Source organism: Gorilla gorilla, chromosome 21, assembly GCF_029281585.2.
Source record: "Gorilla gorilla gorilla isolate KB3781 chromosome 21, NHGRI_mGorGor1-v2.1_pri, whole genome shotgun sequence".
Taxonomy (NCBI): Eukaryota; Metazoa; Chordata; class Mammalia; order Primates; family Hominidae; genus Gorilla; species Gorilla gorilla.
Window position 1 is genome coordinate 78,238,056 of NC_073245.2, and position 144,179 is coordinate 78,382,234.

Below are 144,179 nucleotides of genomic sequence, written 5' to 3' on the forward strand. Positions count from 1 at the left end.
ACAGATAGCGGTGTAGATATTTCCATGTTTATACAGATAGCGGTGAAGATCTATGCATGTTTACACAGATAGCGGTGTAGATATTTCCATGTTCATCCAGATGGCTGTGTAGATATATCCATGTTCATACAGATAGCGGTGTAGATATTTCCATGTTCATACAGACAGCGGTGTAGATATTTCCATGTTCATACAGATAGCGGTGTAGATATTTCCATGTTCATCCAGATGGCTGTGAAGTTATATCCATGTTCATACAGATAGCGGTGTAGATATTTCCATGTTCATACAGATAGTGGTGTAGCTATTTCCATGTTCATACAGATAACGGTGTAGCTATTTCCATGTTCATACAGATAGCAGTGTAGATATTTCCATGTTGATACAGATAGCGGTGTAGATACTTCCATGTTCATACAGATAGCGGTGCTGATATTTCCATGTTTATACAGGCAGCGGTGTAGATATTTCCATGTTTATACAGATAGCGGTTTAGATATTTCCTTCTTAATACAGATGGCGGTGTAGATATTTATATGTTCATACAGATGGCGGTGCAGATATTTCCATGTTCATACAGATGGCGGTGTAGATATTTCCATGTTTATAGATATAGCGGTGTAGTTATTTCCATGTGTAAAGAGATAGCTGTGTAGATATTTCCATGTATATGCAGATAGCTTTGTAGATATCTCCATTTTCATGTAGATAGCGGTGTAGATATTTACATGTTCAAACATAGCGGTGTAGATATTTCCATGTTCATTCAGATAGCTTTGTAGATATTTCCATGTTCATACAGATAGCGGTGTAGATATTTCCATGTTCATACAGATAGCGGTGTAGATATTTCCATCTTAATACAGATAGAGGTGTAGATATTTCCATGTTTAAACAGATTGCGGTGTAGATATTTCCATCTTTATAGAAATTGCACTGTAGATATTTACATGTTCAAACATAGCGGTGTAGATATTTCCATGTTCATTCAGATAGCTTTGTAGATATTTCCATTTTCATACAGATAGCGGTGTAGGTATTTCCATGTTCATACAGATAGCGGTGAAGATATTTCCATGTTCATACAGATAGCGGTGCTGATATTTCCATGTTTATACAGGTAGCGGTGTAGATATTTCCATGTTCATGTAGATAGCGGTGTAGATATTTCCATGTTCATACAGATAGCAGTGTAGATATTTCCATGTTGATACAGATAGCGGTGCTGACATTTCCCTGTTTATACAGGTAGCGGTGTAGATATTTCCATGTTTATACAGATAGAGGTGTAGATATTTCCATGTTTATACAGATAGCGGTGTAGATATTTCCATGTTCATACAGATAGCGGTGCTGATATTTCCATGTTTATACAGGTAGTGGTGTAGATATTTCCATGTTTATACAGATAGCGGTGTAGATATTTCCATGTTTATACAGATAGCGGTGTAGATATTTCCATGTTTATACAGATAGCGGTGTAGATATCTCCATCTTAATACAGATGGCGGTGTAGATATTTATATGTTCATACAGATGGCGGTGCAGATATTTCCATGTTCATACAGATGGCGGTGTGGATATTTCCATGTTCATACAGATAGCGGTGTAGTTATTTCCATGTGTAAAGGGATAGCTGTGTAGATATTTCCATGTATATGTAGATAGCAGTGTAGATATTTCCATTTTCATGCAGATAGCGGTGTAGATATTTCTATGTTCAAACAGATAGCGGTGTAGGTATTTCCATGTTCATACAGATAGCGGTTTAGATATTTCAATGTTCATACAGATAGCGGTGTAGATATTTCCATGTTTATACAGATAGCGGTGAAGATGTATCAATGTTTACACAGATAGCGGTGTAGATATTTCCATGTTCATCCAGATGGCTGTGTAGATATATCCATGTTCAAACAGATAGCGGTGTAGATATTTCCATGTTCATACAGACAGCGGTGTAGCTATTTCCATGTTCATACAGATAGCGGTGTAGATATTTCCATGTTTATACTGATGGCGGTGAAGATGTATGCATGTTTACACAGATAGCGGTGTAGATATTTCCATGTTCATACAGATGGTGGTGTAGATATTTCCATGTTCATCCAGATAGCTGTGTAGATATATCCATGTTCATACAGATAGTGGTGTAGATATTTGCATGTTCATACAGATAGTGGTGTAGATATTTGCATGTTCATACAGATAGCGGTGTAGCTATTTCCATGTTCTTACAGATAGAGGTGCTGATATTTCCATGTTTATACAGGTAGCGGTGTAGATGTTTGCATGTTCATACAGATAGTGGTGTAGATATTTCCATGTTTATATAGATAGCGGTGAAGATGTATGCATGTTTACACAGATAGCGGTGCAGATATTTCCATGTTCATCAAGATGGCTGTGTAGATATATCCATGTTCATACAGATAGCGGTGTAGATATTTCCATGTTCATACAGATAGCGGTATAGATAATTCCATGTTCATACAGATAGCGGTGCTGATATTTCCATGCTTATACAGGTAGCGGTGTAGATATTTCAATGTTTATACAGTTAGCGGTGTATACATTTCCATGTTCATACAGATAGCGGTGTCGATATTTCCATGTTTATGGAGATAGCGGTGTAGATATCTCCATCTTAATACAGATGGCGTTGCAGATATTTATATGTTCATACAGATGGCGGTGCAGATATTTCCATGTTCATACAGATGGCGGTGTGGATATTTCCATGTTCATACTGATAGCGGTGTAGTTATTTCCATGTGTAAAGTGATAGCTGTGTAGATATTTCCATGTATATGCAGATGGCAGTGTAGATATTTCCATTTTCAAGCAGATGGCGGTGTAGATATTTCCATGTTCAAACAGATAGTGGTGCAGATATTTCCATGTTCATACAGATAGCGGTGTAGATATTTCCATGTTCATACAGATAGCGGTGTAGATATTTCCATGTTTATACAGATAGCGGTGAAGATCTATGCATGTTTACACAGATAGCGGTGTAGATATTTCCATGTTCATCCAGATGGCTGTGTAGATATATCCATGTTCATACAGATAGCGGTGTAGATATTTCCATGTTCATACAGATAGCGGTGTAGATATTTCCATGTTCATACAGATAGCGGTGTAGATATTTCCATGTTCATCCAGATGGCTGTGAAGTTATATCCATGTTCATACAGATAGCGGTGTAGATATTTCCATGTTCATACAGATAGTGGTGTAGCTATTTCCATGTTCATACAGATAACGGTGTAGCTATTTCCATGTTCATACAGATAGCAGTGTAGATATTTCCATGTTGATACAGATAGCGGTGTAGATACTTCCATGTTCATACAGATAGCGGTGCTTATATTTCCATGTTTATACAGGCAGCGGTGTAGATATTTCCATGTTTATACAGATAGCGGTTTAGATATTTCCTTCTTAATACAGATGGCGGTGTAGATATTTTATGTTCATACAGATGGCGGTGCAGATATTTCCATGTTCATACAGATGGCGGTGTAGATATTTCCATGTTTATAGATATAGCGGTGTAGTTATTTCCATGTGTAAAGAGATAGCTGTGTAGATATTTCCATGTATATGCAGATAGCTTTGTAGATATCTCCATTTTCATGTAGATAGCGGTGTAGATATTTACATGTTCAAACATAGCGGTGTAGATATTTCCATGTTCATTCAGATAGCTTTGTAGATATTTCCATGTTCATACAGATAGCGGTGTAGATATTTCCATGTTCATACAGATAGCGGTGTAGATATTTCCATGTTCATACAGATAGCGGTGCTGATATTTCCATGTTTATACAGGTAGCGGTGTAGATATTTCCATGTTCATGTAGATAGCGGTGTAGATATTTCCATGTTCATACAGATAGCGGTGTAGATATTTCCATGTTGATACAGATAGCGGTGCTGATATTTCCCTGTTTATACAGGTAGCGGTGTAGATATTTCCATGTTTATACAGATAGAGGTGTAGATATTTCCATGTTTATACAGATAGTGGTGTAGATATTTCCATGTTCATACAGATAGCGGTGTAGATATTTCCATGTTCATACAGATAGCGGTGCTGATATTTCCATGTTTATACAGGTAGTGGTGTAGATATTTCCATGTTTATACAGATAGCGGTGTAGATATTTCCATGTTTATACAGATAGCGGTGTAGATATTTCCATGTTTATACAGATAGCGGTGTAGATATCTCCATCTTAATACAGATGGCGGTGTAGATATTTATATGTTCATACAGATGGCGGTGCAGATATTTCCATGTTCATACAGATGGCGGTGTGGATATTTCCATGTTCATACAGATAGCGGTGTAGTTATTTCCATGTGTAAAGGGATAGCTGTGTAGATATTTCCATGTATATGCAGATAGCAGTGTAGATATTTCCATTTTCATGCAGATAGCGGTGTAGATATTTCTATGTTCAAACAGATAGCGGTGTAGGTATTTCCATGTTCATACAAATAGCGGTGTAGATATTTCAATGTTCATACAGATAGCGGTGTAGATATTTCCATGTTTATACAGACAGCGGTGAAGATGTATCAATGTTTACACAGATGGCGGTGTAGATATTTCCATGTTCATCCAGATGGCTGTGAAGATATATCCATGTTCAAACAGATAGCGGTTTAGATATTTCCATGTTCATACAGATAGCGGTGTAGATATTTCCATGTTTATAGATATAGCAGTGTAGTTATTTCCATGTGTAAAGAGATAGCTGTGTAGATAATTCCATTTATATGCAGATAGCTTTGTACATATTTCCATTTTCATGCAGATAGCGGTGTAGATATTTCCATGTTCAAACAGATAGCGGTGTAGATATTTCCATGTTCATAGAGATAGCGGTGTAGATACTTCCATGTTCATACAGATAGAGAGGCTGATATTTCCATGTTCATACAGAGAGCGGTGCTGATATTTCCATGTTTATACAGATAGCGGTGTAGATATTTCCATGTTTATTCAGATAGCGGTGTAGATATCTCCATTTTAATACAGATGGCGGTGTAGATATTTATATGTTCATTCAGATGGCGGTGCAGATATTTCCATGTTCATACAGATGGCGGTGTAGATATTTCCATGTTCAAACAGATAGCGGTGTAGATATTTCCATGTTCATACAGATAGCGGTGCTGATATTTCCATGTTTATACAGGTAGCGGTGTAGATATTTCCATGTTTATACAGATAGCGGTGTAGATATTTCCGTGTTTATACAGATAGCGGTGTAGATATTTCCATGTTTATACAGATAGCGGTGTAGATATCTCCATCTTAATACAGATGGTGGTGTAGATATGTACATGTTCATACAGATGGCAGTGCAGATATTTCCATGTTCATACAGATGGCGGTGTAGATATTTCCATGTTCATACAGATAGCGGTGTAGTTATTTCCATGTGTAAAGAGATAGCTGTGTAGATATTTCCATGTATATGCAGATGGCGGTTTAGATATCTCCATTTTCATGCAGATAGCGGTGTAGATATTTCCATGTTCAAACAGATAGCGGTGTAGATATTTCCATGTTCATACAGATAGCGGTGCAGATATTTCCATGTTCATACAGATAGCGGTGTAGATATTTCCATGTTTATACAGATAGCGGTGAAGATGTATGCATGTTTACACAGATAGCAGTGTAGATATTTCCATGTTCATCCAGATGGCTGTGTAGATTTATCCATGTTCATTCAGATAGCGGTGTAGATATTTCCATGTTCATACAGATAGAGGTGTAGCTATTTCCATGTTCATACAGATAGCGGTGTAGGTATTTCCATGTTCGTACAGATAGCGGTGTAGATATTTCCATGTTCCAACAGATAGCGGTGCTGATATTTCCATGTTTATACAGGTAGCGGTGTAGAAATTTCCATGTTAATCCAGATAGCGGTGTAGATATTTCCATGTTTAAACAGATAGCGGTGTAGATATTTCCAGGTTTATACAGATAGCGGTGTAGATATCTCCATCTTAAAACAGATGGCGGTGTAGATATTTATATGTTCATACAGATGGCGGTGTAGATATTTCCATGTTCATCCAGATGGCTCTGTAGATATATCCATGTTCATACAGATAGCGGTGAAGATATTTCCTTGTTCATACAGATAGCGGTGTAGGTATTTCCATGTTCATACAGATAGCGGTGTAGATATTCCCATGTTCATACAGATAGCGGTGTAGATATTTCCATGTTCCTCCAGATGGCTGTGTAGATATATCCATTTTCATACAGATGGCGGTGTAGATATCTCCATGTTCATACAGATAGAGGGGCTGATATTTCCATGTTCATACAGATAGCGGTGCTGATATTTCCATGTTTATACAGATAGAGGTGTAGATATTTCCATGTTTATTCAGATAGCGGTGTAGATATCTCCATCTTAATACAGATGGCAGTGTAGATATTTATATGTTCATACAGATGGCAGTGCAGATATTTCCATGTTCATATAGATGGCGGTGTAGATATTTCCATGTTCATACAGATAGCGGTGTAGTTATTTCCATGTGTAAAGAGATAGCTGTGTAGATATTTCCATGTATATGCAGATAGCTGTGTAGGTATTTCCATTTTCATGCAGATAGCTGTGTAGATATATCCATTTTCATGCAGATAGCGGTGTATATATTTCCATCTTCAAACAGATAGCGGTGTAGATATTTCCATGTTCCTACAGATATCGGTGCAGATATTTCCATGTTTATACAGATAGCGGTGAAAATGTATGCATGTTTACACAGATAGCGGTGTGGATATTTCCATGTTCATCCAGACGGCTGTGTCGATATATCCATGTTCATCCAGATGGCTGTGTAGATATATCCATGTTCATACAGATGGCGGTGAAGGTATTTCCATGTTCATACAGATAGCGGTGTAGATATCTCCATGTTCATACAGATAGCGGTGTAGATATTTCCATGTTCATACAGATAGCGGTTTAGATATTTCCATGTTCAAACAGATAGCGGTGTAGATATTTCCAAGTTCATACAGATAGCGGTGTTGATATTTCCATGTTTATACAGATTGCGGTGAAGATGTATGCATGTTTACACAGATAGCGGTGTAGATATTTCCATGTTCACGCAGATGTCTGTGTAGATATATCCATGTTCATAGAGATAGCGGTGTAGATATTTCCATGTTCCAACAGATATTGGTGTAGATATTTCCATGTTCATACAGATAGCAGTGTAGCTAATTCCATGTTCATACAGATAGCGTTGTAGATATTTCCATGTTCATAGAGATAGCGGTGTAGATATTTCCATTTTCATACAGATAGCGGTGCTGCTATTTCCATGTTTATACAGGTAGCGGTGTAGGTATTTCCATGTTTATACAGATAGCGGTGTAGGTATTTCCATGTTTATACAGATAGCGGTGTAGATATCTCCATCTTAATACAGATGGTGGTGTAGATATGTACATGTTCATTCAGATGGCAGTGCAGATATTTCCATGTTCATACAGATGGCGGTGTAGATATTTCCATGTTCATACAGATAGCGGTGTAGTTATTTCCATGTGTAAAGAGATAGCTGTCTAGATATTTCCATGTATATGCAGATGGCGGTTTAGATATTTCCATTTTCATGCAGATAGCGGTGTAGATATTTCCATGTTCAAACAGATAGCGGTGTAGATATTTCCATGTTCATACAGATAGCGGTGCAGATATTTCCATGTTCATACAGATAGCGGTGTAGATATTTCCATGTTTATACAGATAGCGGTGAAGATGTATGCATGTTTACACAGATAGCAGTGTAGATATTTCCATGTTCATCCAGATGGCTGTGTAGATATATCCATGTTCATTCAGATAGCGGTGTAGATATTTCCATGTTCATACAGATAGAGGTGTAGCTATTTCCATGTTCATACAGATAGCGGTGTAGGTATTTCCATGTTCGTACAGATAGCGGTGTAGATATTTCCATGTTCCAACAGATAGCGGTGCTGATATTTCCATGTTTATACAGGTAGCGGTGTAGAAATTTCCATGTTAATCCAGATAGCGGTGTAGATATTTCCATGTTTAAACAGATAGCGGTGTAGATATTTCCAGGTTTATACAGATAGCGGTGTAGATATCTCCATCTTAAAACAGATGGCGGTGTAGATATTTATATGTTCATACAGATGGCGGTGTAGATATTTCCATGTTCATCCAGATGGCTCTGTAGATATATCCATGTTCATACAGATAGCGGTGAAGATATTTCCTTGTTCATACAGATAGCGGTGTAGGTATTTCCATGTTCATACAGATAGCGGTGTAGATATTCCCATGTTCATACAGATAGCGGTGTAGATATTTCCATGTTCCTCCAGATGGCTGTGTAGATATATCCATTTTCATACAGATGGCGGTGTAGATATCTCCATGTTCATACAGATAGAGGGGCTGATATTTCCATGTTCATACAGATAGCGGTGCTGATATTTCCATGTTTATACAGATAGAGGTGTAGATATTTCCATGTTTATTCAGATAGCGGTGTAGATATCTCCATCTTAATACAGATGGCAGTGTAGATATTTATATGTTCATACAGATGGCAGTGCAGATATTTCCATGTTCATATAGATGGCGGTGTAGATATTTCCATGTTCATACAGATAGCGGTGTAGTTATTTCCATGTGTAAAGAGATAGCTGTGTAGATATTTCCATGTATATGCAGATAGCTGTGTAGGTATTTCCATTTTCATGCAGATAGCTGTGTAGATATATCCATTTTCATGCAGATAGCGGTGTATATATTTCCATCTTCAAACAGATAGCGGTGTAGATATTTCCATGTTCCTACAGATATCGGTGCAGATATTTCCATGTTTATACAGATAGCGGTGAAGATGTATGCATGTTTACACAGATAGCGGTGTGGATATTTCCATGTTCATCCAGACGGCTGTGTCGATATATCCATGTTCATCCAGATGGCTGTGTAGATATATCCATGTTCATACAGATGGCGGTGAAGGTATTTCCATGTTCATACAGATAGCGGTGTAGATATCTCCATGTTCATACAGATAGCGGTGTAGATATTTCCATGTTCATACAGATAGCGGTTTAGATATTTCCATGTTCAAACAGATAGCGGTGTAGATATTTCCAAGTTCATACAGATAGCGGTGTTGATATTTCCATGTTTATACAGATTGCGGTGAAGATGTATGCATGTTTACACAGATAGCGGTGTAGATATTTCCATGTTCACGCAGATGTCTGTGTAGATATATCCATGTTCATAGAGATAGCGGTGTAGATATTTCCATGTTCCAACAGATATTGGTGTAGATATTTCCATGTTCATACAGATAGCAGTGTAGCTAATTCCATGTTCATACAGATAGCGTTGTAGATATTTCCATGTTCATAGAGATAGCGGTGTAGATATTTCCATTTTCATACAGATAGCGGTGCTGCTATTTCCATGTTTATACAGGTAGCGGTGTAGGTATTTCCATGTTTATACAGATAGCGGTGTAGGTATTTCCATGTTTATACAGATAGCGGTGTAGATATCTCCATCTTAATACAGATGGTGGTGTAGATATGTACATGTTCATTCAGATGGCAGTGCAGATATTTCCATGTTCATACAGATGGCGGTGTAGATATTTCCATGTTCATACAGATAGCGGTGTAGTTATTTCCATGTGTAAAGAGATAGCTGTCTAGATATTTCCATGTATATGCAGATGGCGGTGTAGATATTTCCATTTTCATGCAGATAGCGGTGTAGATATTTCCATGTTCAAACAGATAGCGGTGTAGATATTTCCATGTTCATACAGATAGCGGTGCAGATATTTCCATGTTCATACAGATAGCGGTGTAGATATTTCCATGTTTATACAGATAGCGGTGAAGATGTATGCATGTTTACACAGATAGCAGTGTAGATATTTCCATGTTCATCCAGATGGCTGTGTAGATATATCCATGTTCATTCAGATAGCAGTGTAGATATTTCCATGTTCATACAGATAGAGGTGTAGCTATTTCCATGTTCATACAGATAGCGGTGTAGGTATTTCCATGTTCGTACAGATAGCGGTGTAGATATTTCCATGTTCCTACAGATAGCGGTGCTGATATTTCCATGTTTATACAGGTAGCGGTGTAGAAATTTCCATGTTAATCCAGATAGCGGTGTAGATATTTCCATGTTTAAACAGATAGCGGTGTAGATATTTCCAGGTTTATACAGATAGCGGTGTAGATATCTCCATCTTAAAACAGATGGCGTTGTAGATATTTATATGTTCATACAGATGGCGGTGTAGATATTTCCATGTTCATCCAGATGGCTCTGTAGATATATCCATGTTCATACAGATAGCGGTGAAGATATTTCCTTGTTCATACAGATAGCGGTGTAGGTATTTCCATGTTCATACAGATAGCGGTGTAGATATTCCCATGTTCATACAGATAGCGGTGTAGATATTTCCATGTTCCTCCAGATGGCTGTGTAGATATATCCATGTTCATACAGATGGCGGTGTAGATATCTCCATGTTCATACAGATAGAGGGGCTGATATTTCCATGTTCATACAGATAGCGGTGCTGATATTTCCATGTTTATACAGATAGAGGTGTAGATATTTCCATGTTTATTCAGATAGCGGTGTAGATATCTCCATCTTAATACAGATGGCAGTGTAGATATTTATATGTTCATACAGATGGCAGTGCAGATATTTCCATGTTCATGCAGATGGCGGTGTAGATATTTCCATGTTCATACAGATAGCGGTGTAGTTATTTCCATGTGTAAAGAGATAGCTGTGTAGATATTTCCATGTATATGCAGATAGCTGTGTAGGTATTTCCATTTTCATGCAGATAGCTGTGTAGATATTTCCATTTTCATGCAGATAGCGGTGTATATATTTCCATCTTCAAACAGATAGCGGTGTAGATATTTCCATGTTCCTACAGATATCGGTGCAGATATTTCCATGTTTATACAGATAGCGGTGAAGAGGTATGCATGTTTACACAGATAGCGGTGTGGATATTTCCATGTTCATCCAGACGGCTGTGTCGATATATCCATGTTCATCCAGATGGCTGTGTAGATATATCCATGTTCATACAGATGGCGGTGAAGGTATTTCCATGTTCATACAGATAGCGGTGTAGATATCTCCATGTTCATACAGATAGCGGTGTAGATATTTCCATGTTCATACAGATAGCGGTTTAGATATTTCCATGTTCAAACAGATAGCGGTGTAGATATTTCCAAGTTCATACAGATAGCGGTGTTGATATTTCCATGTTTATACAGATTGCGGTGAAGATGTATGCATGTTTACACAGATAGCGGTGTAGATATTTCCATGTTCACGCAGATGGCTGTGTAGATATATCCATGTTCATAGAGATAGCGGTGTAGATATTTCCATGTTCCAACAGATATTGGTGTAGATATTTCCATGTTCATACAGATAGCAGTGTAGCTATTTCCATGTTCATACAGATAGCGTTGTAGATATTTCCATGTTCATAGAGATAGCGGTGTAGATATTTCCATTTTCATACAGATAGCGGTGCTGCTATTTCCATGTTTATACAGGTAGCGGTGTAGGTATTTCCATGTTTATACAGATAGCGGTGTAGGTATTTCCATGTTTATACAGATAGCGGTGTAGATATTTCCAAGTTTATACAGATAGCGGTGTAGATATCTCCATCTTAATACAGATGGCGGTGTAGATATTTATATGTTTATACAGACGGCGGTGCAGATATTTCCATGTTCATACAGACGGCGGTGTAGATATTTCCGTGTTTATAGAGATAGCGGTGTAGTTATTTCCATGTGTAAAGAGAAAGCTTTTAGATATTTCCATGTATATGCAGATAGCTGTGTAGATATTTCTATTTTCATGCAGATAGCGGTTTAGATATTTCCATGTTCGTACAGATAGCGGTGTAGATATTTCCATGTTGATACAGATAGCGTTGTAGATATTTCCATGTTTATACAGATAGCGGTGAAGATGTATGCATGTTTACACAGATAGCGGTGTAGATATTTCCATGTTCATACAGATAGCGGAGTAGATATTTCAATGTTCATACAGATAGCGGTTTAGATATTTCCTTCAAAATACAGATGGCGGTGTAGATATTTATATGTTCATACAGATGGTGGTGCAGATATTTCCATGTTCATAAAGATGGCGGTATAGTTATTTCCATGTGTAAAGAGATAGCTGTGTAGATATTTCCATGTATATGCAGATAGCTGTGTAGATATTTCTATTTTCATGCAGATAGCAGTTTAGATATTTCCATGTTCGTACAGAAAGCGGTGTAGATATTTCCATGTTCATACAGATAGCGTTGTAGATATTTCCATGTTTATACAGATAGCGGTGAAGATGTATGCATGTTTACACAGATAGCGGTGTAGCTATTTCCATGTTCATACAGATAGCGTTGTAGATATTTCAATGTTCATACAGATAGCGGTTTAGATATTTCCTTCTTAATACAGATGGCGGTGTAGATATTTATATGTTCATACTGATGGTGGTGCAGATATTTCCATGTTCATACAGATGGCGGTGTAGATATTTCCATGTTTATAGATATAGCGGTGTAGTTATTTCCATGTGTAAAGAGATAGCTGTGTAGATATTTCCATGTATATGCAGATAGCTTTGTAGATATTTCCATTTTCATGCAGATAGCGGTGTAGATATTTCCATGTTCAAACAGATAGCGGTGTAGATATTTCCATGTTCATACAGATAGCACTGAAGATATTTCCATGTTTATACAGATAGTGGTGAAGATGTATGCATGTTTACACAGATAGCGGTGTAGATATTTCCATGTTCATCCAGATGGCTGGGTAGATATATCCATGTTCATACAGATAGCGGTGTATATATTTCCATGTTCATACAGATAGTGGTGTAGATATTTCCATCTTCATACAGATAGCGGTGTAGCTATTTCCATGTTCATAGAGATAGCAGTGTAGATATTTCCATGTTCATAGAGATAGCGGTGTAGATATTTCCATGTTCAAACAGATAGCGGTGTAGATATTTCCATGTTCATACAGATAGCGGTGTAGATATTTCCATGTTCATACAGATAGCGGTGTAGATATTTCCATGTTCAAACAGATAGCGGTGTAGATATTTCCAAGTTTATACAGATAGCGGTGTAGATATCTCCATCTAAATACGGATGGCGGTGTAGATATTTATATGTTTATAAAGATGGCCGTGCAGATATTTCCATCTTCATACAGATTGCGGTGTAGATATTTCCATGTTTATAGAGATAGCGGAGTACTTATTTCCATGTGTTAAGAGATAGCTGTGTAGATATTTCCAAGTGTATGCAGATAGCTGTGTAGATATTTCCATTTTCATGCAGACAGCGTTGTAGATATTTCCATGTTCAAACAGATAGCGATGTAGATATTTCCATGTTCATACAGATAGCGGTGTAGATATTTCCATGTTCATACAGATAGCGGTGTAGATATTTCCATGTTCATACAGATAGCGGTGTAGATAATTGCATGTTCATACATATAGCGGTGCTGATATTTCCATGTTTATACAGGTAGTGGTGTAGATATTTCCATGTTTATACAGATAGCGGTGTAGATATTTCCATGTTTATACAGATAGCGGTGTAGATATTTCCATGTTTATGGATATAGCGGTGTAGTTATTTCCATGTGTAAAGAGATAGCTGTGTAGATATTTCCATGTGTATGCAGATAGCTTTGTAGATATTTCCATTTTCATGCAGATAGCGGTGTAGATATTTACATGTTCAAACAGATAGCGGTGTAGATATTTCCATGTTCATACAGATAGCTTTGTAGATATTTCCATGTTCATACAGATAGCGGTGTAGATATTTCCATGTTCATACAGATAGCGTTGTAGATATTTCCATGTTCATACAGATAGCGGTGCTGATATTTCCATGTTTATACAGGTAGCAGTGTAGATATTTCCATGTTTATACAGATAGCGGTGTAGATATTTCCATGTTTATACAGATAGCGGTGTAGATATTTCCATGTTTATTCAGATAGCGGTGTAGATATCTCCATCTTAATACAGATGGCGGTGTAGATATTTATATGTTCATACAGATGGCGGTGCAGATATTTCCATGTTCATACAGATGGCGGTGTAGACATTTCCATGTTCATACAGATAGCGGTGTAGTTATTTCCATGTGTAAAGAGATAGCTGTGTAGATATTTCCATGTATATGCAGATAGCTGTGTAGATATTTCCATTTTCATTCAGATAGCGGTGTATATATTTCCATCTTCAAACAGATAGCGGTGTAGATATTTCCATGTTCATAGAGATAGCAATGTAGATATTTCCATGTTTATAAAGATAGCGGTGAAGATGTATGCATGTTTACACAGATAGCGGTGTGGATATTTCCATGTTCATCCAGAGGGCTGTGTAGATATATCCATGTTCAAACAGATAGCGGTGTATATATTTCCATGTTCATACTGATAGCGGTGTAGACATTTCCATGTTCATACAGATAGCGGTGTAGATATTTCCATGTTCATACAGATAGTGGTGTAGATATTTCCATGTTCATACAGATAGCGGTGCTGATATTTCCATGCTTATAGAGGTAGCGGTGTAGATATTTCCATGTTTATACAGATAGCGGTGTATACATTTCCATGTTTACACAGATAGCGGTGTAGATATTTCCATGTTTATGAAGATAGCGGTGTAGATGTCTCCATGTTAATACAGATGGCGGTGCAGATATTTATATGTTCATACAGATGGCGGTGCAGATATTTCCATGTTCATAAAGATGGCGGTGTGGATATTTCCATGTTCATACAGATAGCGGTGTAGTTATTTCCATGTGTAAAGAGATAGCTGTGTAGATATTTCCATGTATATGCAGATAGCAGTGTAGATATTTCCATTTTCATGCAGATAGCGGTGTAGATATTTCCATGTTCAAACAGATAGTGGTGTAGATATTTCCATGTTCATACAGATAGCGGTGTAGATATTTCCATGTTCCTACAGATAGCGGTGTAGATATTTCCATGTTTATACAGATAGCGGTGAAGATCTATGCATGTTTACACAGATAGCGGTGTAGATATTTCCATGTTCATCCAGATGGCTGTGTAGATATATCCATGTTCATATAGATAGCGGTGTAGATATTTCCATGTTCATACAGATAGTGGTGTAGCTATTTCCATGTTCATACAGATAACGGTGTTTCTATTTCCATGTTCATACAGATAGCAGTGTAGATATTTCCATGTTTATACAGATAGCGGTGTAGATACTTCCATGTTCATACAGATAGCGGTGCTGATATTTCCATGTTTATACAGGCAGCGGTGTAGATATTTCCATGTTTATACAGATAGCGGTTTATATATTTCTTTCTTAATACAGATGGCGGTGTAGATATTTATATGTTCAAACAGATGGCGGTGCAGATATTTCCATGTTCATACAGATGGCGGTGTAGATATTTCCATGTTTATAGATATAGCGGTGTAGTTATTTCCATGTGTAAAGAGATAGCTGTGTAGATATTTCCATGTATATGCAGATAGCTTTGTAGATATTTCCATTTTCATGCAGATAGCGGTGGAGATATTGACATGTTCAAACAGATAGCGGTGTAGATATTTCCATGTTCATTCAGATAGCTTTGTAGATATTTCCATGTTCATACAGATAGCGGTGTTGATATTTCCATGTTCATACAGATAGCGGTGTAGATATTTCCATCTTCATACCGATAGCGGTGCTGATATTTCCATGTTTATACAGGTAGTGGTGTAGATATTTCCATGTTTATACAGATAGCGGTGTAGATATTTCCATGTTTATACAGATAGCGGTGTAGATATTTCTATGTTTATAGATATAGCAGTGTAGTTATTTCCATGTGTAAAGAGATAGCTGTGTAGATAATTCCATGTATATGCAGATAGCTTTGTAGATATTTCCATTTTCATGCAGATAGCAGTGTAGATATTTACGTGTTCAAACAGATAGCGGTGTAGATATTTCCATGTTCATTCAGAGAGCTTTGTAGATATTTCCATGTTCATACAGATAGCGGTGTAGTTATTTCCATGTTCATACAGATAGCGGTGTACATATTTCCATGTTCATACAGATAGCGGTGCTGATATTTCCATGTTTATACAGGTAGCAGTGTAGATATTTCCATGTTTATACAGATAGCGGTGTAGATATTTCCATGTTTATACAGATAGCGGTGTAGATATTTCCATGTTTATTCAGATAGCGGTGTAGATATCTCCATCTTAATACAGATGGCGGTGTAGATATTTATATGTTCATACAGATGGCGGTGCAGATATTTCCATGTTCATACAGATGGCGGTGTAGATATTTCCATGATCATACAGATAGCGGTGTAGTTATTTCCATGTGTAAAGAGATAGCTGTGTAGATATTTCCTTGTATATGCAGATAGCTGTGTAGATATTTCCATTTTCATGCAGATAGCGGTGTATATATTTCCATCTTCAAACAGATAGCGGTGTAGATATTTCCATGTTCATACAGATAGCAATGCAGATATTTCCATGTTTATACAGATAGCGGTGAAGATGTATGCATGTTTACACAGATAGCGGTGTGGATATTTCCATGTTCATCCAGAGGGCTGTGTAGATATATCCATGTTCATACTGATAGCGGTGTAGATATTTCCATGTTCATACTGATAGCGGTGTAGACATTTCCATGTTCATACAGATAGCGGTGTAGATATTTCCATGTTCATACAGATAGCGGTATAGATAATTCCATGTTCATACAGATAGCGGTGCTGATATTTCCATGCTTATACAGGTAGCGGTGTAGATATTTCCATGTTTATACAGATAGCGGTGTATACATTTCCATGTTCATACAGATAGCGGTGTAGATATTTCCATGTTTATGCAGATAGCGGTGTAGATATCTCCATCTTAATACAGATGGCGGTGCAGATATTTATATGTTCGTACAGATGGCGGTGCAGATATTTCCATGTTCATACAGATGGCGGTGTGGATATTTCCATGTTCATACTGATAGCGGTGTAGTTATTTCCATGTGTAAAGTGATAGCTGTGTAGATATTTCCATGTATATGCAGATGGCAGTGTAGATATTTCCATTTTCAAGCAGATGGCGGTGTAGATATTTCCATGTTCAAACAGATAGTGGTGCAGATATTTCCATGTTCATACAGATAGCGGTGTAGATATTTCCATGTTCATACAGATAGCGGTGTAGATATTTCCATGTTTATACAGATAGCGGTGAAGATCTATGCATGTTTACACAGATAGCGGTGTAGATATTTCCATGTTCATCCAGATGGCTGTGTAGATATATCCATGTTCATACAGATAGCGGTGTAGATATTTCCATGTTCATGCAGATAGCGGTGTAGATATTTCCATGTTCATACAGATAGCGGTGTAGATATTTCCATGTTCATCCAGATGGCTGTGAAGATATATCCATGTTCATACAGATAGCGGTGTAGATATTTCCATGTTCATACAGATAGTGGTGTAGCTATTTCCATGTTCATACAGATAACGGTGTAGCTATTTCCATGTTCATACAGATAGCAGTGTAGATATTTCCATGTTGATACAGATAGCGGTGTAGATACTTCCATGTTCATACAGATAGCGGTGCTGATATTTCCATGTTTATACAGGCAGCGGTGTAGATATTTCCATGTTTATACAGATAGCCGTTTAGATATTTCCTTCTTAATACAGATGGCGGTGTAGATATTTATATGTTCATACAGATGGCAGTGCAGATATTTCCATGTTCATACAGATGGCGGTGTAGATATTTCCATGTTTAAAGATATAGCGGTGTAGTTATTTCCATGTGTAAAGAGATAGCTGTGTAGATATTTCCATGTATGTGCAGATAGCTTTGTAGATATCTCCATTTTCATGTAGATAGCGGTGTAGATATTTACATGTTCAAACATAGCGGTGTAGATATTTCCATGTTCATTCAGATAGCTTTGTAGATATTTCCATGTTCATACAGATAGCGGTGTAGATATTTCCATGTTCATACAGATAGCGGTGTAGATATTTCCATGTTCATACAGATAGCGGTGCTTATATTTCCATGTTTATACAGGTAGCGGTGTAGATATTTCCATGTTCATGTAGATAGCGGTGTAGATATTTCCATGTTCATACAGATAGCGGTGTAGATATTTCCATGTTGATACAGATAGCGGTGCTGATATTTCCCTGTTTATACAGGTAGCGGTGTAGATATTTCCATGTTTATACAGATAGAGGTGTAGATATTTCCATGTTTATACAGATAGCGGTGTAGATATTTCCATGTTCATACAGATAGCGGTGTAGATATTTCCATGTTCATACAGATAGCGGTGCTGATATTTCCATGTTTATACAGGTAGTGGTGTAGATATTTCCATGTTTATACAGATAGCGGTGTAGATATTTCCATGTTTATACAGATAGCGGTGTAGATATTTCCATGTTTATACAGATAGCGGTGTAGATATTTCCATGTTTATACAGATAGCGGTGTAGATATTTCCATGTTTATACAGATAGCGGTGTAGATATTTCCATGTTTATGGATATAGCGGTGTAGTTATTTCCATGTGTAAAGAGATAGCTGTGTAGATATTTCCATGTGTATGCAGATAGCTTTGTAGATATTTCCATTTTCATGCAGATAGCGGTGTAGATATTTACATGTTCAAACAGATAGCGGTGTAGATATTTCCATGTTCATACAGATAGCTTTGTAGATATTTCCATGTTCATACAGATAGCGGTGTAGATATTTCCATGTTCATACAGATAGCGTTGTAGATATTTCCATGTTCATACAGATAGCGGTGCTGATATTTCCATGTTTATACAGGTAGCAGTGTAGATATTTCCATGTTTATACAGATAGCGGTGTAGATATTTCCATGTTTATACAGATAGCGGTGTAGATATTTCCATGTTTATTCAGATAGCGGTGTAGATATCTCCATCTTAATACAGATGGCGGTGTAGATATTTATATGTTCATACAGATGGCGGTGCAGATATTTCCATGTTCATACAGATGGCGGTGTAGACATTTCCATGTTCATACAGATAGCGGTGTAGTTATTTCCATGTGTAAAGAGATAGCTGTGTAGATATTTCCATGTATATGCAGATAGCTGTGTAGATATTTCCATTTTCATTCAGATAGCGGTGTATATATTTCCATCTTCAAACAGATAGCGGTGTAGATATTTCCATGTTCATAGAGATAGCAATGTAGATATTTCCATGTTTATAAAGATAGCGGTGAAGATGTATGCATGTTTACACAGATAGCGGTGTGGATATTTCCATGTTCATCCAGAGGGCTGTGTAGATATATCCATGTTCAAACAGATAGCGGTGTATATATTTCCATGTTCATACTGATAGCGGTGTAGACATTTCCATGTTCATACAGATAGCGGTGTAGATATTTCCATGTTCATACAGATAGGGGTGTAGATATTTCCATGTTCATACAGATAGCGGTGCTGATATTTCCATGCTTATAGAGGTAGCGGTGTAGATATTTCCATGTTTATACAGATAGCGGTGTATACATTTCCATGTTTACACAGATAGCGGTGTAGATATTTCCATGTTTATGAAGATAGCGGTGTAGATGTCTCCATGTTAATACAGATGGCGGTGCAGATATTTATATGTTCATACAGATGGCGGTGCAGATATTTCCATGTTCATAAAGATGGCGGTGTGGATATTTCCATGTTCATACAGATAGCGGTGTAGTTATTTCCATGTGTAAAGAGATAGCTGTGTAGATATTTCCATGTATATGCAGATAGCAGTGTAGATATTTCCATTTTCATGCAGATAGCGGTGTAGATATTTCCATGTTCAAACAGATAGTGGTGTAGATATTTCCATGTTCATACAGATAGCAGTGTAGATATTTCCATGTTCCTACAGATAGCGGTGTAGATATTTCCATGTTTATACAGATAGCGGTGAAGATCTATGCATGTTTACACAGATAGCGGTGTAGATATTTCCATGTTCATCCAGATGGCTGTGTAGATATATCCATGTTCATATAGATAGCGGTGTAGATATTTCCATGTTCATACAGATAGTGGTGTAGCTATTTCCATGTTCATACAGATAACGGTGTTTCTATTTAAATGTTCATACAGATAGCAGTGTAGATATTTCCATGTTTATACAGATAGCGGTGTAGATACTTCCATGTTCATACAGATAGCGGTGCTGATATTTCCATGTTTATACAGGCAGCGGTGTAGATATTTCCATGTTTATACAGATAGCGGTTTATATATTTCCTTCTTAATACAGATGGCGGTGTAGATATTTATATGTTCAAACAGATGGCGGTGCAGATATTTCCATGTTCATACAGATGGCGGTGTAGATATTTCCATGTTTATAGATATAGCGGTGTAGTTATTTCCATGTGTAAAGAGATAGCTGTGTAGATATTTCCATGTATATGCAGATAGCTTTGTAGATATTTCCATTTTCATGCAGATAGCGGTGTAGATATTGACATGTTCAAACAGATAGCGGTGTAGATATTTCCATGTTCATTCAGATAGCTTTGTAGATATTTCCATGTTCATACAGATAGCGGTGTTGATATTTCCATGTTCATACAGATAGCGGTGTAGATATTTCCATCTTCATACCGATAGCGGTGCTGATATTTCCATGTTTATACAGGTAGTGGTGTAGATATTTCCATGTTTATACAGATAGCGGTGTAGATATTTCCATGTTTATACAGATAGCGGTGTAGATATTTCTATGTTTATAGATATAGCAGTGTAGTTATTTCCATGTGTAAAGAGATAGCTGTGTAGATAATTCCATGTATATGCAGATAGCTTTGTAGATATTTCCATTTTCATGCAGATAGCAGTGTAGATATTTACGTGTTCAAACAGATAGCGGTGTAGATATTTCCATGTTCATTCAGAGAGCTTTGTAGATATTTCCATGTTCATACAGATAGCGGTGTAGATATTTCCATGTTCATACAGATAGCGGTGTACATATTTCCATGTTCATACAGATAGCGGTGCTGATATTTCCATGTTTATACAGGTAGCAGTGTAGATATTTCCATGTTTATACAGATAGCGGTGTAGATATTTCCATGTTTATACAGATAGCGGTGTAGATATTTCCATGTTTATTCAGATAGCGGTGTAGATATCTCCATCTTAATACAGATGGCGGTGTAGATATTTATATGTTCATACAGATGGCGGTGCAGATATTTCCATGTTCATACAGATGGCGGTGTAGATATTTCCATGTTCATACAGATAGCGGTGTAGTTATTTCCATGTGTAAAGAGATAGCTGTGTAGATATTTCCTTGTATATGCAGATAGCTGTGTAGATATTTCCATTTTCATGCAGATAGCGGTGTATATATTTCCATCTTCAAACAGATAGCGGTGTAGATATTTCCATGTTCATACAGATAGCAATGCAGATATTTCCATGTTTATACAGATAGCGGTGAAGATGTATGCATGTTTACACAGATAGCGGTGTGGATATTTCCATGTTCATCCAGAGGGCTGTGTAGATATATCCATGTTCATACAGATAGCGGTGTAGATATTTCCATGTTCATACTGATAGCGGTGTAGACATTTCCATGTTCATACAGATAGCGGTGTAGATATTTCCATGTTCATACAGATAGCGGTATACATAATTCCATGTTCATACAGATAGCGGTGCTGATATTTCCATGCTTATACAGGTAGCGGTGTAGATATTTCCATGTTTATACAGATAGCGGTGTATACATTTCCATGTTCATACAGATAGCGGTGTAGATATTTCCATGTTTATGCAGATAGCGGTGTAGATATCTCCATCTTAATACAGATGGCGGTGCAGATATTTATATGTTCATACAGATGGTGGTGCAGATATTTCCATGTTCATACAGATGGCGGTGTGGATATTTCCATGTTCATACTGATAGCGGTGTAGTTATTTCCATGTGTAAAGTGATAGCTGTGTAGATATTTCCATGTATATGCAGATGGCAGTGTAGATATTTCCATTTTCAAGCAGATGGCGGTGTAGATATTTCCATGTTCAAACAGATAGTGGTGCAGATATTTCCATGTTCATACAGATAGCGGTGTAGATATTTCCATGTTCATACAGATAGCGGTGTAGATATTTCCATGTTTATACAGATAGCGGTGAAGATCTATGCATGTTTACACAGATAGCGGTGTAGATATTTCCATGTTCATCCAGATGGCTGTGTAGATATATCCATGTTCATACAGATAGCGGTGTAGATATTCCCATGTTCATACAGATAGCGGTGTAGATATTTCCATGTTCATACAGATAGCGGTGTAGATATTTCCATGTTCATCCAGATGGCTGTGAAGATATATCCATGTTCATACAGATAGCGGTGTAGATATTTCCATGTTCATACAGATAGTGGTGTAGCTATTTCCATGTTCATACAGATAACGGTGTAGCTATTTCCATGTTCATACAGATAGCAGTGTAGATATTTCCATGTTGATACAGATAGCGGTGTAGATACTTCCATGTTCATACAGATAGCGGTGCTGATATTTCCATGTTTATACAGGCAGCGGTGTAGATATTTCCATGTTTATACAGATAGCCGTTTAGATATTTCCTTCTTAATACAGATGGCGGTGTAGATATTTATATGTTCATACAGATGGCAGTGCAGATATTTCCATGTTCATACAGATGGCGGTGTAGATATTTCCATGTTTAAAGATATAGCGGTGTAGTTATTTCCATGTGTAAAGAGATAGCTGTGTAGATATTTCCATGTATATGCAGATAGCTTTGTAGATATCTCCATTTTCATGTAGATAGCGGTGTAGATATTTACATGTTCAAACATAGCGGTGTAGATATTTCCATGTTCATTCAGATAGCTTTGTAGATATTTCCATGTTCATACAGATAGCGGTGTAGATATTTCCATGTTCATACAGATAGCGGTGTAGATATTTCCATGTTCATACAGATAGCGGTGCTTATATTTCCATGTTTATACAGGTAGCGGTGTAGATATTTCCATGTTCATGTTGATAGCTGTGTAGATATTTCCATGTTCATACAGATAGCGGTGTAGATATTTCCATGTTGATACAGATAGCGGTGCTGATATTTCCCTGTTTATACAGGTAGCGGTGTAGATATTTCCATGTTTATACAGATAGAGGTGTAGATATTTCCATGTTTATACAGATAGCGGTGTAGATATTTCCATGTTCATACAGATAGCGGTGTAGATATTTCCATGTTCATACAGATAGCGGTGCTGATATTTCCATGTTTATACAGGTAGTGGTGTAGATATTTCCATGTTTATACAGATAGCGGTGTAGATATTTCCATGTTTATACAGATAGCGGTGTAGATATTTCCATGTTCATACAGATAGCGGTGTAGCTATTTCCATGTTCATACAGATAGTGGTGTAGATATTTCCATGTTTATACTGATAGCGGTGAATATGTATGCATGTTTACACAGATAGCGGTGTAGATATTTCCATGTTCATACAGATAATGGTGTAGATATTTCCATGTTCATCCAGATGGCTGTGTAGATATATCCATGTTCATACAGATAGTGGTGTAGATATTTCCATGTTCATACAGATAGCGGTGCTGATATATCCATGTTTATACAGGCAGCGGTGTAGCTATTTCTATGTTCCTACAGATAGCGGTGTAGATATTTCCATGTTCAAACAGATAGCGGTGCTGATATTTCCATGTTTATACAGGCAGCGGTGTAGATATTTCCATGTTTATACAGATAGCGGTTTAGATATTTCCTTCTTAATACAGATGGCGGTGTAGATATTTATATGTTCATACAGATGGCGGTGTTATTTCCATGTTTATACAGATAGCAGTGTAGATATCTCCATCTTAATACAGATAGCGGTGTAGATATTTATATGTTCATACAGATGGCGGTGCAGATATTTCCATGTTCATACAGATGGCAGTGTAGATATTTCCATGTTCATACAGATAGTGGTGTAGTTATTTCCATGTGTAAAGGGATAGCTGTGTAGATATTTAAATGTATATGCAGATAGCAGTGTAGATATTTCCATTTTCATGCAGATAGCGGTGTAGATATTTCCATGTTCATACAGATAGCGGTGTAGATATTTCCATGTTCATACAGATAGCGGAGTAGATATTTCCATGTTCATACAGATAGCGGTGTAGATATTTCCATGTTTATACAGATAGCGGTGAAGATGTATGCATGTTTACACAGATAGCGGTGTAGATATTTCTATGTTCATCCAGATGGCTGTGTAGATATATCCATGTTCATTCAGATAGCGGTGTAGATATTTCCATGTTCATACTGATAGCGGTGTAGCTATTTCCAATTTCATGCAGGCAGCGGTGTAGATATTTCCATGTTTATACAGATAGCGGTTTAGATATTTCCTTCTTAGTACAGATGGCGGTGTAGATATTTATATGTTCAGACAGATGGCGGTGTAGATATTACCATGTTTATACAGATAGCAGTGTAGATATCTCCATCTTAATACAGATGGCGGTGTAGATATTTATATGTTCATACAGATGGCGGTGCAGATATTTCCATGTTCATACAGATGGCGGTGTAGATATTTCCATGTTCATACACATAGTGGTGTAGTTATTTCCATGTGTAAAGAGACAGCTGTGTAGATATTTAAATGTATATGCAGATAGCAGTGTAGATATTTCCATGTCCAAACAGATAGCGGTGTAGGTATTTCCATGTTCATACAGATAGCGGTGTGGATATTTCCATGTTCATACCGATAGCGGTGCAGATATTTCCATGTTTATACAGATAGTGGTGAAGATGTATGCTTTTTTACACAGATAGAGGTGTAGATATTTCCATGTTCATCCAGATGGCTGTGTAGATATATCCATGTTCATACAGATAGCGGTGTTGATATTTCCATGTTAATACAGATAGCGGTGTAGATATTTCCATGTTCATCCAGATGGCTGTGTAGATATATCCAAGTTCATACAGATAGCGGTGTAGATGTTTCCATGTTCATACAGATAGCGGTGTAGCTATTTCCATATTCATACAGATAACGGTGTAGCTATTTCCATGTTCATACAGATAGCAGTGTAGATATTTCCATGTTCATACAGATAGCGGTGTAGATATTTCCATGTTCATACTGATAGCGGTGCTGATATTTCCATGTTTACACAGGCAGCGGTGTAGATATTTCCATGTTTATACAGATAGCGGTTTATATATTTCCTTCTTAATATAGATGGCGGTGTAGATATTTATATGTTCATACAGATGGCTGTGCAGATATTTCCATGTTCATACAGATGGTGGTGTAGATATTTCCATGTTTATAGATATAGCGGTGTAGTTATTTCCATGTGTAAAGAGATATCTGTGTAGATATTTCCATGTATATGCAGATAGCTGTGTAGATATTTCCATTTACATGCAGATAGCGGTGTAGATATTTCCATGTTCAAACAGATAGCGGTGTAGGTATTTCCATCTTCATACAGATAGCGGTGTAGATATTTCCATGTTCATACAGATAGCGGTTTAGATATTTCCATGTTTTTACAGATAGCGGTGAAGATGTATGCATGTTTACACAGATAGCGGTGTAGATATTTCCATGTTCATCCAGATGGCTGTGTAGATATATCCATGTTCACACAGATAGCGGTGTAGATATTTCCATGTTCATACAGATAGCAGTGTAGATATTTCCATGTTCATCCAGATGGCTGTGTAGATATATCCATGTTAATACAGATAGCGGTGTAGATACTTCCATGTTCATACAGATAGTGGTGTAGCTATTTCCATGTTGATACAGATAACGGTGTAGCTATTTCCATGTTCATACAGATAGCGGTGTAGATATTTCCATGTTTATTCAGATAGCGGTGTAGATATCTCCATCTTAATACAGATGGCGGTGTAGATATTTATATGTTCATACAGATGGCGGTGCAGATATTTCCATGTTCATACAGATGGCGGTGTAGATATTTCCATGTTCATACAGATTGCGGTGTAGTTATTTCCATGTGTAAAGAGATAGCTGTGTAGATATTTCCATGTATATGCTGATAGCTGTGTAGATATTTCCATTTTCATGCAGATAGCGGTGAATATATTTCCTTGTTCATACTGATAGCGTTGTAGATATTTCCATGTTCATACAGATAGCGGTGTAGATATTACCATGTTCATACAGATAGCGGTGTAGATATTTCCATGTTTATACAGATAGCGGTGAAGATCTATGCATGTTTACACAGATAGCGGTGTAGATATTTCCATGTTCATCCAGATGGCTGTGTAGATATATCCATGTTCATACAGATAGCGGTGTAGATATTTCCATGTTCATACAGATAGCGGTGTAGATATTTCCATGTTCATACAGATAGCGGTGTAGATATTTCCATGTTCATCCAGATGGCTGTGAAGATATATCCATGTTCCTGCAGATAGCGGTGTAGATATTTCCATGTTCATACAGATAGTGGTGTAGCTATTTCCATGTTCATACAGATAACGGTGTAGCTATTTCCATGTTCATACAGATAGCAGTGTAGATATTTCCATGTTGATACAGATAGCGGTGTAGATACTTCCATGTTCATACAGATAGCGGTGCTGATATTTCCATGTTTATACAGGCAGCGGTGTAGATATTTCCATGTTTATACAGATAGCCGTTTAGATATTTCCTTCTTAATACAGATGGCGGTGTAGATATTTATATGTTCATACAGATGGCAGTGCAGATATTTCCATGTTCATACAGATGGCGGTGTAGATATTTCCATGTTTAAAGATATAGCGGTGTAGTTATTTCCATGTGTAAAGAGATAGCTGTGTAGATATTTCCATGTATATGCTGATAGCTTTGTAGATATCTCCATTTTCATGTAGATAGCGGTGTAGATATTTACATGTTCAAACATAGCGGTGTAGATATTTCCATGTTCATTCAGATAGCTTTGTAGATATTTCCATGTTCATACAGATAGCGGTGTAGATATTTCCATGTTCATACAGATAGCGGTGTAGATATTTCCATGTTCATACAGATAGCGGTGCTTATATTTCCATGTTTATTCAGGTAGCGGTGTAGATATTTCCTTTTTCATGTAGATAGCGGTGTAGATATTTCCATGTTCATACAGATAGCGGTGTAGATATTTCCATGTTGATACAGATAGCGGTGCTGATATTTCCCTGTTTATACAGGTAGCGGTGTAGATATTTCCATGTTTATACAGATAGCGGTGTAGATATTTCCATGTTCATACAGATAGCGGTGTAGATATTTCCATGTTCATACAGATAGCGGTGCTGATATTTCCATGTTTATACAGGTAGTGGTGTAGATATTTCCATGTTTATACAGATAGCGGTGTAGATATTTCCATGTTTATACAGATAGCGGTGTAGATATTTCCATGTTTATACAGATAGCGGTGTAGATATCTCCATCTTAATACAGATGGCGGTGTAGATATTTATATGTTCATACAGATGGCGGTGCAGATATTTCCATGTTCATACAGATGTCGGTGTGGATATTTCCATGTTCATACAGATAGCGGTGTAGTTATTTCCATGTGTAAAGGGATAGCTGTGTAGATATTTCCATGTATATGCAGATAGCAGTGTAGATATTTCCATTTTCATGCAGATAGCGGTGTAGATATTTCTATGTTCAAACAGATAGCGGTGTAGGTATTTCCATGTTCATACAGATAGCGGTGTAGATATTTCAATGTTCATACAGATAGCGGTGTAGATATTTCCATGTTTATACAGATAGCGGTGAAGATGTATGCATGTTTACACAGATTGCGGTGTAGATATTTCCATGTTCATCCAGATGGCTGTGTAGATATATCCATGTTCAAACAGATAGCGGTGTAGATATTTCCATGTTCATACAGATAGCGGTGTAGCTATTTCCATGTTCATACAGATAGCGGTGTAGATATTTCCATGTTTATACTGATAGCGGTGAAGATGTATGCATGTTTACACAGATAGCGGTGTAGATATTTCCATGTTCATACAGATAGTGGTGTAGATATTTCCATGTTCATCCAGATGGCTGTGTAGATATATCCATGTTCATACAGATAGTGGTGTAGATATTTGCATGTTCATACAGATAGTGGTGTAGATATTTGCATGTTCATACAGATAGCGGTGTAGCTTTTTCCATGTTCATACAGATAGAGGTGCTGATATTTCCATGTTTATACAGGTAGCGGTGTAGTTGTTTGCATGTTCATACAGATAGTGGTGTAGATATTTCCATGTTTATATAGATAGCGGTGAAGATGTATGCATGTTTACACAGATAGCGGTGCAGATATTTCCATGTTCATCCAGATGGCTGTGTAGATATATCCATGTTCATACAGATAGCGGTGTAGATATTTCCATGTTCATACAGATAGCGGTATAGATAATTCCATGTTCATACAGATAGCGGTGCTGATATTTCCATGCTTATACAGGTAGAGGTGTAGATATTTCCATGTTTATACAGATAGCGGTGTATACATTTCCATGTTCATACAGATAGCGGTGTAGATATTTCCATGTTTATGCAGATAGCGGTGTAGATATCTCCATCTTAATACAGATGGCGGTGCAGATATTTATATGTTCATACAGATGGCGGTGCAGATATTTCCATGTTCATACAGATGGCGGTGTGGATATTTCCATGTTCATACTGATAGCGGTGTAGTTATTTCCATGTGTAAAGTGATAGCTGTGTAGATATTTCCATGTATATGCAGATGGCAGTGTAGATATTTCCATTTTCAAGCAGATGGCGGTGTAGATATTTCCATGTTCAAACAGATAGTGGTGCAGATATTTCCATGTTCATACAGATAGCGGTGTAGATATTTCCATGTTCATACAGATAGCGGTGTGGATATTTCCATGTTTATACAGATAGCGGTGAAGATCTATGCATGTTTACACAGATAGCGGTGTATATATTTCCATGTTCATCCAGATGGCTGTGTAGATATATCCATGTTCATACAGATAGCGGTGTAGATATTTCCATGTTCATACAGATAGCGGTGTAGATATTTCCATGTTCATCCAGATGGCTGTGAAGATATATCCATGTTCATACAGATAGCGGTGTAGATATTTGAATGTTCATACAGATAGTGGTGTAGCTATTTCCATGTTCATACAGATAACGGTGTAGCTATTTCCATGTTCATACAGATAGCAGTGTAGATATTTCCATGTTGATACAGATAGCGGTGTAGATACTTCCATGTTCATACAGATAGCGGTGCTGATATTTCCATGTTTATACAGTCAGCGGTGTAGATATTTCCATGTTTATACAGATAGCGGTTTAGATATTTCCTTCTTAATACAGATGGCGGTGTAGATATTTATATGTTCATACAGATGGCGGTGCAGATATTTCCATGTTCATACAGATGGCGGTGTAGATATTTCCATGTTTATAGATATAGCGGTGTAGTTATTTCCATGTGTAAAGAGATAGCTGTGTAGATATTTCCATGTATATGCAGATAGCTTTGTAGATATCTCCATTTTCATGTAGATAGCGGTGTAGATATTTACATGTTCAAACATAGCGGTGTAGATATTTCCATGTTCATTCAGATAGCTTTGTAGATATTTCCATGTTCATACAGATAGCGGTGTAGATATTTCCATGTTCATACAGATAGCGGTGTAGATATTTCCATGTTCATACAGATAGCGGTGCTTATATTTCCATGTTTATACAGGTAGCGGTGTAGATATTTCCATGTTCATGTAGATAGCGGTGTAGATATTTCCATGTTCATACAGATAGCGGTGTAGGTATTTCCATGTTGATACAGATAGCGGTGCTGATATTTCCCTGTTTATACAGGTAGCGGTGTAGATATTTCCATGTTTATACAGATAGAGGTGTAGATATTTCCATGTTTATACAGATAGCGGTGTAGATATTTCCATGTTCATACAGATAGCGGTGTAGATATTTCCATGTTCATACAGATAGCGGTGCTGATATTTCCATGTTTATACAGGTAGTGGTGTAGATATTTCCATGTTTATACAGATAGCGGTGTAGATATTTCCATGTTTATACAGATAGCGGTGTAGATATTTCCATGTTTATACAGATAGCGGTGTAGATATCTCCATCTTAATACAGATGACGGTGTAGATATTTATATGTTCATACAGATGGCGGTGCAGATATTTCCATGTTCATACAGATGGCGGTGTGGATATTTCCATGTTCATACAGATAGCGGTGTAGTTATTTCCGTGTGTAAAGGGATAGCTGTGTAGATATTTCCATGTATATGCAGATAGCAGTGTAGATATTTCCATTTTCATGCAGATAGCGGTGTAGATATTTCTATGTTCAAACAGATAGCGGTGTAGGTATTTCCATGTTCATACAGATAGCGGTGTAGATATTTCAATGTTCATACAGATAGCGGTGTAGATATTTCCATGTTTATACAGATAGCGGTGAAGATGTATCAATGTTTACACAGATTGCGGTGTAGATATTTCCATGTTCATCCAGATGGCTGTGTAGATATATCCATGTTCAAACAGATAGCGGTGTAGATATTTCCATGTTCATACAGATAGCGGTGTAGCTATTTCCATGTTCATACAGATAGCGGTGTAGATATTTCCATGTTTATACTGATAGCGGTGAAGATGTATGCATGTTTACACAGATAGCGGTGTAGATATTTCCATGTTCATACAGATAGTGGTGTAGATATTTCCATGTTCATCCAGATGGCTGTGTAGATATATCCATGTTCATACAGATAGTGGTGTAGATATTTGCATGTTCATACAGATAGTGGTGTAGATATTTGCATGTTCATACAGATAGCGGTGTAGCTATTTCCATGTTCATACAGATAGAGGTGCTGATATTTCCATGTTTATACAGGTAGCGGTGTAGATGTTTGCATGTTCATACAGATAGTGGTGTAGATATTTCCATGTTTATACAGATAGCGGTGAAGATGTATGCATGTTTACACAGATAGCGGTGCAGATATTTCCATGTTCATCCAGATGGCTGTGTAGATATATCCATGTTCATACAGATAGCGGTGTAGATATTTCCATGTTCATACAGATAGCGGTATAGATAATTCCATGTTCATACAGATAGCGGTGCTGATATTTCCATGCTTATACAGGTAGCGGTGTAGATATTTCCATGTTTATACAGATAGCGGTGTATACATTTCCATGTTCATACAGATAGCGGTGTAGATATTTCCATGTTTATGCAGATAGCGGTGTAGATATCTCCATCTTAATACAGATGGCGGTGCAGATATTTATATGTTCATACAGATGGCTGTGCAGATATTTCCATGTTCATACAGATGGCGGTGTGGATATTTCCATGTTCATACAGATAGCGGTGTAGTTATTTCCATGTGTAAAGTGATAGCTGTGTAGATATTTCCATGTATATGCAGGTGGCAGTGTAGATATTTCCATTTTCAAGCAGATGGCGGTGTAGATATTTCCATGTTCAAACAGATAGTGGTGCAGATATTTCCATGTTCATACAGATAGCGGTGTAGATATTTCCATGTTCATACAGATAGCGGTGTAGATATTTCCATGTTTATACAGATAGCGGTGAAGATCTATGCATGTTTACACAGATAGCGGTGTAGATATTTCCATGTTCATCCAGATGGCTGTGTAGATATATCCATGTTCATACAGATAGCGGTGTAGATATTTCCATGTTCATACAGATAGCGGTGTAGATATTTCCATGTTCATACAGATAGCGGTGTAGATATTTCCATGTTCATCCAGATGGCTGTGAAGATATATCCATGTTCATACAGATAGCGGTGTAGATATTTGAATGTTCATACAGATAGTGGTGTAGCTATTTCCATGTTCATACAGATAACGGTGTAGCTATTTCCATGTTCATACAGATAGCAGTGTAGATATTTCCATGTTGATACAGATAGCGGTGTAGATACTTCCATGTTCATACAGATAGCGGTGCTGATATTTCCATGTTTATACAGTCAGCGGTGTAGATATTTCCATGTTTATACAGATAGCGGTTTAGATATTTCCTTCTTAATACAGATGGCGGTGTAGATATTTATATGTTCATACAGATGGCGGTGCAGATATTTCCATGTTCATACAGATGGCGGTGTAGATATTTCCATGTTTATAGATATAGCGGTGTAGTTATTTCCATGTGTAAAGAGATAGCTGTGTAGATATTTCCATGTATATGCAGATAGCTTTGTAGATATCTCCATTTTCATGTAGATAGCGGTGTAGATATTTACATGTTCAAACATAGCGGTGTAGATATTTCCATGTTCATTCAGATAGCTTTGTAGATATTTCCATGTTCATACAGATAGCGGTGTAGATATTTCCATGTTCATACAGATAGCGGTGTAGATATTTCCATGTTCATACAGATAGCGGTGCTGATATTTCCATGTTTATACAGGTAGCGGTGTAGATATTTCCATGTTCATGTAGATAGCGGTGTAGATATTTCCATGTTCATACAGATAGCGGTGTAGATATTTCCATGTTGATACAGATAGCGGTGCTGATATTTCCCTGTTTATACAGGTAGCGGTGTAGATATTTCCATGTTTATACAGATAGAGGTGTAGATATTTCCACGTTTATACAGATAGCGGTGTAGATATTTCCATGTTCATACAGATAGCGGTGTAGATATTTCCATGTTCATACAGATAGCGGTGCTGATATTTCCATGTTTATACAGGCAGCGGTGCAGATATTTCCATGTTTATACAGATAGCGGTGTAGATATTTCCATGTTCATACAGATAGCGGTGTAGATATCTCCATCTTAATACAGATGGCGGTGTAGATATTTATGTGTTCATACAGATGGCGGTGCAGATATTTCCATGTTCATTCAGATGGCCGTGTAGATATTTCCATGTTCATACAGATAGCGGTGTAGTTATTTCCATGTGTAAAGAGATAGCTCTGTAGATATTTCCATGTATATGCAGATAGCTGTGTAGATATTTCCATTTACATGCAGATAGCGGTGTAGATATTTCCATGTTCAAACAGATAGCGGTGTAGGTATTTCCATCTTCATACAGATAGCGGTGTAGATACTTCCATGTTCATACAGATAGCGGTTTAGATATTTCCATGTTTTTACAGATAGCGGTGAAGATGTATGCATGTTTACACAGATAGCGGTGTAGATATTTCCATGTTCATCCAGATGGCTGTGTAGATATATCCATGTTCAAACAGATAGCGGTGTAGATATTTCCATGTTCATACAGATAGCGGTGTAGATATTTCCATGTTCATCCAGATGGCTGTGTAGATATATCCATGTTAATACAGATAGCGGTGTAGATACTTCCATGTTCATACAGATAGTGGTGTAGCTATTTCCATGTTGATACAGATAATGGTGTAGCTATTTCCATGTTCATACAGATAGCGGTGTAGATATTTCCATGTTCATACAGATAGCGGTGTAGCTATTTCCATGTTCATACAGATAACGGTGTAGCTATTTCCATGTTCATACAGAAAGTAGTGTAGATATTTCCATGTTCATACAGATAGCGGTGTAGATATTTCCATTCTCTTACAGAGAGCGGTGCTGATATATCCATGTTTATACAGGCAGCGGTGTAGATATTTCCATGTTTAAACAGCGGTTTAGATATTTCTTCTTAATACAGATGGCGGTGTAGATATTTATATGTTCATACAGATGGCGGTGCAGATATTCCCATGTTCATACAGATGGCGGTGTAGATATTTCCATGTTTATAGATATAGCGGTGTAGTTATTTTCATGTGTAAAGAGATAGCTGTGTAGATATTTCCATGTATATGCAGATAGCTTTGTAGATATTTCGATTTTCATGCAGATAGCGGTGTAGATATTTAAATGTTCAAACAGATATCGGTGTAGATTTTTCCATGTTCATTCAGATAGCTTTGTAGATATTTCCATGTTCATCCAGATAGCGGTGTAGATATTTCCATGTTTATACAGATAGCGGTGTAGATATCTCCATCTTAATACAGATGGCGGTGTAGATATTTATATGTTCATACAGATGGCGGTGCAGATATTTCCATGTTCATAGAGATGGCGGTGTGGATATTTCCATGTTCATACAGATAGCGGTGCAGTTATTTCCATGTGTAAAGAGATAGCTGTGTAGATATTTCCATGTATATGCAGATAGCAGTGTAGATATTTCCATTTTCATGCAGATAGCGGTGTAGATATTTCCATGTTCAAACAGATAGCGGTGTAGATATTTCCATGTTCATACAGATAGCGGTGTAGATATTTCCATGTTCATACAGATAGCGGTGTAGATATTTCCATGTTTATACAGATAGCGGTGAAGATCTATGCATGTTTACACAGATAGCGGTGTAGATATTTCCATGTTCATCCAGATGGCTGTGTAGATATATCCATGTTCATACAGATAGCGGTGTAGATATTTCCATGTTCATACAGATAGCGGTGTAGCTATTTCCATGTTCATACAGATAGCGGTGTAGATATATCCATGTTTATACTGATAGCGGTGAATATGTATGCATGTTTACACAGATAGCGGTGTAGATATTTCCATGTTCATACAGATAATGGTGTAGGTATTTCCATGTTCATCCAGATGGCTGTGTAGATATATCCATGTTCATACAGATAGTGGTGTAGATATTTCCATGTTCATACTGATAGCGGTGCTGATATATCCATGTTTATACAGGCAGCGGTGTAGCTATTTCTATGTTCCTACAGATAGCGGTGTAGATATTTCCATGTTCAAACAGATAGCGGTGCTGATATTTCCATGTTTATACAGGCAGCGGTGTAGATATTTCCATGTTTATACAGATAGCGGTTTAGATATTTCCTTCTTAATACAGATGGCGGTGTAGATATTTATATGTTCATACAGATGGCGGTGTTATTTCCATGTTTATACAGATAGCAGTGTAGATATCTCCATCTTAATACAGATAGCGGTGTAGATATTTATATGTTCATACAGATGGCGGTGCAGATATTTCCATGTTCATACAGATGGCAGTGTAGATATTTCCATGTTTATACAGATAGTGGTGTATTTATTTCCATGTGTAAAGAGATAGCTGTGTAGATATTTAAATGTATATGCAGATAGCAGTGTAGATATTTCCATTTTCATGCAGATAGCGGTGTAGATATTTCCATGTTCAAACAGATAGCGGTGTAGATATTTCCATGTTCATACAGATAGCGGTGTAGATATTTCCATGTTCATACAGATAGCAGTGTAGATATTTCCATGTTTATACAGATAGCGGTGAAGATGTATGCATGTTTACACAGATAGCGGTGTAGATATTTCCATGTTCATCCAGATGGCTGTGTAGATATATCCATGTTCATTCAGATAGCGGTGTAGATATTTCCATGTTCATACTGATAGCGGTGTAGCTATTTCCAATTTCATGCAGGCAGCTGTGTAGATATTTCCATGTTTATACAGATAGCGGTTTAGATATTTCCTTCTTAGTACAGATGGCGGTGTAGATATTTATATGTTCAGACAGATGGCGGTGTAGATATTACCATGTTTATACAGATAGCAGTATAGATATCTCCATCTTAATACAGATGGCGGTGTAGATATTTATATGTTCATACAGATGGCGGTGCAGATATTTCCATGTTCATACAGATGGCGGTGTAGATATTTCCATGTTCATACACATAGTGGTGTAGTTATTTCCATGTGTAAAGAGACAGCTGTGTAGATATTTAAATGTATATGCAGATAGCAGTGTAGATATTTCCATTTTCATGCAGATAGCAGTGTAGATATTTCCATGTCCAAACAGATAGCGGTGTAGGTATTTCCATGTTCATACAGATAGCGGTGTGGGTATTTCCATGTTCATACCGATAGCGGTGCAGATATTTCCATGTTTATACAGATAGTGGTGAAGATGTATGCTTTTTTACACAGATAGAGGTGTAGATATTTCCATGTTCATCCAGATGGCTGTGTAGATATATCCATGTTCATACAGATAGCGGTGTTGATATTTCCATGTTAATACAGATAGCGGTGTAGATATTTCCATGTTCATCCAGATGGCTGTGTAGATATATCCAAGTTCATACACATAGCGGTGTAGATGTTTCCATGTTCATACAGATAGCGGTGTAGCTATTTCCATATTCATACAGATAACGGTGTAGCTATTTCCATGTTCATACAGATAGCAGTGTAGATATTTCCATGTTCATACAGATAGCGGTGTAGATATTTCCATGTTCATACAGATAGCGGTGCTGATATTTCCATGTTTACACAGGCAGCGGTGTAGATATTTCCATGTTTATACAGATAGCGGTTTATATATTTCCTTCTTAATATAGATGGCGGTGTAGATATTTATATGTTCATACAGATGGCTGTGCAGATATTTCCATGTTCATACAGATGGTGGTGTAGATATTTCCATGTTTATAGATATAGCGGTGTAGTTATTTCCATGTGTAAAGAGATATCTGTGTAGATATTTCCATGTATATGCAGATAGCTGTGTAGATATTTCCATTTACATGCAGATAGCGGTGTAGATATTTCCATGTTCAAACAGATAGCGGTGTAGGTATTTCCATCTTCATACAGATAGCGGTGTAGATATTTCCATGTTCATACAGATAGCGGTTTAGATATTTCCATGTTTTTACAGATAGCGGTGAAGATGTATGCATGTTTACACAGATAGCGGTGTAGATATTTCCATGTTCATCCAGATGGCTGTGTAGATATATCCATGTTCACACAGATAGCGGTGTAGATATTTCCATGTTCATACAGATAGCAGTGTAGATATTTCCATGTTCATCCAGATGGCTGTGTAGATATATCCATGTTAATACAGATAGCGGTGTAGGTACTTCCATGTTCATACAGATAGTGGTGTAGCTATTTCCATGTTGATACAGATAACGGTGTAGCTATTTCCATGTTCATACAGATAGCGGTGTAGATATTTCCATGTTCATACAGATAGCGGTGTAGCTATTTCCATGTTCATACAGATAACGGTGTAGCTATTTCCATGTTCATACAGACAGCAGTGTAGATATTTCCATGTTCATACAGATAGCGGTGTAGATATTTCCATTCTCTTACAGAGAGCGGTGCTGATATATCCATGTTTATACAGGCAGCGATGTAGATATTTCCATGTTTAAACAGCGGTTTAGATATTTCCTTCTTAATACAGATGGCGGTGTAGATATTTATATGTTCATACAGATGGCGGTGCAGATATTCCCATGTTCATACAGATGGCGGTGTAGATATTTCCATGTTTATAGATATAGCGGTGTAGTTATTTTCATGTGTAAAGAGATAGCTGTGTAGATATTTCCATGAATATGCAGATAGCTTTGTAGATATTTCCATTTTCATGCAGATAGCGGTGTAGATATTTACATGTTCAAACAGATACCGGTGTAGATTTTTCCATGTTCATTCAGATAGCTTTGTAGATATTTCCATGTTCGTCCAGATAGCGGTGTAGATATTTCCATGTTTATTCAGATAGCGGTGTAGATATCTCCATCTTAATACAGATGGCGGTGTAGATATTTATATGTTCATACAGATGGCGGTGCAGATATTTCCATGTTCATACAGATGGCGGTGTAGATATTTCCATGTTCATACAGATAGCGGTGTAGTTATTTCCATGTGTAAAGAGATAGCTGTGTAGATATTTCCATGTATATGCTGATAGCTGTGTAGATATTTCCATTTTCATGCAGATAGCGGTGTATATATTTCCATCTTCAAACAGATAGCGGTGTAGATATTTCCATGTTCATACAGATAGCGGTGTAGATATTTCCATGTTTATACAGATAGCGGTGAAGCTGTATGCATGTTTACACAGATAGCCGTGTGGATATTTCCATGTTCATCCAGAGGGCTGTGTAGATATATCCATGTTCATACAGATAGCGGTGTAGATATTTCCTTGTTCATACTGATAGCGGTGTAGATATTTCCATGTTCATACAGATAGCGGTGTAGATATTACCATGTTCATACAGATAGCGGTGTAGATATTTCCATGTTCATACAGATAGCGGTGCTGATATTTCCATGTTTGTACTGGTAGCGGTGTAGATATTTCCATGTTTATACAGATATTGGTGTAGATATTTCCATGTTTATACAGATAGCGGTGTAGATATTTCCATGTTTATACAGATAGCGGTGTAGATATCTCCATCTTAATACAGATGGCGGTGTAGATATTTATATGTTCATACAGATGGCGGTGCAGATATTTCCATGTTCATAGAGATGGCGGTGTGGATATTTCCATGTTCATACAGATAGCGGTGTAGTTATTTCCATGTGTAAAGAGATAGCTGTGTAGATATTTCCATGTATATGCAGATAGCAGTGTAGATATTTCCATTTTTATGCAGATAGCGGTGTAGATATTTCCATGTTCAAACAGATAGCTGTGTAGATATTTCCATGTTCATACAGATAGCGGTGTAGATATTTCCATGTTCATACAGATAGCGGTGTAGATATTTCCATGTTTATACAGATAGCGGTGAAGATGTATGCATGTTTACACAGATAGCGGTGTAGATATTTCCATGTTCATCCAGATGGCTGTGTAGATATATCCATGTTCATACAGATAGCGGTGCAGATATTTCCATGTTCATACAGATAGCGGTGTAGCTATTTCCATGTTCATACAGATAGCGGTGTAGATATTTCCATGTTTATACTGATAGCGGTGAATATGTATGCATGTTTACACAGATAGCGGTGTAGATATTTCCATGTTCATACAGATAATGGTGTAGATATTTCCATGTTAATCCAGATGGCTGTGTAGATATATCCATGTTCATACAGATAGTGGTGTAGATATTTCCATGTTCATACAGATAGCGGTGCTGATATATCCATGTTTATACAGGCAGCGGTGTAGCTATTTCTATGTTCCTACAGATAGCGGTGTAGATATTTCCATGTTCAAACAGATAGCGGTGCTGATATTTCCATGTTTATACAGGCAGCGGTGTAGATATTTCCATGTTTATACAGATAGCGGTTTAGATATTTCCTTCTTAATACAGATGGCGGTGTAGATATTTATATGTTCATACAGATGGCGGTGTTGATATTTCCATGTTTATACAGATAGCAGTGTAGATATCTCCATCTTAATACAGATAGCGGTGTAGATATTTATATGTTCATGCAGATGGCGGTGCAGATATTTCCATGTTCATACAGATGGCAGTGTAGATATTTCCATGTTCATACAGATAGTGGTGTAGTTATTTCCATGTGTAAAGAGATAGCTGTGTAGATATTTAAATGTATATGCAGATAGCAGTGTAGATATTTCCATTTTCATGCAGATAGCGGTGTAGATATTTCCATGTTCAAACAGATAGCGGTGTAGATATTTCCATGTTCATACAGATAGCGGTGTAGATATTTCCATGTTCATACAGATAGCGGTGTAGATATTTCCATGTTTATACAGATAGCGGTGAAGATATATGCATGTTTACACAGATAGCGGTGTAGATATTTCCATGTTCATCCAGATGGCTGTGTAGATATATCCATGTTCATTCAGATAGCGGTGTAGATATTTCCATGTTCATACTGATAGCGGTGTAGCTATTTCCATTTTCATGCAGGCAGCGGTGTAGATATTTCCATGTTTATACAGATAGCGGTTTAGATATTTCCTTCTTAGTACAGATGGCGGTGTAGATATTTATATGTTCAGACAGATGGCGGTGTAGATATTACCATGTTTATACAGATAGCAGTGTAGATATCTCCATCTTAATACAGATGGCGGTGTAGATATTTATATGTTCATACAGATGGCGGTGCAGATATTTCCATGTTCATACAGATGGCGGTGTAGATATTTCCATGTTCATACACATAGTGGTGTAGTTATTTCCATGTGTAAAGAGACAGCTGTGTAGATATTTAAATGTATATGCAGATAGCAGTGTAGATATTTCCATTTTCATGCAGATAGCAGTGTAGATATTTCCATGTCCAAACAGATAGCGGTGTAGGTATTTCCATGTTCATACAGATAGCGGTGTGGATATTTCCATGTTCATACCGATAGCGGTGCAGATATTTCCATGTTTATACAGATAGTGGTGAAGATGTATGCTTTTTTACACAGATAGAGGTGTAGATATTTCCATGTTCATCCAGATGGCTGTGTAGATATATCCATGTTCATACAGATAGCGGTGTTGATATTTCCATGTTAATACAGATAGCGGTGTAGATATTTCCATGTTCATCCAGATGGCTGTGTAGATATATCCAAGTTCATACAGATAGCGGTGTAGATGTTTCCATGCTCATACAGATAGCGGTGTAGCTATTTCCATATTCATACAGATAACGGTGTAGCTATTTCCATGTTCATACAGATAGCGGTGTAGATATTTCCATGTTCATACAGATAGCGGTGTAGATATTTCCATGTTCATACAGATAGCGGTGCTGATATTTCCATGTTTACACAGGCAGCGGTGTAGATATTTCCATGTTTATACTGATAGCGGTTTATATATTTCCTTCTTAATATAGATGGCGGTGTAGATATTTATATGTTCATACAGATGGCTGTGCAGATATTTCCATGTTCATACAGATGGTGGTGTAGATATTTCCATGTTTATAGATATAGCGGTGTAGTTATTTCCATGTGTAAAGAGATAGCTGTGTAGATATTTCCATGTATATGCAGATAGCTGTGTAGATATTTCCATTTACATGCAGATAGCGGTGTAGATATTTCCATGTTCAAACAGATAGCGGTGTAGGTATTTCCATCTTCATACAGATAGCGGTGTAGATATTTCCATGTTCATACAGATAGCGGTTTAGATATTTCCATGTTTTTACAGATAGCGGTGAAGATGTATGCATGTTTACACAGATAGCGGTGTAGATATTTCCATGTTCATCCAGATGGCTGTGTAGATATATCCATGTTCACACAGATAGCGGTGTAGATATTTCCATGTTCATACAGATAGCGGTGTAGATATTTCCATGTTCATCCAGATGGATGTGTAGATATATCCATGTTAATACAGATAGCGGTGTAGATACTTCCATGTTCATACAGATAGTGGTGTAGCTATTTCCATGTTGATACAGATAACGGTGTAGCTATTTCCATGTTCATACAGATCGCGGTGTATATATTTCCATGTTCATACAGATAGCGGTGTAGCTATTTCCATGTTCATACAGATAACGGTGTAGCTATTTCCATGTTCATACAGACAGCAGTGTAGATATTTCCATGTTCATACAGATAGCGGTGTAGATATTTCCATTCTCTTACAGAGAGCGGTGCTGATATATCCATGTTTATACAGGCAGCGGTGTAGATATTTCCATGTTTAAACAGCGGTTTAGATATTTCCTTCTTAATACAGATGGCGGTGTAGATATTTATATGTTCATACAGATGGCGGTGCAGATATTTCCATGTTCATACAGATGGCGGTGTAGATATTTCCATGTTTATAGATATAGCGGTGTAGTTATTTCCATGTGTAAAGAGATAGCTGTGTAGATATTTCCATGAATATGCAGATAGCTTTGTAGATATTTCCATTTTCATGCAGATAGCGGTGTAGATATTTACATGTTCAAACAGATAGTGGTGTAGATATTTCCATGTTCATTCAGATAGCTTTGTAGATATTTCCATGTTCATACAGATAGCGGTGTAGATATTTACATGTTCAAACAGATAGTGGTGTAGATATTTCCATGTTCATTCAGATAGCTTTGTAGATATTTTCATGTTCATACAGATAGTGGTGTAGATATTTCCATGTTCATACGGAGAACGGTGTAGATATTTCCATGTTCATACAGATAGCAGTGTAGATATTTCCATGTTAATACAGATAGCGGTGTAGATATTTCCATGTTCATACAGATAGCGGTGCTGATATTTCAATGGTTATACAGGCAGCGGTGTAGATATTTCCATGATTATACAGATAGCGGTTTAGATATTACCTTCTTAATACAGATGGCGGTTTAGATATTTATATGTTCATACAGATGGCGGTGCAGATATTCCCATGTTCATACAGATGGCGGTGTAGATATTTCCATGTTTATAGATATAGCGGTGTAGTTATTTCCATGTGTAAAGAGATAGCTGTGTAGATATTTCCATGTATATGCAGATAGCTTTGTAGATATTTCCATTTTCATGCAGATAGCGGTGTAGATATTTACATGTTCAAACAGATATCGGTGTAGATTTTTCCATGTTCATTCAGATAGCTTTGTAGATATTTCCATGTTCATCCAGATAGCGGTGTAGATATTTCCATGTTTATTCAGATAGCGGTGTAGATATCTCCATCTTAATACAGATGGCGGTGTAGATATTTATATGTTCATACAGATGGCGGTGCAGATATTTCCATGTACATACAGATGGCGGTGTAGATATTTCCATGTTCATACAGATAGCGGTGTAGTTATTTCCATGTGTAAAGAGATAGCTGTGTAGATATTTCCATGTATATGCTGATAGCTGTGTAGATATTTCCATTTTCATGCAGTTAGCGGTGTATATATTTCCATCTTCAAACAGATAGCGGTGTAGATATTTCCATGTTCATACAGATAGCGGTGTAGATATTTCCATGTTTATACAGATAGCGGTGAAGATGTATGCATGTTTACACAGATAGCGGTGTGGATATTTCCATGTTCATCCAGAGGGCTGTGTAGATATATCCATGTTCATACAGATAGCGGTGTAGATATTTCCTTGTTCATACTGATAGCGGTGTAGATATTTCCATGTTCATACAGATAGCGGTGTAGATATTACCATGTTCATACAGATAGCGGTGTAGATATTTCCATGTTCATACAGATAGCGGTGCTGATATTTCCATGTTTGTACTGGTAGCGGTGTAGATATTTCCATGTTTATACAGACATTGGTGTAGATATTTCCATGTTTATACAGATAGCGGTGTAGATATTTCCATGTTTATACAGATAGCGGTGTAGATATCTCCATCTTAATACAGATGGCGGTGTAGATATTTATATGTTCATACAGATGGCGGTGCAGATATTTCCATGTTCATAGAGATGGCGGTGTGGATATTTCCATGTTCATACAGATAGCGGTGTAGTTATTTCCATGTGTAAAGAGATTGCTGTGTAGATATTTCCATGTATATGCAGATAGCAGTGTAGATATTTCCATTTTCATGCAGATAGCGGTGTAGATATTTCCATGTTCAAACAGATAGCGGTGTAGATATTTCCATGTTCATACGGATAGCGGTGTAGATATTTCCATGTTCATACAGATAGCGGTGTAGATATTTCCATGTTTATACAGATAGCGGTGAAGATGTATGCATGTTTACACAGATAGCGGTGTAGATATTTCCATGTTCATCCAGATGGCTGTGTAGATATATCCATGTTCATACAGATAGCGGTGTAGATATTTCCATGTTCATACAGATAGCAGTGTAGATATTTCCATGTTTATACTGATAGCGGTGAATATGTATGCATGTTTACACAGATAGCGGTGTAGATATTTCCATGTTCATACAGATAATGGTGTAGATATTTCCATGTTCATCCAGATGGCTGTGTAGATATATCCATGTTCATACAGATAGTGGTGTAGATATTTCCATGTTCATTCAGATAGCGGTGCTGATATATCCATGTTTATACAGGCAGCGGTGTAGCTATTTCTATGTTCCTACAGATAGCGGTGTAGATATTTCCATGTTCAAACAGATAGCGGTGCTGATATTTCCATGTTTATACAGGCAGCGGTGTAGATATTTCCATGTTCATACTGATAGCGGTGTAGCTATTTCCATTTTCATGCAGGCAGCGGTGTAGATATTTCCATGTTTATACAGATAGCGGTTTAGATATTTCCTTCTTAGTACAGATGGCGGTGTAGATATTTATATGTTCAGACAGATGGCGGTGCAGATATTTCCATGTTCATACAGATGGCGGTGTAGATATTTCCATGTTCATACACATAGTGGTGTAGTTATTTCCATGTGTAAAGAGACAGCTGTGTAGATATTTAAATGTATATGCAGATAGCAGTGTAGATATTTCCATTTTCATGCAGATTGCAGTGTAGATATTTCCATGTCCAAACAGATAGCGGTGTAGGTATTTCCATGTTCATACAGATAGCGGTGTGGATATTTCCATGTTCATACCGATAGCGGTGCAGATATTTCCATGTTTATACAGATAGTGGTGAAGATGTATGCTTTTTTACACAGATAGAGGTGTAGATATTTCCATGTTCATCCAGATGTCTGTGTAGATATATCCATGTTCATACAGAAAGCGGTGTTGATGTTTCCATGTTCATACAGATAGCGGTGTAGATATTTCCATGTTCATCCAGATGGCTGTGTAGATATATCCAAGTTCATACAGATAGCGGTGTAGATGTTTCCATGTTCATACAGATAGCGGTGTAGCTATTTCCATATTCATACAGATAACGGTGTAGCTATTTCCATGTTCATACAGATAGCAGTGTAGATATTTCCATGTTCATACAGATAGCGGTGTAGATATTTCCATTTTCATACAGAGAGCGGTGCTGATATTTCCATGTTTACACAGGCAGCGGTGTAGATATTTCCATGTTTATACAGATAGCGGTTTATATATTTCCTTCTTAATATAGATGGCGGTGTAGATATTTATATGTTCATACAGATGGCTGTGCAGATATTTCCATGTTCATACAGATGGTGGTGTAGATATTTCCATGTTTATAGATATAGCGGTGTAGTTATTTCCATGTGTAAAGAGATAGCTGTGTAGATATTTCCATGTATATGCAGATAGCTTTGCAGATATTTCCATTTTCATTCAGATAGCGGTGTAGATATTTCCATGTTCAAACAGATAGCGGTGTAGATATTTCCATGTTCATTCAGATAGCTTTGTGGATATTTCCATGTTCATACAGATAGCGGTGTAGATATTTCCATGTTCATACAGATAGCGGTGTAGATAGTTCCAGGTTCATTCAGATAGCGGTGCTGATATTTCCATGTTTATACTGATAGCGGTGAAGATGTATGCATGTTTACACAGATAGCGGTGTAGATATTTCCATGTTCATACAGATAGTGTGTAGATATTTCCATGTTCATCCAGATGGCTGTGTAGATATATCCATGTTCATACAGATAGTGGTGTAGATATTTCCATGTTCATACAGATAGTGGTGTAGATATTTGCATGTTCATACAGATAGCGGTGTAGCTATTTCCATGTTCATACAGATAGAGGTGCTGATATTTCCATGTTTATACAGGTAGCGGTGTAGATATTTGCATGTTCATACAGATAGTGGTGTAGATATTTCCATGTTTATATAGATAGCGGTGAAGATGTATGCAGGTTTACACAGATAGCGGTGCAGATATTTCCATGTTCATCCAGATGGCTGTGTAGATATATCCATGTTCATACAGATAGCGGTGTAGATATTTCCATGTTCATACAGATTGCAGTGTAGCTATTTCCATGTTCATACAGATAGCATTGTAGATATTTCCATGTTCATAGAGATAGCGGTGTAGATATTTCCATGTTCAAACAGAAAGCGGTGTAGATATTTCCATGTTCATACAGATAGCGGTGTAGATATTTCCATGTTCATACAGATAGCGGTGTAGATATTTCCATGTTCAAACAGATAGCGTTGTAGATATTTCCAAGTTTATACAGATAGCGGTGTAGATATCTCCATCTAAATACAGATGGCGGTGTAGATACCTATATGTTTATACAGGTGGCGGTGCAGATATTTCCATCTTCATACAGGTGGCGGTGTAGATATTTCCATGTTTATAGAGATAGCGGTGTACTTATTTCCATGTGTTAAGAGATAGCTGTGTAGATATTTCCATGTGTATGCAGATAGCTTTGTAGATATTTCCATTTTCATGCAGATAGCGGTGTAGATATTTACATGTTTATACAGGTAGTGGTGTAGATATTTCCATTTTTATACAGATAGCGGTGTAGATATTTCCATGTTTATACAGATAGCGGTGTAGATATTTCCATGTTTATAGATATAGCGGTGTAGTTATTTCCATGTGTAAAGAGATAGCGGTGTAGATATTTCCATGTGTATGCAGATAGCTTTGTAGATATTTCCATTTTCATGCAGATAGCGGTGTAGATATTTACATGTTCAAACAGATAGCGGTGTAGATATTTCCATGTTCATTCAGATAGCTTTGTAGATATTTCCATGTTCATACAGATAGCCGTGTAGATATTTCCATGTTCATAAAGATAACGGTGTAGCTATTTCCATGTTCATACAGATAGCAGTGTAGATATTTCCATGTTCATACAGATAGCGGTGTAGATATTTCCATTCTCTTACAGAGAGCGGTGCTGATATTTCCATGTTTATACAGGCAGCGGTGTAGATATTTCCATGTTTAAACAGTGGTTTAGATATTTCCTTCTTAATACAGATGGCGGTGTAGATATTTATATGTTCATACAGATGGCAGTGCAGATATTTCCATGTTCATACAGATGGCGGTGTAGATATTTCCATGTTTATAGATATAGCGGTGTAGTTATTTCCATGTGTAAAGAGATAGCTGTGTAGATATTTCCATGTATATGCAGATAGCTTTGTAGATATTTCCATTTTCATTCAGATAGCGGTGTAGATATTTCCATGTTCAAACAGATAGCGGTGCTGATATTTCAATGTTTATACAGGTAGCAGTGTAGATATTTCCATGTTCATATAGATAGCGGTGTAGATATTTCCATGTTCATACAGATAGCGGTGTAGATATTTCCATGTTCATACAGATAGCGGGGCTGATATTTCAATGTTTATACAGGTAGCGGTGTAGATATTTCCATGTTTATACAGATAGCGCTGTAGATATTTCCATGTTTATACAGATAGCGGTGTAGATATTTCCATGTTCATACAGATAGCGGTGTAGGTATTTCCATGTTCATACAGACAGCGGTTCTGATATTTCAATGTTTATACAGGTAGTGGTGTAGATATTTCCATGTTTATACAGATAGCGGTGTAGATATTTCCATGTTTATACAGATAGCGGTGTAGCTATTTCCATGTTCATACAGATGGCGGTGTAGATATTTCCATGTTCATCCAGATGGCTGTGTAGATATATCCATGTTCATACTGATAGCAGTGAAGATATTTCCATGTTCATACAGATAGCGGTGTAGATATTTCCATGTTCATTAAGATAGTGTTGTAGATATTTCCATGTTCATACAGATAGCGGTGTAGATATTTCCATGTTCATACAGATAGCGGTGTAGATATTTCCATGTTCATCCAGATGGCTGTGTAGATATATCCATGTTCATACAGATGGCGGTGAAGGTATTTCCACGTTCATACAGATAGCGGTGTAGATATTTCCATGTTCATACTGATAGCCGTGTAGATACTTCCATGTTCTTACAGATAGAGGGGCTGATATTCCCATGTTCATAAAGATAGCGGTGCTGATATTTCCATGTTTATACAGATAGTGTTGTAGATATTTCCCTGTTTATACAGATAGCGGTGTAGATATTTCCATGTTTATACAGATAGCGGTGTAGATATCTCCATCTTAATACAGATGGCGGTGTAGATATTTATATGTTCATACAGAAGGCGGTGCAGATATTTCCATGTTCATTCAGATGGCCGTGTAGATATTTCCATGTTCATACAGATAGCGGTGTAGTTATTTCCATGTGTAAAGAGATAGCTGTGTAGATATTTCCATGTATATGCAGATAGCTGTGTAGATATTTCCATTTACATGCAGATAGCGGTGTAGATATTTCCATGTTCAAACAGATAGCGGTGTAGGTATTTCCATCTTCATACAGATAGCGGTGTAGATACTTCCATGTTCATACAGATAGCGGTTTAGATATTTCCATGTTTTTACAGATAGCGGTGAAGATGTATGCATGTTTACACAGATAGCGGTGTAGATATTTCCATGTTCATCCAGATGGCTGTGTAGATATATCCATGTTCAAACAGATAGCGGTGTAGATATTTCCATGTTCATACAGATAGCGGTGTAGATATTTCCATGTTCATCCAGATGGCTGTGTAGATATATCCATGTTAATACAGATAGCGGTGTAGATACTTCCATGTTCATACAGATAGTGGTGTAGCTATTTCCATGTTGATACAGATAACGGTGTAGCTATTTCCATGTTCATACAGATAGCGGTGTAGATATTTCCATGTTCATACAGATAGCGGTGTAGGTATTTCCATGTTCATACAGATAACGGTGTAGCTATTTCCATGTTCATACAGACAGCAGTGTAGATATTTCCATGTTCATACTGATAGCGGTGTAGATATTTCCATTCTCTTACAGAGAGCGGTGCTGATATATCCATGTTTATACAGGCAGCGGTGTAGATATTTCCATGTTTAAACAGCGGTTTAGATATTTCCTTCTTAATACAGATGGCGGTGTAGATATTTATATGTTCATACAGATGGCGGTGCAGATATTTCCATGTTCATACAGATGGCGGTGTAGATATTTCCATGTTTATAGATATAGCGGTGTAGTTATTTCCATGTGTAAAGAGATAGCTGTGTAGATATTTCCATGTATATGCAGATAGCTTTGTAGATATTTCCATTTTCATGCAGATAGCGGTGTAGATATTTCCATGTTCAAACAGATATCGGTGTAGATTTTTCCATGTTCATTCAGATAGCTTTGTAGATATTTCCATGTTCATCCAGATAGCGGTGTAGATATTTCCATGTTTATTCAGATAGAGGTGTATATATCTCCATCTTAATACAGATGGCGGTGTAGATATTTATATGTTCATACAGATGGCGGTGCAGATATTTCCATGTTCATACAGATGGCGGTGTAGATATTTCCATGTTCATACAGATAGCGGTGTAGTTATTTCCATGTGTAAAGAGATAGCTGTGTAGATATTTCCATGTATATGCTGATAGCTGTGTAGATATTTCCATTTTCATGCAGATAGCGGTGTATATATTTCCATCTTCAAACAGATAACAGTGTAGATATTTCCATGTTCATACAGATAGCGGTGTAGATATTTCCATGTTTATACAGATAGCGGTGAAGATGTATGCATGTTTACACATATAGCGGTGTGGATATTTCCATGTTCATCCAGAGGGCTGTGTAGATATATCCATGTTCATACAGATAGCGGTGTAGATATTTCCTTGTTCATACTGATAGCGGTGTAGATATTTCCATGTTCATACAGATAGCGGTGTAGATATTACCATGTTCATACAGATAGCGGTGTAGATATTTCCATGTTCATACAGATAGCGGTGCTGATATTTCCATGTTTGTACTGGTAGCGGTGTAGATATTTCCATGTTTATACAGATATTGGTGTAGATATTTCCATGTTTATACAGATAGCGGTGTAGATATTTCCATGTTTAAACAGATAGCGGTGTAGATATCTCCATCTTAATACAGATGGCGGTGTAGATATTTATATGTTCATACAGATGGCGGTGCAGATATTTCCATGTTCATAGAGATGGCGGTGTGGATATTTCCATGTTCATACAGATAGCTGTGTAGTTATTTCCATGTGTAAAGAGATAGCTGTGTAGATATTTCCATGTATATGCAGATAGCAGTGTAGATATTTCCATTTTCATGCAGATAGCGGTGTAGATATTTCCATGTTCATACAGATAGCGGTGTAGATATTTCCATGTTCATACAGATAGCGGTGTAGATATTTCCATGTTTATACAGATAGCGGTGAAGATGTATGCATGTTTACACAGATAGCGGTGTAGATATTTCCATGTTCATCCAGATGGCTGTGTAGATATATCCATGTTCATACAGATAGCGGTGTAGATATTTCCATGTTCATACAGATAGCGGTGTAGCTATTTCCATGTTTATACAGATAGCGGTTTTGATATTTCGATGTTTATACAGATAGCAGTGTAGATATCTCCATCTTAATACAGATGGCGGTGTAGATATTTATATGTTCATACAGATGGCGGTGCAGACATTTCCATGTTCCTACAGATATCGGTGTAGTTATTTCCATGTGTAAAGAGATAGATGTGTAGATATTTCCATGTATATGCAGATAGCTGTGTAGATATTCACATTTTCATGCTGATAGCGGTTTAGATATTTTCATGTTCAAACAGATAGCGGTGTAGATATTTCCAAGTTCATACAGATAGCGGTGTTGATATTTCCATACTTATACAGATTGCGGTGAAGATGTATGCATGTTTACACTAATAGCGGTGTAGATATTTTCATGTTCATGCAGATAGCGGTGTAGATATTTCCATGTTCATCCAGATGGCAGTGTAGATATATCCATGTTCATACAGATAGCGGTGTAGATATTTCCATGTTCCTACAGATAGCGGTGTAAGTATTTCCATGTTTATACAGATAGCGGTGTAGATATCTCCATCTTAATACAGAAGGCGGTGTAGATATTTATATGTTTATACAGATGGCGGTGCAGATATTTCCATGTTCATACAGATGGCGGTGTAGATATTTCCGTGCTTATAGAGATAGCGATGTAGTTATTTCCATGTGTAAAGAGATAGCTTTGTAGATATTTCCAAGTATATGCAGATAGCAGTGTAGATATTTCTATTTTCATGCTGATAGCGGTTTAGATATTTCCATGTTCGTGCAGATAGCGGTGAAGATATTTCCATGTTCATAGAGATAGCGTTGTAGATATTTCCATGTTTATACAGATAGCGGTGAAGATGTATGCATGTTAACACAGATAGCGGTGTAGATATTTCCATGTTCATAAAGATAGCGGTGTAGATATTTCCATGTTCATCCAGATGAATGTGTAGATATATCCATGTTCATACAGATGGCGGTGAAGATATTTCCATGTTCATACAGAGAGCGGTGTAGTTATTTCCATGTGTAAAGAGATAGCTGTGTAGATATTTCCATGTATATGCATATAGCTGTGTATATATTTCCATTTTCATGCAGATAGCGGTTTAGATGTTTCCATGTTCAAACAGATTGCGGTGTAGATATTTCCATGTTCATAGAGATAGCGGTGTAGATACTTCCATGTTCATACAGATAGAGGGGCTGATATTTCCATGTTCATACAGAGAGCGGTGCTGATATTTCCATGTTTATACAGATAGCGGTGTAGATATTTCCATGTTTATTCAGATAGCGGTGTAGATATCTCCATCTTAATACAGATGGCGGTGTAGATATTTATATGTTCATTCAGATGGCGGTGCAGATATTTCCATGTTCATACAGATGGCGGTGTAGATATTTCCATGTTCAAACAGATAGCGGTGTAGATATTTCCATGTTCATACAGATAGCGGTGCTGATATTTCCATGTTTATACAGGTAGCGGTGTAGATATTTCCATGTTTATACAGATAGCGGTGTAGATATTTCCGTGTTTATACAGATAGCGGTGTAGATATTTCCATGTTTATACAGATAGCGGTGTAGATATCTCCATCTTAATACAGATAGTGGTGTAGATATTTACATGTTCATACAGATGGCAGTGCAGATATTTCCATGTTCATACAGATGGCGGTGTAGATATTTCCATGTTCATACAGATAGCGGTGTAGTTATTTCCATGTGTAAAGAGATAGCTGTGTAGATATTTCCATGTATATGCAGATAGCAGTGTAGATATTTCCATTTTCATGCAGATAGCGGTGTAGATATTTCCATGTTCAAACAGATAGCGGTGTAGATATTTCCATGTTCATACAGATAGCGGTGCAGATATTTCCATGTTCATACAGATAGCGGTGTAGATATTTCCATGTTTATACAGATAGCGGTTTTGATATTTCGATGTTTATACAGATAGCAGTGTAGATATCTCCATCTTAATACAGATGGCGGTGTAGATATTTATATGTTCATACAGATGGCGGTGCAGACATTTCCATGTTCCTACAGATAGCGGTGTAGTTATTTCCATGTGTAAAGAGATAGATGTGTAGATATTTCCATGTATATGCAGATAGCTGTGTAGATATTCACATTTTCATGCTGATAGCGGTTTAGATATTTTCATGTTCAAACAGATAGCGGTGTAGATATTTCCAAGTTCATACAGATAGCGGTGTTGATATTTCCATACTTATACAGATTGCGGTGAAGATGTATGCATGTTTACACTAATAGCGGTGTAGATATTTTCATGTTCATGCAGATAGCGGTGTAGATATTTCCATGTTCATCCAGATGGCAGTGTAGATATATCCATGTTCATACAGATAGCGGTGTAGATATTTCCATGTTCCTACAGATAGCGGTGTAAGTATTTCCATGTTTATACAGATAGCGGTGTAGATATCTCCATCTTAATACAGAAGGCGGTGTAGATATTTATATGTTTATACAGATGGTGGTGCAGATATTTCCATGTTCATACAGATGGCGGTGTAGATATTTCCGTGCTTATAGAGATAGCGATGTAGTTATTTCCATGTGTAAAGAGATAGCTTTGTAGATATTTCCAAGTATATGCAGATAGCAGTGTAGATATTTCTATTTTCATGCTGATAGCGGTTTAGATATTTCCATGTTCGTGCAGATAGCGGTGAAGATATTTCCATGTTCATAGAGATAGCGTTGTAGATATTTCCATGTTTATACAGATAGCGGTGAAGATGTATGCATGTTAACACAGATAGCGGTGTAGATATTTCCATGTTCATAAAGATAGCGGTGTAGATATTTCCATGTTCATCCAGATGAATGTGTAGATATATCCATGTTCATACAGATGGCGGTGAAGATATTTCCATGTTCATACAGAGAGCGGTGTAGTTATTTCCATATGTAAAGAGATAGCTGTGTAGATATTTCCAAGTATATGCATATAGCTGTGTATATATTTCCATTTTCATGCAGATAGCGGTTTAGATGTTTCCATGTTCAAACAGATTGCGGTGTAGATATTTCCATGTTCATAGAGATAGCGGTGTAGATACTTCCATGTTCATACAGATAGAGGGGCTGATATTTCCATGTTCATACAGAGAGCGGTGCTGATATTTCCATGTTTATACAGATAGCGGTGTAGATATTTCCATGTTTATTCAGATAGCGGTGTAGATATCTCCATCTTAATACAGATGGCAGTGTAGATATTTATATGTTCATTCAGATGGCGGTGCAGATATTTCCATGTTCATACAGATGGCGGTGTAGATATTTCCATGTTCAAACAGATAGCGGTGTAGATATTTCCATGTTCATACAGATAGCGGTGCTGATATTTCCATGTTTATACAGGTAGCGGTGTAGATATTTCCATGTTTATACAGATAGCGGTGTAGATATTTCCGTGTTTATACAGATAGCGGTGTAGATATTTCCATGTTTATACAGATAGCGGTGTAGATATCTCCATCTTAATACAGATAGTGGTGTATATATTTACATGTTCATACAGATGGCAGTGCAGATATTTCCATGTTCATACAGATGGCGGTGTAGATATTTCCATGTTCATACAGATAGCGGTGTAGTTATTTCCATGTGTAAAGAGATAGCTGTGTAGATATTTCCATGTATATGCAGATAGCAGTGTAGATATTTCCATTTTCATGCAGATAGCGGTGTAGATATTTCCATGTTCAAACAGATAGCGGTGTAGATATTTCCATGTTCATACAGATAGCGGTGCAGATATTTCCATGTTCATACAGATAGCGGTGTAGATATTTCCAGGTTTATACAGATAGCGGTGAAGATGTATGCATGTTTACACAGATAGCAGTGTAGATATTTCCATGTTCATCCAGATGGCTGTGTAGATATATCCATGTTCATTCAGATAGCGGTGTAGATATTTCCATGTTCATACAGATAGAGGTGTAGCTATTTCCATGTTCATACAGATAGCGGTGCAGGTATTTCCATGTTCGTACAGATAGCGGTGTAGATATTTCCATGTTCCTACAGATAGCGGTGCTGATATTTCCATGTTTATACAGGTAGCGGTGTAGAAATTTCCATGTTAGTCCAGATAGCGGTGTAGATATTTCCATGTTTAAACAGATAGCGGTGTAGATATTTCCATGTTTATACAGATAGCGGTGTAGATATCTCCATCTTAAAACAGATGGCGGTGTAGATATTTATATGTTCATACAGATGGCGGTGTAGATATTTCCATGTTCATCCAGATGGCTCTGTAGATATATCCATGTTCATACAGATAGCGGTGAAGATATTTCCTTGTTCATACAGATAGCGGTGTAGGTATTTCCATGTTAATACAGATAGCGGTGTAGATATTCCCATGTTCATACAGATAGCGGTGTAGATATTTCCATGTTCCTCCAGATGGCTGTGTAGATATATCCATGTTCATACAGATAGCGTTGTAGATATTTCCATGTTCATACAGATAGCGGGGCTGATATTTCCATGTTTATATAGGTAGCAGTGTAGATATTTCCATGTTTATACAGATAGCGGTGTAGATATTTCCATGTTCATACAGATATCGGTGTAGATATTTCCATGTTTATAAAGATAGCGGTGAAGATGTATGCATGTTTACACAGATAGCGGTGTGGATATTTCCATGTTCATCCAGAGGGCTGTGTAGATATATCCATGTTCAAACAGATAGCGGTGTATATATTTCCATGTTCATACTGATAGCGGTGTAGACATTTCCATGTTCATACAGATAGCGGTGTAGATATTTCCATGTTCATACAGATAGTGGTGTAGATATTTCCTTGTTCATACAGATAGCGGTGCTGATATTTCCATGCTTATACAGGTAGCGGTGTAGATATTTCCATGTTTATACAGATAGCGGTGTATACATTTCCATGTTTACACAGATAGCGGTGTAGATATTTCCATGTTTATGAAGATAGCGGTGTAGATGTCTCCATCTTAATACAGATGGCGGTGCAGATATATATATGTTTGTACAGATGGCGGTGCAGATATTTCCATGTTCATACAGATGGCGGTGTGGATATTTCCATGTTCATACAGATAGCGGTGTAGTTATTTCCATGTGTAAAGAGATAGCTGTGTAGATATTTCCATGTATATGCAGATAGCAGTGTAGATATTTCCATTTTCATGCAGATAGCGGTGTAGATATTTCCATGTTCAAACAGATAGTGGTGTAGATATTTCCATGTTCATACAGATAGCGGTGTAGATATTTCCATGTTCCTACAGATAGCGGTGTAGATATTTCCATTTTTATACAGATAGCGGTGAAGATCTATGCATGTTTACACAGATAGCGGTGTAGATATTTCCATGTTCATCCAGATGGCTGTGTAGATATATCCATGTTCATATAGATAGCGGTGTAGATATTTCCATGTTCATACAGATAGTGGTGTAGCTATTTCCATGTTCATACAGATAACGGTGTTTCTATTTCCATGTTCATACAGATAGCAGTGTAGGTATTTCCATGTTGATACAGATAGCGGTGTAGATACTTCCATGTTCATACAGATAGCGGTGCTGATATTTCCATGTTTATACAGGCAGCGGTGTAGATATTTCCATGTTTATACAGATAGCGGTTTAGATATTTCCTTCTTAATACAGATGGCGGTGTAGATATTTATATGTTCAAACAGATGGCGGTGCAGATATTTCCATGTTCATACAGATAGCGGTGTAGATATTTCCATGTTGATCCAGATGGCTGTGTAGATATATCCATGTTCATACAAAAGGCAGTGAACATATTTCCATGTTCATACAGATAGCGGTGTAGATATTTCCATGTTCCTACAGATAGCGGTGTAGATATTTCCATGTTTATACAGATAGCGGTGTAGATATTTCCATGTTTATAGATATAGCAGTGTAGTTATTTCCATGTGTAAAGAGATAGCTGTGTAGATAATTCCACGTATATGCAGATAGCTTTGTAGATATTTCCATTTTCATGCAGATAGCGGTGTAGATATTTCCATGTTCAAACAGATAGCGGTGTAGATATTTCCATCTTCATAGAGATAGCGGTGTAGATACTTCCATGTTCATACAGATAGAGGGGCTGATATTTCCATGTTCATACAGAGAGCGGTGCTGATATTTCCATGTTTATACAGATAGCGGTGTAGATATTTCCATGTTTATTCAGATAGCGGTGTAGATATCTCCATCTTAATACAGATGGCGGTGTAGATATTTATATGTTCATTCAGATGGCGGTGCAGATATTTCCATGTTCATACAGATGGCGGTGTAGATATTTCCATGTTCAAACAGATAGCGGTGTATATATTTTCATCTTCAAACAGATAGCGGTGTAGATATTTCCATGTTCCTACAGATATCAGTGCAGATATTTCCATGTTTATACAGATAGCGGTGAAGATGTATGCATGTTTACACAGATAGCGGTGTGGATATTTCCATGTTCATCCAGAGGGCTGTGTCGATATATCCATGTTCATCCAGATGGCTGTGTAGATATATCCATGTTCATACAGATGGCGGTGAAGGTATTTCCATGTTCATACAGATAGCGGTGTAGATATCTCCATGTTCATACAGATAGCGGTGTAGATATTTCCATGTTCAAACAGATAGCGGTGTAGATATTTCCATGTTCATACAGATAGCACTGAAGATATTTCCATGTTTATACAGATCGTGGTGAAGATGTATGCATGTTTACACAGATAGCGGTGTAGATATTTCCATGTTCATACAGATAGCGGTGTAGATATTTCCATGTTCATCCAGATGGCTGTGTAGATATATCCATGTTCCTACAGATGGCGGTGAAGATATTTGCATGTTCATACAGATAGCGGTATAGTTATTTCCATGTGTAAAGAGATAGCTGTGTAGATATTTCCATGTACATGCAGATAGCTGTGTATATATTTCCATTCTCATGCAGATAGCGGTTTAGATATTTCCATGTTCAAACTGATAGCGGTGTAGATATTTCCATGTTCATCCAGATGGCTGGGTAGATATATCCATGTTCATACAGATAGCGGTGTAGATATTTCCATGTTCATACAGATAGTGGTGTAGATATTTCCATCTTCATACAGATAGCGGTGTAGCTATTTCCATGTTCATACAGATAGCAGTGTAGATATTTCCATGTTCATAGAGATAGCGGTGTAGATATTTCCATGTTCAAACAGATAGCGGTGTAGATATTTCCATGTTCATACAGATAGCGGTGTAGATATTTCCATGTTCATACAGAAAGCGGTGTAGATATTTCCATGTTCAAACAGATAGCGGTGTAGATATTTCCAAGTTTATACAGATAGCGGTGTAGATATCTCCATCTAAATACGGATGGCGGTGTAGATATTTATATGTTTATAAAGATGGCCGTGCAGATATTTCCATCTTCATACAGATTGCGGTGCAGGTATTTCCATGTTTATAGAGATAGCGGAGTACTTATTTCCATGTGTTAAGAGATAGCTGTGTAGATATTTCCATGTGTATGCAGATAGGTGTGTAGATATTTCCATTTTCATGCAGACAGCGTTGTAGATATTTCCATGTTCAAACAGATAGCGGTGTAGATATTTCCATGTTCATACAGATAGCGGTGTAGATATTTCCATGTTCATACAGATAGCGGTGTAGATATTTCCATGTTCATACAGATAGCGGTGTAGATAATTCCATGTTCATACATATAGCGGTGCTGATATTTCCATGTTAATACAGGTAGTGGTGTAGATATTTCCATGTTTATACAGATAGCGGTGTAGATATTTCCATGTTTATACAGATAGCGGTGTAGATATTTCCATGTTTATGGATATAGCGGTGTAGTTATTTCCATGTGTAAAGAGATAGCTGTGTAGATATTTCCATGTGTATGCAGATAGCTTTTAGATATTTCCATTTCATGCAGATAGCGGTGTAGATATTTCCATGTTCATACAGATAGCGGTGTAGATATTTCCATGTTCATACAGATAGCGGTGTACATATTTCCATGTTCATACAGATAGCGGTGCTGATATTTCCATGTTTATACAGGTAGCAGTGTAGATATTTCCATGTTTATACAGATAGCGGTGTAGATATTTCCATGTTTATACAGATAGCGGTGTAGATATTTCCATGTTTATTCAGATAGCGGTGTAGATATCTCCATCTTAATACAGATGGCGGTGTAGATATTTATATGTTCATACAGATGGCGGTGCAGATATTTCCATGTTCATACAGATGGCGGTGTAGATATTTCCATGTTCCTACAGATAGCGGTGTAGTTATTTCCATGTGTAAAGAGATAGCTGTGTAGATATTTCCTTGTATATGCAGATAGCTGTGTAGATATTTCCATTTTCATGCAGATAGCGGTGTATATATTTCCATCTTCAAACAGATAGCGGTGTAGATATTTCCATGTTCATACAGATAGCAATGCAGATATTTCCATGTTTATACAGATAGCGGTGAAGATGTATGCATGTTTACACAGATAGCGGTGTGGATATTTCCATGTTCATCCAGAGGGCTGTGTAGATATATCCATGTTCATACAGATAGCGGTGTAGATATTTCCATGTTCATACTGATAGCGGTGTAGACATTTCCATGTTCATACAGATAGCGGTGTAGATATTTCCATGTTCATACAGATAGCGGTATAGATAATTCCATGTTCATACAGATAGCGGTGCTGATATTTCCATGCTTATACAGGTAGCGGTGTAGATATTTCCAGGTTTATACAGATAGCGGTGTATACATTTCCATGTTCATACAGATAGCGGTGTAGATATTTCCATGTTCATACAGATAGCGGTATAGATAATTCCATGTTCATACAGATAGCGGTGCTGATATTTCCATGCTTATACAGGTAGCGGTGTAGATATTTCCATGTTCATACAGATAGCGGTGTAGATATTTCCATGTTTATACAGATAGCGGTGAAGATCTATGCATGTTTACACAGATAGCGGTGTAGATATTTCCATGTTCATCCAGATGGCTGTGTAGATATATCCATGTTCATACAGATAGCGGTGTCGATATTTCCATGTTCATACAGATAGCGGTGTAGATATTTCCATGTTCATACAGATAGCGGTGTAGATATTTCCATGTTCATCCAGATGGCTGTGAAGTTATATCCATGTTCATACAGATAGCGGTGTAGATATTTCCATGTTCATACAGATAGTGGTGTAGCTATTTCCATGTTCATACAGATAACGGTGTAGCTATTTCCATGTTCATACAGATAGCAGTGTAGATATTTCCATGTTGATACAGATAGCGGTGTAGATACTTCCATGTTCATACAGATAGCGGTGCTGATACTTCCATGTTTATACAGGCAGCGGTGTAGATATTTCCATGTTTATACAGATAGCGGTTTAGATATTTCCTTCTTAATACAGATGGCGGTGTAGATATTTATATGTTCATACAGATGGCGGTGCAGATATTTCCATGTTCGTACAGATGGCGGTGTAGATATTTCCATGTTTATAGATATAGCGGTGTAGTTATTTCCATGTGTAAAGAGATAGCTGTGTAGATATTTCCATGTATATGCAGATAGGTTTGTAGATATCTCCATTTTCATGTAGATAGCGGTGTAGATATTTACATGTTCAAACATAGCGGTGTAGATATTTCCATGTTCATTCAGATAGCTTTGTAGATATTTCCATTTTCATACAGATAGCGGTGTAGATATTTCCATGTTCATACAGATAGCGGTGAAGATATTTCCATGTTCATACAGATAGCGGTGCTGATATTTCCATGTTTATACAGGTAGCGGTGTAGATATTTCCATGTTCATGTAGATAGCGGTGTAGATATTTCCATGTTCATACAGATAGCAGTGTAGATATTTCCATGTTGATACAGATAGCGGTGCTGACATTTCCCTGTTTATACAGGTAGCGGTGTAGATATTTCCATGTTTATACAGATAGAGGTGTAGATATTTCCATGTGTATACAGATAGCGGTGTAGATATTTCCATGTTCATACATATAGCGGTGCTGATATTTCCATGTTTATACAGGTAGTGGTGTAGATATTTCCATGTTTATACAGATAGCGGTGTAGATATTTCCATGTTTATACAGATAGCGGTGTAGATATTTCCATGTTTATACAGATAGCGGTGTAGATATCTCCATCTTAATACAGATGGCGTTGTAGATATTTATATGTTCATACAGATGGCGGTGCAGATATTTCCATGTTCATACAGATGGCGGTGTGGATATTTCCATGTTCATACAGATAGCGGTGTAGTTATTTCCATGTGTAAAGGGATAGCTGTGTAGATATTTCCATGTATATGCAGATAGCAGTGTAGATATTTCCATTTTCATGCAGATAGCGGTGTAGATATTTCTAAGTTCAAACAGATAGCGGTGTAGGTATTTCCATGTTCATACAGATAGCGGTTTAGATATTTCAATGTTCATACAGATAGCGGTGTAGATATTTCCATGTTTATACAGATAGCGGTGAAGATGTATCAATGTTTACACAGATAGCGGTGTAGATATTTCCATGTTCATCCAGATGGCTGTGTAGATATATCCATGTTCAAACAGATAGCGCTGTAGATATTTCCATGTTCATACAGATAGCGGTGTAGCTATTTCCATGTTCATACAGATAGCGGTGTAGATATTTCCATGTTTATACTGATAGCGGTGAAGATGTATGCATGTTTACACAGATAGCGGTGTAGATATTTCCATGTTCATACAGATAGTGGTGTAGATATTTCCATGTTCATCCAGATGGCTGTGTAGATATATCCATGTTCATACAGATAGTGGTGTAGATATTTGCATGTTCATACAGATAGTGGTGTAGATATTTGCATGTTCATACAGATAGCGGTGTAGCTATTTCCATGTTCATACAGATAGAGGTGCTGATATTTCCATGTTTATACAGGTAGCGGTGTAGATGTTTGCATGTTCATACAGATAGTGGTGTAGATATTTCCATGTTTATATAGATAGCGGTGAAGATGTATGCATGTTTACACAGATAGCGGTGCAGATATTTCCATGTTCATCAAGATGGCTGTGTAGATATATCCATGTTCATACAGATAGCGGTGTAGATATTTCCATGTTCATACAGATAGCGGTATAGATAATTCCATGTTCATACAGATAGCGGTGCTGATATTTCCATGCTTATACAGGTAGCGGTGTAGATATTTCAATGTTTATACAGTTAGCGGTGTATACATTTCCATGTTCATACAGATAGCGGTGTAGATATTTCCATGTTTATGGAGATAGCGGTGTAGATATCTCCATCTTAATACAGAAGGCGTTGCAGATATTTATATGTTCATACAGATGGCGGTGCAGATATTTCCATGTTCATACAGATGGCGGTGTGGATATTTCCATGTTCATACTGATAGCGGTGTAGTTATTTCCATGTGTAAAGTGATAGCTGTGTAGGTATTTCCATGTATATGCAGATGGCAGTGTAGATATTTCCATTTTCAAGCAGATGGCGGTGTAGATATTTCCATGTTTATACAGATAGCGGTGAAGATCTATGCATGTTTACACAGATAGCGGTGTAGATATTTCCATGTTCATCCAGATGGCTGTGTAGATATATCCATGTTCATACAGATAGCGGTGTCGATATTTCCATGTTCATACAGATAGCGGTGTAGATATTTCCATGTTCATACAGATAGCGGTGTAGATATTTCCATGTTCATCCAGATGGCTGTGAAGTTATATCCATGTTCATACAGATAGCAGTGAAGATATTTCCATGTTGATACAGATAGCGGTGTAGATACTTCCATGTTCATACAGATAGCGGTGCTGATATTTCCATGTTTATACAGGCAGCGGTGTAGATATTTCCATGTTTATACAGATAGCGGTTTAGATATTTCCTTCTTAATACAGATGGCGGTGTAGATATTTATATGTTCATACTGATGGCGGTGCAGATATTTCCATGTTCATACAGATGGCGGTGTAGATATTTCCATGTTTATAGATATAGCGGTGTAGTTATTTCCATGTGTAAAGAGATAGCTGTGTAGATATTTCCATGTATATGCAGATAGCTTTGTAGATATCTCCATTTTCATGTAGATAGCGGTGTAGATATTTACATGTTCAAACATAGCGGTGTAGATATTTCCATGTTCATTCAGATAGCTTTGTAGATATTTCCATGTTCATACAGATAGCGGTGTAGATATTTCCATGTTCATACAGATAGCGGTGTAGATATTTCCATGTTCATACAGATAGCGGTGCTTATATTTCCATGTTTATACAGGTAGCGGTGTAGATATTTCCATGTTCATGTAGATAGCGGTTTAGATATTTCCATGTTGATACAGATAGCGGTGCTGATATTTCCCTGTTTATACAGGTAGCGGTGTAGATATTTCCATGTTAATACAGATAGAGGTGTAGATATTTCCATGTTTATACAGATAGCGGTGTAGATATTTCCATGTTCATACAGATAGCGGTGTAGATATTTCCATGTTCATACAGATAGCGGTGCTGATATTTCCATGTTTATACAGGTAGTGGTGTAGATATTTCCATGTTTATACAGATAGCGGTGTAGATATTTCCATGTTTATACAGATAGCGGTGTAGATATTTCCATGTTTATACAGATAGCGGTGTAGATATCTCCATCTTAATACAGATGGCGGTGTAGATATTTATATGTTCATACAGATGGCGGTGCAGATATTTCCATGTTCATACAGATGGCGGTGTGGATATTTCCATGTTCATACAGATAGCGGTGTAGTTATTTCCATGTGTAAAGGGATAGCTGTGTAGATATTTCCATGTATATGCAGATAGCAGTGTAGATATTTCCATTTTCATGCAGATAGCGGTGTAGATATTTCTATGTTCAAACAGATAGCGGTGTAGGTATTTCCATGTTCATACAGATAGCGGTGTAGATATTTCAATGTTCATACAGATAGCGGTGTAGATATTTCCATGTTTATACAGATAGCGGTGAAGATGTATCAATGTTTACACAGATTGCGGTGTAGATATTTCCATGTTCATCCAGATGGCTGTGTAGATATATCCATGTTCAAACAGATAGCGGTGTAGATATTTCCATGTTCATACAGATAGCGGTGTAGCTATTTCCATGTTCATACAGATAGCGGTGTAGATATTTCCATGTTTATACTGATAGCGGTGAAGATGTATGCATGTTTTCACAGATAGCTGTGTAGATATTTCCATGTTCATACAGATAGTGGTGTAGATATTTCCATGTTCATCCAGATGGCTGTGTAGATATATCCATGTTCATACAGATAGTGGTGTAGATATTTGCATGTTCATACAGATAGTGTTGTAGATATTTGCATGTTCATACAGATAGCGGTGTAGCTATTTCCATGTTCATACAGATAGAGGTGCTGATATTTCCATGTTTATACAGGTAGCGGTGTAGATGTTTGCATGTTCATACAGATAGTGGTGTAGATATTTCAATGTTTATATAGATAGCGGTGAAGATGTATGCATGTTTACACAGATAGCGGTGCAGATATTTCCATGTTCATCCAGATGGCTGTTTAGATATATCCATGTTCATACAGATAGCGGTGTAGATATTTCCATGTTCATACAGATAGCGGTATAGATAATTCCATGTTCATACCGATAGCGGTGCTGATATTTCCATGCTTATACAGGTAGCGGTGTAGATATTTCCATGTTTATACAGATAGCGGTGTATACATTTCCATGTTCATACAGATAGCGGTGTAGATATTTCCATGTTTATGCAGATAGCGGTGTAGATATCTCCATCTTAATACAGATGGCGGTGCAGATATTTATATGTTCATACAGATGGCGGTGCAGATATTTCCATGTTCATACAGATGGCGGTGTGGATATTTCCATGTTCATACAGATAGCGGTGTAGTTATTTCCATGTGTAAAGTGATAGCTGTGTAGATATTTCCATGTATATGCAGATGGCAGTGTAGATATTTCCATTTTCAAGCAGATGGCGGTGTAGATATTTCCATGTTCAAACAGATAGTGGTGCAGATATTTCCATGTTCATACAGATAGCGGTGTAGATATTTCCATGTTCATACAGATAGCGGTGTAGATATTTCCATGTTTATACAGATAGCGGTGAAGATCTATGCATGTTTACACAGATAGCGGTGTAGAAATTTCCATGTTCATCCAGATGGCTGTGTAGATATATCCATGTTCATACAGATAGCGGTGTAGATATTTCCATGTTCATACAGATAGCGGTGTAGATATTTCCATGTTCATACAGATAGCGGTGTAGATATTTCCATGTTCATCCAGATGGCTGTGAAGATATATCCATGTTCATATAGATAGCGGTGTAGATATTTGCATGTTCATACAGATAGTGGTGTAGCTATTTCCATGTTCATACAGATAACGGTGTAGCTATTTCCATGTTCATACAGATAGCAGTGTAGATATTTCCATGTTGATACAGATAGCTGTGTAGATACTTCCATGTTCATACAGATAGCGGTGCTGATATTTCCATGTTTATACAGTCAGCGGTGTAGATATTTCCATGTTTATACAGATAGCGGTTTAGATATTTCCTTCTTAATACAGATGGCGGTGTAGATATTTTATGTTCATACAGATGGCGGTGCAGATATTTCCATGTTCATACAGATGGCGGTGTAGATATTTCCATGTTTATAGATATAGCGGTGTAGTTATTTCCATGTGTAAAGAGATAGCTGTGTAGATATTTCCATGTATATGCAGATAGCTTTGTAGATATCTCCATTTTCATGTAGATAGCGGTGTAGATATTTACATGTTCAAACATAGCGGTGTAGATATTTCCATGTTCATTCAGATAGCTTTGTAGATATTTCCATGTTCATACAGATAGCGGTGTAGATATTTCCATGTTCATACAGATAGCGGTGTAGATATTTCCATGTTCATACAGATAGCGGTGCTGATATTTCCATGTTTATACAGGTAGCGGTGTAGATATTTCCATGTTCATGTAGATAGCGGTGTAGATATTTCCATGTTCATACAGATAGCGGTGTAGATATTTCCATGTTGATACAGATAGCGGTGCTGATATTTCCCTGTTTATACAGGTAGCGGTGTAGATATTTCCATGTTTATACAGATAGAGGTGTAGATATTTCCATGTTTATACAGATAGCGGTGTAGATATTTCCATGTTCATACAGATAGCGGTGTAGATATTTCCATGTTCATACAGATAGCGGTGCTATTTCCATGTTTATACAGGTAGCGGTGTAGATATTTCCATGTTTATACAGATAGCGGTGTAGATATCTCCATCTTAATACAGATGGCGGTGTAGATATTTATATGTTCATACAGATGGCGGTGCAGATATTTCCATGTTCATACAGATGGCGGTGTGGATATTTCCATGTTCATACAGATAGCGGTGTAGTTATTTCCATGTGTAAAGGGATAGCTGTGTAGATATTTCCATGTATATGCAGATAGCAGTGTAGATATTTCCATTTTCATGCAGATAGCGGTGTAGATATTTCTATGTTCAAACAGATAGCGGTGTAGGTATTTCCATGTTCATACAAATAGCGGTGTAGATATTTCAATGTTCATACAGATAGCGGTGTAGATATTTCCATGTTTATACAGATAGCAGTGAAGATGTATCAATGTTTACACAGATAGCGGTGTAGATATTTCCATGTTCATCCAGATGGCTGTGTAGATATATCCATGTTCAAACTGATAGCGGTTTAGATATTTCCATGTTCATACAGATAGCGGTGTAGCTATTTCCATGTTCATACAGATAGCGGTGTAGATATTTCCATGTTTATAGATATAGCAGTGTAGTTATTTCCATGTGTAAAGAGATAGCTGTGTAGATAATTCCATTTATATGCAGATAGCTTTGTACATATTTCCATTTTCATGCAGAGAGCGGTGTAGATATTTCCATGTTCAAACAGATAGCGGTGTAGATATTTCCATGTTCATAGAGATAGCGGTGTAGATACTTCCATGTTCATACAGATAGAGAGGCTGATATTTCCATGTTCATACAGAGAGCGGTGCTGATATTTCCATGTTTATACAGATAGCGGTGTAGATATTTCCATGTTTATTCAGATAGCGGTGTAGATATCTCCATTTTAATACAGATGGCGGTGTAGATATTTATATGTTCATTCAGATGGCGGTGCAGATATTTCCATGTTCATACAGATGGCGGTGTAGATATTTCCATGTTCAAACAGATAGCGGTGTAGATATTTCCATGTTCATACAGATAGCGGTGCTGATATTTCCATGTTTATACAGGTAGCGGTGTAGATATTTCCATGTTTATACAGATAGCGGTGTAGATATCTCCATCTTAATACAGATGGTGGTGTAGATATGTACATGTTCATACAGATGGCAGTGCAGATATTTCCATGTTCATACAGATGGCGGTGTAGATATTTCTATGTTCATACAGATAGCGGTGTAGTTATTTCCATGTGTAAAGAGATAGCTGTGTAGATATTTCCATGTATATGCAGATGGCGGTGTAGATATTTCCATTTTCATGCAGATAGCGGTGTAGATATTTCCATGTTCAAACAGATAGCGGTGTAGATATTTCCATGTTCATACAGATAGCGGTGCAGATATTTCCATGTTCATACAGATAGCGGTGTAGATATTTCCATGTTTATACAGATAGCGGTGAAGATGTATGCATGTTTACACAGATAGCAGTGTAGATATTTCCATGTTCATCCAGATGGCTGTGTAGATATATCCATGTTCATTCAGATAGCGGTGTAGATATTTCCATGTTCATACAGATAGAGGTGTAGCTATTTCCATGTTCATACAGATAGCGGTGTAGGTATTTCCATGTTCGTACAGATAGCGGTGTAGATATTTCCATGTTCCTACAGATAGCGGTGCTGATATTTCCATGTTTATACAGGTAGCGGTGTAGAAATTTCCATGTTAATCCAGATAGCGGTGTAGATATTTCCATGTTTAAACAGATAGCGGTGTAGATATTTCCAGGTTTATACAGATAGCGGTGTAGATATCTCCATCTTAAAACAGATGGCGGTGTAGATATTTATATGTTCATACAGATGGCGGTGTAGATATTTCCATGTTCATCCAGATGGCTCTGTAGATATATCCATGTTCATACAGATAGCGGTGAAGATATTTCCTTGTTCATACAGATAGCGGTGTAGGTATTTCCATGTTCATACAGATAGCGGTGTAGATATTCCCATGTTCATACAGATAGCGGTGTAGATATTTCCATGTTCCTCCAGATGGCTGTGTAGATATATCCATGTTCATACAGATGGCGGTGTAGATATCTCCATGTTCATACAGATAGAGGGGCTGATATTTCCATGTTCATACAGATAGCGGTGCTGATATTTCCATGTTTATACAGATAGAGGTGTAGATATTTCCATGTTTATTCAGATAGCGGTGTAGATATCTCCATCTTAATACAGATGGCAGTGTAGATATTTATATGTTCATACAGATGGCAGTGCAGATATTTCCATGTTCATACAGATGGTGGTGTAGATATTTCCATGTTCATACAGATAGCGGTGTAGTTATTTCCATGTGTAAAGAGATAGCTGTGTAGATATTTCCATGTATATGCAGATAGCTGTGTAGGTATTTCCAATTTCATGCAGATAGCTGTGTAGATATTTCCATTTTCATGCAGATAGCGGTGTATATATTTCCATCTTCAAACAGATAGCGGTGTAGATATTTCCATGTTCCTACAGATATCGGTGCAGATATTTCCATGTTTATACAGATAGCGGTGAAGATGTATGCATGTTTACACAGATAGCGGTGTGGATATTTCCATGTTCATCCAGACGGCTGTGTCGATATATCCATGTTCATCCAGATGGCTGTGTAGATATATCCATGTTCATACAGATGGCGGTGAAGGTATTTCCATGTTCATACAGATAGCGGTGTAGATATCTCCATGTTCATACAGATAGCGGTGTAGATATTTCCATGTTCATACAGATAGCGGTTTAGATATTTCCATGTTCAAACAGATAGCGGTGTAGATATTTCCAAGTTCATACAGATAGCGGTGTTGATATTTCCATGTTTATACAGATTGCGGTGAAGATGTATGCATGTTTACACAGATAGCGGTGTAGATATTTCCATGTTCACGCAGATGGCTGTGTAGATATATCCATGTTCATAGAGATAGCGGTGTAGATATTTCCATGTTCCAACAGATATTGGTGTAGATATTTCCATGTTCATACAGATAGCAGTGTAGCTAATTCCATGTTCATACAGATAGCGTTGTAGATATTTCCATGTTCATAGAGATAGCGGTGTAGATATTTCCATTTTCATACAGATAGCGGTGCTGCTATTTCCATGTTTATACAGGTAGCGGTGTAGGTATTTCCATGTTTATACAGATAGCGGTGTAGGTATTTCCATGTTTATACAGATAGCGGTGTAGATATCTCCATCTTAATACAGATGGTGGTGTAGATATGTACATGTTCGTACAGATGGCAGTGCAGATATTTCCATGTTCATACAGATGGCGGTGTAGATATTTCCATGTTCATACAGATAGCGGTGTAGTTATTTCCATGTGTAAAGGGATAGCTGTGTAGATATTTCCATGTATATGCAGATAGCAGTGTAGATATTTCCATTTTCATGCAGATAGCGGTGTAGATATTTCTATGTTCAAACAGATAGCGGTGTAGGTATTTCCATGTTCATACAGATAGCGGTTTAGATATTTCAATGTTCATACAGATAGCGGTGTAGATATTTCCATGTTTATACAGATAGCGGTGAAGATGTATCAATGTTTACACAGATAGCGGTGTAGATATTTCCATGTTCATCCAGATGGCTGTGTAGATATATCCATGTTCAAACAGATAGCGCTGTAGATATTTCCATGTTCATACAGATAGCGGTGTAGCTATTTCCATGTTCATACAGATAGCGGTGTAGATATTTCCATGTTTATACTGATAGCGGTGAAGATGTATGCATGTTTACACAGATAGCGGTGTAGATATTTCCATGTTCATACAGATAGTGGTGTAGATATTTCCATGTTCATCCAGATGGCTGTGTAGATATATCCATGTTCATACAGATAGTGGTGTAGATATTTGCATGTTCATACAGATAGTGGTGTAGATATTTGCATGTTCATACAGATAGCGGTGTAGCTATTTCCATGTTCATACAGATAGAGGTGCTGATATTTCCATGTTTATACAGGTAGCGGTGTAGATGTTTGCATGTTCATACAGATAGTGGTGTAGATATTTCCATGTTTATATAGATAGCGGTGAAGATGTATGCATGTTTACACAGATAGCGGTGCAGATATTTCCATGTTCATCAAGATGGCTGTGTAGATATATCCATGTTCATACAGATAGCGGTGTAGATATTTCCATGTTCATACAGATAGCGGTATAGATAATTCCATGTTCATACAGATAGCGGTGCTGATATTTCCATGCTTATACAGGTAGCGGTGTAGATATTTCAATGTTTATACAGTTAGCGGTGTATACATTTCCATGTTCATACAGATAGCGGTGTAGATATTTCCATGTTTATGGAGATAGCGGTGTAGATATCTCCATCTTAATACAGAAGGCGTTGCAGATATTTATATGTTCATACAGATGGCGGTGCAGATATTTCCATGTTCATACAGATGGCGGTGTGGATATTTCCATGTTCATACTGATAGCGGTGTAGTTATTTCCATGTGTAAAGTTATAGCTGTGTAGGTATTTCCATGTATATGCAGATGGCAGTGTAGATATTTCCATTTTCAAGCAGATGGCGGTGTAGATATTTCCATGTTTATACAGATAGCGGTGAAGATCTATGCATGTTTACACAGATAGCGGTGTAGATATTTCCATGTTCATCCAGATGGCTGTGTAGATATATCCATGTTCATACAGATAGCGGTGTCGATATTTCCATGTTCATACAGATAGCGGTGTAGATATTTCCATGTTCATACAGATAGCGGTGTAGATATTTCCATGTTCATCCAGATGGCTGTGAAGTTATATCCATGTTCATACAGATAGCGGTGTAGATATTTCCATGTTCATACAGATAGTGGTGTAGCTATTTCCATGTTCATACAGATAACGGTGTAGCTATTTCCATGTTCATACAGATAGCAGTGAAGATATTTCCATGTTGATACAGATAGCGGTGTAGATACTTCCATGTTCATACAGATAGCGGTGCTGATATTTCCATGTTTATACAGGCAGCGGTGTAGATATTTCCATGTTTATACAGATAGCGGTTTAGATATTTCCTTCTTAATACAGATGGCGGTGTAGATATTTATATGTTCATACTGATGGCGGTGCAGATATTTCCATGTTCATACAGATGGCGGTGTAGATATTTCCATGTTTATAGATATAGCGGTGTAGTTATTTCCATGTGTAAAGAGATAGCTGTGTAGATATTTCCATGTATATGCAGATAGCTTTGTAGATATCTCCATTTTCATGTAGATAGTGGTGTAGATATTTACATGTTCAAACATAGCGGTGTAGATATTTCCATGTTCATTCAGATAGCTTTGTAGATATTTCCATGTTCATACAGATAGCGGTGTAGATATTTCCATGTTCATACAGATAGCGGTGTAGATATTTCCATGTTCATACAGATAGCGGTGCTTATATTTCCATGTTTATACAGGTAGCGGTGTAGATATTTCCATGTTCATGTAGATAGCGGTTTAGATATTTCCATGTTGATACAGATAGCGGTGCTGATATTTCCCTGTTTATACAGGTAGCGGTGTAGATATTTCCATGTTAATACAGATAGAGGTGTAGATATTTCCATGTTTATACAGATAGCGGTGTAGATATTTCCATGTTCATACAGATAGCGGTGTAGATATTTCCATGTTCATACAGATAGCGGTGCTGATATTTCCATGTTTATACAGGTAGTGGTGTAGATATTTCCATGTTTATACAGATAGCGGTGTAGATATTTCCATGTTTATACAGATAGCGGTGTAGATATTTCCATGTTTATACAGATAGCGGTGTAGATATCTCCATCTTAATACAGATGGCGGTGTAGATATTTATATGTTAATACAGATGGCGGTGCAGATATTTCCATGTTCATACAGATGGCGGAGTGGATATTTCCATGTTCATACAGATAGCGGTGTAGTTATTTCCATGTGTAAAGGGATAGCTGTGTAGATATTTCCATGTATATGCAGATAGCAGTGTAGATATTTCCATTTTCATGCAGATAGCGGTGTAGATATTTCTATGTTCAAACAGATAGCGGTGTAGGTATTTCCATGTTCATACAGATAGCGGTGTAGATATTTCAATGTTCATACAGATAGCGGTGTAGATATTTCCATGTTTATACAGATAGCGGTGAAGATGTATCAATGTTTACACAGATTGCGGTGTAGATATTTCCATGTTCATCCAGATGGCTGTGTAGATATATCCATGTTCAAACAGATAGCGGTGTAGATATTTCCATGTTCATACAGATAGCGGTGTAGCTATTTCCATGTTCATACAGATAGAGGTGTAGATATTTCCATGTTTATACTGATAGCGGTGAAGATGTATGCATGTTTACACAGATAGCTGTGTAGATATTTCCATGTTCATACAGATAGTGGTGTAGATATTTCCATGTTCATCCAGATGGCTGTGTAGATATATCCATGTTCATACAGATAGTGGTGTAGATATTTGCATGTTCATACAGATAGTGGTGTAGATATTTGCATGTTCATACAGATAGCGGTGTAGCTATTTCCATGTTCATACAGATAGAGGTGCTGATATTTCCATGTTTATACAGGTAGCGGTGTAGATGTTTGCATGTTCATACAGGTAGTGGTGTAGATATTTCCATGTTTATATAGATAGCGGTGAAGATGTATGCATGTTTACACAGATTGCGGTGCAGATATTTCCATGTTCATCCAGATGGCTGTTTAGATATATCCATGTTCATACAGATAGCGGTGTAGATATTTCCATGTTCATACAGATAGCGGTATAGATAATTCCATGTTCATACCGATAGCGGTGCTGATATTTCCATGCTTATACAGGTAGCGGTGTAGATATTTCCATGTTTATACAGATAGCGGTGTATACATTTCCATGTTCATACAGATAGCGGTGTAGATATTTCCATGTTTATGCAGATAGCGGTGTAGATATCTCCATCTTAATACAGATGGCGGTGCAGATATTTATATGTTCATACAGATGGCGGTGCAGATATTTCCATGTTCATACAGATGGCGGTGTGGATATTTCCATGTTCATACAGATAGCGGTGTAGTTATTTCCATGTGTAAAGTGATAGCTGTGTAGATATTTCCATGTATATGCAGATGGCAGTGTAGATATTTCCATTTTCAAGCAGATGGCGGTGTAGATATTTCCATGTTCAAACAGATAGTGGTGCAGATATTTCCATGTTCATACAGATAGCGGTGTAGATATTTCCATGTTCATACAGATAGCGGTGTAGATATTTCCATGTTTATACAGATAGCGGTGAAGATCTATGCATGTTTACACAGATAGCGGTGTAGATATTTCCATGTTCATCCAGATGGCTGTGTAGATATATCCATGTTCATACAGATAGCGGTGTAGATATTTCCATGTTCATACAGATAGCGGTGTAGATATTTCCATGTTCATACAGATAGCGGTGTAGATATTTCCATGTTCATCCAGATGGCTGTGAAGATATATCCATGTTCATATAGATAGCGGTGTAGATATTTGCATGTTCATACAGATAGTGGTGTAGCTATTTCCATGTTCATACAGATAACGGTGTAGCTATTTCCATGTTCATACAGATAGCAGTGTAGATATTTCCATGTTGATACAGATAGCGGTGTAGATACTTCCATGTTCATACAGATAGCGGTGCTGATATTTCCATGTTTATACAGTCAGCGGTGTAGATATTTCCATGTTTATACAGATAGCGGTTTAGATATTTCCTTCTTAATACAGATGGCGGTGTAGATATTTTATGTTCATACAGATGGCGGTGCAGATATTTCCATGTTCATACAGATGGCGGTGTAGATATTTCCATGTTTATAGATATAGCGGTGTAGTTATTTCCATGTGTAAAGAGATAGCTGTGTAGATATTTCCATGTATATGCAGATAGCTTTGTAGATATCTCCATTTTCATGTAGATAGCGGTGTAGATATTTACATGTTCAAACATAGCGGTGTAGATATTTCCATGTTCATTCAGATAGCTTTGTAGATATTTCCATGTTCATACAGATAGCGGTGTAGATATTTCCATGTTCATACAGATAGCGGTGTAGATATTTCCATGTTCATACAGATAGCGGTGCTGATATTTCCATGTTTATACAGGTAGCGGTGTAGATATTTCCATGTTCATGTAGATAGCGGTGTAGATATTTCCATGTTCATACAGATAGCGGTGTAGATATTTCCATGTTGATACAGATAGCGGTGCTGATATTTCCCTGTTTATACAGGTAGCGGTGTAGATATTTCCATGTTTATACAGATAGAGGTGTAGATATTTCCATGTTCATGTAGATAGCGGTGTAGATATTTCCATGTTCATACAGATAGCGGTGTAGATATTTCCATGTTGATACAGATAGCGGTGCTGATATTTCCCTGTTTATACAGGTAGCGGTGTAGATATTTCCATGTTTATACAGATAGAGGTGTAGATATTTCCATGTTTATACAGATAGCGGTGTAGATATTTCCATGTTCATACAGATAGCGGTGTAGATATTTCCATGTTCATACAGATAGCGGTGCTGATATTTCCATGTTTATACAGGTAGTGGTGTAGATATTTCCATGTTTATACAGATAGCGGTGTAGATATTTCCATGTTTATACAGATAGCGGTGTAGATATTTCCATGTTTATACAGATAGCGGTGTAGATATCTCCATCTTAATACAGATGGCGGTGTAGATATTTATATGTTCATACAGATGGCGGTGCAGATATTTCCATGTTCATACAGATGGCGGTGTGGATATTTCCATGTTCATACAGATAGCGGTGTAGTTATTTCCATGTGTAAAGGGATAGCTGTGTAGATATTTCCATGTATATGCAGATAGCAGTGTAGATATTTCCATTTTCATGCAGATAGCGGTGTAGATATTTCTATGTTCAAACAGATAGCGGTGTAGGTATTTCCATGTTCATACAAATAGCGGTGTAGATATTTCAATGTTCATACAGATAGCGGTGTAGATATTTCCATGTTTATACAGATAGCGGTGAAGATGTATCAATGTTTACACAGATAGCGGTGTAGATATTTCCATGTTCATCCAGATGGCTGTGTAGATATATCCATGTTCAAACTGATAGCGGTTTAGATATTTCCATGTTCATACAGATAGCGGTGTAGCTATTTCCATGTTCATACAGATAGCGGTGTAGATATTTCCATGTTTATAGATATAGCAGTGTAGTTATTTCCATGTGTAAAGAGATAGCTGTGTAGATAATTCCATTTATATGCAGATAGCTTTGTACATATTTCCATTTTCATGCAGAGAGCGGTGTAGATATTTCCATGTTCAAACAGATAGCGGTGTAGATATTTCCATGTTCATAGAGATAGCGGTGTAGATACTTCCATGTTCATACAGATAGAGAGGCTGATATTTCCATGTTCATACAGAGAGCGGTGCTGATATTTCCATGTTTATACAGATAGCGGTGTAGATATTTCCATGTTTATTCAGATAGCGGTGTAGATATCTCCATTTTAATACAGATGGCGGTGTAGATATTTATATGTTCATTCAGATGGCGGTGCAGATATTTCCATGTTCATACAGATGGCGGTGTAGATATTTCCATGTTCAAACAGATAGCGGTGTAGATATTTCCATGTTCATACAGATAGCGGTGCTGATATTTCCATGTTTATACAGGTAGCGGTGTAGATATTTCCATGTTTATACAGATAGCGGTGTAGATATCTCCATCTTAATACAGATGGTGGTGTAGATATGTACATGTTCATACAGATGGCAGTGCAGATATTTCCATGTTCATACAGATGGCGGTGTAGATATTTCCATGTTCATGCAGATAGCGGTGTAGTTATTTCCATGTGTAAAGAGATAGCTGTGTAGATATTTCCATGTATATGCAGATGGCGGTGTAGATATTTCCATTTTCATGCAGATAGCGGTGTAGATATTTCCATGTTCAAACAGATAGCGGTGTAGATATTTCCATGTTCATACAGATAGCGGTGCAGATATTTCCATGTTCATACAGATAGCGGTGTAGATATTTCCATGTTTATACAGATAGCGGTGAAGATGTATGCATGTTTACACAGATAGCAGTGTAGATATTTCCATGTTCATCCAGATGGCTGTGTAGATATATCCATGTTCATTCAGATAGCGGTGTAGATATTTCCATGTTCATACAGATAGAGGTGTAGCTATTTCCATGTTCATACAGATAGCGGTGTAGGTATTTCCATGTTCGTACAGATAGCGGTGTAGATATTTCCATGTTCCTACAGATAGCGGTGCTGATATTTCCATGTTTATACAGGTAGCGGTGTAGAAATTTCCATGTTAATCCAGATAGCGGTGTAGATATTTCCATGTTTAAACAGATAGCGGTGTAGATATTTCCAGGTTTATACAGATAGCGGTGTAGATATCTCCATCTTAAAACAGATGGCGGTGTAGATATTTATATGTTCATACAGATGGCGGTGTAGATATTTCCATGTTCATCCAGATGGCTCTGTAGATATATCCATGTTCATACAGATAGCGGTGAAGATATTTCCTTGTTCATACAGATAGCGGTGTAGGTATTTCCATGTTCATACAGATAGCGGTGTAGATATTCCCATGTTCATACAGATAGCGGTGTAGATATTTCCATGTTCCTCCAGATGGCTGTGTAGATATATCCATGTTCATACAGATGGCGGTGTAGATATCTCCATGTTCATACAGATAGAGGGGCTGATATTTCCATGTTCATACAGATAGCGGTGCTGATATTTCCATGTTTATACAGATAGAGGTGTAGATATTTCCATGTTTATTCAGATAGCGGTGTAGATATCTCCATCTTAATACAGATGGCAGTGTAGATATTTATATGTTCATACAGATGGCAGTGCAGATATTTCCATGTTCATACAGATGGCGGTGTAGATATTTCCATGTTCATACAGATAGCGGTGTAGTTATTTCCATGTGTAAAGAGATAGCTGTGTAGATATTTCCATGTATATGCAGATAGCTGTGTAGGTATTTCCATTTTCATGCAGATAGCTGTGTAGATATTTCCATTTTCATGCAGATAGCGGTGTATATATTTCCATCTTCAAACAGATAGCGGTGTAGATATTTCCATGTTCCTACAGATATCGGTGCAGATATTTCCATGTTTATACAGATAGCGGTGAAGATGTATGCATGTTTACACAGATAGCGGTGTGGATATTTCCATGTTCATCCAGACGGCTGTGTCGATATATCCATGTTCATCCAGATGGCTGTGTAGATATATCCATGTTCATACAGATGGCGGTGAAGGTATTTCCATGTTCATACAGATAGCGGTGTAGATATCTCCATGTTCATACAGATAGCGGTGTAGATATTTCCATGTTCATACAGATAGCGGTTTAGATATTTCCATGTTCAAACAGATAGCGGTGTAGATATTTCCAAGTTCATACAGATAGCGGTGTTGATATTTCCATGTTTATACAGATTGCGGTGAAGATGTATGCATGTTTACACAGATAGCGGTGTAGATATTTCCATGTTCACGCAGATGGCTGTGTAGATATATCCATGTTCATAGAGATAGCGGTGTAGATATTTCCATGTTCCAACAGATATTGGTGTAGATATTTCCATGTTCATACAGATAGCAGTGTAGCTAATTCCATGTTCATACAGATAGCGTTGTAGATATTTCCATGTTCATAGAGATAGCGGTGTAGATATTTCCATTTTCATACAGATAGCGGTGCTGCTATTTCCATGTTTATACAGGTAGCGGTGTAGGTATTTCCATGTTTATACAGATAGCGGTGTAGGTATTTCCATGTTTATACAGATAGCGGTGTAGATATCTCCATCTTAATACAGATGGTGGTGTAGATATGTACATGTTCATACAGATGGCAGTGCAGATATTTCCATGTTCATACAGATGGCGGTGTAGATATTTCCATGTTCATACAGATAGCGGTGTAGTTATTTCCATGTGTAAAGAGATAGCTGTGTAGATATTTCCATGTATATGCAGATGGCGGTGTAGATATTTCCATTTTCATGCAGATAGCGGTGTAAATATTTCCATGTTCAAACAGATAGCGGTGTAGATATTTCCATGTTCATACAGATAGCGGTGCAGATATTTCCATGTTCATACAGATAGCGGTGTAGATATTTCCATGTTTATACAGATAGCGGTGAAGATGTATGCATGTTTACACAGATAGCAGTGTAGATATTTCCATGTTCATCCAGATGGCTGTGTAGATATATCCATGTTCATTCAGATAGCGGTGTAGATATTTCCATGTTCATACAGATAGAGGTGTAGCTATTTCCATGTTCATACAGATAGCGGTGTAGGTATTTCCATGTTCGTACAGATAGCGGTGTAGATATTTCCATGTTCCTACAGATAGCGGTGCTGATATTTCCATGTTTATACAGGTAGCGGTGTAGAAATTTCCATGTTAATCCAGATAGCGGTGTAGATATTTCCATGTTTAAACAGATAGCGGTGTAGATATTTCCAGGTTTATACAGATAGCGGTGTAGATATCTCCATCTTAAAACAGATGGCGGTGTAGATATTTATATGTTCATACAGATGGCGGTGTAGATATTTCCATGTTCATCCAGATGGCTCTGTAGATATATCCATGTTCATACAGATAGCGGTGAAGATATTTCCTTGTTCATACAGATAGCGGTGTAGGTATTTCCATGTTCATACAGATAGCGGTGTAGATATTCCCATGTTCATACAGATAGCGGTGTAGATATTTCCATGTTCCTCCAGATGGCTGTGTAGATATATCCATGTTCATACAGATGGCGGTGTAGATATCTCCATGTTCATACAGATAGAGGGGCTGATATTTCCATGTTCATACAGATAGCGGTGCTGATATTTCCATGTTTATACAGATAGAGGTGTAGATATTTCCATGTTTATTCAGATAGCGGTGTAGATATCTCCATCTTAATACAGATGGCAGTGTTGATATTTATATGTTCATACAGATGGCAGTGCAGATATTTCCATGTTCATACAGATGGCGGTGTAGATATTTCCATGTTCATACAGATAGCGGTGTAGTTATTTCCATGTGTAAAGAGATAGCTGTGTAGATATTTCCATGTATATGCAGATAGCTGTGTAGGTATTTCCATTTTCATGCAGATAGCTGTGTAGATATTTCCATTTTCATGCAGATAGCGGTGTATATATTTCCATCTTCAAACAGATAGCGGTGTAGATATTTCCATGTTCCTACAGATATCGGTGCAGATATTTCCATGTTTATACAGATAGCGGTGAAGATGTATGCATGTTTACACAGATAGCGGTGTGGATATTTCCATGTTCATCCAGACGGCTGTGTCGATATATCCATGTTCATCCAGATGGCTGTGTAGATATATCCATGTTCATACAGATGGCGGTGAAGGTATTTCCATGTTCATACAGATAGCGGTGTAGATATCTCCATGTTCATACAGATAGCGGTGTAGATATTTCCATGTTCATACAGATAGCGGTTTAGATATTTCCATGTTCAAACAGATAGCGGTGTAGATATTTCCAAGTTCATACAGATAGCGGTGTTGATATTTCCATGTTTATACAGATTGCGGTGAAGATGTATGCATGTTTACACAGATAGCGGTGTAGATATTTCCATGTTCACGCAGATGGCTGTGTAGATATATCCATGTTCATAGAGATAGCGGTGTAGATATTTCCATGTTCCAACAGATATTGGTGTAGATATTTCCATGTTCATACAGATAGCAGTGTAGCTAATTCCATGTTCATACAGATAGCGTTGTAGATATTTCCATGTTCATAGAGATAGCGGTGTAGATATTTCCATTTTCATACAGATAGCGGTGCTGCTATTTCCATGTTTATACAGGTAGCGGTGTAGGTATTTCCATGTTTATACAGATAGCGGTGTAGGTATTTCCATGTTTATACAGATAGCGGTGTAGATATCTCCATCTTAATACAGATGGTGGTGTAGATATGTACATGTTCATACAGATGGCAGTGCAGATATTTCCATGTTCATACAGATGGCGGTGTAGATATTTCCATGTTCATACAGATAGCGGTGTAGTTATTTCCATGTGTAAAGAGATAGCTGTGTAGATATTTCCATGTATATGCAGATGGCGGTGTAGATATTTCCATTTTCATGCAGATAGCGGTGTAAATATTTCCATGTTCAAACAGATAGCGGTGTAGATATTTCCATGTTCATACAGATAGCGGTGCAGATATTTCCATGTTCATACAGATAGCGGTGTAGATATTTCCATGTTTATACAGATAGCGGTGAAGATGTATGCATGTTTACACAGATAGCAGTGTAGATATTTCCATGTTCATCCAGATGGCTGTGTAGATATATCCATGTTCATTCAGATAGCGGTGTAGATATTTCCATGTTCATACAGATAGAGGTGTAGCTATTTCCATGTTCATACAGATAGCGGTGTAGGTATTTCCATGTTCGTACAGATAGCGGTGTAGATATTTCCATGTTCCTACAGATAGCGGTGCTGATATTTCCATGTTTATACAGGTAGCGGTGTAGAAATTTCCATGTTAATCCAGATAGCGGTGTAGATATTTCCATGTTTAAACAGATAGCGGTGTAGATATTTCCAGGTTTATACAGATAGCGGTGTAGATATCTCCATCTTAAAACAGATGGCGGTGTAGATATTTATATGTTCATACAGATGGCGGTGTAGATATTTCCATGTTCATCCAGATGGCTCTGTAGATATATCCATGTTCATACAGATAGCGGTGAAGATATTTCCTTGTTCATACAGATAGCGGTGTAGGTATTTCCATGTTCATACAGATAGCGGTGTAGATATTCCCATGTTCATACAGATAGCGGTGTAGATATTTCCATGTTCCTCCAGATGGCTGTGTAGATATATCCATGTTCATACAGATGGCGGTGTAGATATCTCCATGTTCATACAGATAGAGGGGCTGATATTTCCATGTTCATACAGATAGCGGTGCTGATATTTCCATGTTTATACAGATAGAGGTGTAGATATTTCCATGTTTATTCAGATAGCGGTGTAGATATCTCCATCTTAATACAGATGGCAGTGTTGATATTTATATGTTCATACAGATGGCAGTGCAGATATTTCCATGTTCATACAGATGGCGGTGTAGATATTTCCATGTTCATACAGATAGCGGTGTAGTTATTTCCATGTGTAAAGAGATAGCTGTGTAGATATTTCCATGTATATGCAGATAGCTGTGTAGGTATTTCCATTTTCATGCAGATAGCTGTGTAGATATTTCCATTTTCATGCAGATAGCGGTGTATATATTTCCATCTTCAAACAGATAGCGGTGTAGATATTTCCATGTTCCTACAGATATCGGTGCAGATATTTCCATGTTTATACAGATAGCGGTGAAGATGTATGCATGTTTACACAGATAGCGGTGTGGATATTTCCATGTTCATCCAGACGGCTGTGTCGATATATCCATGTTCATCCAGATGGCTGTGTAGATATATCCATGTTAATACAGATGGCGGTGAAGGTATTTCCATGTTCATACAGATAGCGGTGTAGATATCTCCATGTTCATACAGATAGCGGTGTAGATATTTCCATGTTCATACAGATAGCGGTTTAGATATTTCCATGTTCAAACAGATAGCGGTGTAGATATTTCCAAGTTCATACAGATAGCGGTGTTGATATTTCCATGTTTATACAGATTGCGGTGAAGATGTATGCATGTTTACACAGATAGCGGTGTAGATATTTCCATGTTCACGCAGATGGCTGTGTAGATATATCCATGTTCATAGAGATAGCGGTGTAGATATTTCCATGTTCCAACAGATATTGGTGTAGATATTTCCATGTTCATACAGATAGCAGTGTAGCTATTTCCATGTTCATACAGATAGCGTTGTAGATATTTCCATGTTCATAGAGATAGCGGTGTAGATATTTCCATTTTCATACAGATAGCGGTGCTGCTATTTCCATGTTTATACAGGTAGCGGTGTAGGTATTTCCATGTTTATACAGATAGCGGTGTAGGTATTTCCATGTTTATACAGATAGCGGTGTAGATATTTCCAAGTTTATACAGATAGCGGTGTAGATATCTCCATCTTAATACAGATGGCGGTGTAGATATTTATATGTTTATACAGACGGCGGTGCAGATATTTCCATGTTCATACAGACGGCGGTGTAGATATTTCCGTGTTTATAGAGATAGCGGTGTAGTTATTTCCATGTGTAAAGAGAAAGCTTTTAGATATTTCCATGTATATGCAGATAGCTGTGTAGATATTTCTATTTTCATGCAGATAGCGGTTTAGATATTTCCATGTTCGTACAGATAGCGGTGTAGATATTTCCATGTTCATACAGATAGCGTTGTAGATATTTCCATGTTTATACAGATAGCGGTGAAGATGTATGCATGTTTACACAGATAGCGGTGTAGATATTTCCATGTTCATACAGATAGCGGAGTAGATATTTCAATGTTCATACAGATAGCGGTTTAGATATTTCCTTCAAAATACAGATGGCGGTGTAGATATTTATATGTTCATACAGATGGTGGTGCAGATATTTCCATGTTCATAAAGATGGCGGTATAGTTATTTCCATGTGTAAAGAGATAGCTGTGTAGATATTTCCATGTATATGCAGATAGCTGTGTAGATATTTCTATTTTCATGCAGATAGCAGTTTAGATATTTCCATGTTCGTACAGAAAGCGGTGTAGATATTTCCATGTTCATACAGATAGCGTTGTAGATATTTCCATGTTTATACAGATAGCGGTGAAGATGTATGCATGTTTACACAGATAGCGGTGTAGCTATTTCCATGTTCATACAGATAGCGTTGTAGATATTTCAATGTTCATACAGATAGCGGTTTAGATATTTCCTTCTTAATACAGATGGCGGTGTAGATATTTATATGTTCATACTGATGGTGGTGCAGATATTTCCATGTTCATACAGATGGCGGTGTAGATATTTCCATGTTTATAGATATAGCGGTGTAGTTATTTCCATGTGTAAAGAGATAGCTGTGTAGATATTTCCATGTATATGCAGATAGCTTTGTAGATATTTCCATTTTCATGCAGATAGCGGTGTAGATATTTCCATGTTCAAACAGATAGCGGTGTAGATATTTCCATGTTCATACAGATAGCACTGAAGATATTTCCATGTTTATACAGATAGTGGTGAAGATGTATGCATGTTTACACAGATAGCGGTGTAGATATTTCCATGTTCATACAGATAGCGGTGTAGATATTTCCATGTTCATCCAGATGGCTGTGTAGATATATCCATATTCCTACAGATGGCGGTGAAGATATTTGCATGTTCATACAGATAGCGGTATAGTTATTTCCATGTGTAAAGAGATAGCTGTGTAGATATTTCCATGTACATGCAGATGGCTGTGTATATATTTCCATTTTCATGCAGATAGCGGTTTAGATATTTCAATGTTCAAACTGATAGCGGTGTAGATATTTCCATGTTCATCCAGATGGCTGGGTAGATATATCCATGTTCATACAGATAGCGGTGTAGATATTTCCATGTTCATACAGATAGTGGTGTAGATATTTCCATCTTCATACAGATAGCGGTGTAGCTATTTCCATGTTCATACAGATAGCAGTGTAGATATTTCCATGTTCATAGAGATAGCGGTGTAGATATTTCCATGTTCAAACAGATAGCGGTGTAGATATTTCCATGTTCATACAGATAGCGGTGTAGATATTTCCATGTTCATACAGATAGCGGTGTAGATATTTCCATGTTCAAACAGATAGCGGTGTAGATATTTCCAAGTTTATACAGATAGCGGTGTAGATATCTCCATCTAAATACGGATGGCGGTGTAGATATTTATATGTTTATAAAGATGGCCGTGCAGATATTTCCATCTTCATACAGATTGCGGTGTAGATATTTCCATGTTTATAGAGATAGCGGAGTACTTATTTCCATGTGTTAAGAGATAGCTGTGTAGATATTTCCATGTGTATGCAGATAGCTGTGTAGATATTTCCATTTTCATGCAGACAGCGTTGTAGATATTTCCATGTTCAAACAGATAGCGGTGTAGATATTTCCATGTTCATACAGATAGCGGTGTAGATATTTCCATGTTCATACAGATAGCGGTGTAGATATTTCCATGTTCATACAGATAGCGGTGTAGATAATTCCATGTTCATACATATAGCGGTGCTGATATTTCCATGTTTATACAGGTAGTGGTGTAGATATTTCCAAGTTTATACAGATAGCGGTGTAGATATTTCCATGTTTATACAGATAGCGGTGTAGATATTTCCATGTTTATGGATATAGCGGTGTAGTTATTTCCATGTGTAAAGAGATAGCTGTGTAGATATTTCCATGTGTATGCAGATAGCTTTGTAGATATTTCCATTTTCATGCAGATAGCGGTGTAGATATTTCCATGTTCATACAGATAGCGGTGTAGATATTTCCATGTTCATACAGAGAGCGGTGTACATATTTCCATGTTCATACAGATAGCGGTGCTGATATTTCCATGTTTATACAGGTAGCAGTGTAGATATTTCCATGTTTATACAGATAGCGGTGTAGATATTTCCATGTTTATACAGATAGCGGTGTAGATATTTCCATGTTTATTCAGATAGCGGTGTAGATATCTCCATCTTAATACAGATGGCGGTGTAGATATTTATATGTTCATACAGATGGCGGTGCAGATATTTCCATGTTCATACAGATGGCGGTGTAGATATTTCCATGTTCATACAGATAGCGGTGTAGTTATTTCCATGTGTAAAGAGATAGCTGTGTAGATATTTCCTTGTATATGCAGATTGCTGTGTAGATATTTCCATTTTCATGCAGATAGCGGTGTATATATTTCCATCTTCAAACAGATAGCGGTGTAGATATTTCCATGTTCATACAGATAGCAATGCAGATATTTCCATGTTTATACAGATAGCGGTGAAGATGTATGCATGTTTACACAGATAGCGGTGTGGATATTTCCATGTTCATCCAGAGGGCTGTGTAGATATATCCATGTTCATACAGATAGCGGTGTAGATATTTCCATGTTCATACTGATAGCGGTGTAGACATTTCCATGTTCATACAGATAGCGGTGTAGATATTTCCATGTTCATACAGATAGCGGTATAGATAATTCCATGTTCATTCAGATAGCGGTGCTGATATTTCCATGCTTATACAGGTAGCGGTGTAGATATTTCCATGTTTATACAGATAGCGGTGTATACATTTCCATGTTCATACAGATAGCGGTGTAGATATTTCCATGTTTATGCAGATAGCGGTGTAGATATCTCCATCTTAATACAGATGGCTGTGCAGATATTTATATGTTCATACAGATGGCGGTGCAGATATTTCCATGTTCATACAGATGGCGGTGTGGATATTTCCATGTTCATACAGATAGCGGTGTAGTTATTTCCATGTGTAAAGTGATAGCTGTGTAGATATTTCCATGTATATGCAGATGGCAGTGTAGATATTTCCATTTTCAAGCAGATGGCGGTGTCGATATTTCCATGTTCAAACAGATAGTGGTGCAGATATTTCCATGTTCATACAGATAGCGGTGTAGATATTTCCATGTTCATACAGATAGCGGTGTAGATATTTCCATGTTTATACAGATAGCGGTGAAGATCTATGCATGTTTACACAGATAGCGGTGTAGATATTTCCATGTTCATCCAGATGGCTGTGTAGATATATCCATGTTCATACAGATAGCGGTGTCGATATTTCCATGTTCATACAGATAGCGGTGTAGATATTTCCATGTTCATACAGATAGCGGTGTAGATATTTCCATGTTCATCCAGATGGCTGTGAAGTTATATCCATGTTCATACAGATAGCGGTGTAGATATTTCCATGTTCATACAGATAGTGGTGTAGCTATTTCCATGTTCATACAGATAACGGTGTAGCTATTTCCATGTTCATACAGATAGCAGTGTAGATATTTCCATGTTGATACAGATAGCGGTGTAGATACTTCCATGTTCATACAGATAGCGGTGCTGATACTTCCATGTTTATACAGGCAGCGGTGTAGATATTTCCATGTTTATACAGATAGCGGTTTAGATATTTCCTTCTTAATACAGATGGCGGTGTAGATATTTATATGTTCATACAGATGGCGGTGCAGATATTTCCATGTTCGTACAGATGGCGGTGTAGATATTTCCATGTTTATAGATATAGCGGTGTAGTTATTTCCATGTGTAAAGAGATAGCTGTGTAGATATTTCCATGTATATGCAGATAGGTTTGTAGATATCTCCATTTTCATGTAGATAGCGGTGTAGATATTTACATGTTCAAACATAGCGGTGTAGATATTTCCATGTTCATTCAGATAGCTTTGTAGATATTTCCATTTTCATACAGATAGCGGTGTAGATATTTCCATGTTCATACAGATAGCGGTGAAGATATTTCCATGTTCATACAGATAGCGGTGCTGATATTTCCATGTTTATACAGGTAGCGGTGTAGATATTTCCATGTTCATGTAGATAGCGGTGTAGATATTTCCATGTTCATTCAGATAGCAGTGTAGATATTTCCATGTTGATACAGATAGCGGTGCTGACATTTCCCTGTTTATACAGGTAGCGGTGTAGATATTTCCATGTTTATACAGATAGAGGTGTAGATATTTCCATGTTTATACAGATAGCGGTGTAGATATTTCCATGTTCATACAGATAGCGGTGCTGATATTTCCATGTTTATACAGGTAGTGGTGTAGATATTTCCATGTTTATACAGATAGCGGTGTAGATATTTCCATATTTATACAGATAGCGGTGTAGATATTTCCATGTTTATACAGATAGCGGTGTAGATATCTCCATCTTAATACAGATGGCGGTGTAGATATTTATATGTTCATACAGATGGCGGTGCAGATATTTCCATGTTCATACAGATGGCGGTGTGGATATTTCCATGTTCATACAGATAGCGGTGTAGTTATTTCCATGTGTAAAGGGATAGCTGTGTAGATATTTCCATGTATATGCAGATAGCAGTGTAGATATTTCCATTTTCATGCAGATAGCGGTGTAGATATTTCTATGTTCAAACAGATAGCGGTGTAGGTATTTCCATGTTCATACAGATAGCGGTTTAGATATTTCAATGTTCATACAGATAGCAGTGTAGATATTTCCATGTTTATACAGATAGCGGTGAAGATGTATCAATGTTTACACAGATAGCGGTGTAGATATTTCCATGTTCATCCAGATGGCTGTGTAGATATATCCATGTTCAAACAGATAGCGGTGTAGATATTTCCATGTTCATACAGATAGCGGTGTAGCTATTTCCATGTTCATACAGATAGCGGTGTAGATATTTCCATGTTTATACTGATAGCGGTGAAGATGTATGCATGTTTACACAGATAGCGGTGTAGATATTTCCATGTTCATACAGATAGTGGTGTAGATATTTCCATGTTCATCCAGATGGCTGTGTAGATATATCCATGTTCATACAGATAGTGGTGTAGATATTTGCATGTTCATACAGATAGTGGTGTAGATATTTGCATGTTCATACAGATAGCGGTGTAGCTATTTCCATGTTCATACAGATAGAGGTGCTGATATTTCCATGTTTATACAGGTAGCGGTGTAGATGTTTGCATGTTCATACAGATAGTGGTGTAGATATTTCCATGTTTATATAGATAGCGGTGAAGATGTATGCATGTTTACACAGATAGCGGTGCAGATATTTCCATGTTCATCAAGATGGCTGTGTAGATATATCCATGTTCATACAGATAGCGGTGTAGATATTTCCATGTTCATACAGATAGCGGTATAGATAATTCCATGTTCATACAGATAGCGGTGCTGATATTTCCATGCTTATACAGGTAGCGGTGTAGATATTTCAATGTTTATACAGTTAGCGGTGTATACATTTCCATGTTCATACAGATAGCGGTGTAGATATTTCCATGTTTATGGAGATAGCGGTGTAGATATCTCCATCTTAATACAGATGGCGTTGCAGATATTTATATGTTCATACAGATGGCGGTGCAGATATTTCCATGTTCATACAGATGGCGGTGTGGATATTTCCATGTTCATACTGATAGCGGTGTAGTTATTTCCATGTGTAAAGTGATAGCTGTGTAGATATTTCCATGTATATGCAGATGGCAGTGTAGATATTTCCATTTTCAAGCAGATGGCGGTGTAGATATTTCCATGTTCAAACAGATAGTGGTGCAGATATTTCCATGTTCATACAGATAGCGGTGTAGATATTTCCATGTTCATACAGATAGCGGTGTAGATATTTCCATGTTTATACAGATAGCGGTGAAGATCTATGCATGTTTACACAGATAGCGGTGTAGATATTTCCATGTTCATCCAGATGGCTGTGTAGATATATCCATGTTCATACAGATAGCGGTGTAGATATTTCCATGTTCATACAGATAGCGGTGTAGATATTTCCATGTTCATACAGATAGCGGTGTAGATATTTCCATGTTCATCCAGATGGCTGTGAAGTTATATCCATGTTCATACAGATAGCGGTGTAGATATTTCCATGTTCATACAGATAGTGGTGTAGCTATTTCCATGTTCATACAGATAACGGTGTAGCTATTTCCATGTTCATACAGATAGCAGTGTAGATATTTCCATGTTGATACAGATAGCGGTGTAGATACTTCCATGTTCATACAGATAGCGGTGCTGATATTTCCATGTTTATACAGGCAGCGGTGTAGATATTTCCATGTTTATACAGATAGCGGTTTAGATATTTCCTTCTTAATACAGATGGCGGTGTAGATATTTATATGTTCATACAGATGGCGGTGCATATATTTCCATGTTCATACAGATGGCGGTGTAGATATTTCCATGTTTATAGATATAGCGGTGTAGTTATTTCCATGTGTAAAGAGATAGCTGTGTAGATATTTCCATGTATATGCAGATAGCTTTGTAGATATCTCCATTTTCATGTAGATAGCGGTGTAGATATTTACATGTTCAAACATAGCGGTGTAGATATTTCCATGTTCATTCAGATAGCTTTGTAGATATTTCCATGTTCATACAGATAGCGGTGTAGATATTTCCATGTTCATACAGATAGCGGTGTAGATATTTCCATGTTCATACAGATAGCGGTGCTTATATTTCCATGTTTATACAGGTAGCGGTGTAGATATTTCCATGTTCATGTAGATAGCGGTTTAGATATTTCCATGTTTATACAGATAGCGGTGTAGATATTTCCATGTTGATACAGATAGCAGTGCTGATATTTCCCTGTTTATACAGGTAGCGGTGTAGATATTTCCATGTTAATACAGATAGAGGTGTAGATATTTCCATGTTTATACAGATAGCGGTGTAGATATTTCCATGTTTATACAGATAGCGGTGTAGATATTTCCATGTTTATACAGATAGCGGTGTAGATATCTCCATCTTAATACAGATGGCGGTGTAGATATTTATATGTTCATACAGATGGCGGTGCAGATATTTCCATGTTCATACAGATGGCGGTGTGGATATTTCCATGTTCATACAGATAGCGGTGTAGTTATTTCCATGTGTAAAGGGATAGCTGTGTAGATATTTCCATGTATATGCAGATAGCAGTGTAGATATTTCCATTTTCATGCAGATAGCGGTGTAGATATTTCTATGTTCAAACAGATAGCGGTGTAGGTATTTCCATGTTCATACAGATAGCGGTGTAGATATTTCAATGTTCATACAGATAGCGGTGTAGATATTTCCATGTTTATACAGATAGCGGTGAAGATGTATCAATGTTTACACAGATTGCGGTGTAGATATTTCCATGTTCATCCAGATGGCTGTGTAGATATATCCATGTTCAAACAGATAGCGGTGTAGATATTTCCATGTTCATACAGATAGCGGTGTAGCTATTTCCATGTTCATACAGATAGCGGTGTAGATATTTCCATCTTTATACTGATAGCGGTGAAGATGTATGCATGTTTACACAGATAGCTGTGTAGATATTTCCATGTTCATACAGATAGTGGTGTAGATATTTCCATGTTCATCCAGATGGCTGTGTAGATATATCCATGTTCATACTGATAGTGGTGTAGATATTTGCATGTTCATACAGATAGTGGTATAGATATTTGCATGTTCATACAGATAGCGGTGTAGCTATTTCCATGTTCATACAGATAGAGGTGCTGATATTTCCATGTTTATACAGGTAGCGGTGTAGATGTTTGCATGTTCATACAGATAGTGGTGTAGATATTTCCATGTTTATATAGATAGCGGTGAAGATGTATGCATGTTTACACAGATAGCGGTGCAGATATTTCCATGTTCATCCAGATGGCTGTTTAGATATATCCATGTTCATACAGATAGCGGTGTAGATATTACCATGTTCATACAGATAGCGGTATAGATAATTCCATGTTCATACAGATAGCGGTGCTGATATTTCCATGCTTATACAGGTAGCGGTGTAGATATTTCCATGTTTATACAGATAGCGGTGTATACATTTCCATGTTCATACAGATAGCGGTGTAGATATTTCCATGTTTATGCAGATAGCGGTGTAGATATCTCCATCTTAATACAGATGGCGGTGCAGATATTTATATGTTCATACAGATGGCGGTGCAGATATTTCCATGTTCATACAGATGGTGGTGTGGATATTTCCATGTTCATACAGATAGCGGTGTAGTTATTTCCATGTGTAAAGTGATAGCTGTGTAGATATTTCCATGTATATGCAGATGGCAGTGTAGATATTTCCATTTTCAAGCAGATGGCGGTGTAGATATTTCCATGTTCAAACAGATAGTGGTGCAGATATTTCCATGTTCATACAGATAGCGGTGTAGATATTTCCATGTTCATACAGATAGCGGTGTAGATATTTCCATGTTTATACAGATAGCGGTGAAGATCTATGCATGTTTACACAGATAGCGGTGTAGATATTTCCATGTTCATCCAGATGGCTGTGTAGATATATCCATGTTCATACAGATAGCGGTGTAGATATTTCCATGTTCATACAGATAGCGGTGTAGATATTTCCATGTTCATACAGATAGCGGTGTAGATATTTCCATGTTCATCCAGATGGCTGTGAAGATATATCCATGTTCATATAGATAGCGGTGTAGATATTTGCATGTTCATACAGATAGTGGTGTAGCTATTTCCATGTTCATACAGATAACGGTGTAGCTATTTCCATGTTCATACAGATAGCAGTGTAGATATTTCCATGTTGATACAGATAGCGGTGTAGATACTTCCATGTTCATACAGATAGCGGTGCTGATATTTCCATGTTTATACAGTCAGCGGTGTAGATATTTCCATGTTTATACAGATAGCGGTTTAGATATTTCCTTCTTAATACAGATGGCGGTGTAGATATTTTATGTTCATACAGATGGCGGTGCAGATATTTCCATGTTCATACAGATGGCGGTGTAGATATTTCCATGTTTATAGATATAGCGCTGTAGTTATTTCCATGTGTAAAGAGATAGCTGTGTAGATATTTCCATGTATATGCAGATAGCTTTGTAGATATCTCCATTTTCATGTAGATAGCGGTGTAGATATTTACATGTTCAAACATAGCGGTGTAGATATTTCCATGTTCATTCAGATAGCTTTGTAGATATTTCCATGTTCATACAGATAGCGGTGTAGATATTTCCATGTTCATACAGATAGCGGTGTAGATATTTCCATGTTCATACAGATAGCGGTGCTGATATTTCCATGTTTATACAGGTAGCGGTGTAGATATTTCCATGTTCATGTAGATAGCGGTGTAGATATTTCCATGTTCATACAGATAGCGGTGTAGATATTTCCATGTTGATACAGATAGCGGTGCTGATATTTCCCTGTTTATACAGGTAGTGGTGTAGATATTTCCATGTTTATACAGATAGAGGTGTAGATATTTCCATGTTTATACAGATAGCGGTGTAGATATTTCCATGTTCATACAGATAGCGGTGTAGATATTTCCATGTTCATACAGATAGCGGTGCTGATATTTCCATGTTTATACAGGTAGTGGTGTAGATATTTCCATGTTTATACAGATAGCGGTGTAGATATTTCCATGTTTATACAGATAGCGGTGTAGATATTTCCATGTTTATACAGATAGCGGTGTAGATATCTCCATCTTAATACAGATGGCGGTGTAGATATTTATATGTTCATACAGATGGCGGTGCAGATATTTCCATGTTCATACAGATGGCGGTGTGGATATTTCCATGTTCATACAGATAGCGGTGTAGTTATTTCCATGTGTAAAGGGATAGCTGTGTAGATATTTCCATGTATATGCAGATAGCAGTGTAGATATTTCCATTTTCATGCAGATAGCGGTGTAGATATTTCTATGTTCAAACAGATAGCGGTGTAGGTATTTCCATGTTCATACAAATAGCGGTGTAGATATTTCAATGTTCATACAGATAGCGGTGTAGATATTTCCATGTTTATACAGATAGCGGTGAAGATGTATCAATGTTTACACAGATAGCGGTGTAGATATTTCCATGTTCATCCAGATGGCTGTGTAGATATATCCATGTTCAAACAGATAGCGGTTTAGATATTTCCATGTTCATACAGATAGCGGTGTAGCTATTTCCATGTTCATACAGATAGCGGTGTAGATATTTCCATGTTTTAGATATAGCAGTGTAGTTATTTCCATGTGTAAAGAGATAGCTGTGTAGATAATTCCATTTATATGCAGATAGCTTTGTACATATTTCCATTTTCATGCAGATAGCGGTGTAGATATTTCCATGTTCAAACAGATAGCGGTGTAGATATTTCCATGTTCATAGAGATAGCGGTGTAGATACTTCCATGTTCATACAGATAGAGAGGCTGATATTTCCATGTTCATACAGAGAGCGGTGCTGATATTTCCATGTTTATACAGATAGCGGTGTAGATATTTCCATGTTTATTCAGATAGCGGTGTAGATATCTCCATTTTAATACAGATGGCGGTGTAGATATTTATATGTTCATTCAGATGGCGGTGCAGATATTTCCATGTTCATACAGATGGCGGTGTAGATATTTCCATGTTCAAACAGATAGCGGTGTAGATATTTCCATGTTCATACAGATAGCGGTGCTGATATTTCCATGTTTATACAGGTAGCGGTGTAGATATTTCCATGTTTATACAGATAGCGGTGTAGATATTTCCGTGTTTATACAGATAGCGGTGTAGATATTTCCATGTTTATACAGATAGCGGTGTAGATATCTCCATCTTAATACAGATGGTGGTGTAGATATGTACATGTTCATACAGATGGCAGTGCAGATATTTCCATGTTCATACAGATGGCGGTGTAGATATTTCCATGTTCATACAGATAGCGGTGTAGTTATTTCCATGTGTAAAGAGATAGCTGTGTAGATATTTCCATGTATATGCAGATGGCGGTGTAGATATTTCCATTTTCATGCAGATAGCGGTGTAGATATTTCCATGTTTATGCAGATAGCGGTGTAGATATCTCCATCTTAATACAGATGGCGGTGCAGATATTTATATGTTCATACAGATGGCGGTGCAGATATTTCCATGTTCATACAGATGGTGGTGTGGATATTTCCATGTTCATACAGATAGCGGTGTAGTTATTTCCATGTGTAAAGTGATAGCTGTGTAGATATTTCCATGTATATGCAGATGGCAGTGTAGATATTTCCATTTTCAAGCAGATGGCGGTGTAGATATTTCCATGTTCAAACAGATAGTGGTGCAGATATTTCCATGTTCATACAGATAGCGGTGTAGATATTTCCATGTTCATACAGATAGCGGTGTAGATATTTCCATGTTTATACAGATAGCGGTGAAGGTCTATGCATGTTTACACAGATAGCGGTGTAGATATTTCCATGTTCATCCAGATGGCTGTGTAGATATATCCATGTTCATACAGATAGCGGTGTAGATATTTCCATGTTCATACAGATAGCGGTGTAGATATTTCCATGTTCATACAGATAGCGGTGTAGATATTTCCATGTTCATCCAGATGGCTGTGAAGTTATATCCATGTTCATACAGATAGCGGTGTAGATATTTCCATGTTCATACAGATAGTGGTGTAGCTATTTCCATGTTCATACAGATAACGGTGTAGCTATTTCCATGTTCATACAGATAGCAGTGTAGATATTTCCATGTTGATACAGATAGCGGTGTAGATACTTCCATGTTCATACAGATAGCGGTGCTGATATTTCCATGTTTATACAGGCAGCGGTGTAGATATTTCCATGTTTATACAGATAGCGGTTTAGATATTTCCTTCTTAATACAGATGGCGGTGTAGATATTTATATGTTCATACAGATGGCGGTGCATATATTTCCATGTTCATACAGATGGCGGTGTAGATATTTCCATGTTTATAGATATAGCGGTGTAGTTATTTCCATGTGTAAAGAGATAGCTGTGTAGATATTTCCATGTATATGCAGATAGCTTTGTAGATATCTCCATTTTCATGTAGATAGCGGTGTAGATATTTACATGTTCAAACATAGCGGTGTAGATATTTCCATGTTCATTCAGATAGCTTTGTAGATATTTCCATGTTCATACAGATAGCGGTGTAGATATTTCCATGTTCATACAGATAGCGGTGTAGATATTTCCATGTTCATACAGATAGCGGTGCTTATATTTCCATGTTTATACAGGTAGCGGTGTAGATATTTCCATGTTCATGTAGATAGCGGTTTAGATATTTCCATGTTTATACAGATAGCGGTGTAGATATTTCCATGTTGATACAGATAGCAGTGCTGATATTTCCCTGTTTATACAGGTAGCGGTGTAGATATTTCCATGTTAATACAGATAGAGGTGTAGATATTTCCATGTTTATACAGATAGCGGTGTAGATATTTCCATGTTTATACAGATAGCGGTGTAGATATTTCCATGTTTATACAGATAGCGGTGTAGATATCTCCATCTTAATACAGATGGCGGTGTAGATATTTATATGTTCATACAGATGGCGGTGCAGATATTTCCATGTTCATACAGATGGCGGTGTGGATATTTCCATGTTCATACAGATAGCGGTGTAGTTATTTCCATGTGTAAAGGGATAGCTGTGTAGATATTTCCATGTATATGCAGATAGCAGTGTAGATATTTCCATTTTCATGCAGATAGCGGTGTAGATATTTCTATGTTCAAACAGATAGCGGTGTAGGTATTTCCATGTTCATACAGATAGCGGTGTAGATATTTCAATGTTCATACAGATAGCGGTGTAGATATTTCCATGTTTATACAGATAGCGGTGAAGATGTATCAATGTTTACACAGATTGCGGTGTAGATATTTCCATGTTCATCCAGATGGCTGTGTAGATATATCCATGTTCAAACAGATAGCGGTGTAGATATTTCCATGTTCATACAGATAGCGGTGTAGCTATTTCCATGTTCATACAGATAGCGGTGTAGATATTTCCATCTTTATACTGATAGCGGTGAAGATGTATGCATGTTTACACAGATAGCTGTGTAGATATTTCCATGTTCATACAGATAGTGGTGTAGATATTTCCATGTTCATCCAGATGGCTGTGTAGATATATCCATGTTCATACTGATAGTGGTGTAGATATTTGCATGTTCATACAGATAGTGGTATAGATATTTGCATGTTCATACAGATAGCGGTGTAGCTATTTCCATGTTCATACAGATAGAGGTGCTGATATTTCCATGTTTATACAGGTAGCGGTGTAGATGTTTGCATGTTCATACAGATAGTGGTGTAGATATTTCCATGTTTATATAGATAGCGGTGAAGATGTATGCATGTTTACACAGATAGCGGTGCAGATATTTCCATGTTCATCCAGATGGCTGTTTAGATATATCCATGTTCATACAGATAGCGGTGTAGATATTACCATGTTCATACAGATAGCGGTATAGATAATTCCATGTTCATACAGATAGCGGTGCTGATATTTCCATGCTTATACAGGTAGCGGTGTAGATATTTCCATGTTTATACAGATAGCGGTGTATACATTTCCATGTTCATACAGATAGCGGTGTAGATATTTCCATGTTTATGCAGATAGCGGTGTAGATATCTCCATCTTAATACAGATGGCGGTGCAGATATTTATATGTTCATACAGATGGCGGTGCAGATATTTCCATGTTCATACAGATGGTGGTGTGGATATTTCCATGTTCATACAGATAGCGGTGTAGTTATTTCCATGTGTAAAGTGATAGCTGTGTAGATATTTCCATGTATATGCAGATGGCAGTGTAGATATTTCCATTTTCAAGCAGATGGCGGTGTAGATATTTCCATGTTCAAACAGATAGTGGTGCAGATATTTCCATGTTCATACAGATAGCGGTGTAGATATTTCCATGTTCATACAGATAGCGGTGTAGATATTTCCATGTTTATACAGATAGCGGTGAAGATCTATGCATGTTTACACAGATAGCGGTGTAGATATTTCCATGTTCATCCAGATGGCTGTGTAGATATATCCATGTTCATACAGATAGCGGTGTAGATATTTCCATGTTCATACAGATAGCGGTGTAGATATTTCCATGTTCATACAGATAGCGGTGTAGATATTTCCATGTTCATCCAGATGGCTGTGAAGATATATCCATGTTCATATAGATAGCGGTGTAGATATTTGCATGTTCATACAGATAGTGGTGTAGCTATTTCCATGTTCATACAGATAACGGTGTAGCTATTTCCATGTTCATACAGATAGCAGTGTAGATATTTCCATGTTGATACAGATAGCGGTGTAGATACTTCCATGTTCATACAGATAGCGGTGCTGATATTTCCATGTTTATACAGTCAGCGGTGTAGATATTTCCATGTTTATACAGATAGCGGTTTAGATATTTCCTTCTTAATACAGATGGCGGTGTAGATATTTTATGTTCATACAGATGGCGGTGCAGATATTTCCATGTTCATACAGATGGCGGTGTAGATATTTCCATGTTTATAGATATAGCGCTGTAGTTATTTCCATGTGTAAAGAGATAGCTGTGTAGATATTTCCATGTATATGCAGATAGCTTTGTAGATATCTCCATTTTCATGTAGATAGCGGTGTAGATATTTACATGTTCAAACATAGCGGTGTAGATATTTCCATGTTCATTCAGATAGCTTTGTAGATATTTCCATGTTCATACAGATAGCGGTGTAGATATTTCCATGTTCATACAGATAGCGGTGTAGATATTTCCATGTTCATACAGATAGCGGTGCTGATATTTCCATGTTTATACAGGTAGCGGTGTAGATATTTCCATGTTCATGTAGATAGCGGTGTAGATATTTCCATGTTCATACAGATAGCGGTGTAGATATTTCCATGTTGATACAGATAGCGGTGCTGATATTTCCCTGTTTATACAGGTAGTGGTGTAGATATTTCCATGTTTATACAGATAGAGGTGTAGATATTTCCATGTTTATACAGATAGCGGTGTAGATATTTCCATGTTCATACAGATAGCGGTGTAGATATTTCCATGTTCATACAGATAGCGGTGCTGATATTTCCATGTTTATACAGGTAGTGGTGTAGATATTTCCATGTTTATACAGATAGCGGTGTAGATATTTCCATGTTTATACAGATAGCGGTGTAGATATTTCCATGTTTATACAGATAGCGGTGTAGATATCTCCATCTTAATACAGATGGCGGTGTAGATATTTATATGTTCATACAGATGGCGGTGCAGATATTTCCATGTTCATACAGATGGCGGTGTGGATATTTCCATGTTCATACAGATAGCGGTGTAGTTATTTCCATGTGTAAAGGGATAGCTGTGTAGATATTTCCATGTATATGCAGATAGCAGTGTAGATATTTCCATTTTCATGCAGATAGCGGTGTAGATATTTCTATGTTCAAACAGATAGCGGTGTAGGTATTTCCATGTTCATACAAATAGCGGTGTAGATATTTCAATGTTCATACAGATAGCGGTGTAGATATTTCCATGTTTATACAGATAGCGGTGAAGATGTATCAATGTTTACACAGATAGCGGTGTAGATATTTCCATGTTCATCCAGATGGCTGTGTAGATATATCCATGTTCAAACAGATAGCGGTTTAGATATTTCCATGTTCATACAGATAGCGGTGTAGCTATTTCCATGTTCATACAGATAGCGGTGTAGATATTTCCATGTTTTAGATATAGCAGTGTAGTTATTTCCATGTGTAAAGAGATAGCTGTGTAGATAATTCCATTTATATGCAGATAGCTTTGTACATATTTCCATTTTCATGCAGATAGCGGTGTAGATATTTCCATGTTCAAACAGATAGCGGTGTAGATATTTCCATGTTCATAGAGATAGCGGTGTAGATACTTCCATGTTCATACAGATAGAGAGGCTGATATTTCCATGTTCATACAGAGAGCGGTGCTGATATTTCCATGTTTATACAGATAGCGGTGTAGATATTTCCATGTTTATTCAGATAGCGGTGTAGATATCTCCATTTTAATACAGATGGCGGTGTAGATATTTATATGTTCATTCAGATGGCGGTGCAGATATTTCCATGTTCATACAGATGGCGGTGTAGATATTTCCATGTTCAAACAGATAGCGGTGTAGATATTTCCATGTTCATACAGATAGCGGTGCTGATATTTCCATGTTTATACAGGTAGCGGTGTAGATATTTCCATGTTTATACAGATAGCGGTGTAGATATTTCCGTGTTTATACAGATAGCGGTGTAGATATTTCCATGTTTATACAGATAGCGGTGTAGATATCTCCATCTTAATACAGATGGTGGTGTAGATATGTACATGTTCATACAGATGGCAGTGCAGATATTTCCATGTTCATACAGATGGCGGTGTAGATATTTCCATGTTCATACAGATAGCGGTGTAGTTATTTCCATGTGTAAAGAGATAGCTGTGTAGATATTTCCATGTATATGCAGATGGCGGTGTAGATATTTCCATTTTCATGCAGATAGCGGTGTAGATATTTCCATGTTTATGCAGATAGCGGTGTAGATATCTCCATCTTAATACAGATGGCGGTGCAGATATTTATATGTTCATACAGATGGCGGTGCAGATATTTCCATGTTCATACAGATGGTGGTGTGGATATTTCCATGTTCATACAGATAGCGGTGTAGTTATTTCCATGTGTAAAGTGATAGCTGTGTAGATATTTCCATGTATATGCAGATGGCAGTGTAGATATTTCCATTTTCAAGCAGATGGCGGTGTAGATATTTCCATGTTCAAACAGATAGTGGTGCAGATATTTCCATGTTCATACAGATAGCGGTGTAGATATTTCCATGTTCATACAGATAGCGGTGTAGATATTTCCATGTTTATACAGATAGCGGTGAAGGTCTATGCATGTTTACACAGATAGCGGTGTAGATATTTCCATGTTCATCCAGATGGCTGTGTAGATATATCCATGTTCATACAGATAGCGGTGTAGATATTTCCATGTTCATACAGATAGCGGTGTAGATATTTCCATGTTCATACAGATAGCGGTGTAGATATTTCCATGTTCATCCAGATGGCTGTGAAGATATATCCATGTTCATATAGATAGCGGTGTAGATATTTGCATGTTCATACAGATAGTGGTGTAGCTATTTCCATGTTCATACAGATAACGGTGTAGCTATTTCCATGTTCATACAGATAGCAGTGTAGATATTTCCATGTTGATACAGATAGCGGTGTAGATACTTCCATGTTCATACAGATAGCGGTGCTGATATTTCCATGTTTATACAGTCAGCGGTGTAGATATTTCCATGTTTATACAGATAGCGGTTTAGATATTTCCTTCTTAATACAGATGGCGGTGTAGATATTTTATGTTCATACAGATGGCGGTGCAGATATTTCCATGTTCATACAGATGGCGGTGTAGATATTTCCATGTTTATAGATATAGCGCTGTAGTTATTTCCATGTGTAAAGAGATAGCTGTGTAGATATTTCCATGTATATGCAGATAGCTTTGTAGATATCTCCATTTTCATGTAGATAGCGGTGTAGATATTTACATGTTCAAACATAGCGGTGTAGATATTTCCATGTTCATTCAGATAGCTTTGTAGATATTTCCATGTTCATACAGATAGCGGTGTAGATATTTCCATGTTCATACAGATAGCGGTGTAGATATTTCCATGTTCATACAGATAGCGGTGCTGATATTTCCATGTTTATACAGGTAGCGGTGTAGATATTTCCATGTTCATGTAGATAGCGGTGTAGATATTTCCATGTTCATACAGATAGCGGTGTAGATATTTCCATGTTGATACAGATAGCGGTGCTGATATTTCCCTGTTTATACAGGTAGTGGTGTAGATATTTCCATGTTTATACAGATAGAGGTGTAGATATTTCCATGTTTATACAGATAGCGGTGTAGATATTTCCATGTTCATACAGATAGCGGTGTAGATATTTCCATGTTCATACAGATAGCGGTGCTGATATTTCCATGTTTATACAGGTAGTGGTGTAGATATTTCCATGTTTATACAGATAGCGGTGTAGATATTTCCATGTTTATACAGATAGCGGTGTAGATATTTCCATGTTTATACAGATAGCGGTGTAGATATCTCCATCTTAATACAGATGGCGGTGTAGATATTTATATGTTCATACAGATGGCGGTGCAGATATTTCCATGTTCATACAGATGGCGGTGTGGATATTTCCATGTTCATACAGATAGCGGTGTAGTTATTTCCATGTGTAAAGGGATAGCTGTGTAGATATTTCCATGTATATGCAGATAGCAGTGTAGATATTTCCATTTTCATGCAGATAGCGGTGTAGATATTTCTATGTTCAAACAGATAGCGGTGTAGGTATTTCCATGTTCATACAAATAGCGGTGTAGATATTTCAATGTTCATACAGATAGCGGTGTAGATATTTCCATGTTTATACAGATAGCGGTGAAGATGTATCAATGTTTACACAGATAGCGGTGTAGATATTTCCATGTTCATCCAGATGGCTGTGTAGATATATCCATGTTCAAACAGATAGCGGTTTAGATATTTCCATGTTCATACAGATAGCGGTGTAGCTATTTCCATGTTCATACTGATAGCGGTGTAGATATTTCCATGTTTTAGATATAGCAGTGTAGTTATTTCCATGTGTAAAGAGATAGCTGTGTAGATAATTCCATTTATATGCAGATAGCTTTGTACATATTTCCATTTTCATGCAGATAGTGGTGTAGATATTTCCATGTTCAAACAGATAGCGGTGTAGATATTTCCATGTTCATAGAGATAGCGGTGTAGATACTTCCATGTTCATACAGATAGAGAGGCTGATATTTCCATGTTCATACAGAGAGCGGTGCTGATATTTCCATGTTTATACAGATAGCGGTGTAGATATTTCCATGTTTATTCAGATAGCGGTGTAGATATCTCCATTTTAATACAGATGGCGGTGTAGATATTTATATGTTCATTCAGATGGCGGTGCAGATATTTCCATGTTCATACAGATGGCGGTGTAGATATTTCCATGTTCAAACAGATAGCGGTGTAGATATTTCCATGTTCATACAGATAGCGGTGCTGATATTTCCATGTTTATACAGGTAGCGGTGTAGATATTTCCATGTTTATACAGATAGCGGTGTAGGTATTTCCGTGTTTATACAGATAGCAGTGTAGATATTTCCATGTTTATACAGATAGCGGTGTAGATATCTCCATCTTAATACAGATGGTGGTGTAGATATGTACATGTTCATACAGATGGCAGTGCAGATATTTCCATGTTCATACAGATGGCGGTGTAGATATTTCCATGTTCATACAGATAGCGGTGTAGTTATTTCCATGTGTAAAGAGATAGCTGTGTAGATATTTCCATGTATATGCAGATGGCGGTGTAGATATTTCCATTTTCATGCAGATAGCGGTGTAGATATTTCCATGTTCCAACAGATAGCGGTGTAGATATTTCCATGTTCATACAGATAGCGGTGCAGATATTTCCATGTTCATACAGATAGCGGTGTAGATATTTCCATGTTTATACAGATAGCGGTGAAGATGTATGCATGTTTACACAGATAGCAGTGTAGATATTTCCATGTTCATCCAGATGGCTGTGTAGATATATCCATGTTCATTCAGATAGCGGTGTAGATATTTCCATGTTCATACAGATAGAGGTGTAGCTATTTCCATGTTCATACAGATAGCGGTGTAGGTATTTCCATGTTCGTACAGATAGCGGTGTAGATATTTCCATGTTCCTACAGATAGCGGTGCTGATATTTCCATGTTTATACAGGTAGCGGTGTAGAAATTTCCATGTTAATCCAGATAGCGGTGTAGATATTTCCATGTTTAAACAGATAGCGGTGTAGATATTTCCAGGTTTATACAGATAGCGGTGTAGATATCTCCATCTTAAAACAGATGGCGGTGTAGATATTTATATGTTCATACAGATGGCGGTGTAGATATTTCCATGTTCATCCAGATGGCTCTGTAGATATATCCATGTTCATACAGATAGCGGTGAAGATATTTCCTTGTTCATACAGATAGCGGTGTAGGTATTTCCATGTTCATACAGATAGCGGTGTAGATATTCCCATGTTCATACAGATAGCGGTGTAGATATTTCCATGTTTCTCCAGATGGCTGTGTAGATATATCCATGTTCATACAGATGGCGGTGTAGATATCTCCATGTTCATACAGATAGAGGGGCTGATATTTCCATGTTCATACAGATAGCGGTGCTGATATTTCCATGTTTATACAGATAGAGGTGTAGATATTTCCATGTTTATTCAGATAGCGGTGTAGATATCTCCATCTTAATACAGATGGCAGTGTAGATATTTATATGTTCATACAGATGGCAGTGCAGATATTTCCATGTTCATACAGATGGCGGTGTAGATATTTCCATGTTCATACAGATAGCGGTGTAGTTATTTCCATGTGTAAAGAGATAGCTGTGTAGATATTTCCATGTATATGCAGATAGCTGTGTAGATATTTCCATTTTCATGCAGATAGCGGTGTATATATTTCCATCTTCAAACAGATAGCGGTGTAGATATTTCCATGTTCCTACAGATATCGCTGCAGATATTTCCATGTTCATACAGATAGCAGTGAAGATGTATGCATGTTTACACAGATAGCGGTGTGGATATTTCCATGTTCATCCAGACGGCTGTGTCGATATATCCATGTTCATCCAGATGGCTGTGTAGATATATCCATGTTCATACAGATGGCGGTGAAGGTATTTCCATGTTCATACAGATAGCGGTGTAGATATCTCCATGTTCATACAGATAGCGGTGTAGATATTTCCATGTTCATACAGATAGCGGTTTAGATATTTCCATGTTCAAACAGATAGCGGTGTAGATATTTCCAAGTTCATACAGATAGCGGTGTTGATATTTCCATGTTTATACAGATTGCGGTGAAGATGTATGCATGTTTACACAGATAGCGGTGTAGATATTTCCATGTTCACGCAGATGGCTGTGTAGATATATCCATGTTCATAGAGATAGCGGTGTAGATATTTCCATGTTCCAACAGATATTGGTGTAGATATTTCCATGTTCATACAGATAGCAGTGTAGCTAATTCCATGTTCATACAGATAGCGTTGTAGATATTTCCATGTTCATAGAGATAGCGGTGTAGATATTTCCATTTTCATACAGATAGCGGTGCTGCTATTTCCATGTTTATACAGGTAGCGGTGTAGGTATTTCCATGTTTATACAGATAGCGGTGTAGGTATTTCCATGTTTATACAGATAGCGGTGTATATATCTCCATCTTAATACAGATGGTGGTGTAGATATGTACATGTTCATACAGATGGCAGTGCAGATATTTCCATGTTCATACAGATGGCGGTGTAGATATTTCCATGTTCATACAGATAGCGGTGTAGTTATTTCCATGTGTAAAGAGATAGCTGTGTAGATATTTCCATGTATATGCAGATGGCGGTGTAGATATTTCCATTTTCATGCAGATAGCGGTGTAGATATTTCCATGTTCCAACAGATAGCGGTGTAGATATTTCCTTGTTCATACAGATAGCGGTGCAGATATTTCCATGTTCATACAGATAGCGGTGTAGATATTTCCATGTTTATACAGATAGCGGTGAAGATGTATGCATGTTTACACAGATAGCAGTGTAGATATTTCCATGTTCATCCAGATGGCTGTGTAGATATATCCATGTTCATTCAGATAGCGGTGTAGATATTTCCATGTTCATACAGATAGAGGTGTAGCTATTTCCGTGTTCATACAGATAGCGGTGTAGGTATTTCCATGTTCGTACAGATAGCGGTGTAGATATTTCCATGTTCCTACAGATAGCGGTGCTGATATTTCCATGTTTATACAGGTAGCGGTGTAGAAATTTCCATGTTAATCCAGATAGCGGTGTAGATATTTCCATGTTTAAACAGATAGCGGTGTAGATATTTCCAGGTTTATACAGATAGCGGTGTAGATATCTCCATGTTAAAACAGATGGCGGTGTAGATATTTATATGTTCATACAGATGGCGGTGTAGATATTTCCATGTTCATCCAGATGGCTCTGTAGATATATCCATGTTCATACAGATAGCGGTGAAGATATTTCCTTGTTCATACAGATAGCGGTGTAGGTATTTCCATGTTCATACAGATAGCGGTGTAGATATTCCCATGTTCATACAGATAGCGGTGTAGATATTTCCATGTTCCTCCAGATGGCTGTGTAGATATATCCATGTTCATACAGATGGCGGTGTAGATATCTCCATGTTCATACAGATAGAGGGGCTGATATTTCCATGTTCATACAGATAGCGGTGCTGATATTTCCATGTTTATACAGATAGAGGTGTAGATATTTCCATGTTTATTCAGATAGCGGTGTAGATATCTCCATCTTAATACAGATGGCAGTGTAGATATTTATATGTTCATACAGATGGCAGTGCAGATATTTCCATGTTCATACAGATGGCGGTGTAGATATTTCCATGTTCATACAGATAGCGGTGTAGTTATTTCCATGTGTAAAGAGATAGCTGTGTAGATATTTTCATGTATATGCAGATAGCTGTGTAGGTATTTCCATTTTCATGCAGATAGCTGTGTAGATATTTCCATTTTCATGCAGATAGCGGTGTATATATTTCCATCTTCAAACAGATAGCGGTGTAGATATTTCCATGTTCCTACAGATATCGGTGCAGATATTTCCATGTTTATACAGATAGCGGTGAAGATGTATGCATGTTTACACAGATAGCGGTGTGGATATTTCCATGTTCATCCAGACGGCTGTGTCGATATATCCATGTTCATCCAGATGGCTGTGTAGATATATCCATGTTCATACAGATGGCGGTGAAGGTATTTCCATGTTCATACAGATAGCGGTGTAGATATCTCCATGTTCATACAGATAGCGGTGTAGATATTTCCATGTTCATACAGATAGCGGTTTAGATATTTCCATGTTCAAACAGATAGCGGTGTAGATATTTCCAAGTTCATACAGATAGCGGTGTTGATATTTCCATGTTTATACAGATTGCGGTGAAGGTGTATGCATGTTTACACAGATAGCGGTGTAGATATTTCCATGTTCACGCAGATGGCTGTGTAGATATATCCATGTTCATAGAGATAGCGGTGTAGATATTTCCATGTTCCAACAGATATTGGTGTAGATATTTCCATGTTCATACAGATAGCAGTGTAGCTATTTCCATGTTCATACAGATAGCGTTGTAGATATTTCCATGTTCATAGAGATAGCGGTGTAGATATTTCCATTTTCATACAGATAGCGGTGCTGCTATTTCCATGTTTATACAGGTAGCGGTGTAGGTATTTCCATGTTTATACAGATAGCGGTGTAGGTATTTCCATGTTTATACAGATAGCGGTGTAGATATTTCCAAGTTTATACAGATAGCGGTGTAGATATCTCCATCTTAATACAGATGGCGGTGTAGATATTTATATATTTATACAGACGGCGGTGCAGATATTTCCATGTTCATACAGACGGCGGTGTAGATATTTCCGTGTTTATAGAGATAGCGGTGTAGTTATTTCCTTGTGTAAAGAGAAAGCTTTTAGATATTTCCATGTATATGCAGATAGCTGTGTAGATATTTCTATTTTCATGCAGATAGCGGTTTAGATATTTCCATGTTCGTACAGATAGCGGTGTAGATATTTCCATGTTCATACAGATAGCGTTGTAGATATTTCCATGTTTATACAGATAGCGGTGAAGATGTATGCATGTTTACACAGATAGCGGTGTAGATATTTCCATGTTCATACAGATAGAGGAGTAGATATTTCAATGTTCATACAGATAGCGGTTTAGATATTTCCTTCAAAATACAGATGGCGGTGTAGATATTTATATGTTCATACAGATGGTGGTGCAGATATTTCCATGTTCATAAAGATGGCGGTATAGTTATTTCCATGTGTAAAGAGATAGCTGTGTAGATATTTCCATGTATATGCAGATAGCTGTGTAGATATTTCTATTTTCATGCAGATAGCAGTTTAGATATTTCCATGTTCGTACAGAAAGCGGTGTAGATATTTCCATGTTCATACAGATAGCGTTGTAGATATTTCCATGTTTATACAGATAGCGGTGAAGATGTATGCATGTTTACACAGATAGCGGTGTAGCTATTTCCATGTTCATACAGATAGCGTTGTAGATATTTCAATGTTCATACAGATAGCGGTTTAGATATTTCCTTCTTAATACAGATGGCGGTGTAGATATTTATATGTTCATACTGATGGTGGTGCAGATATTTCCATGTTCATACAGATGGCGGTGTAGATATTTCCATGTTTATAGATATAGCGGTGTAGTTATTTCCATGTGTAAAGAGATAGCTGTGTAGATATTTCCATGTATATGCAGATAGCTTTGTAGATATTTCCATTTTCATGCAGATAGCGGTGTAGATATTTCCATGTTCAAACAGATAGCGGTGTAGATATTTCCATGTTCATACAGATAGCACTGAAGATATTTCCATGTTTATACAGATAGTGGTGAAGATGTATGCATGTTTACACAGATAGCGGTGTAGATATTTCCATGTTCATACAGATAGCGGTGTAGATATTTCCATGTTCATCCAGATGGCTGTGTAGATATATCCATGTTCCTACAGATGGCGGTGAAGATATTTGCATGTTCATACAGATAGCGGTATAGTTATTTCCATGTGTAAAGAGATAGCTGTGTAGATATTTCCATGTACATGCAGATAGCTGTGTATATATTTCCATTTTCATGCAGATAGCGGTTTAGATATTTCCATGTTCAAACTGATAGCGGTGTAGATATTTCCATGTTCATCCAGATGGCTGGGTAGATATATCCATGTTCATACAGATAGCGGTGTAGATATTTCCATGTTCATACAGATAGTGGTGTAGATATTTCCATCTTCATACAGATAGCGGTGTAGCTATTTCCATGTTCATACAGATAGCAGTGTAGATATTTCCATGTTCATAGAGATAGCGGTGTAGATATTTCCATGTTCAAACAGATAGCGGTGTAGATATTTCCATGTTCATACAGATAGCGGTGTAGATATTTCCATGTTCATACAGATAGCGGTGTAGATATTTCCATGTTCAAACAGATAGCGGTGTAGATATTTCCAAGTTTATACAGATAGCGGTGTAGATATCTCCATCTAAATACGGATGGCGGTGTAGATATTTATATGTTTATAAAGATGGCCGTGCAGATATTTCCATCTTCATACAGATTGCGGTGTAGATATTTCCATGTTTATAGAGATAGCGGAGTACTTATTTCCATGTGTTAAGAGATAGCTGTGTAGATATTTCCATGTGTATGCAGATAGCTGTGTAGATATTTCCATTTTCATGCAGACAGCGTTGTAGATATTTCCATGTTCAAACAGATAGCGGTGTAGATATTTCCATGTTCATACAGATAGCGGTGTAGATATTTCCATGTTCATACAGATAGCGGTGTAGATATTTCCATGTTCATACAGATAGCGGTGTAGATAATTCCATTTTCATACATATAGCGGTGCTGATATTTCCATGTTTATACAGGTAGTGGTGTAGATATTTCCATGTTTATACAGATAGCGGTGTAGATATTTCCATGTTTATACAGATAGCGGTGTAGATATTTCCATGTTTATGGATATAGCGGTGTAGTTATTTCCATGTGTAAAGAGATAGCTGTGTAGATATTTCCATGTGTATGCAGATAGCTTTGTAGATATTTCCATTTTCATGCAGATAGCGGTGTAGATATTTACATGTTCAAACAGATAGCGGTGTAGATATTTCCATGTTCATACAGATAGCTTTGTAGATATTTCCATGTTCATACAGATAGCGGTGTAGATATTTCCATGTTCATACAGATAGCGTTGTAGATATTTCCATGTTCATACAGATAGCGGTGCTGATATTTCCATGTTTATACAGGTAGCAGTGTAGATATTTCCATGTTTATACAGATAGCGGTGTAGATATTTCCATGTTTATACAGATAGCGGTGTAGATATTTCCATGTTTATTCAGATAGCGGTGTAGATATCTCCATCTTAATACAGATGGCGGTGTAGATATTTATATGTTCATACAGATGGCGGTGCAGATATTTCCATGTTCATACAGATGGCGGTGTAGACATTTCCATGTTCATACAGATAGCGGTGTAGTTATTTCCATGTGTAAAGAGATAGCTGTGTAGATATTTCCATGTATATGCAGATAGCTGTGTAGATATTTCCATTTTCATTCAGATAGCGGTGTATATATTTCCATCTTCAAACAGATAGCGGTGTAGATATTTCCATGTTCATAGAGATAGCAATGTAGATATTTCCATGTTTATAAAGATAGCGGTGAAGATGTATGCATGTTTACACAGATAGCGGTGTGGACATTTCCATGTTCATCCAGAGGGCTGTGTAGATATATCCATGTTCAAACAGATAGCGGTGTATATATTTCCATGTTCATACTGATAGCGGTGTAGACATTTCCATGTTCATACAGATAGCGGTGTAGATATTTCCATGTTCATACAGATAGTGGTGTAGATATTTCCATGTTCATACAGATAGCGGTGCTGATATTTCCATGCTTATAGAGGTAGCGGTGTAGATATTTCCATGTTTATACAGATAGCGGTGTATACATTTCCATGTTTACACAGATAGCGGTGTAGATATTTCCATGTTTATGAAGATAGCGGTGTAGATGTCTCCATGTTAATACAGATGGCGGTGCAGATATTTATATGTTCATACAGATGGCGGTGCAGATATTTCCATGTTCATAAAGATGGCGGTGTGGATATTTCCATGTTCATACAGATAGCGGTGTAGTTATTTCCATGTGTAAAGAGATAGCTGTGTAGATATTTCCATGTATATGCAGATAGCAGTGTAGATATTTCCATTTTCATGCAGATAGCGGTGTAGATATTTCCATGTTCAAACAGATAGCGGTGTAGATATTTCCATGTTCATACAGATAGCGGTGTAGATATTTCCATGTTCCTACAGATAGCGGTGTAGATATTTCCATGTTTATACAGATAGCGGTGAAGATCTATGCATGTTTACACAGATAGCGGTGTAGATATTTCCATGTTCATCCAGATGGCTGTGTAGATATATCCATGTTCATATAGATAGCAGTGTAGATATTTCCATGTTCATACAGATAGTGGTGTAGCTATTTCCATGTTCATACAGATAACGGTGTTTCTATTTCCATGTTCATACAGATAGCAGTGTAGATATTTCCATGTTTATACAGATAGCGGTGTAGATACTTCCATGTTCATACAGATAGTGGTGCTGATATTTCCATGTTTATACAGGCAGCGGTGTAGATATTTCCATGTTTATACAGATAGTGGTTTATATATTTCCTTCTTAATACAGATGGCGGTGTAGATATTTATATGTTCAAACAGATGGCGGTGCAGATATTTCCATGTTCATACAGATGGCGGTGTAGATATTTCCATGTTTATAGATATAGCGGTGTAGTTATTTCCATGTGTAAAGAGATAGCTGTGCAGATATTTCCATGTATATGCAGATAGCTTTGTAGATATTTCCATTTTCATGCAGATAGCGGTGTAGATATTGACATGTTCAAACAGATAGCGGTGTAGATATTTCCATGTTCATTCAGATAGCTTTGTAGATATTTCCATGTTCATACAGATAGCGGTGTTGATATTTCCATGTTCATACAGATAGCGGTGTAGATATTTCCATCTTCATACTGATAGCGGTGCTGATATTTCCATGTTTATACAGGTAGTGGTGTAGATATTTCCATGTTTATACAGATAGCGGAGTAGATATTTCCATGTTTATACAGATAGCGTTGTAGATATTTCTATGTTTATAGATATAGCAGTGTAGTTATTTCCATGTGTAAAGAGATAGCTGTGTAGATAATTCCATGTATATGCAGATAGCTTTGTAGATATTTCCATTTTCATGCAGATAGCTGTGTAGATATTTACGTGTTCAAACAGATAGCGGTGTAGATATTTCCATGTTCATTCAGAGAGCTTTGTAGATATTTCCATGTTCATACAGATAGCGGTGTAGATATTTCCATGTTCATACAGATAGCGGTGTACATATTTCCATGTTCATACAGATAGCGGTGCTGATATTTCCATGTTTATACAGGTAGCAGTGTAGATATTTCCATGTTTATACAGATAGCGGTGTAGATATTTCCATGTTTATACAGATAGCGGTGTAGATATTTCCATGTTTATTCAGATAGCGGTGTAGATATCTCCATCTTAATACAGATGGCGGTGTAGATATTTATATGTTCATACAGATGGCGGTGCAGATATTTCCATGTTCATACAGATGGCGGTGTAGATATTTCCATGTTCATACAGATAGCGGTGTAGTTATTTCCATGTGTAAAGAGATAGCTGTGTAGATATTTCCTTGTATATGCAGATAGCTGTGTAGATATTTCCATTTTCATGCAGATAGCGGTGTATATATTTCCATCTTCAAACAGATAGCGGTGTAGATATTTCCATGTTCATACAGATAGCAATGCAGATATTTCCATGTTTATACAGATAGCGGTGAAGATGTATGCATGTTCACACAGATAGCGGTGTGGATATTTCCATGTTCATCCAGAGGGCTGTGTAGATATATCCATGTTCATACAGATAGCGGTGTAGATATTTCCATTTTCATACTGATAGCGGTGTAGACATTTCCATGTTCATACAGATAGCGGTGTAGATATTTCCATGTTCATACAGATAGCGGTATAGATAATTCCATGTTCATACAGATAGCTGTGCTGATATTTCCATGCTTATACAGGTAGCGGTGTAGATATTTCCATGTTTATACAGATAGCGGTGTATACATTTCCATGTTCATACAGATAGCGGTGTAGATATTTCCATGTTTATGCAGATAGCGGTGTAGATATCTCCATCTTAATACAGATGGCGGTGCAGATATTTATATGTTCATACAGATGGCGGTGCAGATATTTCCATGTTCATACAGATGGCGGTGTGGATATTTCCATGTTCATACTGATAGCGGTGTAGTTATTTCCATGTGTAAAGTGATAGCTGTGTAGATATTTCCATGTATATGCAGATGGCAGTGTAGATATTTCCATTTTCAAGCAGATGGCGGTGTAGATATTTCCATGTTCAAACAGATAGTGGTGCAGATATTTCCATGTTCATACAGATAGCGGTGTAGATATTTCCATGTTCATACAGATAGCGGTGTAGATATTTCCATGTTTATACAGATAGCGGTGAAGATCTATGCATGTTTACACAGATAGCGGTGTAGATATTTCCATGTTCATCCAGATGGCTGTGTAGATATATCCATGTTCATACAGATAGCGGTGTAGATATTTCCATGTTCATACAGATAGCGGTGTAGATATTTCCATGTTCATACAGATAGCGGTGTAGATATTTCCATGTTCATCCAGATGGCTGTGAAGATATATCCATGTTCATACAGATAGCGGTGTAGATATTTCCATGTTCATACAGATAGTGGTGTAGCTATTTCCATGTTCATACAGATAACGGTGTAGCTATTTCCATGTTCATACAGATAGCAGTGTAGATATTTCCATGTTGATACAGATAGCGGTGTAGATACTTCCATGTTCATACAGATAGCGGTGCTTATATTTCCATGTTTATACAGGCAGCGGTGTAGATATTTCCATGTTTATACAGATAGCCGTTTAGATATTTCCTTCTTAATACATATGGCGGTGTAGATATTTATATGTTCATACAGATGGCAGTGCAGATATTTCCATGTTCATACAGATTGCGGTGTAGATATTTCCATGTTTAAAGATATAGCGGTGTAGTTATTTCCATGTGTAAAGAGATAGCTGTGTAGATATTTCCATGTATATGCAGATAGCTTTGTAGATATCTCCATTTTCATGTAGATAGCGGTGTAGATATTTACATGTTCAAACATAGCGGTGTAGATATGTCCATGTTCATTCAGATAGCTTTGTAGATATTTCCATGTTCATACAGATAGCGGTGTAGATATTTCCATGTTCATACAGATAGCGGTGTAGATATTTCCATGTTCATACAGATAGCGGTGCTTATATTTCCATGTTTATACAGGTAGCGGTGTAGATATTTCCATGTTCATGTAGATAGCGATGTAGATATTTCCATGTTCATACAGATAGCGGTGTAGATATTTCCATGTTGATACAGATAGCGGTGCTGATATTTCCCTGTTTATACAGGTAGCGGTGTAGATATTTCCATGTTTATACAGATAGAGGTGTAGATATTTCCATGTATATACAGATAGCGGTGTAGATATTTCCATGTTCATACAGATAGCGGTGTAGATATTTCCATGTTCATACAGATAGCGGTGCTGATATTTCCATGTTTATACAGGTAGTGGTGTAGATATTTCCACGTTTATACAGATAGCGGTGTAGATATTTCCATGTTTATACAGATAGCGGTGTAGATATTTCCATGTTTATACAGATAGCGGTGTAGATATCTCCATCTTAATACAGATGGCGGTGTAGATATTTATATGTTCATACAGATGGCGGTGCAGATATTTCCATGTTCATAGAGATGGCGGTGTGGATATTTCCATGTTCATACAGATAGCGGTGTAGTTATTTCCATGTGTAAAGGGATAGCTGTGTAGATATTTCCATGTATATGCAGATAGCAGTGTAGATATTTCCATTTTCATGCAGATAGCGGTGTAGATATTTCTATGTTCAAACAGATAGCGGTGTAGGTATTTCCATGTTCATACAGATAGCGGTGTAGATATTTCAATGTTCATACAGATAGCGGTGTAGATATTTCCATGTTTATACAGATAGCGGTGAAGATGTATCAATGTTTACACAGATTGCGGTGTAGATATTTCCATGTTCATCCAGATGGCTGTGTAGATATATCCATGTTCAAACAGATAGCGGTGTAGATATTTCCATGTTCATACAGATAGCGGTGTAGCTATTTCCATGTTCATACAGATAGCGGTGTAGATATTTCCATGTTTATACTGATAGCGGTGAAGATGTATGCATGTTTACACAGATAGCGGTGTAGATATTTCTATGTTCATACAGATAGTGGTGTAGATATTTCCATGTTCATCCAGATGGCTGTGTAGATATATCCATGTTCATACAGATAGTGGTGTAGATATTTGCATGTTCATACAGATAGTGGTGTAGATATTTGCATGTTCATACAGATAGCGGTGTAGCTATTTCCATGTTCATACAGATAGAGGTGCTGATATTTCCATGTTTATACAGGTAGCGGTGTAGATGTTTGCATGTTCATACAGATAGTGGTGTAGATATTTCCATGTTTATATAGATAGCGGTGAAGATGTATGCATGTTTACACAGATAGCGGTGCAGATATTTCCATGTTCATCCAGATGGCTGTGTAGATATATCCATGTTCATACAGATAGCGGTGTAGATATTTCCATGTTCATACAGATAGCGGTATAGATAATTCCATGTTCATACAGATAGCGGTGCTGATATTTCCATGCTTATACAGGTAGCGGTGTAGATATTTCCATGTTTATACAGATAGCGGTGTATACATTTCCATGTTCATACAGATAGCGGTGTAGATATTTCCATGTTTATGCAGATAGCGGTGTAGATATCTCCATCTTAATACAGATGGCGGTGCAGATATTTATATGTTCATACAGATGGCTGTGCAGATATTTCCATGTTCATACAGATGGCGGTGTGGATATTTCCATGTTCATACAGATAGCGGTGTAGTTATTTCCATGTGTAAAGTGATAGCTGTGTAGATATTTCCATGTATATGCAGGTGGCAGTGTAGATATTTCCATTTTCAAGCAGATGGCGGTGTAGATATTTCCATGTTCAAACAGATAGTGGTGCAGATATTTCCATGTTCATACAGATAGCGGTGTAGATATTTCCATGTTCATACAGATAGCGGTGTAGATATTTCCACGTTTATACAGATAGCGGTGAAGATCTATGCATGTTTACACAGATAGCGGTGTAGATATTTCCATGTTCATCCAGATGGCTGTGTAGATATATCCATGTTCATACAGATAGCGGTGTAGATATTTCCATGTTCATACAGATAGCGGTGTAGATATTTCCATGTTCATACAGATAGCGGTGTAGATATTTCCATGTTCATCCAGATGGCTGTGAAGATATATCCATGTTCATACAGATAGCGGTGTAGATATTTGCATGTTCATACAGATAGTGGTGTAGCTATTTCCATGTTCATACAGATAACGGTGTAGCTATTTCCATGTTCATACAGATAGCAGTGTAGATATTTCCATGTTGATACAGATAGCGGTGTAGATACTTCCATGTTCATACAGATAGCGGTGCTGATATTTCCATGTTTATACAGTCAGCGGTGTAGATATTTCCATGTTTATACAGATAGCGGTTTAGATATTTCCTTCTTAATACAGATGGCGGTGTAGATATTTATATGTTCATACAGATGGCGGTGCAGATATTTCCATGTTCATACAGATGGCGGTGTAGATATTTCCATGTTTATAGATATAGCGGTGTAGTTATTTCCATGTGTAAAGAGATAGCTGTGTAGATATTTTCATGTATATGCAGATAGCTTTGTAGATATCTCCATTTTCATGTAGATAGCGGTGTAGATATTTACATGATCAAACATAGCGGTGTAGATATTTCCATGTTCATTCAGATAGCTTTGTAGATATTTCCATGTTCATACAGATAGTGGTGTAGATATTTCCATGTTCATCCAGATGGCTGTGTAGATATATCCATGTTCATACAGATAGTGGTGTAGATATTTGCATGTTCATACAGATAGTGGTGTAGATATTTGCATGTTCATACAGATAGCGGTGTAGCTATTTCCATGTTCATACAGATAGAGGTGCTGATATTTCCATGTTTATACAGGTAGCGGTGTAGATGTTTGCATGTTCATACAGATAGTGGTGTAGATATTTCCATGTTTATATAGATAGCGGTGAAGATGTATGCATGTTTACACAGATAGCGGTGCAGATATTTCCATGTTCATCCAGATGGCTGTGTAGATATATCCATGTTCATACAGATAGCGGTGTAGATATTTCCATGTTCATACAGATAGCGGTATAGATAATTCCATGTTCATACAGATAGCGGTGCTGATATTTCCATGCTTATACAGGTAGCGGTGTAGATATTTCCATGTTTATACAGATAGCGGTGTATACATTTCCATGTTCATACAGATAGCGGTGTAGATATTTCCATGTTTATGCAGATAGCGGTGTAGATATCTCCATCTTAATACAGATGGCGGTGCAGATATTTATATGTTCATACAGATGGCTGTGCAGATATTTCCATGTTCATACAGATGGCGGTGTGGATATTTCCATGTTCATACAGATAGCGGTGTAGTTATTTCCATGTGTAAAGTGATAGCTGTGTAGATATTTCCATGTATATGCAGGTGGCAGTGTAGATATTTCCATTTTCAAGCAGATGGCGGTGTAGATATTTCCATGTTCAAACAGATAGTGGTGCAGATATTTCCATGTTCATACAGATAGCGGTGTAGATATTTCCATGTTCATACAGATAGCGGTGTAGATATTTCCACGTTTATACAGATAGCGGTGAAGATCTATGCATGTTTACACAGATAGCGGTGTAGATATTTCCATGTTCATCCAGATGGCTGTGTAGATATATCCATGTTCATACAGATAGCGGTGTAGATATTTCCATGTTCATACAGATAGCGGTGTAGATATTTCCATGTTCATACAGATAGCGGTGTAGATATTTCCATGTTCATCCAGATGGCTGTGAAGATATATCCATGTTCATACAGATAGCGGTGTAGATATTTGCATGTTCATACAGATAGTGGTGTAGCTATTTCCATGTTCATACAGATAACGGTGTAGCTATTTCCATGTTCATACAGATAGCAGTGTAGATATTTCCATGTTGATACAGATAGCGGTGTAGATACTTCCATGTTCATACAGATAGCGGTGCTGATATTTCCATGTTTATACAGTCAGCGGTGTAGATATTTCCATGTTTATACAGATAGCGGTTTAGATATTTCCTTCTTAATACAGATGGCGGTGTAGATATTTATATGTTCATACAGATGGCGGTGCAGATATTTCCATGTTCATACAGATGGCGGTGTAGATATTTCCATGTTTATAGATATAGCGGTGTAGTTATTTCCATGTGTAAAGAGATAGCTGTGTAGATATTTTCATGTATATGCAGATAGCTTTGTAGATATCTCCATTTTCATGTAGATAGCGGTGTAGATATTTACATGTTCAAACATAGCGGTGTAGATATTTCCATGTTCATTCAGATAGCTTTGTAGATATTTCCATGTTCATACAGATAGCGGTGTAGATATTTCCATGTTCATACAGATAGCGGTGTAGATATTTCCATGTTCATACAGATAGCGGTGCTGATATTTGCATGTTTATACAGGTAGCGGTGTAGATATTTCCATGTTCATGTAGATAGCGGTGTAGATATTTCCATGTTCATACAGATTGCGGTGTAGATATTTCCATGTTGAATCAGATAGCGGTGCTGATATTTCCCTGTTTATACAGGTAGCGGTGTAGATATTTCCATGTTTATACAGATAGAGGTGTAGATATTTCCATGTTTATACAGATAGCAGTGTAGATATTTCCATGTTCATACAGATAGCGGTGTAGATATTTCCATGTTCATACAGATAGCGGTGCTGATATTTCCATGTTTATACAGGCAGCGGTGCAGATATTTCCATGTTTATACAGATAGCGGTGTAGATATTTCCATGTTCATACAGATAGCGGTGTAGATATCTCCATCTTAATACAGATGGCGGTGTAGATATTTATATGTTCATACAGATGGCGGTGCAGATATTCCCATGTTCATTCAGATGGCCGTGTAGATATTTCCATGTTCATACAGATAGCGGTGTAGTTATTTCCATGTGTAAAGAGATAGCTGTGTAGATATTTCCATGTATATGCAGATAGCTGTGTAGATATTTCCATTTACATGCAGATAGCGGTGTAGATATTTCCATGTTCAAACAGATAGCGGTGTAGGTATTTCCATCTTCATACAGATAGCAGTGTAGATACTTCCATGTTCATACAGATAGCGGTTTAGATATTTCCATGTTTTTACAGATAGCGGTGAAGATGTATGCATGTTTACACAGATAGCGGTGTAGATATTTCCATGTTCATCCAGATGGCTGTGTAGATATATCCATGTTCAAACAGATAGCGGTGTAGATATTTCCATGTTCATACAGATAGCGGTGTAGATATTTCCATGATCATCCAGATGGCTGTGTAGATATATCCATGTTAATACAGATAGCGGTGTAGATACTTCCATGTTCATACAGATAGTGGTGTAGCTATTTCCATGTTGATACAGATAACGGTGTAGCTATTTCCATGTTCATACAGATAGCGGTGTAGATATTTCCATGTTCATCCAGATGGCTGTGTAGATATATCCATGTTCATACAGATAGCGGTGTAGCTATTTCCATGTTCATACAGATAGCGGTGTAGATATTTCCATGTTTATACTGATAGCGGTGAAGATGTATGCATGTTTACACAGATAGCGGTGTAGATATTTCCATGTTCATACAGATAGTGGTGTAGATATTTCCATGTTCATCCAGATGGCTGTGTAGATATATCCATGTTCATACAGATAGTGGTGTAGATATTTGCATGTTCATACAGATAGTGGTGTAGATATTTGCATGTTCATACAGATAGCGGTGTAGCTATTTCCATGTTCATACAGATAGAGGTGCTGATATTTCCATGTTTATACAGGTAGCGGTGTAGATGTTTGCATGTTCATACAGATAGTGGTGTAGATATTTCCATGTTTATATAGATAGCGGTGAAGATGTATGCATGTTTACACAGATAGCGGTGCAGATATTTCCATGTTCATCCAGATGGCTGTGTAGATATATCCATGTTCATACAGATAGCGGTGTAGATATTTCCATGTTCATACAGATAGCGGTATAGATAATTCCATGTTCATACAGATAGCGGTGCTGATATTTCCATGCTTATACAGGTAGCGGTGTAGATATTTCCATGTTTATACAGATAGCGGTGTATACATTTCCATGTTCATACAGATAGCGGTGTAGATATTTCCATGTTTATGCAGATAGCGGTGTAGATATCTCCATCTTAATACAGATGGCGGTGCAGATATTTATATGTTCATACAGATGGCTGTGCAGATATTTCCATGTTCATACAGATGGCGGTGTGGATATTTCCATGTTCATACAGATAGCGGTGTAGTTATTTCCATGTGTAAAGTGATAGCTGTGTAGATATTTCCATGTATATGCAGGTGGCAGTGTAGATATTTCCATTTTCAAGCAGATGGCGGTGTAGATATTTCCATGTTCAAACAGATTGTGGTGCAGATATTTCCATGTTCATACAGATAGCGGTGTAGATATTTCCATGTTCATACAGATAGCGGTGTAGATATTTCCACGTTTATACAGATAGCGGTGAAGATCTATGCATGTTTACACAGATAGCGGTGTAGATATTTGCATGTTCATCCAGATGGCTGTGTAGATATATCCATGTTCATACAGATAGCGGTGTAGATATTTCCATGTTCATACAGATAGCGGTGTAGATATTTCCATGTTCATACAGATAGCGGTGTAGATATTTCCATGTTCATCCAGATGGCTGTGAAGATATATCCATGTTCATACAGATAGCGGTGTAGATATTTGCATGTTCATACAGATAGTGGTGTAGCTATTTCCATGTTCATACAGATAACGGTGTAGCTATTTCCATGTTCATACAGATAGCAGTGTAGATATTTCCATGTTGATACAGATAGCGGTGTAGATACTTCCATGTTCATACAGATAGCGGTGCTGATATTTCCATGTTTATACAGTCAGCGGTGTAGATATTTCCATGTTTATACAGATAGCGGTTTAGATATTTCCTTCTTAATACAGATGGCGGTGTAGATATTTATATGTTCATACAGATGGCGGTGCAGATATTTCCATGTTCATACAGATGGCGGTGTAGATATTTCCATGTTTATAGATATAGCGGTGTAGTTATTTCCATGTGTAAAGAGATAGCTGTGTAGATATTTTCATGTATATGCAGATAGATTTGTAGATATCTCCATTTTCATGTAGATAGCGGTGTAGATATTTACATGTTCAAACATAGCGGTGTAGATATTTCCATGTTCATTCAGATAGCTTTGTAGATATTTCCATGTTCATACAGATAGCGGTGTAGATATTTCCATGTTCATACAGATAGCGGTGTAGATATTTCCATGTTCATACAGATAGCGGTGCTGATATTTCCATGTTTATACAGGTAGCGGTGTAGATATTTCCATGTTCATGTAGATAGCGGTGTAGATATTTCCATGTTCATACAGATTGCGGTGTAGATATTTCCATGTTGAATCAGATAGCGGTGCTGATATTTCCCTGTTTATACAGGTAGCGGTGTAGATATTTCCATGTTTAAACAGCGGTTTAGATATTTCTTCTTAATACAGATGGCGGTGTCGATATTTATTTGTTCATACAGATGGCGGTGCAGATATTCCCATGTTCATACAGATGGCGGTGTAGATATTTCCATGTTTATAGATATAGCGGTGTAGTTATTTTCATGTGTTAAGAGATAGCTGTGTAGATATTTCCATGTATATGCAGATAGCTTTGTAGATATTTCGATTTTCATGCGGATAGCGGTGTAGATATTTACATGTTCAAACAGATATCGGTGTAGATTTTTCCATGTTCATTCAGATAGCTTTGTAGATATTTCCATGTTCATCCAGATAGCGGTGTAGATATTTCCATGTTTATACAGATAGCGGTGTAGATATCTCCATCTTAATACAGATGGCGGTGTAGATATTTATATGTTCATACAGATGGCGGTGCAGATATTTCCATGTTCATAGAGATGGCGGTGTGGATATTTCCATGTTCATACAGATAGCGGTGCAGTTATTTCCATGTGTAAAGAGATAGCTGTGTAGATATTTCCATGTATATGCAGATAGCAGTGTAGATATTTCCATTTTCATGCAGATAGTGGTGTAGATATTTCCATGTTCAAACAGATAGCGGTGTAGTTATTTCCATGTTCATACAGATAGCGGTGTAGATGTTTCCATGTTCATACAGATAGCGGTGTAGATATTTCCATGTTTATACAGATAGCGGTGAAGATCTATGCATGTTTACACAGATAGCGGTGTAGATATTTCCATGTTCATCCAGATGGCTGTGTAGATATATCCATGTTCATACAGATAGCGGTGTAGATATTTCCATGTTTATACTGATAGCGGTGAATATGTATGCATGTTTACACAGATAGCGGTGTAGATATTTCCATGTTCATACAGATAATGGTGTAGATATTTCCATGTTCATCCAGATGGCTGTGTAGATATATCCATGTTCATACAGATAGTGGTGTAGATATTTCCATGTTCATACAGATAGCGGTGCTGATATATCCATGTTTATACAGGCAGCGGTGTAGCTATTTCTATGTTCCTACAGATAGCGGTGTAGATATTTCCATGTTCAAACAGATAGCGGTGCTGATATTTCCATGTTTATACAGGCAGCGGTGTAGATATTTCCATGTTTATACAGATAGCGGTTTAGATATTTCCTTCTTAATACAGATGGCGGTGTAGATATTTATATGTTCATACAGATGGCGGTGTTATTTCCATGTTTATACAGATAGCAGTGTAGATATCTCCATCTTAATACAGATAGCGGTGTAGATATTTATATGTTCATACAGATGGCGGTGCAGATATTTCCATGTTCATACAGATGGCAGTGTAGATATTTCCATGTTCATACTGATAGTGGTGTAGTTATTTCCATGTGTAAAGAGATAGCTGTGTAGATATTTAAATGTATATGCAGATAGCAGTGTAGATATTTCCATTTTCATGCAGATAGCGGTGTAGATATTTCCATGTTCAAACAGATAGCGGTGTAGATATTTCCATGTTCATACAGATAGCGGTGTAGATATTTCCATGTTCATACAGATAGCAGTGTAGATATTTCCATGTTTATACAGATAGCGGTGAAGATGTATGCATGTTTACACAGATAGCGGTGTAGATATTTCCATGTTCATCCAGATGGCTGTGTAGATATATCCATGTTCATTCAGATAGCGGTGTAGATATTTCCATGTTCATACTGATAGCGGTGTAGCTATTTCCAATTTCATGCAGGCAGCGGTGTAGATATTTCCATGTTTATACAGATAGCGGTTTAGATATTTCCTTCTTAGTACAGATGGCGGTGTAGATATTTATATGTTCAGACAGATGGCGGTGTAGATATTACCATGTTTATACAGATAGCAGTGTAGATATCTCCATCTTAATACAGATGGCGGTGTAGATATTTATATGTTCATACAGATGGCGGTGCAGATATTTCCATGTTCATACAGATGGCGGTGTAGATATTTCCATGTTCATACACATAGTGGTGTTGTTATTTCCATGTGTAAAGAGACAGCTGTGTAGATATTTAAATGTATATGCAGATAGCAGTGTAGATATTTCCATTTTCATGCAGATAGCAGTGTAGATATTTCCATGTCCAAACAGATAGCGGTGTAGGTATTTCCATGTTCATACAGATAGCGGTGTGGATATTTCCATGTTCATACCGATAGCGGTGCAGATATTTCCATGTTTATACAGATAGTGGTGAAGATGTATGCTTTTTTACACAGATAGAGGTGTAGATATTTCCATGTTCATCCAGATGGCTGTGTAGATATATCCATGTTCATACAGATAGCGGTGTTGATATTTCCATGTTAATACAGATAGCGGTGTAGATATTTCCATGTTCATCCAGATGGCTGTGTAGATATATCCAAGTTCGTACAGATAGCGGTGTAAATGTTTCCATGTTCATACAGATAGCGGTGTAGCTATTTCCATATTCATACAGATAACGGTGTAGCTATTTCCATGTTCATACAGATAGCAGTGTAGATATTTCCATGTTCATACAGATAGCGGTGTAGATATTTCCATGTTCATACAGATAGCGGTGCTGATATTTCCATGTTTACACAGGCAGCGGTGTAGATATTTCCATGTTTATACAGATAGCGGTTTATATATTTCCTTCTTAATATAGATGGTGGTGTAGATATTTATATGTTCATACAGATGGCTGTGCAGATATTTCCATGTTCATACAGATGTTGGTGTAGATATTTCCATGTTTATAGATATAGCGGTGTAGTTATTTCCATGTGTAAAGAGATATCTGTGTAGATATTTCCATGTATATGCAGATAGCTGTGTAGATATTTCCATTTACATGCAGATAGCGGTGTAGATATTTCCATGTTCAAACAGATAGCGGTGTAGGTATTTCCATCTTCATACAGATAGCGGTGTAGATATTTCCATGTTCATACAGATAGCGGTTTAGATATTTCCATGTTTTTACAGATAGCGGTGAAGATGTATGCATGTTTACACAGATAGCGGTGTAGATATGTCCATGTTCATCCAGATGGCTGTGTAGATATATCCATGTTCACACAGATAGCGGTGTAGATATTTCCATGTTCATACAGATAGCAGTGTAGATATTTCCATGTTCATCCAGATGGCTGTGTAGATATATCCATGTTAATACAGATAGCGGTGTAGATACTTCCATGTTCATACAGATAGTGGTGTAGCTATTTCCATGTTGATACAGATAACGGTGTAGCTATTTCCATGTTCATACAGATAGCGGTGTAGATATTTCCATGTTCATACAGATAGCGGTGTAGCTATTTCCATGTTCATACAGATAACGGTGTAGCTATTTCCATGTTCATACAGACAGCAGTGTAGATATTTCCATGTTCATACAGATAGCGGTGTAGATATTTCCATTCTCTTACAGAGAGCGGTGCTGATATATCCATGTTTATACAGGCAGCGGTGTAGATATTTCCATGTTTAAACAGCGGTTTAGATATTTCCTTCTTAATACAGATGGCGGTGTAGATATTTATATGTTCATAGAGATGGCGGTGCAGATATTCCCATGTTCATACAGATGGCGGTGTAGATATTTCCATGTTTATAGATATAGCGGTGTAGTTATTTTCATGTGTAAAGAGATAGCTGTGTAGATATTTCCATGTATATGCAGATAGCTTTGTAGATATTTCCATTTTCATGCAGATAGCGGTGTAGATATTTACATGTTCAAACAGATACCGGTGTAGATTTTTCCATGTTCATTCAGATAGCTTTGTAGATATTTCCATGTTCATCCAGATAGCGGTGTAGATATTTCCATGTTTATTCAGATAGCGGTTTAGATATCTCCATCTTAATACAGATGGCGGTGTAGATATTTATATGTTCATACAGATGGCGGTGCAGATATTTCCATGTTCATACAGATGGCGGTGTAGATATTTCCATGTTCATACAGATAGCGGTGTAGTTATTTCCATGTGTAAAGAGATAGCTGTGTAGATATTTCCATGTATATGCTGATAGCTGTGTAGATATTTCCATTTTCATGCAGATAGCGGTGTATATATTTCCATCTTCAAACAGATAGCGGTGTAGATATTTCCATGTTCATACAGATAGCGGTGTAGATATTTCCATGTTTATACAGATAGCGGTGAAGGTGTATGCATGTTTACACAGATAGCAGTGTGGATATTTCCATGTTCATCCAGAGGGCTGTGTAGATATATCCATGTTCATACAGATAGCGGTGTAGATATTTCCTTGTTCATACTGATAACGTTGTAGATATTTCCATGTTCATACAGATAGCGGTGTAGATATTACCATGTTCATACAGATAGCGGTGTAGATATTTCCATGTTTATACAGATAGCGGTGAAGATCTATGCATGTTTACCCAGATAGCGGTGTAGATATTTTCATGTTCATCCAGATGGCTGTGTAGATATATCCATGTTCATACAGATAGCGGTGTAGATATTTCCATGTTCATACAGATAGCGGTGTAGATATTTCCATGTTCATACAGATAGCGGTGTAGATATTTCCATGTTCATCCAGATGGCTGTGAAGATATATCCATGTTCATACAGATAGCGGTGTAGATATTTCCATGTTCATACAGATAGTGGTGTAGCTATTTCCATGTTCATACAGATAACGGTGTAGCTATTTCCATGTTCATACAGATAGCAGTGTAGATATTTCCATGTTGATACAGATAGCGGTGTAGATACTTCCATGTTCATACAGATAGCGGTGCTGATATTTCCATGTTTATACAGGCAGCGGTGTAGATATTTCCATGTTTATACAGATAGCCGTTTAGATATTTCCTTCTTAATACAGATGGCGGTGTAGATATTTATATGTTCATAAAGATGGCAGTGCAGATATTTCCATGTTCATACAGATGGCGGTGTAGATATTTCCATGTTTAAAGATATAGCGGTGTAGTTATTTCCATGTGTAAAGAGATAGCTGTGTAGATATTTCCATGTATATGCAGATAGCTTTGTAGATATCTCCATTTTCATGTAGATAGCGGTGTAGATATTTACATGTTCAAACATAGCGGTGTAGATATTTCCATGTTCATTCAGATAGCTTTGTAGATATTTCCATGTTCATACAGATAGCGGTGTAGATATTTCCATGTTCATACAGATAGCGGTGTAGATATTTCCATGTTCATACAGATAGCGGTGCTGATATTTCCATGTTTATACAGGTAGCGGTGTAGATATTTCCATGTTCATGTAGATAGCGGTGTAGATATTTCCATGTTCATACAGATAGCGGTGTAGATATTTCCATGTTGATACAGATAGCGGTGCTGATATTTCCCTGTTTATACAGGTAGCGGTGTAGATATTTCCATGTTTATACAGATAGAGGTGTAGATATTTCCATGTTTATACAGATAGCGGTGTAGATATTTCCATGTTCATACAGATAGCGGTGTAGATATTTCCATGTTCATACAGATAGCGGTGCTGATATTTCCATGTTTATACAGGTAGTGGTGTAGATATTTCCATGTTTATACAGATAGCGGTGTAGATATTTCCATGTTTATACAGATAGCGGTGTAGATATTTCCATGTTTATACAGATAGCGGTGTAGATATCTCCATCTTAATACAGATGGCGGTGTAGATATTTATATGTTCATACAGATGGCGGTGCAGATATTTCCATGTTCATACAGATGGCAGTGTGGATATTTCCATGTTCATACAGATAGCGGTGTAGTTATTTCCAGGTGTAAAGGGATAGCTGTGTAGATATTTCCATGTATATGCAGATAGCAGTGTAGATATTTCCATTTTCATGCAGATAGCGGTGTAGATATTTCTATGATCAAACAGATAGCGGTGTAGGTATTTCCATGTTCATACAGATAGCGGTGTAGATATTTCAATGTTCATACAGATAGCGGTGTAGATATTTCCATGTTTATACAGATAGCGGTGAAGATGTATCAATGTTTACACAGATTGCGGTGTAGATATTTCCATGTTCATCCAGATGGCTGTGTAGATATATCCATGTTCAAACAGATAGCGGTGTAGATATTTCCATGTTCATAGAGATAGCGGTGTAGCTATTTCCATGTTCATACAGATAGCGGTGTAGATATTTCCATGTTTATACTGATAGCGGTGAAGATGTATGCATGTTTACACAGATAGCGGTGTAGATATTTCCATGTTCATACAGATAGTGGTGTAGATATTTCCATGTTCATCCAGATGGCTGTGTAGATATATCCATGTTCATACAGATAGTGGTGTAGATATTTGCATGTTCATACAGATAGTGGTGTAGATATTTGCATGTTCATACAGATAGCGGTGTATCTATTTCCATGTTCATACAGATAGAGGTGCTGATATTTCCATGTTTATACAGGTAGCGGTGTAGATGTTTGCATGTTCATACAGATAGTGGTGTAGATATTTCCATGTTTATATAGATAGCGGTGAAGATGTATGCATGTTTACACAGATAGCGGTGCAGATATTTCCATGTTCATCCAGATGGCTGTGTAGATATATCCATGTTCATACAGATAGCGGTGTAGATATTTCCATGTTCATACAGATAGCGGTATAGATAATTCCATGTTCATACAGATAGCGGTGCTGATATTTCCATGCTTATACAGGTAGCGGTGTAGATATTTCCATGTTTATACAGATAGCGGTGTATACATTTCCATGTTCATACAGATAGCGGTGTAGATATTTCCATGTTTATGCAGATAGCGGTGTAGATATCTCCATCTTAATACAGATGGCGGTGCAGATATTTATATGTTCATACAGATGGCGGTGCAGATATTTCCATGTTCATACAGATGGCGGTGTGGATATTTCCATGTTCATACTGATAGCGGTGTAGTTATTTCCATGTGTAAAGTGATAGCTGTGTAGATATTTCCATGTATATGCAGATGGCAGTGTAGATATTTCCATTTTCAAGCAGATGGCGGTGTAGATATTTCCATGTTCAAACAGATAGTGGTGCAGATATTTCCATGTTCATACAGATAGCGGTGTAGATATTTCCATGTTCATACAGATAGCGGTGTAGATATTTCCATGTTTATACAGGTAGCGATGAAGATCTATGCATGTTTACACAGATAGCGGTGTAGATATTTCCATGTTCATCCAGATGGCTGTGTAGATATATCCATGTTCATAGAGATAGCGGTGTAGATATTTCCATGTTCATACAGATAGCGGTGTAGATATTTCCATGTTCATACAGATAGCGGTGTAGATATTTCCATGTTCATCCAGATGGCTGTGAAGATATATCCATGTTCATACAGATAGCGGTGTAGATATTTCCATGTTCATACAGATAGTGGTGTAGCTATTTCCATGTTCATACAGATAACGGTGTAGCTATTTCCATGTTCATACAGATAGCAGTGTAGATATTTCCATGTTGATACAGATAGCGGTGTAGATACTTCCATGTTCATACAGATAGCGGTGCTGATTTTTCCATGTTTATACAGGCAGCGGTGTAGACATTTCCATGTTTATACAGATAGCCGTTTAGATATTTCCTTCTTAATACAGATGGCGGTGTAGATATTTATATGTTCATACAGATGGCGGTGCAGATATTTCCATGTTCATACAGATGGCGGTGTAGATATTTCCATGTTTATAGATATAGCGGTGTAGTTATTTCCATGTGTAAAGAGATAGCTGTGTAGATATTTCCATGTATATGCAGATAGCTTTGTAGATATCTCCATTTTCATGTAGATAGCGGTGTAGATATTTACATGTTCAAACATAGCGGTGTAGATATTTCCATGTTCATACAGATGGCGGTGTAGATATTTCCATGTTTAAAGATATAGCGGTGTAGTTATTTCCATGTGTAAAGAGATAGCTGTGTAGATATTTCCATGTATATGCAGATAGCTTTGTAGATATCTCCATTTTCATGTAGATAGCGGTGTAGATATTTACATGTTCAAACATAGCGGTGTAGATATTTCCATGTTCATTCAGATAGCTTTGTAGATATTTCCATGTTCATACAGATAGCGGTGTAGATATTTCCATGTTCATACAGATAGCGGTGTAGATATTTCCATGTTCATACAGATAGCGGTGCTGATATTTCCATGTTTATACAGGTAGCGGTGTAGATATTTCCATGTTCATGTAGATAGCGGTGTAGATATTTCCATGTTCATACAGATAGCGGTGTAGATATTTCCATGTTGATACAGATAGCGGTGCTGGTATTTCCCTGTTTATACAGGTAGCGGTGTAGATATTTCCATGTTTATACAGATAGAGGTGTAGATATTTCCATGTTTATACAGATAGCGGTGTAGATATTTCCATGTTCATACAGATAGCGGTGTAGATATTTCCATGTTCATACAGATAGCGGTGCTGATATTTCCATGTTTATACAGGTAGTGGTGTAGATATTTCCATGTTTATACAGATAGCGGTGTAGATATTTCCATGTTTATACAGATAGCGGTGTAGATATTTCCATGTTTATACAGATAGCGGTGTAGATATCTCCATCTTAATACAGATGGCGGTGTAGATATTTATATGTTCATACAGATGGCGGTGCAGATATTTCCATGTTCATACAGATGGCGGTGTGGATATTTCCATGTTCATACAGATAGCGGTGTAGTTATTTCCAGGTGTAAAGGGATAGCTGTGTAGATATTTCCATGTATATGCAGATAGCAGTGTAGATATTTCCATTTTCATGCAGATAGCGGTGTAGATATTTCTATGATCAAACAGATAGCGGTGTAGGTATTTCCATGTTCATACAGATAGCGGTGTAGATATTTCAATGTTCATACAGATAGCGGTGTAGATATTTCCATGTTTATACAGATAGCGGTGAAGATGTATCAATGTTTACACAGATTGCGGTGTAGATATTTCCATGTTCATCCAGATGGCTGTGTAGATATATCCATGTTCAAACAGATAGCGGTGTAGATATTTCCATGTTCATAGAGATAGCGGTGTAGCTATTTCCATGTTCATACAGATAGCGGTGTAGATATTTCCATGTTTATACTGATAGCGGTGAAGATGTATGCATGTTTACACAGATAGCGGTGTAGATATTTCCATGTTCATACAGATAGTGGTGTAGATATTTCCATGTTCATCCAGATGGCTGTGTAGATATATCCATGTTCATACAGATAGTGGTGTAGATATTTGCATGTTCATACAGATAGTGGTGTAGATATTTGCATGTTCATACAGATAGCGGTGTATCTATTTCCATGTTCATACAGATAGAGGTGCTGATATTTCCATGTTTATACAGGTAGCGGTGTAGATGTTTGCATGTTCATACAGATAGTGGTGTAGATATTTCCATGTTTATATAGATAGCGGTGAAGATGTATGCATGTTTACACAGATAGCGGTGCAGATATTTCCATGTTCATCCAGATGGCTGTGTAGATATATCCATGTTCATACAGATAGCGGTGTAGATATTTCCATGTTCATACAGATAGCGGTATAGATAATTCCATGTTCATACAGATAGCGGTGCTGATATTTCCATGCTTATACAGGTAGCGGTGTAGATATTTCCATGTTTATACAGATAGCGGTGTATACATTTCCATGTTCATACAGATAGCGGTGTAGATATTTCCATGTTTATGCAGATAGCGGTGTAGATATCTCCATCTTAATACAGATGGCGGTGCAGATATTTATATGTTCATACAGATGGCGGTGCAGATATTTCCATGTTCTTACAGATGGCGGTGTGGATATTTCCATGTTCATACTGATAGCGGTGTAGTTATTTCCATGTGTAAAGTGATAGCTGTGTAGATATTTCCATGTATATGCAGATGGCAGTGTAGATATTTCCATTTTCAAGCAGATGGCGGTGTAGATATTTCCATGTTCAAACAGATAGTGGTGCAGATATTTCCATGTTCATACAGATAGCGGTGTAGATATTTCCATGTTCATACAGATAGCGGTGTAGATATTTCCATGTTTATACAGGTAGCGATGAAGATCTATGCATGTTTACACAGATAGCGGTGTAGATATTTCCATGTTCATCCAGATGGCTGTGTAGATATATCCATGTTCATAGAGATAGCGGTGTAGATATTTCCATGTTCATACAGATAGCGGTGTAGATATTTCCATGTTCATACAGATAGCGGTGTAGATATTTCCATGTTCATCCAGATGGCTGTGAAGATATATCCATGTTCATACAGATAGCGGTGTAGATATTTCCATGTTCATACAGATAGTGGTGTAGCTATTTCCATGTTCATACAGATAACGGTGTAGCTATTTCCATGTTCATACAGATAGCAGTGTAGATATTTCCATGTTGATACAGATAGCGGTGTAGATACTTCCATGTTCATACAGATAGCGGTGCTGATTTTTCCATGTTTATACAGGCAGCGGTGTAGACATTTCCATGTTTATACAGATAGCCGTTTAGATATTTCCTTCTTAATACAGATGGCGGTGTAGATATTTATATGTTCATACAGATGGCGGTGCAGATATTTCCATGTTCATACAGATGGCGGTGTAGATATTTCCATGTTTATAGATATAGCGGTGTAGTTATTTCCATGTGTAAAGAGATAGCTGTGTAGATATTTCCATGTATATGCAGATAGCTTTGTAGATATCTCCATTTTCATGTAGATAGCGGTGTAGATATTTACATGTTCAAACATAGCGGTGTAGATATTTCCATGTTCATTCAGATAGCTTTGTAGATATTTCCATGTTCATACAGATAGCGGTGTAGATATTTCCATGTTCATACAGATAGCGGTGTAGATATTTCCATGTTCATACAGATAGCGGTGCTTATATTTCCATGTTTATACAGGTAGCGGTGTAGATATTTCCATGTTCATGTAGATAGCGGTGTAGATATTTCCATGTTCATACAGATAGCGGTGTAGATATTTCCATGTTGATACAGATAGCGGTGGTGATATTTCCCTGTTTATACAGGTAGCGGTGTAGATATTTCCATGTTTATACAGATAGAGGTGTAGATATTTCCATGTTTATACAGATAGCGGTGTAGATATTTCCATGTTTATACAGATAGCGGTGAAGATGTATGCATGTTTACACAGATAGCGGTGTAGATATTTCCATGTTCATCCAGATGGCTGTGTAGATATATCCATGTTCATTCAGATAGCGGTGTAGATATTTCCATGTTCATACTGATAGCGGTGTAGCTATTTCCAATTTCATGCAGGCAGCGGTGTAGATATTTCCATGTTTATACAGATAGCGGTTTAGATATTTCCTTCTTAGTACAGATGGCGGTGTAGATATTTATATGTTCAGACAGATGGCGGTGTAGATATTACCATGTTTATACAGATAGCAGTGTAGATATCTCCATCTTAATACAGATGGCGGTGTAGATATTTATATGTTCATACAGATGGCGGTGCAGATATTTCCATGTTCATACAGATGGCGGTGTAGATATTTCCATGTTCATACACATAGTGGTGTAGTTATTTCCATGTGTAAAGAGACAGCTGTGTAGATATTTAAATGTATATGCAGATAGCAGTGTAGATATTTCCATTTTCATGCAGATAGCAGTGTAGATATTTCCATGTCCAAACAGATAGCGGTGTAGGTATTTCCATGTTCATACAGATAGCGGTGTGGATATTTCCATGTTCATACCGATAGCGGTGCAGATATTTCCATGTTTATACAGATAGTGGTGAAGATGTATGCTTTTTTACACAGATAGAGGTGTAGATATTTCCATGTTCATCCAGATGGCTGTGTAGATATATCCATGTTCATACAGATAGCGGTGTTGATATTTCCATGTTAATACAGATAGCGGTGTAGATATTTCCATGTTCATCCAGATGGCTGTGTAGATATATCCAAGTTCATACAGATAGCGGTGTAGATGTTTCCATGTTCATACAGATAGCGGTGTAGCTATTTCCATATTCATACAGATAACGGTGTAGCTATTTCCATGTTCATACAGATAGCAGTGTAGATATTTCCATGTTCATACAGATAGCGGTGTAGATATTTCCATGTTCATACAGATAGCGGTGCTGATATTTCCATGTTTACACAGGCAGCGGTGTAGATATTTCCATGTTTATACAGATAGCGGTTTATATATTTCCTTCTTAATATAGATGGCGGTGTAGATATTTATATGTTCATACAGATGGCTGTGCAGTTATTTCCATGTTCATACAGATGGTGGTGTAGATATTTCCATGTTTATAGATATAGCGGTGTAGTTATTTCCATGTGTAAAGAGATATCTGTGTAGATATTTCCATGTATATGCAGATAGCTGTGTAGATATTTCCATTTACATGCAGATAGTGGTGTAGATATTTCCATGTTCAAACAGATAGCGGTGTAGGTATTTCCATCTTCATACAGATAGCGGTGTAGATATTTCCATGTTCATACAGATAGCGGTTTAGATATTTCCATGTTTTTACAGATAGCGGTGAAGATGTATGCATGTTTACACAGATAGCGGTGTAGATATGTCCATGTTCATCCAGATGGCTGTGTAGATATATCCATGTTCACACAGATAGCGGTGTAGATATTTCCATGTTCATACAGATAGCAGTGTAGATATTTCCATGTTCATCCAGATGGCTGTGTAGATATATCCATGTTAATACAGATAGCGGTGTAGATACTTCCATGTTCATACAGATAGTGGTGTAGCTATTTCCATCTTGATACAGATAACGGTGTAGCTATTTCCATGTTCATACAGATAGCGGTGTAGATATTTCCATGTTCATACAGATAGCGGTGTAGCTATTTCCATGTTCATACAGATAACGGTGTAGCTATTTCCATGTTCATACAGACAGCAGTGTAGATATTTCCATGTTCATACAGATAGCGGTGTAGATATTTCCATTCTCTTACAGAGAGCGGTGCTGATATATCCATGTTTATACAGGCAGCGGTGTAGATATTTCCATGTTTAAACAGCGGTTTAGATATTTCCTTCTTAATACAGATGGCGGTGTAGATATTTATATGTTCATAGAGATGGCGGTGCAGATATTCCCATGTTCATACAGATGGCGGTGTAGATATTTCCATGTTTATAGATATAGCGGTGTAGTTATTTTCATGTGTAAAGAGATAGCTGTGTAGATATTTCCATGTATATGCAGATAGCTTTGTAGATATTTCCATTTTCATGCAGATAGCGGTGTAGATATTTACATGTTCAAACAGATACCGGTGTAGATTTTTCCATGTTCATTCAGATAGCTTTGTAGATATTTCCATGTTCATCCAGATAGCGGTGTAGATATTTCCATGTTTATTCAGATAGCGGTGTAGATATCTCCATCTTAATACAGATGGCGGTGTAGATATTTATATGTTCATACAGATGGCGGTGCAGATATTTCCATGTTCATACAGATGGCGGTGTAGATATTTTCATGTTCATACAGATAGCGGTGTAGTTATTTCCATGTGTAAAGAGATAGCTGTGTAGATATTTCCATGTATATGCTGATAGCTGTGTAGATATTTCCATTTTCATGCAGATAGCGGTGTATATATTTCCATCTTCAAACAGATAGCGGTGTAGATATTTCCATGTTCATACAGATAGCGGTGTAGATATTTCCATGTTTATACAGATAGCGGTGAAGGTGTATGCATGTTTACACAGATAGCAGTGTGGATATTTCCATGTTCATCCAGAGGGCTGTGTAGATATATCCATGTTCATACAGATAGCGGTGTAGATATTTCCTTGTTCATACTGATAACGTTGTAGATATTTCCATGTTCATACAGATAGCGGTGTAGATATTACCATGTTCATACAGATAGCGGTGTAGATATTTCCATGTTTATACAGATAGCGGTGAAGATCTATGCATGTTTACCCAGATAGCGGTGTAGATATTTCCATGTTCATCCAGATGGCTGTGTAGATATATCAATGTTCATACAGATAGCGGTGTAGATATTTCCATGTTCATACAGATAGCGGTGTAGATATTTCCATGTTCATACAGATAGCGGTGTAGATATTTCCATGTTCATCCAGATGGCTGTGAAGATATATCCATGTTCATACAGATAGCGGTGTAGATATTTCCATGTTCATACAGAGAGTGGTGTAGCTATTTCCATGTTCATACAGATAACGGTGTAGCTATTTCCATGTTCATACAGATAGCAGTGTAGATATTTCCATGTTGATACAGATAGCGGTGTAGATACTTGCATGTTCATACAGATAGCGGTGCTGATATTTCCATGTTTATACAGGCAGCGGTGTAGATATTTCCATGTTTATACAGATAGCCGTTTAGATATTTCCTTCTTAATACAGATGGCGGTGTGGATATTTATATGTTCATACAGATGGCAGTGCAGATATTTCCATGTTCATACAGATGGCGGTGTAGATATTTCCATGTTTAAAGATATAGCGGTGTAGTTATTTCCATGTGTAAAGAGATAGCTGTGTAGATATTTCCATGTATATGCAGATAGCTTTGTAGATATCTCCATTTTCATGTAGATAGCGGTGTAGATATTTACATGTTCAAACATAGCGGTGTAGATATTTCCATGTTCATTCAGATAGCTTTGTAGATATTTCCATGTTTATACAGATAGCGGTGTAGATATTTCCATGTTCATACAGATAGCGGTGTAGATATTTCCATGTTAATTCAGATAGCTTTGTAGATATTTCCATGTTCATACAGATAGCGGTGCTGATATTTCCATGTTTATACACGTAGTGGTGTAGATATTTCCATGTTTATACAGATAGCGGTGTAGATATTTCCATGTTTATACAGATAGCGGTGTAGATATTTCCATGTTTAAACAGATAGCTGTGTAGATATCTCCATCTTAATACAGATGGCGGTGTAGATATTTATATGTTCATACAGATGGCGGTGCAGAAATTTCCATGTTCATACAGATAGCGGTGTAGATATTTCCATGTTCATACACATAGCGGTGTAGTTATTTCCATGTGTAAAGAGATAGCAGTGTAGATATTTAAAGGTATATTCAGATAGCAGTGTAGATATTTCCATTTTCATGCAGATAGCGGTGTAGATATTTCCATGTTCAAACAGATAGCGGTGTAGATATTTCCATGTTCATACAGATAGCGGTGTAGATATCTCCATGTTCATACAGATAGCGGTGTAGATATTTCCATGTTCATACAGATAGCGGTTTAGATATTTCCATGTTCAAACAGATAGCGGTGTAGATATTTCCAAGTTCATACAGATAGCGGTGTTGATATTTCCATGTTTATACAGATTGCGGTGAAGGTGTATGCATGTTTACACAGATAGCGGTGTAGATATTTCCATGTTCACGCAGATGGCTGTGTAGATATATCCATGTTCATAGAGATAGCGGTGTAGATATTTCCATGTTCCAACAGATATTGGTGTAGATATTTCCATGTTCATACAGATAGCAGTGTAGCTATTTCCATGTTCATACAGATAGCGTTGTAGATATTTCCATGTTCATAGAGATAGCGGTGTAGATATTTCCATTTTCATACAGATAGCGGTGCTGCTATTTCCATGTTTATACAGGTAGCGGTGTAGGTATTTCCATGTTTATACAGATAGCGGTGTAGGTATTTCCATGTTTATACAGATAGCGGTGTAGATATTTCCAAGTTTATACAGATAGCGGTGTAGATATCTCCATCTTAATACAGATGGCGGTGTAGATATTTATATGTTTATACAGACGGCGGTGCAGATATTTCCATGTTCATACAGACGGCGGTGTAGATATTTCCGTGTTTATAGAGATAGCGGTGTAGTTATTTCCTTGTGTAAAGAGAAAGCTTTTAGATATTTCCATGTATATGCAGATAGCTGTGTAGATATTTCTATTTTCATGCAGATAGCGGTTTAGATATTTCCATGTTCGTACAGATAGCGGTGTAGATATTTCCATGTTCATACAGATAGCGTTGTAGATATTTCCATGTTTATACAGATAGCGGTGAAGATGTATGCATGTTTACACAGATAGCGGTGTAGATATTTCCATGTTCATACAGATAGCGGAGTAGATATTTCAATGTTCATACAGATAGCGGTTTAGATATTTCCTTCAAAATACAGATGGCGGTGTAGATATTTATATGTTCATACAGATGGTGGTGCAGATATTTCCATGTTCATAAAGATGGCGGTATAGTTATTTCCATGTGTAAAGAGATAGCTGTGTAGATATTTCCATGTATATGCAGATAGCTGTGTAGATATTTCTATTTTCATGCAGATAGCAGTTTAGATATTTCCATGTTCGTACAGAAAGCGGTGTAGATATTTCCATGTTCATACAGATAGCGTTGTAGATATTTCCATGTTTATACAGATAGCGGTGAAGATGTATGCATGTTTACACAGATAGCGGTGTAGCTATTTCCATGTTCATACAGATAGCGTTGTAGATATTTCAATGTTCATACAGATAGCGGTTTAGATATTTCCTTCTTAATACAGATGGCGGTGTAGATATTTATATGTTCATACTGATGGTGGTGCAGATATTTCCATGTTCATACAGATGGCGGTGTAGATATTTCCATGTTTATAGATATAGCGGTGTAGTTATTTCCATGTGTAAAGAGATAGCTGTGTAGATATTTCCATGTATATGCAGATAGCTTTGTAGATATTTCCATTTTCATGCAGATAGCGGTGTAGATATTTCCATGTTCAAACAGATAGCGGTGTAGATATTTCCATGTTCATACAGATAGCACTGAAGATATTTCCATGTTTATACAGATAGTGGTGAAGATGTATGCATGTTTACACAGATAGCGGTGTAGATATTTCCATGTTCATACAGATAGCGGTGTAGATATTTCCATGTTCATCCAGATGGCTGTGTAGATATATCCATGTTCCTACAGATGGCGTTGAAGATATTTGCATGTTCATACAGATAGCGGTATAGTTATTTCCATGTGTAAAGAGATAGCTGTGTAGATATTTCCATGTACATGCAGATAGCTGTGTATATATTTCCATTTTCATGCAGATAGCGGTTTAGATATTTCCATGTTCAAACTGATAGCGGTGTAGATATTTCCATGTTCATCCAGATGGCTGGGTAGATATATCCATGTTCATACAGATAGCGGTGTAGATATTTCCATGTTCATACAGATAGTGGTGTAGATATTTCCATCTTCATACAGATAGCGGTGTAGCTATTTCCATGTTCATACAGATAGCAGTGTAGATATTTCCATGTTCATAGAGATAGCGGTGTAGATATTTCCATGTTCAAACAGATAGCGGTGTAGATATTTCCATGTTCATACAGATAGCGGTGTAGATATTTCCATGTTCATACAGATAGCGGTGTAGATATTTCCATGTTCAAACAGATAGCGGTGTAGATATTTCCAAGTTTATACAGATAGCGGTGTAGATATCTCCATCTAAATACGGATGGCGGTGTAGATATTTATATGTTTATAAAGATGGCCGTGCAGATATTTCCATCTTCATACAGATTGCGGTGTAGATATTTCCATGTTTATAGAGATAGCGGAGTACTTATTTCCATGTGTTAAGAGATAGCTGTGTAGATATTTCCATGTGTATGCAGATAGCTGTGTAGATATTTCCATTTTCATGCAGACAGCGTTGTAGATATTTCCATGTTCAAACAGATAGCGGTGTAGATATTTCCATGTTCATACAGATAGCGGTGTAGATATTTCCATGTTCATACAGATAGCGGTGTAGATATTTCCATGTTCATACAGATAGCGGTGTAGATAATTCCATTTTCATACATATAGCGGTGCTGATATTTCCATGTTTATACAGGTAGTGGTGTAGATATTTCCATGTTTATACAGATAGCGGTGTAGATATTTCCATGTTTATACAGATAGCGGTGTAGATATTTCCATGTTTATGGATATAGCGGTGTAGTTATTTCCATGTGTAAAGAGATAGCTGTGTAGATATTTCCATGTGTATGCAGATAGCTTTGTAGATATTTCCATTTTCATGCAGATAGCGGTGTAGATATTTACATGTTCAAACAGATAGCGGTGTAGATATTTCCATGTTCATACAGATAGCTTTGTAGATATTTCCATGTTCATACAGATAGCGGTGTAGATATTTCCATGTTCATACAGATAGCGTTGTAGATATTTCCATGTTCATACAGATAGCGGTGCTGATATTTCCATGTTTATACAGGTAGCAGTGTAGATATTTCCATGTTTATACAGATAGCGGTGTAGATATTTCCATGTTTATACAGATAGCGGTGTAGATATTTCCATGTTTATTCAGATAGCGGTGTAGATATCTCCATCTTAATACAGATGGCGGTGTAGATATTTATATGTTCATACAGATGGCGGTGCAGATATTTCCATGTTCATACAGATGGCGGTGTAGACATTTCCATGTTCATACAGATAGCGGTGTAGTTATTTCCATGTGTAAAGAGATAGCTGTGTAGATATTTCCATGTATATGCAGATAGCTGTGTAGATATTTCCATTTTCATTCAGATAGCGGTGTATATATTTCCATCTTCAAACAGATAGCGGTGTAGATATTTCCATGTTCATAGAGATAGCAATGTAGATATTTCCATGTTTATAAAGATAGCGGTGAAGATGTATGCATGTTTACACAGATAGCGGTGTGGACATTTCCATGTTCATCCAGAGGGCTGTGTAGATATATCCATGTTCAAACAGATAGCGGTGTATATATTTCCATGTTCATACTGATAGCGGTGTAGACATTTCCATGTTCATACAGATAGCGGTGTAGATATTTCCATGTTCATACAGATAGTGGTGTAGATATTTCCATGTTCATACAGATAGCGGTGCTGATATTTCCATGCTTATAGAGGTAGCGGTGTAGATATTTCCATGTTTATACAGATAGCGGTGTATACATTTCCATGTTTACACAGATAGCGGTGTAGATATTTCCATGTTTATGAAGATAGCGGTGTAGATGTCTCCATGTTAATACAGATGGCGGTGCAGATATTTATATGTTCATACAGATGGCGGTGCAGATATTTCCATGTTCATAAAGATGGCGGTGTGGATATTTCCATGTTCATACAGATAGCGGTGTAGTTATTTCCATGTGTAAAGAGATAGCTGTGTAGATATTTCCATGTATATGCAGATAGCAGTGTAGATATTTCCATTTTCATGCAGATAGCGGTGTAGATATTTCCATGTTCAAACAGATAGTGGTGTAGATATTTCCATGTTCATACAGATAGCGGTGTAGATATTTCCATGTTCCTACAGATAGCGGTGTAGATATTTCCATGTTTATACAGATAGCGGTGAAGATCTATGCATGTTTACACAGATAGCGGTGTAGATATTTCCATGTTCATCCAGATGGCTGTGTAGATATATCCATGTTCATATAGATAGCAGTGTAGATATTTCCATGTTCATACAGATAGTGGTGTAGCTATTTCCATGTTCATACAGATAACGGTGTTTCTATTTCCATGTTCATACAGATAGCAGTGTAGATATTTCCATGTTTATACAGATAGCGGTGTAGATACTTCCATGTTCATACAGATAGTGGTGCTGATATTTCCATGTTTATACAGGCAGCGGTGTAGATATTTCCATGTTTATACAGATAGTGGTTTATATATTTCCTTCTTAATACAGATGGCGGTGTAGATATTTATATGTTCAAACAGATGGCGGTGCAGATATTTCCATGTTCATACAGATGGCGGTGTAGATATTTCCATGTTTATAGATATAGTGGTGTAGTTATTTCCATGTGTAAAGAGATAGCTGTGCAGATATTTCCATGTATATGCAGATAGCTTTGTAGATATTTCCATTTTCATGCAGATAGCGGTGTAGATATTGACATGTTCAAACAGATAGCGGTGTAGATATTTCCATGTTCATTCAGATAGCTTTGTAGATATTTCCATGTTCATACAGATAGCGGTGTTGATATTTCCATGTTCATACAGATAGCGGTGTAGATATTTCCATCTTCATACCGATAGCGGTGCTGATATTTCCATGTTTATACAGGTAGTGGTGTAGATATTTCCATGTTTATACAGATAGCGGTGTAGATATTTCCATGTTTATACAGATAGCGTTGTAGATATTTCTATGTTTATAGATATAGCAGTGTAGTTATTTCCATGTGTAAAGAGATAGCTGTGTAGATAATTCCATGTATATGCAGATAGCTTTGTAGATATTTCCATTTTCATGCAGATAGCTGTGTAGATATTTACGTGTTCAAACAGATAGCGGTGTAGATATTTCCATGTTCATTCAGAGAGCTTTGTAGATATTTCCATGTTCATACAGATAGCGGTGTAGATATTTCCATGTTCATACAGATAGCGGTGTACATATTTCCATGTTCATACAGATAGCGGTGCTGATATTTCCATGTTTATACAGGTAGCAGTGTAGATATTTCCATGTTTATACAGATAGCGGTGTAGATATTTCCATGTTTATACAGATAGCGGTGTAGATATTTCCATGTTTATTCAGATAGCGGTGTAGATATCTCCATCTTAATACAGATGGCGGTGTAGATATTTATATGTTCATACAGATGGCGGTGCAGATATTTCCATGTTCATACAGATGGCGGTGTAGATATTTCCATGTTCATACAGATAGCGGTGTAGTTATTTCCATGTGTAAAGAGATAGCTGTGTAGATATTTCCTTGTATATGCAGATAGCTGTGTAGATATTTCCATTTTCATGCAGATAGCGGTGTATATATTTCCATCTTCAAACAGATAGCGGTGTAGATATTTCCATATTCATACAGATAGCAATGCAGATATTTCCATGTTTATACAGATAGCGGTGAAGATGTATGCATGTTCACACAGATAGCGGTGTGGATATTTCCATGTTCATCCAGAGGGCTGTGTAGATATATCCATGTTCATACAGATAGCGGTGTAGATATTTCCATTTTCATACTGATAGCGGTGTAGACATTTCCATGTTCATACAGATAGCGGTGTAGATATTTCCATGTTCATACAGATAGCGGTATAGATAATTCCATGTTCATACAGATAGCGGTGCTGATATTTCCATGCTTATACAGGTAGCGGTGTAGATATTTCCATGTTTATACAGATAGCGGTGTATACATTTCCATGTTCATACAGATAGCGGTGTAGATATTTCCATGTTTATGCAGATAGCGGTGTAGATATCTCCATCTTAATACAGATGGCGGTGCAGATATTTATATGTTCATACAGATGGCGGTGCAGATATTTCCATGTTCATACAGATGGCGGTGTGGATATTTCCATGTTCATACTGATAGCGGTGTAGTTATTTCCATGTGTAAAGTGATAGCTGTGTAGATATTTCCATGTATATGCAGATGGCAGTGTAGATATTTCCATTTTCAAGCAGATGGCGGTGTAGATATTTCCATGTTCAAACAGATAGTGGTGCAGATATTTCCATGTTCATACAGATAGCGGTGTAGATATTTCCATGTTCATACAGATAGCGGTGTAGATATTTCCATGTTTATACAGATAGCGGTGAAGATCTATGCATGTTTACACAGATAGCGGTGTAGATATTTCCATGTTCATCCAGATGGCTGTGTAGATATATCCATGTTCATACAGATAGCGGTGTAGATATTTCCATGTTCATACAGATAGCGGTGTAGATATTTCCATGTTCATACAGATAGCGGTGTAGATATTTCCATGTTCATCCAGATGGCTGTGAAGATATATCCATGTTCATACAGATAGCGGTGTAGATATTTCCATGTTCATACAGATAGTGGTGTAGCTATTTCCATGTTCATACAGATAACGGTGTAGCTATTTCCATGTTCATACAGATAGCAGTGTAGATATTTCCATGTTGATACAGATAGCGGTGTAGATACTTCCATGTTCATACAGATAGCGGTGCTTATATTTCCATGTTTATACAGGCAGCGGTGTAGATATTTCCATGTTTATACAGATAGCCGTTTAGATATTTCCTTCTTAATACATATGGCGGTGTAGATATTTATATGTTCATACAGATGGCAGTGCAGATATTTCCATGTTCATACAGATGGCGGTGTAGATATTTCCATGTTTAAAGATATAGCGGTGTAGTTATTTCCATGTGTAAAGAGATAGCTGTGTAGATATTTCCATGTATATGCAGATAGCTTTGTAGATATCTCCATTTTCATGTAGATAGCGGTGTAGATATTTACATGTTCAAACATAGCGGTGTAGATATGTCCATGTTCATTCAGATAGCTTTGTAGATATTTCCATGTTCATACAGATAGCGGTGTAGATATTTCCATGTTCATACAGATAGCGGTGTAGATATTTCCATGTTCATACAGATAGCGGTGCTTATATTTCCATGTTTATACAGGTAGCGGTGTAGATATTTCCATGTTCATGTAGATAGCGGTGTAGATATTTCCATGTTCATACAGATAGCGGTGTAGATATTTCCATGTTGATACAGATAGCGGTGCTGATATTTCCCTGTTTATACAGGTAGCGGTGTAGATATTTCCATGTTTATACAGATAGAGGTGTAGATATTTCCATGTTTATACAGATAGCGGTGTAGATATTTCCATGTTCATACAGATAGCGGTGTAGATATTTCCATGTTCATACAGATAGCGGTGCTGATATTTCCATGTTTATACAGGTAGTGGTGTAGATATTTCCACGTTTATACAGATAGCGGTGTAGATATTTCCATGTTTATACAGATAGCGGTGTAGATATTTCCATGTTTATACAGATAGCGGTGTAGATATCTCCATCTTAATACAGATGGCGGTGTAGATATTTATATGTTCATACAGATGGCGGTGCAGATATTTCCATGTTCATAGAGATGGCGGTGTGGATATTTCCATGTTCATACAGATAGCGGTGTAGTTATTTCCATGTGTAAAGGGATAGCTGTGTAGATATTTCCATGTATATGCAGATAGCAGTGTAGATATTTCCATTTTCATGCAGATAGCGGTGTAGATATTTCTATGTTCAAACAGATAGCGGTGTAGGTATTTCCATGTTCATACAGATAGCGGTGTAGATATTTCAATGTTCATACAGATAGCGGTGTAGATATTTCCATGTTTATACAGATAGCGGTGAAGATGTATCAATGTTTACACAGATTGCGGTGTAGATATTTCCATGTTCATCCAGATGGCTGTGTAGATATATCCATGTTGAAACAGATAGCGGTGTAGATATTTCCATGTTCATACAGATAGCGGTGTAGCTATTTCCATGTTCATACAGATAGCGG